Genomic DNA, 144179 nt, shown 5'->3' with positions numbered 1-144179 from the left:
ACAATGTGAGTGCAAGTGCCAATGAGAGGTAGAAGTAATCCCAATAATTATAAATTAATATTCAACTTATGATCAGTCAACCTCCAGTCATTTGTTAATGGTAACCTTAAAAACATTGTGTTCTGTCAGCCTGCATCAGTCAGTTTAGGTCTCTTCAAAGCTTTCACTCTGCAATCATATTGGTTATGGATGATGTTGGTTATATACATCATTCTCTCCTCTGACTGGCTTAAAGAAGTGTTGCCTTGGGTTTGGGCAAATAAGATCCGACAAGGCTTTCCAGGTTAATTATCCATTTTATCTTAAAATGGATGTTTTTTTCATTTGTGTTTGGATAATTCAGAATTATTTATATACTGTAGAATTCACTGGGAGAATGGAGAGTAAACATTTTGGTAATTGAATAAACAACAAAATAATGTTTGAATATCACACAGACATTCTCTTTAATGAACTTGACAATTTGAAACAGCTTAATTTGCTGTGGTGTGTAGAAAAAGAAGTATTGAAGCTGTTTCTCTCTGCTCTGGACTGTTGATGTGATTTATTAATACGACTGTCATGGCCCTCCAGCCCTTTGTAGCTGCCTATCATTCTGCTCTGAAGTTTATTATAGGTCATCTTTTACACAATGCATGACAATATTTGGAGGTCTGCAATGTCTGTGAGATGATACACGCTTGTGTTTATCTACGAGGACCTTACTGGGAAGTTGCTAACATATTTAACAGTCAGGATTGATCCTCTGATCACACCCATTACAAACTGTCAATGAACGTCATTTAAGTTAGTACCAGGCACAGTGCCAGATTTCAGCTGTGGGAAGACCAAGGTAATTTGTGTGGGCATTTTAATCACATAGTAATCTATGATTGCCTTGCTTTTCCAGAATCCAATTCTTTAGAAATAAATGTCACTCTGTTGAAGGTAACAACTATGTTGCACCAATTTATTCAGAATGCTGACATTATATTTCTGTCTTAGGAAATGATGACCTGTTTGGACAATCTGACACCATGATAATCATATCTTTAAAATAATTGCAGCAAAAAACAGAATTAAAATGAATGAATGCTGTTTGAGCTAGACTGACTCTTAAACACAGAGAAAATGGTGACTTACAACATTTTGTCTAAGCAGATAGAACAAAACATAAAAAAAAAAAAAAAAAAAGTTTTTGGATGATAACAAATTCTGGAAATAATCTGACAGGGCATTGACTGCTAAAATGGGTCTATACATGGTGGAGACTGATTAGAGTGGTGAGTGCAGATGAGTAGGAGAAAAGACGATGAAGGGAATTAACTGATTGCATGTAGGGGTAGGGCAGGACAGGATCTGAAATGACAGGAGATGTATGACGATGGACAGAAAAAAACTACAAGAAGTGAACAGAATACTTAATTGTCAGAGTTGTGACAGAGAACCACAAAAACAAAGAGATTCATGTGGACTTCAGGAGATCTGACCCACCCCTGTCTCTACATCAATGGAAAGTAAGTTTCATGGGTCAAGACATTCAGGTTTCTTGTTTACTTCACCTCCTGGGACAGATCAGCTATCACAAAGAAGGCTCCGCAGCATCTACACTTAATGAGAGTTCACAGGAATAACAATCTAGACAGGAAGTCTTGGGAGGGCAGTAGCTCAGACCACTAAGTCTCGGAGGGGACTGGAAGTTGCGTGTTCGAGACCCGATTGGGTTGAAACATTTGGAATGTGAGCTGGCAGTGGGAGGCGCCTGCTTACCTCCCTAGCACTGCTGAGGTGCCCTAGAGCAAGGCATCACCCCGCCTATAAACTGTTCATTGGGGGCACACCTGAGGCCTGTACCATAAAGCTGGATTACAGTTTAGCGAGATAACTTCAGGTTTGACCCTTTTTTTGGTACCATAAAGGTGGCTTACTTTCTATCGGGCTACGTTATTCGTGGTAACCTACGCTGAACACCTAACCTGCTCCGGAGCAGGATAAGTTCAGGATAAGAGCTCAGCAGGTATAAAAGCCCCACCTACTGACCAATCACTTCTCTCGCAAAATGGCCTGTCTGTTTTATGAGAACCCGGTGGATCTTGGTGGACAGTAGGGGTGGGCAATACTGGGAACTTTGGTATTGATCCGATACCAAGTAAATACAGGGCAGTATAGGCCGATACCGATATGATAACAATAGTTTTTGCTTGGAATTGTCATGATCATTGAATAATTGACCCCCCCCCCCCCGAGTTAGTTAATTATAATTGTGATAAACACAGCACAAATATTTTAGGCAATAAAAATGTTTCATTTTTTATTAAATAACTAGAATGCAAACTTTAACAGTATAAAAAAAACCCTTCTACAACTACTGTTTCAGAACAAAAGTCAAGAGTGCCAAACCAAAAAAAAAGCATCAATGTAAGGTAATGTTATTTCAGGAATTAAAGTGTGCTTAGCACTTAAATGTACATGGTTCACAATAAGTTAGAGATTATGAGAGACTCAGGCCCCGATGACGGATTTTTTTAAAAACACAACTTTTTAAACACGCATTGAAAACGATTCGCGTCCACACAACTGCATTTTCAAAAAAATCTCCGTCCACACGTAAACGCACCAGTGCATTTTCATGCCAAACCATGTGGTGGCAGTATTGAGTCAAATTTTTTCCAATAGGAATCCTCCGTGTTTTGTTGTCACAACAAACGGGCCCATATATATGACGTCACAGAGGTTTTCGTCGCAGGCAAGACGCCAGCGTTTTTAAAGAGTTGCAGATACGCCGTCCACACGACAACGTGGACCTAGCGTTTTTAAAAAAACCCCACCTCAGCCAGCGTTTTAAAAAAGTTGCGTTTCCGTTCCGAATATCTGCGTTGTCGTGTGGACGGAAGGCTTAAAATGCAACAAAAAAGTTGCGTTTTCAAAAAATCCGTCATCGTGTGGACGGGGCCTCATTTTTGGGGTAATAAATATTACACTAATGGAAATGGTGTTTCTTCTCATTCACTATATAACTTTTATTTATGTCATTACAATTCAGACCAAATAGGAAAGCAGTCATAAATAACAATATCAATAACATATTGTGAACCTTGTATTTTTATCCGATTACTTTAGTAATGGAATTAATCAATAGATGAATCGATTCCTTGGGTAATGGATAGCTGTAGCCCTTAGTAAAACAAGATATTTTTCAACTGGGTGAACATATAACCATTGAACCAATCTCCTAAAATTGATACCCAATTACATTGTGAAAAACAGATTATGTGGGTATTGTTGATTTTTTGGCTGAAAAGCCTCTGCCTGAGTACATTGTCTCTGTCCGGAGGATGCAGCAGGCCAGTGGCCAGGTGGGGGAAGGGGCTAAAGGTGTGCCTGAGTCACTCAGGCAGAGAGTCAGAGAGTAGCAGGGGGCGCTGGGCGAGAGAGAGAGGGGGTGCGCTATTTGTACAGAGAAGCGGCGCTTTGAGGAAATTGGTGGCGGAGCAAAGTATTGATCACAGGACAACGGTATCGATCCCATCCAAGTACTTGCTTAGTATCGATAATATCGATATTTGGATCGATCCGCCCACCCCTAGCGATTGGTTGCATGCAGCAAACTCCACCCTTTTTATGTGAGCGCGCACAGATCTAGAGTGGACAAGCCTGAATTGAATTAGTGAGTTGATAGCCGGCTTTATGGTACCAAAAATCTGGAGGGCAAATGTTTCGTTAAGTGAAGCCAGATAAGTAGGAGGAAGCCTGGCTAGGTTAATCAAGCTTTATGGTACAGGCCTCTGGTCAGAGCTACCCATCACTCAATTAAACTCAAAACGTGGTTTCAGACGGACAGAATAATATCATAAACAGAAGGCGGCACAGTGGGTAGGGCTGTCGCCGCATAGCATGGCGATTCTCTGTTCGTTTCCCGCTCTGTACATGTTCTCCCTGTGTCTGCATGGGTTCTCTCCGGGTTCTCCGGCTTTTTCCCACCTCCAAAAGCACGTACTTCAGGCAAATTGGCCGGTCTCAAATTGCCCTTATGTGTGGGTGTGTGTTTGTCTGTTTTCATCTGGCTACTCGGTGCAATGGCGTCGCTCCTGGAGTGTCCCCTGCCTCACGCCCCCTGCAGGTTCCAGCAACGCTGTGACCCACGACAACAGGAGAAGCGGGTATTGAAAATGAATGAATGAATGAATGAATAATAAACAGAATAATTTCCTGCTCAGTCAAACAGTTCAAAGTCCAAAAAAGTGCAGGAGAGTTTCACTGACATAAGAAAAAAGATGGGCCAAGCAACACATATAAGTCAATTTTTCTCATAAACAATATCAACTTCAGGGACATATTGCAACCACTTCAGGTAACTCATCTTATTCTACCTGTCACAAAAGGAGCCCCTTTCCTCTTATTCTTTATTGTTATGTTTTTATTGGTCTTGTTTGTTGTCTTTTTTTTAATATCGTGCAGAATAATAATACTGTGTTGGAAAGCATGTTTACAGCACAAATGTATTGTTTTAGCAGTACTTGTTCACAATTTTTAAAGCCCTCACAAATAAGTACTTTTTAATGAAGCAATACATTTAATTAAAGAGACACTAATGATAGATGATGTCAGCGAATCATGGTTTCAGAACATGACTGATTCTCTTGCTATGGAAGAGGAAAAGTACATTGGCTTTTGATTGATTTTGAATAACAGCTAGCACTAAATGTTTTTTACAGCACTGGAAAAAATCTGTCACACCTTTGCATTTTCTCTGACCACAGCTAGCCTCTGAAATTCACCAGTGGCAGCGCAGTCCTGATGGTGAGTCTGGGTGCTGATGGGTAATCAATCACAGTCACTGCTGAGATGATAGCCAGTTTCACTGCAGTGATCCTGAGGCAGTGATACAGAGGAAGGGGAGAGGATGAGCCATCAGGGTGGCAGGAGAAAAGCAGGTTAGTGAGATAAAGTGCAACAGAGTGGAAAAGACAGAGGTGAAGTTTGATCATGTTTCCACCAACCATGGAATCAAACCTGACCCACAGACAGGGAGCAGGAAGGGGGCAAGGAGTTCAGCGGTGCAGAAAATGTTGTTTCGACTTAAACCTTAAAGTTTAACCTTTACATCCCAACAATGTCTCAGCTGCTATGAAAAAAACTTGTGTCCAAGATAGCTCAAAAGCTGTAGATCCCACATAGGTTGCAGAGAAGCAAACTCCAGACACTTGTGAAGGTCTGCGTTCCATTGTCTCTTTTTAATGACCAAATCAGTTTTCCATATCCTCTGAATATGCTATGGAATTTGTGCTTTGCGAACAGTCTGACTGCACCCTCTGTTAGCTGCAGTCATTTAGGAAGCAATTTGTTTCAAGCTATTTATCACCTGTCACTCCTAGGGAGCTTGATGAGCTTGTGTTCAGGCATTATGTTTAGTGACAATACATATAAATGTGTAAATTTAACTAATGTTTGTAGTGTAAGTGGTCCATAATCATATGTTTTATTAGGTGTTTGGAATAAGGTTGTACATGTGCAATAAATCTGGATATTGGGCCTGTAAATTCTGCACCATAAAACTGACCTTCCAGCACGTCTATAAAGATAATTTATAAATACGACACCTGTAGACTGATATTTAGATTAGATTGCTTGCTTTTATAAATGCTGAATAAAAAATCTTGCATAAAGAAGCTTCCACAAGATGGTGAGAGCAGCAGGCAAGACTGTCAGTAGAAGTAACCACAGCAAGCCTAATTTATCTCCTAAATGGTTTGCTACTGTTAACGCTGAATCCTGGCCCCCCAAATATGGAGAGAAAAAAAATATTTTTCCTGAATAATTTATTGCACAGCTGCAGTCATCCCAGAACGTTTGCAATTTTAAATAGCTGTAAAATAAATAAATTCAACATTTAGACAGCTGAATATGAAACTTTTACACTTTCCCCAATCCTGCATGTACTGTGTACATCAGCAAACATGTTTTTGTTTATTGTCTCAGCCTAGTGCTTATTAAACTGAAATATAGAACATATTGAGAACCAAGTTGCAGCAGGAAAACCTGTCGCAGCGGCATGGTTCAGCGATTATCTCGAGTGAGGCGTGTGCTGGGTCGATTTGAGGAGGAGAGGAGGATTGGTCTACCCAAAGCTGAAATCCTGGTAGTCTGCCTGGTACTAACTCGAATAACGTTCATTGACAGTGGTCTTGATATATACTGACAGGACTGATTTTCTACAGACACTTACAGACAGGATAGATCCCAACGACTTCTGTAAATATTGTGGATGTTCACTTTTTTTATGTTGAAAACAGTTACAAAAAACACAAATTATATTTCTATGCTTTTATTAAAATGTAGTAAGTTAATACGCTGAATTAAGGCTGTGAAAATATTTTAAATACCATTTCTACTTAAGCTCAACAATCCACATTGTCATGCAGCTCAACAAACAGCTTTGCAGTTTTCATAGCATAGATGTAGACCTTTGTCTTGCTTACAGGAAAGTGTCACACTATAATGTTCTTCTTGTCAATATTGTACACCAGTAATTTACAAAATCCCTAGGGTTTAAGAATAAACAGCTGTAAGCTCAAAAGCTGAATTGGACAAGGATGAGGGTTTTAGTTTACTGTCAAAATTGCTGGCAAACCAATGTCATTATCACGTCACTTTTCTGTCATCGCTTATGTGAAAATTGTAGCTGTTATGTCTGAGTGTCAAGGTGAGATTACAGGTTACATTTAAGGTTGAAAAAGAAATATTCATTTTGATGCCATTATTCAGATGCTTAATTGAAAAATGTAATGGTGAAATTCTTTATCTCTTTGCCAAAGTGTGTCACCCAAATAGGTTTCTTATTTATCTGAACTGTTCGCTGGCTTGTGGACATTTTTAATGATTATTGAGGAGGTTAGATATTGGATGTTGTGCGGTCCCATCTTTTTGAATTACAGCAGTCAAACCATTCCTTCAACCAGAGCAGATAAAACATAGAAAATTATTTTCATAGGATTGAATATGAAAACTCTGCTTGGTCAGCCCTGACACTAGAGACAGGAGGAAATGAAAGGACAACGCCAGCATGTTTTTGTGTATGCAGTGATGGCATGGACAATTGGGTTCTTGCGTTTGCAGAAGGCATGACAGCAAAAGAGAGAGAGTGAAACACATCAAGGGTCACTGACTGACACAACTGATCAAGAGATAAATGTACTTGTGAGGGTCTCACAAAATAGTGCGGTTAGAGAATGGTTTTCTCCATTAGTTGTTCCATGCTCTACGGAGGTACTGTACTGTGGATAGTAAACACTACAAGGTTAGTGGCATCACAAATTATTCAACTAATCCAAAAACACCCCAAAACACCTGTGTTACTAAAAAAATAAACACAATGATACACATTAACGTGTATCATTGTGTTTATATGTGTATAAATGTGTATATACATTATGTGTGCTAGCTATAATGTTTGCTGATAAAAGAAACATGTATGTCAATGTTTTAAAGATACTATTCATGGTGGGTATGACATGGAATCCTTGTATGCAGTGCAATTTATGCAAGCAGCCGCAGCCAAATGATTACTGACTGCATCTCCAGGTTGGACACACTCACAAGATGAGAGAGCTTAAGGAAGGAAAAAACACATGAAAGTTTCAACATATCAGCAGTCAGGTAATCTGACTGGCGGTGGAATAAGAAGATTAGAATTACAGACTGATGAGTGTGAACTCATAAGGAATATTGCTGAGGTGTCTAGGCTGAATTTAGCTCAGGACATAATATTGCAGAGTGGAGAGGTGGCAGCACGAATGTTATGTACAAAACTTCTCAAGTCCCTTAACAAGTCACAGAGATGAACATTAATCCTGCCTCTTTCTAGTGACAGATATAAATGTATGGTACCTATTGGCAGTTGTCTTATGTACAGTATGTTTGCCACCCTTCTTTGATGCATTGAATGTGTAATTATATCCATACACCAATAGAATCTGGAAACCACTTGGCTTCAATTAGGGATAATGAACCTGGAATGATACTTGAATGGACCCTTAATTACAGGATAAATGTAGATCCAGTATTCATTACTTGAAAGCAATGCCGTTGACTGCAAAAAGAATTTTAACTGATTTCTTGGCTCGCTAAATTATACAATATACAGTGCGCCCTCGTTACTCATGGTTAATGTGTTCCAGGAACCACATGCGAATAACGAATTCCGCGATATAGCAATGAACTATTTGTTTTATTTACGGTAATTTAAAGGTTTACGAACCCTCCCCATACTGATATTAAACTATCTTCTATCTGCATCATCTTTTCCCACACTCTTTTCAACTGTTTTAAACACTTTTGTGTCTCATGGAAGTCTGAGACTCACGGAATGTAGCACACTTTCAGATGTCATCAGCCAATAGAATGCGCATACGGTATTACGTGACTGTCTACCAAAAATCTGTGATGATAAAGTTGAGAGCGTTGATGCGTGAATGTGCGAGGGGGCACTGTAATCTTACATGTTTGAAGTTGCCTATTAGGATGTGAGATGAAAGATGGGGTATGCTGGCACAAGCAACATGTTTTTCATCTCAATCTGCAGAGAGGTTCTATCATTTACCAAATGAAATTTAGTATAAGGCATTAAGGATTCATATACAGGAAACCACCTGTAAATCACTGTAATGATTCATGCAAATTTAATGGCGCCTCATAAGCAGTAAAATCCTGAGCCAGAGTGTAGCACCAATATGTCTTCTTTATTTGAACATAGGTGCTGCTAGCAGCCAACACCCCAGCAACTGACCTAAAGACATCATGACATTCATCACAAAGCCCTTCAGATGGATGGAAATGACTGGATAAACACAACGACCCCTTCACAAGTGTATCCTTATGGATTCTTTTTCAGCTAAAAAAGCCATCTCTGTCAGAAAATGGGCTGAGACAAGGAAATTAAGAACGCCATTCAGAGCAGTTTGGGGTCTTGTATTTTGCTATACAACGGTTTTAAATGTCAAGTGCAGCAGCAAATAGCAATGGTCTTTTTCTGAATATTATTGTAAGGAATACCTCTACTGCAGTGCAACAACAGTTCCACTCCGTTGTACCAACGGAGTGGAACTGAATCTCATTACCGCTGAAACAGTCATAACCAAGGCAACGTGTAGGCATGCTGTCCTCTACAATCAGTGCACAATGAATCTGTAACAACAACACAATATTCAGAATTGCTTTGTATGGATACTACATGTGAGTAAAAGTATTTATTTTCCACAGAACTGCTGAAAGTTGTACATCCACTTTTGTTTATATCACTGGTCCCTGAAGCAAAGTTTTTCAGGAAGTATAGCTAGTTACATGCAAAAGATTTCATACCAATTGACGTTGTTGCGTGGGAGTCAATAAGTAGTTTTCTTTTTTTTTTACATACTGTACAATTGTAGCTGTTCTCTAGCTTTGTGCAACAGCAGTCAAGTTGTTTTAACCTTGGATAAACAGAGAGGGACCAAGCCCAATGGATGGAAATAGTGATTTTCTGGCTCTCCAACCTTTCCAGGGAAATGTAGATCATCTCAGAGTTATGTTTAGTCAGGTTATGCCCTTTAACTCCCACACAAAACAAACTTGTAGGACTGCCTTCTTTTGGACATACAATATCCCAAAATCAGTCTAAAAATATGCAGAAAAATCAAAATATTTCATTACTTCTAGGCTGGATTTGCTGTAATTCCCTACTATCAAACTTTAGACTCTCCAGCTGTTCCAGAATGCTGCAGCTTGTGTACTGACCAGAGCTGGGTATACTCTGTATTTTACTCTGTAAAATACCTCAAATTTAGAATTTAGAATAATTTCCTTCTCTGACAAATTCATCTTGTAAATTAAAATTTTAGCAATTCTATATCATATGCTATCATCATTAAGTTGAAAAGTCGGGTTTAAAGATGCCTGGGAAAAGGGAACAAAGCTCTCAGGCATTTCCTGACCATTTTACAGCCATAATGATACAATATGTATAATTTGTTACTTGAGCCTCACTAGGTAAAGGGTTAAAAAGCTAGCAGTAATATAAATGAACATTTTGGTCACAGGATGCAGGGATATAGCAAGGTTACTTTCTGGTCTCCTAAAATAAAATGGGCACCAGAGCCTTGACTTGTAAGACTCCTCTCCTTGGGAACCATATTCCAGTGTCAGAGATTGACACCCTCCATACATTTAAGAGTAAAACTTTCCTACTCTTTTAGCTGTTATTGTTGTTGCTGTACATATCTTGTTGACATGACCTGCTTGAGTTTACTATCTTAAAAGAGACATTTTCCATGTCTGTTCCCAAGTGTTTGGTCATGGGGCAATTGTTTGTTCTCTGTGGACTAAAACAAAGCAGAGTATGATGTGCTGTTTGGAAAGTGCCTTGAGATAAGTTCTGTTGTCACAAATAAACATGACTTGACAGCTTAAGACTTTACTCCACTTTTCTATTGGTGTCATGTTTATTCTACTGGCCCGTATTGACAAAAATCAGTGCAGGCCTAAAATGGTGTGGAAGTATCCTAGGGCAATTGCTCCCAGCGGTTGATCCACTGGTGAGGAAACAGCAATCCCTCCTAATGAGCAGGTGATGCCGTGCATTTTATAACTGTTACCACCAATTGTTTGAATTATAAATCTTTTTGAATGGTCAGTCACAATAGACTGGCTCTATAGAAATTCTATCTATAGCTTTCCACGTGCTTACATAAGGGTTGGCCTGCATTGTTCGAGAAGCTTTGCTCTCATCATCCAAGTGGATGTCCTGAAGAACTGTAATTCAGAAGTACAGTACCTTTGAGTCCAAAAAACAACAACTTTTTTTTTCTTTCATTAACTGAAACACATCACGAAAACAAATGCTTCCATCTGTTCACTCAAACAGAAAGTAGATGATACAGCTGGTTCTGAAATGCTTCAGATGAATTCACATTCTTTACTTCTTTACATACTGCAAAATACATGGATTTCACCAAATAGCAAGACAAACAGCCATATTAATTTAACTGTGAACCAATTTCTGAGTAACTTTTCTTGGAGTGTGTCTGTTTTCCAAAGTCATTCTCATATTATGATGAATAACTGCCACAAAAGTCTGCTAGGAATCTTATTTGAGCAAGTCTCTGTTATATGACATGTATCATACTACAAATGTATCAACTTTTTTTTGTCTTTATTTAACCTTAAAGTTGGTGTTCCTTCATTCTGCAATAGTGTTGTTATTGTCATTTTCACAAAATGTCTGACAGAGACAAGGACAAAAACAGTATTAACATACTTAAAGTGTTGCTGGACTGCCTTTGTGTTCATGTTCCCCCTGAAGCCAGGTTACTGCCAGTCTTGATTGTGAAGCAGTCCAGCTGTAGCCCCTCTCCTCAGCTGGGTGCTTCATGGGTTGGCAGAATGGCATTGCCAATGCCCATTAGTGCTGAACATCAGTCACTGCATGCCCCAGATTCTCACATCATCTCTACTTCAGAAGACTGGCCGACTGCTTGGATTTCTGTATGTGAGTGCCTGTGTGCATAAAATTAACAAATCTGGGCAAGAGAAGATTTTATGAGTATCATCTTTGCATGAAAAAGCCCAACACAAATAAACATGATACAATGCTGTCACCTCAATAATGCAGAATAGAACAATTTAATCTGGGAATGCCTGCTCATGTTCCGAGTCTATAAACATCCACTTCAAGTTAATTGCAGCTGGTACACACAATATGCAAATTCGTTTTTCAGTAACAGATAGAAATAAGGAAAAATATTTGATATAAGATGTTAGACTAACTGTTCAAAAACAACTGTTATCTAATGCTGAAAATCAGACAGTCAGTATCTGATTGATTAAAAACGATATGTGAATATGAACGTGATGAATACCCATTCAGCCTTCAAGGATGCAAAAGCACACATTGCCTTTTGAGTGTATGTTTGATGAATAAGTAGCAATCATGAGGTGGGAGGTCTCACTTGAGGACTGTGTAAGCATTTCCATAACAAACCTTCAATGCTGGTTCATTAAAGCTGCACGAGATGCAAAAGTGAATGTTTCAGAGATTTGAAAACTTATATATATACAGGTATATATTTCATTCCAAAATGGCCCCGTGATGGCCTGGCAACACATCTGGGGCGTACCCCACTTCTCACCATAGCCAGCTGGGATAGGCTCTAGTGGCTCTATCTCTCATGACCCACAATGTAGAAAAGCAGCTGAAGACAAGATTTTTTTTCCACTACTTTCAGTACTTTTCACTACTTTCACTACTTTTTTGCGGTAAAATGAACTCTGAGAGCCCCTCTATTTTATTCTGCCCTTCATTTTTCAATGGTACTGCTCTAGACTGAAGACTGACTCGTCTTGTTTCAAACCCTCATATTATGTTGTAAGGTGGTAGAATGTTGCTTCATTGTCTTGCTGGAATAAACAGGGATATCTATCAAAGAGATGATGTCATGTGTTGAAATACCACAAAGGATTAGGAAACAATTAAGTACTGTTTTATCAAAGTTTTATTGCACGTCCCAACTCTGGGGTTGTATGAAGCTGCATACATTAGTCAAAGGTGAAGTATAGGAGATTTGTTGTCACTAGTTATCACACTGTAGTACCATCATCCTATCGCCGGGTGGTCTCACAACTAATTCAGGAAAAGAACGTGGCATCTGAATGCACACTACTCCCTGATATCATATCACGCTATTGAATTAAGCAAGACAAGAATCAATTTCAATTAAAGTGTGTTCTGAGATGTGTTCATGTGTTGTTTAAGCATACAGTATGAGATTCAAGATTAATTAAACAGAAACAGAAAAACAAGTTTTTACCTACCAGTCCGAGTTGTGTAGAGATCAGTTTGGTGGAAGAGCCTGTTATTTTCCATTCAATTTCTGTGGGTAAACACGGCGAATAGCCATGCGGAACATCACTGAGCTCTGGTGTGGAACTACGTACTCAGAGACAGGAGATTCATCAAACCATCATTCATGCTTCCTTCAGTTGCAGCAGCATTTTCATGAGCTGAGGGAGAGGCTCTTGAAAACTGGAGACTGGAGGGATATTCATGTTCACTCACAGATCACTGATGACTGAGTTCTTCACATTTTTGCTCATGCCATTCTGAGCAGACATGTTTGAATGAAAACAAATATTTAAAGGATTAATCCATTGTTGCAGCAAGACTACAGCAAGTAGTTTCAAACCCAGTCTGACACTAGAAAAAAAAAAAGAAAAATAATATTTTTTTATATACAAACTCATCTCCCACAGGAGGCACAGCTGGGGATTGGAGTTTGAAGGTACAATTGGTGTCCAACTCACATCGCTGAAAAGAAATAACTTCCTGTATTTACTTATTGCAGTTGAATTTTACTGCTATAATCTGCTCTCCACAATCAGGATACGCAACACCAGCACAAGTTGTCATCACTGCTGCCAGCCCACTCTGCAACTTCTAGTGCATTCAAAGATGTTCTCTCGCTGTAAATTTGTTCTGCAACCAGGCCTGTGAAAGTATTTTCAAATATTTTTGAAAAAACAAACAAATACCTTTAGAAGACACGACCCACAAAGTTCTTTCCAAGTTTACTTTCAGAAACTCTTCAGAGAAAAAGGAAACTCAACAACTCAACTTAAATGAAGCAAATGGGCTAAAAGGTAATTAATCTGATGAGGATATTTATCCTTTCCAGTAGTTTAGTTTCTTTCCTCGGCTGATTTTGAAGGAGCATAGTTTCATATAGATAGATAGATAGATAGATACTTTATTAATCCCTGAGGAAATTGTATATATCCACTGCTCAGGCATTACATAACGAATAATACTGGATAAACACCAGGCGAAAAATCTGTAGTTCACCTTTAAAATAACTAATTAAATATATATTAGTATTTCCTCATTGTGATATTTTCCTTTACCTGTGAGTGTGACGTTTCCTGAGAGACATGGCGAGGGCTTCCAGTTGCCTCGGGCCAGTGGAGCTGCTAAGATAAGGCCTTTTTCTCTGTAGGGATGATATTTTTGAGACAGTTTTTGTGCCTCAGGCAAGATGAGGCTTTGTAGCATGGAGAAGAATTTGGTTTATTTAGAATACAACACAAATCAAAGGAAACTTCTTTTTATACTCTTTCAAGCTTTGTGAGAAGGGGTCACTGAATCCAAATTGATTCCCTATTGTGGGAGATTTCTTTTAACCTCTCAGCTCAACTGTTTTTCAGACTGAGTAAATATGTGACTGCTGTCTGCATCAGCTTCCTTGAAGAATCAGCGTTCACCAGAAACTTGAATGTTACAAAAGAGAGTGGTCTCAAAACTATGTTCTCTAGAAGTTCATGCATCAACATTCAACCTTGTACTCCGAAGTTTTTAAAAAAAATATGTCAAAATTCATATTTGAAGAATTCTGTTTTTAACTTTGTATTTGAAGATTGTTGCAAAATGTTTTTAAAGTAAAGCATGATTTAATCAATTCTGATAAATTATTTAATTAGATTGCAATCATTTCCTAAAAGTTAAAGTTCATGGCTTTAAAACACACGTTAAAGAGTAATTACTGAACTGGATTATAGTTGGAGTCACGTCAGCTGTTTCAGAGATGTTTCTTTTACAGAATAGATTTATTGGCTAAAGCTTTATGCCAATTTGTAAAACTTTTTACTGGTTTTGGCAGTGGGTAAATATTGGAAGCTTAGCAGCACCATTAATATACAGTAGTTCTAAGTATAGCTAAGTATTTAGCATTTTTAACACATCAATTAATCAACCAATCAATCTTCGCATATTAGATTTTTTATGGAGTAAATGCTACAATGTGTTAATTAGTAACATTATATCAGCATCACACAGAGCCAAGGACAGACGGGAGGACTGATTGTTAGTTTACTGAGTCCCAGATCCGAGGATTGAGGAAGTGAGTGTGCCCTGCACCCAATCGCAGATAGTGGACATTAGTGGGCGGAGTCTTCACATTTCTTCTTCAATTTCTTCTTCAATTGCATGCATTCTATATTTTTTCAATCAGTTCGGTTTTAGTCCAGTCATGTGTTGCTTTGTGTGCGATATACACACTACTGGTGTTTGTGGTGAATACTTTTGCCCCTTACATCACAGTCCCCACTTTCACTAGTGTATGGAGCCAGGCTGAATGTCTGCAGTGGAGCCACACCTGGGCTATTGACTGCACTTTGTAGAACCAGAACCCTGACCCTCCAACAGCTGGTGGACAACGCCAGCCGGCGTTGGCAGATTCCCAGCTGAACATCCAGTTCATCATTCATGGATTATAATTGAGGAACAACAAAGATCCTTTCCCAGAGGTCCACATCAGTCCCCTGTTTGGAGAACTGGAAGGTCTGCTCCTCAGAGATGATCAAGAAGTCAGCCTGCACACAGCCAGCAAAGAAATACTGTATAAAGAATGTGTGAAAGTCATTAACAAGAAAGGACTGTGTGACAGAGCGCCGTCTGGACCAACAGAATGATGGGAAATGGACCTGACCCACAGTTGAGACTTTTATATAAACCTCCCCCCAAGAAAAAAACAGCCGGCCTCCAGTGGAGAATTTTACATGGTGCCATCGGTTGCAATGCTTTTATCTCTGTTTTTAACCCTGCGGTGTCCAGCCAGTGTCCCTTCTGTCCCCTTCGTGAGACAGTCTTTCATGTTTTTAGTGAGTGTAAGAGACTTGCAGTGCTCTTCACTCTTTGAACAAATGTTTTTAATCTGTTCAGTGAAAATTTTTAATAAAATAGGAATTTTATTTATGGTGCTGGGTCCAAGAAAATTAATCAAAAAAGTGGCAGCTTTTAAATGTTATCTCTGGAGAAGCTAAAACTCGCAACTTATGTGACCAGAAAGAGGAAGATCGAAACCAATGCTGTTTTGTGTTGCAACATAAAATGTCATTTAAAAGTCATGTTTGGTTTTTATAAAATAACAAAATACCTGGATAGTTTTAAAAACATCTGGTGTGACAAAAATATCCTATGCACTTTAGTTGATGATCAACTTACATTTGCAAATTTCCTGATGTAAATCACTGATTTTTAAATTGCATTTATTTGTATTTATGGTTTTTTTGTACTTGGAAGCACTTTAGCACTTTTCATATAATGTAAAATTGTAAAATGATTGAGCGTAATTAAAGTGTTTTTGTAAAAATAAAAATAAAAATGTTATTGTTCCTGTTCTACGGCCTCTATTCTTATACTAGAAAAATACCGTAAGAATTCTTCACAATGCCCATTATAGAGCACATACAAATCAAGTTTTCATTACATCCAAATTACTTAAGTTACATGACATAATACGTTAAGGGACTGCTAAACGCATGTACAAGGTGGCCAACAAATGTTTACCAGAAAATTTACTACACTTCCAGAATAGTGACTCCATCTATGAACTGAGAGGAAACACAGCATTTTTACAAAAGACAGAAAGAACTTTATTAAAAATGTTTTCTATTTATTTTTTACTGGTGTCAAACTATGAAACAACTTAGACAAAGATTTTAGGAGTCTAAGAATCATATCTATTTAAAAAAGCATAATAAAGAATTGACATAGCAATTTTACCAAACAGAGGGAAATGTTTATCACTCTTAATATGATTATTGGTTAATATGATCATAATATTGTTGTACACAAACTGTAAGAACACTGGCAAGGTCAACTTCTTGTTTTGACCATCTGTAACATTTACAAAGCTTGCTGTCCCTTTGAAAAATGTCAATGTGACCATGCTCTGGGTCACATCGGAGCTACTAAAGGTCACTAAACAACTGATATAGATTTGTGCAAACACATATGTCTTTGGACTGAATGGACAGTGTGAAACACCAATGTGCCACAATGACTGTCAAAATGTATTGTATGAATTGGTTGAAAACATACTGTGACGAGAGAGGTGTTTTATTGATTCTAGGAACTTTAACTACACAAGCCAAATGTCTTCTACCCGTCAGCCCCTTTTTTTTTTTGGATGCTGCTGATGTTGCAAATGAGATGAAGGTGGTGAAGTCTGTTGTAATGACATGTCCGAACCCCCCCCCCCCCCAAAAAAAAAAACGAAATAAAAAGCCTTTACACCACCAAGGATAGAATTCATTCAGCAGAAGTAGAAATGTAAAAGTTACATGACAGTTCTACACAATTTTATTTCATTTATGTGTTGTTTTTATGTCCTGTAATCAACGTTCCGTCTAATTTTTTATGTGTCTGGCCATACACACAAGCTTCCTGAGTGTACTGAAGACCACTGTGAGCAACTTCAGATGTACAAACTGTGGCCTCACAAGAGTATCACACTTGTTCAAAACCTTGGATTAGAGCATGTTACATGTCTTTTTAAAAGAATCAAACTACAGTAGTAATTTTCATTAGATTACTTTTAATATACGTGATTTGGCCCACTTGAAATGGAAAGGACAAAAATCTTGTTCTTCATGAGATGTGTAGTATGTCATATGTGAGGATCCTGCTTTGGCCATGGGAAGAGAGCTGCTTTGGCCAATGAGGTCCAGTTGTGGCCTGGCTTAAGGACCAGCTCTGGAAGAAATGACACGTTTCAGACATAATTTTGTTCACATTAAAACATTCACATTTTGCACAATGATGTGCATTGTTGCTTGTGATACAGTGTAAATTCCTGTAGCTCTTTGTCTGTAAAATATCTATTGACAGTGCGCCCTTGGTCTTTGCAGTCAATGCGTTCCAGGAACCACTAGGAATCTACGATCGAGATTGCGATCTATTTATCTTATTATTTACGGTAATTTAAATGTTTATGACCCCTCCCCTTACTGATATTAAACCATATCCATAAATAAAAAAATCTTAATAAATGTCAGTAGAATATGCACAAATCTGACTTAAATTTTACCTTATTTTTTATGTGGTTGTACACTAGGGTTTGTTTCAGACATGTATCTGGTACAGACAACGTATTTTTGAAGAGTACGAGCACGATACAAGTAAATCTTGTCAATACCCGTGCTCGTGCTGAAGGAAAATTCTCATAACTGACTGTCTTCATGCTCTGTGATTGGCCGGTCACACACAGCTCCCGCCCCTCCCTACAGACACACATCACTGCAGCCAGAGCTGTTGCTGCCTCACTCTCGCACACATACAGACATCGACTGATCTCTCTGTGTGTTGCTCCACTGTAGCTCACGTTGTTCTTCTTAGGTTTTCTTCAGCTTGCCTCTATTTCGGTCTATTTAAGGTTACTTGGTGAACTTGTTTCTTGTTTTGTTTTGTTGCACGTACGCGATGCATTTGACCAGACAGAGCTGAAAACTGCTCGTGATGCTGCCTCCATTCCAGTTGTTGTTTTTTTACCTGCTTGCTTAGTTTGACACTCCCACTTCAGTTCGAATTAATAATTTATAGACTGTATAGATATTTTAACTGTTACAAAGCGCGTACACACATTAAACAACATTGTTTAACTACATGTAAAAAAATTGCATGAACAATAAGTGGTACAAGTAAATAAATAATTGAAAAGAAACAGTTTGATCATAAAAAAAAATTAATAACAAAAAGAAAAAAAAATTATAAAGTTGTGTTGAGTATGACAATTCTTTTTCATGCATACTTTATAGTTCATAATTTCCTGTTGCATGCGTTGTATTAATTAATGCAATTCACGTTCTGAGTTTATAAAAACTTGTTCCGTTCTGTAAATAATTCCTTTACTATTGTGATCAAAAGCACTGAATCTCTGTTCTGAGGCTGTTCTGCAAATATTCATTCGTACACTCTGAATTTCAAAAACATTGATTTGACTCTCAATTTATTTGAAGCTGTTCTGTAAATAGTTTTAAAATAAACAATAAATATAGCAACTTCTGATCAATCCATATCAATTTCAGACTTAAATTAATGTACAAAATTAAGCCCCACCCATTTCCTGCCTTAACAAGCAACAATCCAGAACTCCTCTCAACTCCCGCTCAGCACTCACTTTTTATATTTACACGACCCTGCCCCTTCCTCCAAGTCTCGTGAACTCACAAACACGCAGAACAACTCAGGGCAGCAACACACAAGAATAACAACACAAGGGATATCACAATACGTTCACTGTATATTGGATTTTATGTGCAGCATAGTATTTCTTGTACGCCAAGACTGTGCGAGCAGTGCACAATTGCGCAGGCGCGCAGCTTAGAGGGAACACTGCTGGTATTCGCTTCTGATCAGTCTTAGGGAATAGTACTGTTCCATTTAGAATAGTAATGGTAGTTAAGTAAGTTCAATGGGCAATTATAGATATCTTCTTCTTTTCCTTTCGGTGTTTCCCTTCAGGGGTCACCATAGCAAATCCGTTGTCTCCATCTCACCCTGTCTTCTGCGTCCTCTTCTATTGATATAAATGTAATAAATAATGACTTGCCAAAAATTCAGCTTACAAACAAAATCTCAGAACCAAGTATGATTGGATTTTGAGGACCACCTGTATGTTTAGAGATGGCTTACAGGTCAGGTTTCTACAAACTGCATTACATGGTCTGATTAATCTGGTATGGATTTGAATCAAGTTGGATGTTTGTCAAGTCATATGTGTTCCTTTGTCTGTCTTTCATCTCTATCTTGCTGTGTCACAAAGTGTGAAACATGGTAGTGGTCAAAGTCACATGGCTGGCACAAGGCAAAGATTTGCTTTTGGTGAGCGAAACTGTGGAGTAATATGAACCTTAAATAGTCAAGAAAGAATTGCAATCAATTGAAAAGATAGTTAATGTTGTAGTCAAAAGATGTGATCTCACACTCATATCTTGAGAGATGTACCAGCGTACATGTACAAAATAAAGGAATAACGCGGATGATGAGTATGTGTAATTATTTCTCCTTAAAAATGTAATTTATCCATGATTACAACTCTATAAAATGATGCGCATTGCCCACAAGGCAATCTAAAAACACTATCCTTTAATGGAATTAAAAAAAAAAAAAGAAGACAGTGAGTAGGGGCTGCTGTTGGCTGGGGAAAACGGGACTAAATAGTGAGAGTAAAGGATGAAGATGAGAATGTGGGTGAAAAAAGGAGCAAATCTGCACTAACATGATACAGATTTTCAATGATGCTGTCTTTTCCTGATTATGCAATGGCAGATGATGAGAGACAAGCCTTGAAGACATTAAAAAAACCTAACATAGCTAAAAGGAAGCCACATATGATTAGCCTCCTCAGATAACATCTTTACTGAAAGCCACCAGTGAGAACATTGCGGACTGCACCCATGGTGTGACAGCAGAATACTGCAGAGAGTCCAAGTGGCAGGCTATTGATTGGAAAGATTCTAAAGTCATGTAGGTCATTTGGCATCCATATAACACAGAGTGATAAGAGTATGACATTTAACACTAAACTGAGGAGTTTTGAAAACACCAGAGAAGCTTAACACTATTCGACTCCAGACAACCTGGAGAGGGAAGAGATAAAGAGGGCACAGAGATAATGTCAACCCGTTACAACTGCAGCCAGAAAGAGTATGAGGTCTGGGAATTTACTGTCAAGTGAAAGGAGGAGAGACCAGGGTGCTGTTTCTGCAAGAACTCCAAGGACACACTGCAGATGAAAGGAGACAGACAGACACTGAAAACTCCACATTTACATAACAACAAGGAAACTCAAGGTTGAAGGACTAGAGCAAAAAGTGATAATGGTTGATGCAACCACATCCTTCAGTTGGCTGATGAAAACAAGTGAGAAACGGGTCACATTAGACATTAAAATAGTTAGAATGGGTTCTATATCATATTCTTTTTCAAAATGGTAACTTTTTTTGACCACTATGAAACATCGAATTTGGAAAATAAAAGATGATGTGACAATCAAGGGAAAAAAAGTACAGTATAAAAATATTCCAAATACTTAAATCAACTCAAGAGAGAGGCTGATGTGGGTTCCCCTGTACACTGATAACCTGGCCCTATAGAGCTAGGGAAAAATGAGGGCTATAAATACACAACAGAAGCTGTGCATATTTTCCGAAAGCAAAAACCAATACTGTCAAAGTCACTGAAAAGTGGAAGACCTCAGCTGTTTTTGAGACAACAGAGTGTATCAGGTCAGATAATGGTATGGAGGTCACAGCAACAGACTATTTTCAGAAAGTATAGTATAATGCCAAACTTACATCAAACTCATACATGGGAAGAATTGGATTCCCCCACGCCAAAAGCCAAGGGAGTTGATCAAAAAGCAAAGAGACTGAAAAATCTGAAACTGAAACTTCAGAGAGAGACAAAGACAGGACAGTGAGAAAGCAGTCATAGCACATGCTATCCCTCTGGAGAAAGGAAAAGCGCCTAGCACTTAAAAGACTACAAGTGTAGAGTGGAGTGTAAAGAACAGAAACTAAGTTAAGTCAATTATTGCTACAGATTGATAGACCCTATCAAATCTTCAAGGGAGCTATGAATTTGTCAAGATTTCCTACATGAAATGAATATATTGACTTTGGCCACACTGCCACAGGGTAACAACACAGAGAGGAAAAGGCTGGCTTATAAGGTCAAATAGAAATCGATGACATTTAAAGATGTGGGACCAGATGGTTCAAAGGAATTTACATACTGGAAACACAGACGGACGGTGTCACAGCTGATAGTACTAGTGTACAACATTCAGCATGAACAGCTACAACGTCATAGAGAGCTGGAAAAACCCTGTCTGAGTTCCTGTGTTCCAAACTTTTTTCAAGATTCTAGCAGCATAGTTTTGGATTCATTCAAGCTTCTGGAGGTTCTTTCTGGGAATCCCAACAAGCAGGGAGTCAAGCTTAGTGGAATCAAGGAAACAACAACAAAAAACGTGAATGAATAACCAGGTAAACAGATTTTTGATGTGTATTTCCAATGTCAGGTGAGGGTTCAGTCTCACACCAAGGTCAGTCACTGTATTAATATCAAGACTGGAAAGGCAGATGGTTGTTATGGAAGATGATGGACCTGTGGGGGCTGCTGATTAGTATGGTTTTTGTTGTTCAACTGCAATTTAAAGTTATGACTCATCCACATCTTTATGGTCACCCGTCAGGTAGTAGGGATGATGATGATGATCATGATGATGATGATGATGATGATGAGAGTGAAGATAACATTTTGAAGTACAGCTGGTTGTCATTCATGTAACAATATAAAAGAGACAGTTTCTGCTGATGACACTGCCTGTGACAACTTGTACGGTTTTAAGAGCAGTGGACCCGGGACCAACCCTTGAGGGATGGCACTGGTGGGTTGAGGTTGATCAGGACTTGTCATTTTCCAGACTGACACAATCAGTCCTGAGATAAGAGGCAAACTAGCACACAGTGGTGTGACAGAGTCCCATGTCAGTATGGAGGTAGTTGAGGAGTATATGGTGATCAATCATGTCAAACATTGCAGTCAGGTCGAGGAGGAGGACTGGGCACCAGTATTAACTCTATAACGAGGTGGTTCATGACACTCAGTGCTGCTTCTGTGTTGTTGTACAGAGCAGAAACCAGACTGGAATTTCTCATTGCGGTTGGTCTTGTAGCTGTGTGGCTTTAGGAAAGTTCAATAATGTAACTTATCTTAACTGATCATAAGTCAGTGCTGGATACTGTAAACTGAAGTAAATTGAAATGAATGGAATTGGGGCAGCATGGCGGTGCAGCTGCGTCTTGGGTTTGATTCCACCAGGGGCCTTTCTATGCTGAGTTTGTTCTCCCTGTGTTTGCATAGGTATATTGGACACTTTAAATTGTCTCTAGGTGTAAATGTGAGCGTGAATGTTTGTTTGTCTCTGTGTGGCCCTGCACTGAGCTGGTGACTTGTCCAAGGTGTACTCTAGCTGGGGTAAAATGCAGCATAACCTGCAGCCTGTATTTTGGATAAAGTGGCTGAAGACCAGATAAGATAATTATGATTATTTCATCTTAAAGAAGATCAATGAATGAACTATTGAACTGAAAGAGTGAAAATGACAACCTTGCTCTGTTTGACACACCACCTTAGACATGACATGAATGTTAACACTCAATCTGCATATTCCATTTCATCCATTAGAAATAAACATGAAGCAACCCAGACGTCAAGAGCAAACTGAACATTTCACTTTTCATATGGTGTCCAGACCTTAAAGATAGCAGCACCAGCAATACAAGTGGAAAAAATCAATTTCCTTCACTTTTACTAAATTTGATATTGGAAAAGTAATTCTTTTTCCAATATCGCCATCCGTCATGTAGCAAATATAGATTACTGTAGATGTAGTCTCATCTAGTCTATTGAAATAATCAGATATATCTAACAAGAAATTTTGCAAGCTTGGTGGCTTGAATTTTAATTCACAGACAACATCGAGATAATCCCTGCAGACATTTAAAACCGGATTACATACATTGATTTATCTGGACTTCCACATTCCAATTAAGCATTAATAGTCAGGTCAACCATCTTGCTTGACATTCCTTCTTAAAAGACATGCCACTTCATTTTGTGAAAATCTTTTAAGACGGTCGCCAAAATGAGGATTCGTGCCACGTATGAGCTGTCACGTGTTCAGAACATCAAGCGTTGAGGGATTAGTGATACGCCTCTTCTCCATAGGTCTGGAAACACCAAGTCCAAATATATTATGGAGAAATTATATCCATAAAGATGACTTAATAAAAAATAGCCTGAAATAACTTACCTGATAACTATGTGTGAACAGCGTGTGATAACAGCATATGAAAGAACCATTTGCGTGTCAGATCTAATGCATATAAATTTAATGCTGTGAGCTGAATTGGTATCGTATGGTAAGATAGGTCATTTTGAAATCCAGCTCTAAAACAAATCATTAATGTTAGGTTTTCAAAATTTAATTTTAAGGAAAGGGGACAGAGAAATTAACAAAGCAAAATGGACAAAGTACATGCAAATCCTTTGTTTGACAAATGTTTTAATCAATTATCTTTCCTACAAAAGAAAAAAAATCAGCATACTTTCTTTTACGTTATTTTCCCAAAAGACCACTATTCCACTTACGAAGTCTTCCACTTCATGAAGTTCTGTCAACTGGGTCAGTGGCTGTAAGAATAACACTGGTGGCTGCTGTTCTGGTACAGAGCAAATCACTTGGGTAATCCTTTCACTCTCCTCCAGAAAAGTTCCCAGTGGCCTCAGCTATAGTGGAGATGTGTTTCATGTTAGCGATGTCTGTTCTATGCTGTCGTCATGGTGCTACGACAGAAACTATGCACATCAGGGTTAACTTTTTTAACGACTGACACCTCTTCTAGAATGGACACATTTTTGGACTGATCTATGTGGCTCTGCGGTGCACTGGCGTCGTGCCCGGAGTGTCCCCAGCCCCACGCCCTGAGACTGCCGGGATAGGCGCCGGCTCCCCCGCGACCTGCGTTTGAGGTTAAGCGGGTTAGAGGATGTATGAATGAATGAGACTTTTTTTTAATTCAAAGAATTCAGCTCTAAGCACATCCTTCTTGTGGTATGCGACACAATGACAAGTAGGCATAATATAGATGTTATTATAGATGAGCTGCATCTCGAGGAAGCTTTTTTGCTCCCACTATAAATTAATTGGTACAAGACATGCACTTATGTACTGCCTTTATCCTGCTGTTACTTTTAGTTTGCTCATTTCTTGGAACATTGCTTCCTTACTCAGAAGCAATGTTCCCTCTAATTTTTCATGTGTCTGGGCAAACACAAAAGCTTCCTGAGTGCACTGCAAACCACTGTGGGCAACATCAGATGTGCACGCTGTGGCCACACAAAAGTATCACACTTGTTCAAAACCTTGGATCATAGCAAGTTACATGGCTTATTAAAAGAATCAAATTACAGCAGCGATTTTCATTTTGTTTTTTTATTGTTAGTGTTTTGGCCCACTTAAATAAAAAAAAGACATACTATACATCATGAGATGGGTAGTATGTTATATGTGAGGGTCCTGTTTTGGCCATGGAAGAGGGCTGCTTTGGCCTCGGTGAGGTCCAGTTGTGGCCTGGCTTAGGGTCCTGTTCTGGAAGAAATGGCATACACACCTTTCATACGTAACATTTTGTTCATATTAAAACATTCACATTTTGCACAATGGTGTGTACTGTTGCTTGTGATACAGTGTAAATCCCTTTGACTCTTTGTCTGTAAATGTTGAATTACTATTTTTTTATTAGCATTTCTACTACCAATAAATTATGTAGTAGTAACAGCATTTACTGATCAATATCCATAAATAAAAAATCTTAATAAATGTCATTAGAATATACACAAATCTGACTTAATTTTTTACCTTATTTTTCACATGGTTGTCGACTTTGTCCAGGTTCACGACTTCATCTGCTTTTTGCTTTAAACTTTCTCAAAAAGAAAAAAAACTCACCCAGTTTCGCCGCTTGTTCTTCTATTTGCATAAAACTCCGACAGCCCTTCCATCTGAAAAGAACCACAGTGCTTTTTTACTTTGGTTTGGTGACTGGATGTGTCGCTACCAGTTTGTTTCCAGTTGTTAAACAGCAAACCTGCACGGTGCGTATAGCAGGCCACATATGCAGCACTGTTTACGCTCTGATTGGCTGCGTTGCAGAAGTGAACGTTATGACATCATTGGCTCGACACCTGTCACTCACTGAGTTACAAAGCAAAATGGTACAGAAAACAATAGTATTGGTCTAACTAATTAGATTATGTCTGATATTAAATAATACTTTATACGTTTGTATTGGATTTTATTTTGTGCGCAGCATAAAGTTTCTTATGCGCTGAGAATGTGCGAGTAGTGCACAATTGTGCACGTTTGCAGCTTAGAGGGAACACTGGCCAGAAGAGAATATCCAGTTGAATTTATAGTTCATAACTGCTTGGATAAAACTGATCGTGACATCCAATGAATAACATGTTTGTTTGTGAGGCACAGCCTCACCTGTCATCATGAGAGAAAAAAAATAAAAAATGGAGGAAATATATTAAATTGTTATATTTATCCAGTAACACGTATTATAACGTTATTTTCTATTTAACATCACCAATTTTGGGTTATTTTTACTCAAAATCACTGAATTTTCACATTTACCTCTGAAATACTGTGCAGAAACCTGTGCCTCCTGAGCATGGATTGCGCAATGACTCAGCTAGCTGTGCTGTTATGCTATACAGTGATACCTCTACTTACGAATGTCTCTACTTACGAAATTTTCTACTTACAAAATTTCTCAGCAGGAAAATATTACCTCTACTTACGAAAGAAATTTCGACTTACGTAATGTAAAAACACAATATCGGCTGATACTCAAATCTCCCTTAGGTTCCTGAACGCAACATTGTCATAGCTGCTCTGCCATTGGCTATTACCTATTCCGTATCTTCCTGGCATCCCATTGGCTAAGAGGGATGCCACTCCACCTCTGTGTGTCGCTAGATCAGTGCTTATTGAGTGTCTTCGGCATTTGGCACTCGACCCGTGAGGTGTTCTGATAGTTTTGCGTAAATATAATAACTTTTTGAGTACGTATTCGCTATGGACCCCAAGAAAGTGACGGAGAAAAGAGGAAAAGAAAAGACGAAGAACAGAGTTTTTTTGTCAATACAAACAAAGCAAGAGAAAATAGAAGAGCATGAGAAAGGGATGCGTTTGGTTGATCTCACCAAAGAATATGGCCGTAATGCATCTACAATCGGCATCGTGAGATAGGAGCGCATGAACCAAAGAGGACAAAAAACAATGGGGACAGCAGTTAAAAGGTAAATGACCATCATTTTATTCTTTACTTTATTGTTTGTTTTTTACATTATATACAACTCTCATTTATTGTGTAATAATCTAATCGTAACATGTATTTGTTACATGTTTTGATGCATTTTTTTGCTTTATAAAATATTTATGTCTGAATTATGGGGGGCTTGGAACGGATTAGGGCATTTGCATGGAAAACGCGTCTCTACTTACGTAATTTTCTACTTGCGTAATTTCTTTCGGAACCAATTATTTTCGTAAGTAGAGGTACCACTGCACAGTGAGACTGTAATGCTATCTCTCTAAACGTCCCTATTAAATGTTAAAAAGTTTGCTCTATGAAGTAAATTTCCATAATTTAACTAGTGTATATAATGTACAGTGTTTTTTTGTCAACAACTGCATGTGTGTAACATCTTTCTTGAGTTGAGTGTTCCTGAAACCGCTGGGAAGAGGCACTACATGAGGCACGAAGATCTCCTGCCTCATGGTAGGGGGCGCTGGTGATCCCAGGGATTCGACTGAGGGTTCCACTTCCATATATTTTCCGCTCGCATTGCTTTACTATAAAAATGGAGGATTAAGTATCTCAATTCAATTTTTTTTGGATACTTTTGTTCAGAAGGAGTGGCGCATGGACTTCATTTATAAGTAAACGTAACATATAAACAAACATGTAGGTAACAATATAATGTTTTTTTTAATCAAATGTGCTAATTGCATTACAGTTTGTATGTGTAAATAATTCACCTATGAGACTTTAAAAATAACCCACTCACTTTTGATAATTAAATGGTGAATAAGCTACACTGTAGATTCATGTTTGTTAATCTAATTATGATGAAATCAGTGCCTTACCAGCCATGAACCTCACCGCATGTCACTGACGTGGTTATATGAAGGAGCTAAATCAAGACACATAGTATTTCTTTGGTTTTTTTAGATTTAATTTCCTTATTAAGTATGTATCTGTTTTATCCAATTTGAAAATGCACTGCCTTTAACTAAAACAAGTCGCTCAAGTAATGGAAACAAGAAATAAATGATTAATTAACTGATTAACTTCTATGGTATATCTGCGCATACAGGTGCAGACACTTTGTCCTGGTAGGTTATTTATGCTTTCTCTGAGAAGCTGGAGATCATGGTTGAGCAGCGGTTTGTATTGTTGCCTCAGCAACAATGTTCTGGGTTGGAACTCTGTCCCCTGATCTTCCTGTGTGGGTTTAGGTGTTCTTCATATGCTTATAAGATTACTTAGCCTGTGTCAGCTTTTCCTCACAGTCTATACACGTAGGTGAAATTGTGAATCTACATTGGGTCAAGATTATAGATTTATAGATTTGATCTATAACTAACTTTTCTCTGCTGGTTATAGTTAGATGTGCTGTCAGTTACCTGCTGCTCCAGTAGAGTATTTCACTGTTTTTTGATGCCAAGTTAACTGCATAGGAAAAAGTAGATCAGAAAAGTCAAACTCTTTTCTCATAATTATTTCTCAGGTGAAAAGCCTCCTTTTCTCCATTCAGGTGATTTGTCTTTGTTAACTTTTTCTTTTGCCACATGTTGAAAAGGTTTTAATTCATTTCTTGCTTTGAACGAGACAAACAAATGTGCAATCAGTACTTAACTTTTTAAAAACAAGATTTCAAGCCTCCTGTGAACTTTGCAACAGCTCCCCAGGGCCTTTCTTGTGGGTTTGTAAAGAATTTTGCACTTTGACAGAATTTGTGGTTTATGCATTAATGAGGCAGACATGACAGAAATCACTGTGTTCTGTGATATAGCACAGGACCCTGAGGAATCTACAAGAGCATGAAAGGTACATCCACAGCTGTCTCCTCATTGCCATTGATCTATTATGAATGTCAGTTTCCTTGTGATTGTGGTTGTGATTGTTGGAGCTGAAGGTGAATTGTGTGTGCTTCCTTACTTATGATTTGGAATTTACTGACACAATATAAAAATTACACTGGAGGAGGGTTTTCAACCTAGATGATACTGGGAGCAGAGCGGTTTATGATCGCTGTCAGGAGATCCGCAGTCCTGAACAAACCTGAGATTTCCAGCTACACAATGATGTTCAGCATCATATATTTCATTATTATGTAAGGGAATCTTTCATTCAGAAAGTTAGCAGTGTGCCAAAAGTAATCTCAAAATGTGAATGACACTTAATTAAGTTAATTAACACTATTGAATGACATTTAACTCAGGCAGCTCAGCAGGAAGACTATTCTGTCGGTAAGAGCTCCAGAGAGCAGACAGCTGATCCATTAATTATGAGCTAGTCCGACTCTTTTGTTTGCCACATGCTTCGGATCCAGATCTATTCATAATTCATAGATGTTGCACTTCATTAAAAAAAATTAATAAGGGATGAAAAATCTTAACTCGACAAAAGAGAGAATGCAAAACTCCACCGAGGCAGCTCAGTTACCCCATTATGTCACGACACCCTAAAGCAACTGATAACAGTTTGACCTTCAGTACATGACCATGCACATTGAAACCCATGATGATGAAATGGTATTGCACCCAACAAAAGGGTTAGAGTCATGGAGTCAGGAAGGCTCTGAGCACCACAGTGAAATCTTTCAACGCCAGGACAGAGTGAACAAACACACCAAATCTTATTCTTTCCATTTTTTTGCAGGATTTCTCAAAGAGGGAAAAGTTATCAGTGCCTTAACTTCATGTTTCACTAATCAACTATGTGCTACTACCCGTTTAATAGAAACTCTGCATCTGTCAACAAATTGAGATTTCAGACATGAATTTTCAGTGATTTACATTATTTCTCCTGTAAATCCTTAAATCTATGTAAGTGCCGCTCAATACAAGAAAAGCATTTTTAAAAAACATCATAGCCTGATTTGTCTGTTAAGAATACTATTGTGACATGGGAGAGGCAGTTTGCTTGAATGTCTTCACCATACCTATTTCCTCACAGTGTCATTGAATTGTTTCATGTTATCTCCTCAGTCAGAACACATTTTTCTAGCCTGCGGCTCCCAGGTAATAAAGACATTGAGTTCTGCATGATTAACCAAACACTAGGCTCTCTCATCATCTCTGGACGTGATCTGATTCTTCCCTAACAAGGATTCATTTAAAAACAGATACCTGATGAATTTCAATTTCAGTGCTGATAAGATAAGGCCTGATAAATGAAAGGGGTGCTTTGTAATGTTTTTCTCCAGAATCAACTTCAGTCTAATATTCTCTGTTCGGCTAACTTGGGTTCTACAATATTTAATTACCATGAAAACAGTTTCATTATTGTGCAAAATAACACAACCTCAGGTTGAGATAATTTCAGTTTAAATGCCACTGAAAATTCATAGTGTGATGGTGTATCATCTTGAAGGATACGGCAATGTTAAATGATATTTGATGCCAGGTGACTATTGATGGATTGTATTCAGGATTATTTGACTCCCGTAATGACACCTCTGATCCAGACACAGGAAGCTGCCCTTGACAGAAAAACAGTATCCAAGTTTTGAAGGACAATACACTCGCCAGAGATTGATTCTGACAATTAAAGGAAGCTTGTTCATCTATTAGAAAGCCAAATGATTGTGTGATAGCAGCGTATTTGCTTTTATATCAAGTGTTAATGTCCTACACTGCAGATTGAGAGTTATAATTTGTGCACAGTTTACCCCAGTAGTACACAAAATCTCACAGCATGAAGTTTGTGATAACATTGCTCAAGGGCAACAATTGCTGCTTGTGTAATTGCTACTATCTGGGAGTTTTCTATTGTGTTACTGCTCAGTGTGCACTACTACTACCGTTCCTACAATATTCAGCGGTATTCCTTGTGACTTAAAAAGCAACAGACAGTTTTAAGCATACACACATTTATTGGAAACTCCCTAAACAAGAAAAGCAACACAACCAATGCAAAAAAGCACAACACACACCGAATCAGTTACATTCACACAAATACAATCAACTGCCTCAACAGCACTGTGCATTCTGAGAGCAGGTCAGTTGAAGCTTAAATTCATTGAACTGAACTGGGGATTTGGCTCAATCAAATGTGAGCTGCTGCATAATGTAATTTTTGTTTTGTTTTATATGAAGAACAATGCAGCAGCTCCTGTTTTGTTTTTATGTTTGACATAAACCCCCTCATACCTTGATTATTTTTCATGAATGTGTTAAATCCAAGTAAAACAGCCAGTTCCGATCACTACAACAAACCTAGGCTCCAACAACATACGTTACTTTATTTTCTTCATGGAATAATTTCACACTGCTACAGTCCCTTATTGTACATAAAGTATAGAAACAGCTAAATACAGTTCAAATAATTCTCAAGGCTTATTCATTCATGCTTATTGATACAAAATAATCTTTTCTCACAAATAGAACTGGCATGCCATGAACAAAGGCTCTTCACTCTTTTCTCTGCAGACATCTATTCATTGTAATCAATAATAATTTCATTATTGTTAAATATTTTTCAATTTTTTATTCCATCAGCCAATAGGAACGTGAAATAGTTCAAAAGAATCACAGAGTACCCACCATTGGTTGCTCTTGTGCATCTGAGTAAGATGCATTGTTGCTTTTTTTCTCCATAGAAAATTGCTGATCTTACTTTCAAAATGACACACGACACTATTAAAAAAGAGAGACATATCAAAAAAATATCCATAGCACCAACTCAAAACTAATTATGGAAGGATCTGAGGGAAAACTTAAATTCTTTGTTGGTAAAGCAAAAATACAGAGTTCCAAACTTCTTTTTTTAACTATACACCGTACCAAACTGAATGACAAAAGTACAAACATCAGGCTGCCAAGTCAGGCAAATGCACGCCTATAGAATATAATGACACTGTGTTGCAATCACTTCAGCTCAAAATCTGCCACAAGATGTCACAGATCTCCAGGCCTGTGCTGAAAGGCTCCAGTGAAGAGGCAGGAAGTCACCCCTGGTGAAAAGTTTTATATTTGAAAAGTTTCATCCTGTATTGCATCAGTGTGGGATATGCTTGGTCCAAAACTGCATGCAGACACATACACACATGCATGCATACACACACGCACACACACACACACACACACACACACACACACACACACACACACACACACACACACACACACACACACACACACATACACACACACACACACACACACACACACACACACACACACACACACACACGCACTTACGCTTACTCACACTTTTAAGAAGCTGCCAATGGGTTGCATTTGTGTTCGTGGCTTCATTGTGGTGGATCTGTGGATCTGAGGAAACTGTTCTAAAGACTTTTGATGCTTTCCTCATCTTTTTCTGCGTGAGAAGCCAAAATGTGTTCATAACGAAGCCAACGGGGGCTTTAGTTGTTAATCGCTTTTCTTCTACATCAATAGAGATGGATGAATGTACAAATAGGTGTCATTAATGACAATTATGAAATAAATAAAACAATATTTCTCATTCAGCAAACTGCTTATAAACATTCCCATTAATGTCACAGCAATGGCAACAGAATAAAACAGCGTAATAAAAATTAAAAAAAAAAAACTTGTGAGAGGCTACAAATAGTTTTGTTGATGATAGGGATCTTGTGTCATCTCTGTTGGTAAAGCATAGCAGGGTGCCTTGAACAAAAGCAGAAGAAAGCTATAGTTCTTTGGTATGTACTTAGTTTCAGTGTCCCTAAATAAAGGCTGAATACATGAATAAATTGTGTCATATTAATGGATGTCTGAAACATCAGAGCTGCTGTCTCGGGTTCATGTCAGTCATTCCCAGATTGCTTGACTGTGTACAGTGCGCCCTTTTTCTTTGAGTTTAATATGTTCTAGGAACCACGCACGATTAACGAATTCCGCGATGGAGTGACAAACTATTTATCTAATTATTTACGGTAATTTAAACGTCCTTGGGCAACCTCTGGGGAGATGTGATAAACACATGGCTCATGAAAAATAAAGTTAAGAAGTCACAAGGACAGGAAGAAGAATAAGAAAGGATCCATTTCTTTGCAGGACTGCACTGTACAATCCAATAAGCCCAAAGGAACAAGAAGACACACAGTTGAAGTCAAGGACTGAGACATGGACCTTTGCATTTGTCACAGATGGCATATTGCCATCTTTGAGAAGGTTCTATAAGTGTGTGTATATACTGTGTGTGTGTGTGTGTGTGTGTGTGTGTGTGTGTGTGTGTGTGTGTGTGTGTGTGTGTGTGTGTGTGTGTGTGTGTGTGTGTATATATCATAAAGTTGCTATGGAAATACAATATCTCAGTAAAGAAGTATGGATCTAAGGTCTTTAAGCTCTCATATTTTTAAACCAACAAGTTGATGTCTGAGACTGCAGGGTCTGTCTAAATTCCAATCATCACAAACAATTGTGAAATCCCTTAAGTTTTGAAGAGTGGCCTGCAATAGTAATATTTAATCATGGTTTAATTGCTGTGACATTTCATGAGAATTCTCAAGATCACTCCTCTTCTAACAGCCAACATTAAATATACCCCAGCATTAAACAACCTACCAAACATATTTCACATTAACAACCCCCCCCCCAAAAAAAAAAATCAGAAAAAAACGTAATGTTTTCTCTTTCCTTCACACCCGTTATTGAAATTTGTTTCCTCATGTTTTCAGTATGTTTTGACTCTTCCTTCTTAGCAATGGTGTTCTAAAGTCCTAGATTTCTTTAATAAATAAAATTAAAAGTTAGAGTTCAATGGCTGCTGAACACAAACCAAATATAATAAAAGATACTGAAAAGAATGTATGTGTCACCAAGAGTGGATATAGCAGTATGGAAATGGATGAAAGCTATTGCCATCCACTGGAATGTACAAGTGCCAGTCAGTCACTTTGAAAGGGAGGTGGGCTCACTGGCTTGGGTAGAGTGTCGGGGGGAGTCTCGATGGAGGCCACTAGTCATACTGGCCCTTCGGTCAAGCCCTCCAGGGGGAGGGTGGTGGCATTGTCAGTGGGCTGTGGGTCATCCTGGGGGTGTGAGGGTGTTCTGGAAGCAGCAGCCAGACTGGCATAAGGCAGGTGGCAGTCCATGTGCAGAAAGGGAGGGTAGTGCTGGCGATAGCAAACGTAGGCAAAGAGCAGCCCGAGCACTCCTCCAACGAAGGCATCTGCAAAATCAAAAGAACGGATGCATTTTAGGGAATGCATCATCCCATGAAGTGGAAGTGAAATAACAATTGCTTTAAGAATCAGTATTATCCATAATTAGACACAGCAATGTTTTTGTGGGCTTTCTTCACACCTGATAGTTTACAGGGTGATGGAAGGAAACTGACAGGCGAAGCCATGAATCTGCTTGAATAAGCACTGGGTTTCCTCTTGGTTGGTCTCTGCCACTTTGTCATCGATGCAAATCAGTTTCCTTTCACAGCAACCCTTTCTGTTTTAAGCTACAACACATCATCTCCTGTCACACTGCCATGGGGAATATTAAGCCTGTGTTGTTGGGTATTGATCAAAATAATGTGGTCACCCGGTGGTGTGGATCAGTTACAATAGTGGCTTCCATAAGATCAGCAGAATTATAGTTCTCTATAAGATTCACTGAAATTAATTTATTTTCTTAATCAGGCTGAAATAAAAAAAATAATCCAACATCGATTTCCACCTTTCAGAAACTTTACAGCGCGTGGACCCTCTGACAGAAGGTTTCATTGACTATACTGTCAACTGAATTTAATAGGCTGGGACTTGAGGTAATGTATTAGTTAGGTAGGCTCATTAGGACAGTGATTGGAGGCCCAGCATTTCCCACTTGAGGACTGAGTGTGCTTCCAAAGTACAAAGAGATGGTGAAAGCATCCATCAAGCATGGCTCAGCAGCTCTTAGTGGCTCCCAGCTTCTGTTTAGAATGTGGAATGGGGGCCCTAAAGTTTAATGGGCTGCACCATCGCTGCTTACTTACACTTTGCTGAGGAAGGAAGCTAAGAAACTGAATTCAGAAAGTAATCTGTTTGCCTTTTACTGTGTAGCTACTATGTCTAACCACTGTTGCATTTTGATGTGCATAAATCCTGGTATTTAAAAGACTTGTCTGCTGTGTAGTTGTCTTGCTCCCCAGGAACATATGGCTCTGTAAAACTAATTAACACCATATGACAGAGCTGTCATCGTATCACCACATATTCCCTCCCACACCACACCCACATACGCGTTTTACCTCCAAGCCTTTCTCCAGTTCTTTGAGACCAGAGGCTGCTGAAAATGAGCTGCAAAAATAGTTACCGTTGTCTCATGACTCATTATGATAAATCTGAAAGGAAAAAGTCTTATAGGAAAAAATTCTGTGTGTTGTACACCAGCTGGACTTTTCTTTAAACGTTCCTTCATTTGTAATCCATGCTAATTAGGATAAAAAATTGATGATGACAGTACGGCTGCTAGAAAATGAGTGTTACTCCCCGTTTGCCTTATGATTTATCTGTAAAATAATTATAAAAGTGTTTTGAGCCATGTGTGACTACAAAAGGCTGCTTCATAGCCTCCCTAACACCAGCAGATTTAACACTTTGTAATCAGAAGACACAGAATTTCATTAACAGCTTTTATTTTTTTAAAATTTTGCATGAAATGCATATTCAAGTGTTCTGTGTCTGAGCTGCTAGCAGACCTTCCCAGTGGTGTTTGTAGTCACAGGTACGGGACAAAGCGATCATCATAGCACTGTAGAGAGGCAGGACCATAGCGCAGAGACGCCAGCTACGTCCTCGACCTTGATCCGTGAAACACTGCAGCTTGCCAGCCAGGTAGAACGATGTGAATCCGAGGCCAGAGAATGCAACTGGAAGAAAAGTTGGCAGGCAAGGAGAAGGAAAAGAAGACAGTTGATATTGGATGTCATACAGATCAGACCTCATCCGTTCAGTTTGTCTGTCTGGAATAGCTGGTTTTTTTTATGTTAAGTACACGGCATGATGGACAAATACGCTTCCGTGCCAAACAATCACGTCATTGAACTAGACAACTTGAGTGTGTTCTGAAGCTTTTCTAAACAGACAGAACATTTTCAAGAATGTAGACAAGAAATTCAGAGCTTATTCACCTCCAGTGACTTACAGGTGAACTCAGTGAAGGACTCACCAGACTGTTAATCTCTCCCTACTGCTGGACAGAACCAAGGTGTATGACAGGTGTCAGAGATCAGGCAGAGTCACACAGCTGGATGGAACACATTTCATGCACCAAAGGACATATTAATCATTGTGCAATCTCATGAACCTGAAATCAGTTTGTTTCTCCAAGTCGCCAGAGTAGAAAGTATTCCACCTTTATGCTTAGATATCTGTGCAAACACTGCCAAGTGAGAGAAGTGAGAGGTAATGCTCATCACAGACACCACACACACACACACACACACCATACTAACCCAAGAGCTTGAAGTAAAAATGAAAATTAAAGCCCTGTCTGAGGAACACATGTCGGCCAGGCTGTACCAAAGGCATCTGTGTCTTAGCTAATACAGGAAACAGAAGGAGATGACGCCCAAAAAGGAACAGGGTAATTAGGCTCTCTCTGCAGTGGGCTCGACAGCCCCCATCAGCACCCATCAGCACCTATCAGCTGCACATTTGTCACTAAAACCCACAAACTGGCTGCTAATACAAAGGTTTGCTGCACACATGTAGCCGCTGCAGAGAGAGGAGAGGGATGATGGGAAAAGAGTAAGAGCAGACAGAAAGTCCAGCTGCTGAACTAATGCTTGGACCGAGGTTCAGGTTTTTGCTATAGAATATATGTCCTCTGGTGTGTGTCCGTTGAAAGGACAGTTCATGACACACCTACGTTGTGTCATCATCATCTACGTGGGTGTCCTTATATAGTCAATGATTGATTTGTTTGTAGAAGATCTTGCTATCTACTATACATCCTGTAATTCTCCCATAACATAAAGCAAATTTGTTTATACGTGTTTTTCCCTGACTTGATTTCTTTGGGATATTGTCAAAAATAGTCCAGATATTTGATCTAGATCCAGTTTCACACCAGATCCAGACTGAATTGTCAAATCTGCATCAGAAAGTCACCAGAAAAAACCAACAGTTCAATGCTAATAGTCCCTGTGAACAACCATTCACCCAGAACACTGAGCTGCACACAGAGTGGAGAGTTAGTACTCCCAGTAGGCTCATATTACCAACTGCAGAATCTTAACACAATGATAGAATATGTGACTATTTGATGTTTTTTGGATACTTTTTTGTAGAAAAACATTAAAAAGACAAATTCACATCAGATAAGGAACACTATCACATGTGAGCTGTGGTGAAATTTGCGTTAAAAAGCGATTAAGTAACCACAGATGTATACAACCTTAACTACTAGCGGCCATATGGTTTAGGTCGTGAGATTAAACCTGGCCATGAGGTACTGTTTAATAGCTCAAACTTTGCAGTAAATCAGCAGTTGGAAGCATTTTGGAAAATGGATTCACCCAGGGGTACACCAATCTAGATAATACATTCAGCCATTAAATCCTCCCATACGGAGAGCAGAAATCACGAGCTATACTAAAGAATGAATTGTGGTTTGTAAAATCCCGCCCATGCGATCACTATCTGACTGCCAGAAATTATCTGAGACACATATCTGTCCACACGTCCAATGACGCAGACGCTATAACTCTAAATTTCACTGGCTGTAAATACAGACATCATCAAACTGGACAGAATAGTGACCCAGAAACCCGTGACTCAACAGTTTTACACAACAGAATAGCTGATCTGATGATGAGTGATGATTACATGTGATACACTGCATAATGTTTGTGTGTTTCCTCTTATGTACTGTCAATGAAGTGGGCTCCATGAGATTGAGCAGTTTATCATCATTCAGAGGGACGTGACCGGAGCAGATCCAAACATGCTTTGAAAGTAAGACAGGGATGCACCACAGACAGGTCAAAGCCTCACATGAACACATTAATATATACATTATCAACAACCAGTGTTTCACTGAAGGCAATATAAATCTACATTAGAGGCTTTTAAATTTCTATTTCTGAAATGAAACCACAACTTTATTCCTGAAAATGAGGTGTACGGGTATTCCTAGTATAGCATCTAATATTTAAATAAACATTATTACATTTAATCATCATTTTTTAGAGTCTAGCATTGTTTGCTTGTTTTTAAATAGTGTAGTAATCAAGATAAAAAATAAGAATCAACTGCACAGTACTCAGTAGTCCATTCTGTTTGCTTGTTTTAGAATGTTAACACTGCGATGTAAATATTTGCAAATTTAGGTCATCAGAATTGCATCTGAATTAATCAAGGATGGGAAAATATCAAAAAAGGTTTATTGCAACAGCAAATGTGGACACTTTATTTTCATATTGCATTCAAAGAATATGTGTTAAAAAAGGTTTATTGCAACAGCAAATGTGGATACTTTATTTTCATATTGCATTCAAACAATATGTTTGCAGACACAGTGAGTCATCATCTTGAGGATTACGCTCATAATAATGTTTTGGTGATATGCATAATGCATGAGTGAGGACAGTTAGTACAAGTCCTTCATATTTTCTACACCTAAAATTTGCATAATTAAGTTAGCAAATAAGTTTCCAGCTGCAGGGTGGGGCAGTGAATATGAGGAGTAGCCCACCGCAGCAATGGTCCCGAAGGGAAGATGGTGTCCCTGGAAGGCCACAGGAAGAGAGGAGTCTAACAAAAGAAAACATCTCCGTACAGAACCTCCATGCTATCACAGATTCTTCATAAGTGAATCCCCTGAGGAAAAACAGATATCTAATGAAAGCAATGAGGGCTTTGAGATTGTTTTCCATCTTTAAATAAACACGAGGCTCGTTCAGAAAAGCAAATTAGGGTGACGTCTGTAAGTGTGGAAAAACTGAGCAAAAAAAGTCAGGTTAAATTCCAGTTTTCCTTCAGAAGAACATATGAATGAATATATACATTCAGTTGTGTTCATAAGTTTACATACCCTGATAGAATATAAGTTTTATTGATTATTTTTCAGAGAATATGAATGGTAGGAAATCATAGGACTTTTCTTTCACTCATGGTTAGCTCTAGGGTGAAGCTATTTATTATCAAACTGTGTTTACTCTTTTTAAATCATAATGACAATGAAAACTGCAAAAAAAAAAAATCGACCTTGTTCAAAAGTTTAGATGCCCTTGAGATTTTGGCCTGATAACAGGAACACAGGCTGACACAAATGGGTTTGAATGGCTAATACAGGTAACCATCCACACTGTCTGCTTGTAGTCAGTGTGTGCATAAAGTTCAGTGAGTTTCTCGGCTCCTGACAGACCGCTCGTGTCTTTCATTCAGTGCTGCACTGACATCTGTGGATTCTGAGTCATGGGGAAAGGAAAAACAATCGTCAGAAGATCTGCGGAAAAGGTAATTAAACTATATAAAACAGGAAAGATACAGAGGTTATCTAAGGAACTGAGAATGCCAATCAGCAGTGTTCAAACTCTGAGAGATTCGGTTGAAACCCAACCACGATTAAGTCGCCCAACGGCCAGGAAAATTCCTTGAGATGCAAAGAAAAACTTACAGATGACTTCAGCTCAAACACAAGACTCTGTGAAAACATGAGAAGTGGGTGTTTCAAAATGCAAAATAAGGAGGCTCTTGAAGAAAAATGGGCTACATGGTCGAGTCCCAAGAAGAAAGCCGTTACTACGCTAATACCACAAAAAAATCATGCTTACAATATGCCAAACAGCACAGAGACAAGCCTCACAACTTCTGGAACAAAATCATTTGGACTGATGAGATCAAAATTGAAATCTTTGGCTACAACCACTACATTTGGAGAGGAGTAAACATGGCCTATGATGAAAGGTACAACATTCTTACTGTGAAACATGGAGGTGGATGCAACATATTATCTAAAATTACTAGAGAAAAATTTGCACTCAGCTCAGAAGCTGGGCATGGGACAAAACATGTTAATGATCAAAAACACAAAGCCAAGTCGACCTGCCATTGGCTACAGCAAAATATGGTGAAGGTTCTGGAGTGGCCATCTGTACTGATAAAACACAACATGTCTCACCAGTCACTGACAGTCTCTCTTCTGCCTCTTTTCAGTCTTGACCTTTGAACTGTACAGGGACCAGCGTGACATCTGTCTGCCTCTCATCAGAAGTAATTTGTTTGAGGTCTGTCTTTAAGACACAAAAGCCCAGCAGAAACACATCAACAGCCTGCCAAAGTTATTGTTTCACTCCTCAACATTTTTAGACAGTGCAGATGTGGTGACATGGACAAATGCATGAATTGTGATTCTTGCTAATTGAAGTTGTATGATGGACATTTCATGCTCTGATTTAATTAAATTAATGGAGACAGCTGAGTGTAAATGAAAGAAGCTGAGATTCAAAGATGTGATTAAGACTGTCTCACAAATTTCATTATTTTTCGAAGCACATATTAATTGATCATATCTAATGACGTCAAAGGCTCATGGCAATATGGTGAGATGAATATGAATAATGAGATTCTTTAATGCTCCCTGTTTTTAACACGCTGTATATCAGTGAGGTGCATTCAGGGGAGTCAGTTTTTGTCTGAGTTTCTATTTCTGGGACCTGTCTCCTCCAGTTTCTATTATCCTGTTACTTTGAGGTGAAGAAGATAAATCAGATCACAGAGGACCAGAGGAGCTTAAAAAACACTCAAATGCAATAATTGCTTGAGTGTTTTGAAAAATAGCAACGTGTATATTTATACTTTTCCCCTGATGGATGCTAGTGAACTGCTTTTGGTTTTATATTTACCCTCCAGATTAATGAAGCACACATTGCTAAAAAGACTAAATCTCCAAATACATATCATTTTGTCTATATCTCAGACTTCAGATTGGTCAGGGTGATCCTGAAGTTAAGTCTTTAGCCTTTTTCACTCGGTACTACTTTCTCCTGTTGCCTCAATCATCTGGGCAAAAGCTCTGTGACTTAAGCCTTGTCCAACAAGCTTTGTCCCGGTGAAAAACGGACACAGACAGGAAATTGGATTTCTTCTGGATGTGCTGGCATATGGGTGCTCCCCATGTCCCTGCACGCTTCTCTCAATCACTCGCAGCGCAACAATATAAGGCTATTAGAGCTGTCGAGCAGATGAATGTAATCCATACATGGTGCTGCAGTGAGTAACAGAGCAATGTCTCTCTCTGCCCTTTCAAATGGGACAGAGGTAGCTCTTCAAAGCATCTCTTCCTTAAAGGAGGTGTCTGGAAGCTATAAGACATCAGTTTGACATCAGACTGCAGCATGAATTTAAATAAATCTTTAACAGAATCTGCCCATCTTACCCGTTACTGGGTCCTGCTCTGGTATTGGAGCAGACAAAGGTCCACATTCACAGCAATTTCACATGCATTACACACAAATACATCCTCCCACTCGGAAGAAGACTCACATGTGATTAAAATTTATGTGACCGTGAAACCAAGAATCTTTAAAGGCTTTAATGACAATGAAAGTCACAAAAAATAAATATCTTGCAAAACCATTCAAAAGTTAAGAAATACATACATATATGGATTCAAGATGTACCAAGAATTTCTTTCATTCCTAACTCACAGTATTGTTGTTGGACATTCCGGCGCATTCCCACAACTATATTGTGAGAATGTGCATATGCAGAAAAACATAGAAAATAGAAAAAATAAAACAAAAGTAAGCATTGTAAATATCAAGCATGCCACATTACAACTAATCAGAATATTATATAGCAAAATGTTTAGCGTAACTCCAGCAATTTACAAAAAGGTGAACTTTTCTGAGACACACAATTGCAGAACCAAGACGAGGACGAATACTACCTCATAACAGCAAACAGAAAAATGTGTGAATTATTTACCATGTTGCTGTTATGAAAACAACTTGGAATGCAATATGGTAGAGCAGAATATTCATGGTCCCACACAGCTGAACATTATGAAGCTGAAAGTGTCAGTGTGCATTCACAAACACAACTAATGTTTCTGTTATCTGGCTTCACTAGACAACTGTATTCTCGCTAAGCAGTAACATGTTGGTGGTTAACAAATCAATATGTCAACACAGGTTTTTCCAAAGAAGCCATGGGCGTTTTAGCAGTGAAATGGATGTTTTTGCAGTGTGTGACTTGTCATGAACTCTGGCAGCAAAGATACACATTTAGCTAAAGAAGGACAAACTATAATTTTTGACAAATATGAAGAAGCATGCCAGACATATTCTCATGGCCCTGCAGCACAATGCATTCTTTCAGATGCATCTCCAGCAGAATCATAGTGTATGTAATAATAATAATAACTAACCATGAAATGGTAATAACAAAATATTATACGTACACAATCAAGAGGTTTTGGTATTCCATAATGGATTGGCTTTAACAATCATTTTAAAAGAAAAGGTGTGTGTCCCACACAGCCATGCACCTCCTATAGGCAACATTATTTAATTTCACCTGAGGCCTTTCTTATTGGAGTTTGTATGTTCTCCTCATGTCTGTGGGTTCTCTTTAGGTTATCTGGCTTCCTCCCACCAACAGAAAACATGTAACTTAGATAAACTGGTCAATCTAATTTGAGATGTGATTGTGAGTGTGAATGGGTGTTTGTCTTCCTATGTGGCCCTGCGATAAACTAAAGAGTTTATCCAGGGACTACCTGGCCTCCACCTGCAGTCAGCTGGGGGAGGCTCCGTCTTAAACCTGCAACCCACATCTGGATGAGTGACAAAAGACGAGACAATTACTGGTTGCCTCAACTATTTAAACGATAACCTTGTGCACAAGTTAGGTGTGGAGTTTGTATAGCATTAAACACTCAACTTCAATATAAATAGAAATGTTTTTGCTTCCATTTTAATCACTTTTTTTTGCTCTCCTCTTGTCACAACTAGTTTGATTTAGAATTACTTTCCGTCATTGACTATTTGCCCTTGATGGAGATTCTACTACCTGACAGTGTAGCATGATACATGATACTGATTGAACAGTAGTATTACTGCACAGGACAGTGCTGGAATGATCACAATAAAACCATAAAAGCATACTTCAAAATGCATCCTTCATTGTGTTGTCATCAGACAACACAATGCTACAGATGTCGTAAATTATAATGGAGGTCATGTCCAAATCTCTTCACCACAAAGCGATGCCTTTACCCAACTGACCGGTGTGGCTCATTGTGGTGCTGGTTAAACAGCAGGTTTGCTTCAGGCTGCTCATAATAAAAGAAAAGAAAGAGAGACATAGATTGGGTGTTGTAATATTGATCTCACATAGACACGGGACCAATCTTCCTCAGCTGTCTGGGCGGAGAAGCTGGATGTGCCGGTCCTGGGTGGGTGGGGATACGGGTGTCCTGAGGGTGTGAGGCTGGGTGTAGGTAGTGAATATTCAGGGAAGACAGTTCACGATAGACGGCTTTTCATTGTCACCATCTCTACACTGACCCACACAACAATGATGTTCAGTCAGTGTCATGATACACGACACCTGTGAAGGGGATAGATTCCCTGGATCATGACAAATACTACCAGATTTAAAGCAATTTGCAAAGAGAATTAAAGGGGAAAGATAATTTTTTTTTTGTTTTGTATTTCAACTTATGAAAAGCAAGAGCAAAACCAAAAATCTTGTACTATTTTTTTCTACAGTTAGCATCATATCTGTAAGAACACAGACTAATGCCTGAAGGTTCACTGTCAACAATGCTGCTGCTCAGTACCAGCCTCAGGTGAGGAAAATCGAATCAGTATATCGACATCCTCTGCTGTGTAAATGAATAATAACTCACTGCTAAGATTTTCTGTGAAGATTGACAGCAGCTAAATCAACACTTTAAAATGTAAAGTGAGCATGTTACACACCCAGTTAGCAGGCAGATATTTTCTATCTAGTAAAATGCTGCTGAGAGCATCTGCATCACACTGTGAAAACGATAGATGTATGCAGTGTCATATGAGCCACTGTGTGAGGTCGGATATCTCTTCACATTGTGTTGTGAGAGCTGACAGTGATGACTGTTAACTGGCACTCACAGGAAGAGTGGCTGCTGGGAAAACTCTTGCGTCCCTCGGAGACGAGCTCTGGCTCCCCAGTACACTGCATCTTTGCATTCACTTGTCCATCTGGAAAACAACGCTGGAAATAATCTGGCCGGGGTCTGGAAATCAAACACAACCTAGAATGTGGTTTCTATGTCTGGAATAAAAAAACTAACAGACAAATTAATTGGAATAATTGAAATCTAGTTAGCAAAATCTAGAATTTATAGAACTGCATTTTAACATTACTTATAGAACTTGTAAAATCCTTCATTTTGTTTGAGATACCTGCCAACAATCAGCTTGATGGTGTTAGTGAAGACTCCATTCATGGCCAGAGCCAAGGACACGGCTGAGTGGAAGACAGAGACACACATGAGCATCAAAAATATTTTGTTGCTAAAAACGGCATAGAGATCAGGTTGGAACGGCGCTCTCAATAGAATCTGCTGTGGTGAAGTAAAATAATTAATGAAACAACGCAGGTTCTGGCACGAGGCCCACTCCTCTGACATGACATACCCATAAAACATCTGACTGGGTTCATGGGATTTCCTCTTCAGCAGGACAGATGGCAGTCAGGATTTATGTGTGTACATGCTCATAATTTCTTAACTGCAACATCATAAAACATTTTTAAAACACAATTTAAACACAAGTATGAAAGCATGACAAGACTTTTGTGTAGCCGGATGGAGTGAAGTGATTTTGTATTTGTGTTCTTGCAGTGCACGTGCCCTCCTCCCAGTAGTAAATCCAGTTTAATGTGAATGATGATTCATCAAGACGAAGCTTGTGGGTTTTCAGCTAATAAACTCACAATGAGACATGCCAATAATGCTGATGCTGAGAGGATCCATTTACCATGTCCACCAACGGAGCTCAGTGTTAATTCATCAGAGCAACTTAAACTTAAAGTGTTAATTCACACTAAGCATGAAAGGATGAGGATCATGGAGAGGGTGAAGATGTTCTGCCTTTATTTTGACCATTAACCTGAATATTGAACAATTAATTTTGCCTGCCCTGGCTTAGTGCACAAATCTGTTGGGTTTCTGATAGACAAACAGACCGATATGCTATCGCCATCCAGAGACACATGCTCGCAAAAGACCCCAACATCTTTTAATATAAGATATTTTTAATGCTTCCACTTATCAGACATTTAAATGTGAGAATAAAGTATCTCTGCAGTAGTGATGGCAAACGACTGCACCTATTTTATTTGGTACCTGTCCGACTGTGAAGTAATTACCACTTCAGCTTCGTTTTGGTAATGGGCAACAGGAGGACTGCTCCCAGCTGACACAAAGGCAGCTCACTGAATCTGTGCTTTCATTTTATTAGCTATGAAGCAAACCAGTGGGGCTCATCATTATCCAGAGTTCCTGCCCACACAGGTAGTCCTACATGTCTGCAGGTCAATTGAATTCACCCCATGTTGTCAGAGCTCAAATGCATTATCTAGCAGAGCTGCTGAGAAGAGCATATTATTATCTAACAGCTTGTTAATTTGGGTAAAATCTGAGCGGATCAAATTAAAACCTTAAAACCATTTGACTTAGAGTTGAGAATCGGGGGACAAGTTGAGCGTGATGCCGGTGCACCGCAGAGCCACAAGACAAACAACCACTCGTGCTTACATTCAAAACTGCGGGCAATTTGGAACAATCAATTCACGGCATGTTTTTGGAGGCACGGATGGAACTTACAAACTCCGCAATGAAAGGATTCGAACCCGGAACCTTCTAGTTGTGAGGTCACATCACTACCTACTGCGCTACCGTGCTGGCCCTGTTTTTGACATTTCTGGAGAAACAGTATTGATATGGTTTGAATGCATGAGTGCAACAGCGTATTTAACATGCTTCATTTACTGCACAGTTATGAATTATGACTGGTAGGCTGGCTTTGGCTAGTAAAGAGTAAAATTGTAAAAGTTTTCTTAAACTTGGCCAAGAGTGCCTATGCAACCCTACTGAGCAACAGGCCTGTCAATACTGGAGTGCTAAACATCCCTGAATTAAGTTTAAATAATTACAGTCCGCCCCCGTGCATTCCCGAATCAACACTCGCAACTTCACCTCATCACAGATTTTTGGTAGGTAGTCACGTGATACCGTACGCGCATTCAATTGGCTGACGGCATCCGGAAGTAAGCTACGTTCAGTGAGTCTCAGAACGTAACGCCCTTCCATGAGACACAAAAGTGCTTAAAAAAGTCGATAAGAGTGTGAGAAAAGGTAATATAGATAGAAGGTGGTTTGATATTAGTACGTGGAGGGTTCATAAACGTTTAAATTACCAGAAATAATAAGATAAATAGTTTGTCGCTATATCGTGGAATTTGTTATTCGTGTGTGGTTCCTGGAACGCATTAACCGTGAGAAACGAGTGCACTGTTCACCTAATTACAAGAACAGGGACCAAACAGACTATTATGAACTCCACCCCCACCCTATTATGGACTCCACCCCCACCCTATTATGGACTCCACCCCCACCCTGATATCCTTCATGATTTCCAACCAAAATAAAAATCATCTCACCAGAATTGTCTTTGTTAATTCCTAGAGTGCAGCCTCTTAGAAAATATAATTAAACTTCAGAAGCTGATTTTGATTAATAGGCACACAATTAGATTACTGCAGTTAAGAAATGCTAAATAATTATTAGAATTCTAAAAGAGAACAATGTGTTCTCCAATTGCCTCCCAGCAGTGTCATAAAGGTGAAAATCTACCTCCGTGCTTTAATGAATGCTAGTTCAATTACGTCTGATTTACCGATGCAGCATTACAGCATCCTGAGAGAGAACTTTCACCTCTTTAAATTAGGAATATAAGAACAGATGTCTCCATGTGATTTAGCTTAAGGGGGAAAATGAACAGGCCTATGAACATTTAAAAGAAGCTTCTTTTAGACTGTTACATTTAAAAATGTTTCTTTTTCTGGGAGGCAGCATTGTGTTAGAATTATTTGCTGCCTTCTCTTTTTTGTCCCTTTGCATGATGTTGTTTTTGTATACGACTACAGTCATTGTAGAGGTAGTGCACTGCAGGTGGTAATGGGCCAGTTAAGTTATACACAGCAGTATAATCTCTACACTGACGCACTGAGCCACCCGTCCTCCCCCTGATTCATCGCTGTCTTTCTTTGATTGGTTTTCTCTTAAATGTTCTTAATGGGCTCTGATGTGTGAAAGCCTCTGCAGACTACTTGACCTGAAGGGCTGCAGGGAAACAATCAGTGTCAGGGAAATGCCTACATGTTTGAGAATTACACAAGTAGCTTGATAACTATTGTGATGAAATGGTGTGGTACCATGCTGACAGTAAAACTGGTCACAGATTTGGATGCACAGAATTAAGCTCTAGAACTGCTTCAACAACAAAGGCACCCCATGCAACAACTGCATTATGTACTGTATATGCTGTCATTTTCCAAGGCTCACATTGTTTTACACAAACAGTAACAGTTTTGCGACATTTCAAGTAATTGGCTGCACACACCTAAACATGCCTCTTTGATCTCTGTCTTGTCAGTCCTCTGAATGATCTTCACCACGAATATCACTGCCAACGGGGTAAGGAAGGAGATTGCCTGTGGGGAAATAAAGAGAAAATATGTTCAGTAATTGTTTGCTGAAAGGCTGTAAAATTCAACAGGATCTTTTTTGCAGGTTAAACATAAATTGCCTCAGGAGGTGACTTGAACCTGTTAATTTTAACAAGGCAGTCAGTGCAGTATCTTTATTGATTTGTGAGGGTTTTTTTTCATTTGGTGATGCTCCCTCAGTATTTATTTATGTTGTGGCCAAATTCAAATTTGTTTGTAACCGAGGAAGTAAGGTAACATTATCAGCAGTATTCAATTGAACAATTCTTACAATGGTCATATTGAATGCTGCTAATTATCTCTCTAGTTCATACGTTTTTGAAGCTCAGCATTTTACAAACTAATTTTACGTCACTAGCCTCTTTGAAGGAGCCAGATTCATACTTGTAATTACTAACTGACTCGCATTAATGGGTGCAGTAAATTCTTAATTTAGAAAATAAATCACACACAGTTCAAAACTAAGATCATGACAATAGATTGTAAATGCCACTTTACAGACATCCACAGCAATTCTGTAGCTATGAACAACGAACTGGGTCTCTTATTCACAGAGAGGATCTTATTATGGGCTGTTAGTGTTGGCAAATCTATAGAAAGCACACTTCTCCTTCATTTAATGAGACATTTATTGCATTCTCCTCACTGTGGATTGAACAGCTTGTACAACGAAATTGGCTAAAGTACTTTGGTGGGCTGTGTTCAAACTAAACTAAACTAAACTAAACTAAACTAAACTAAACTAAACTAAACTAAACTAAACTAAACTAAACTAAACCAAACCAAGCTAAACTGCTTGCAAAAAATGTACTGTGTTAAAATAAAACACATTTCTCCTATAGAGTGAGACTTCACATCTCAGCACCAAAGCAGGGAGAGCTTTGGTGGCTGATATGTCAGCCTTTGGCATTTTCTCTTACAATTCCTGACAGTACCTTACCTCCAGCAGCTCTTTGTGACCTACAATTCTACATTAACCATCCTGTGAGTCTGAGATGTGATGAGTCACATTTAGCTGAAGAAAGCAGTGCTTATAAGGATTGGTGTTGCCATAGAAACACATAAAAGTGTCCAAATATCATCAAAAGGTCTCACAATCTGAAAACCATTTTCTCATTACATTTTGCAAATGTAACTTTTATGAGAGAGCATAGGTGGCAATGCTTTAACAAGCTACGTTTAGGCTTGCCATAATCTCTTCCACATTTCTGAATGATCTTGCAGGTTCATGGCTGTAAATTTTAGATGCCCCTGTTGGAGATTCAGAATTTATTTAAAGGTCCCAAGTCGGTCGGTATGTACTGCATGTATCACTGTGATGTCCTTTTCATGCAGTTGAAGAGCCTAATCAGACATTTTCTCTGGAAGAAATCTAATTGAACTAGTGAGCTGTAGAATCTCGGGGAGACTCCTTTCAGGAATGGATGAATAATTCTTAATCAGCTTAATCAATCAATTAATATCTAATGCTTTGTTACATTTTGCCAGTCTCATTATCATTGTTTTACTTTCTAAATGAATGAAAATGGGAGGCATCCTTTACCAGGTCTGTTTTTAGACATTGAAGCACTGTTGGTATTTACAGCCTTAATAATAATACAGTAACAATACTAATAATAATAATAATAGTAATCATCATCATCATCATCATCATCATAATCATAGGATTCCCATTTTCACATATCGAATAATGATAGAATCTAAGGGGAACACAGCCACACACAGCATAATCCAGTGTAAAAGTTAATTAACATCACAATGAGTCATAGTGTGGCTTCATGAAAATCCCTCTGTGGACTATCTATAATAGGACAAAATCCTCCACACCTTCAAGGTGACTGCCAGCACAATGACACTGGAGGAGCCTAACTAGTGTTCATCAGCATTAGCAGTGTTTTCTTTATGGAGGTGAAAGCTCTTTCATTTCACTTACCTTTTGGCCTATAGAGCAATAATCCATTGATTTTGAGGTCAATATGATGCAGTCAATATTTTCACAAGAACATTGACTAATTCAACCAAAAATCAGCTCTCAGGTCTATGTTTTGATTTTGGACGGGTGTTCAATATCAAAGGAAGAATGGTGGAAGAAGTCCTCTTTGTGAGTTCACTTCCTGGTTTTTAGAAGCATTTTTAAAGTGATTAACGTATTGCTAAAATTAAGGAAATTAAGTGGTAGTTAAAAACATACTGTTCAGATTTGGATGTATACAAATGTGCTAGCCAACTACATGTTAACTAGAAATGTCCTCGAAACGGTAATTAACTGTTTTTACAAATGACTGTATGGCATGATAATAACGATAATGATTCAACCCATTTATTTTATTGGGTTTATAGGGTAAGAATGTACTATTTATCAGCTGTTTGCAATAACCACAATGACACAGTAACAATTTAAATAGGTCATTTGAGGGTGATGATAATGATGATGATGATAATAATATTTCAATGAGAACTTCAATCTTTATCTTCCTCACAGACGAGGAGATGTTTCCTTTTACATTTTTGCTGATCCATGATGGGATCTATCTGACTGCCCACAGATTGCAGTTTTCCAGTGTCTGAGGAAACAGGACACACATTAATCCCTTTTTTTATTGGTCTGCAGGACAGCATCACTAAAATTAAAACAACACCTGCTTGGATTGCCAGTAGATTCCCAGTCTGTACCCAGTAGAACTGACATTTTATGTGAAAAAATAAAATGTAAATTTGTTGCATTTTTCTTCATAAACTGTTTTTGGATGATCTAGTAACAATCAGCTGAAAAATTGTGAATTTTGCCAGTAAACCATAAATCCAACTAAACTTTATTTACATTATTTATTTTTAGATTCCGTCTAAACCTTTTTAATGTGCTTTTATATTGTATGTACTCCATTTTCCAGAACAACAAAATTTAATAAGGTAAAATCAGCCCTCTCGAGTTATTTCAGCACATAATGAGATGACTGATGTGTGTGGATGAATATTGGACAGAGTGGAGCGGCAGTCAGTAAAATGCTGTCATTTCACAGACAGGTGAGCTAAACAAGCAGTGGGCAGCAAAGTCTCTGCCTATTAGGTTTGGCTTGAAGTTGTAATTTAACAGTGATTTCCTGCTTAGTTTACATGCTGACAAAGGTACCCAGCTTTTCAAATAAAACTTTCAGAAAAATTACCAAATGAAATGGAGACCATTTTTGGGACTCAAAACTAAATCAAAGGTTCAACAATTAATGTTGTCTACAGGTGAGAATTGACCCATCTTTAAATTTATTTTTTCAATAATAAAAATTAATTTAACAGCCATAAAAACAAATTGGTTGGTTGGTTCCACAATGAATTCTTTGGGAATAAAACGAGCAAATCATTCTTTGGTTGAATTATGTTACGTCATATCACTGCATCTGTGCTCTTCATATGCCATCATCTACCCTGCAAGGGAGCACAGTATCATGCTTTCCAGCACACACACACACACACACACACACACACACACACACACACACACACACACACACACATACCCGCAAAAACGAAATTCCGTGATATAGCGACGAACTATTTACTGTATTTTATTATTAATGGTAATTTAAACGTTTATGAACCCTCCCCATACTGGTATTAAAACACCTTCTATCTACATTACCTTTTCCCACACTCTTTTTTTTTTTTACTTTTTCACCCTTTTCCCACACTCTCATCTGTTCAAGGACTGTTTGTAGACTGTTTATGTCTCAAGGAAGTGTGCTGTGTTCTGAGACTCACGGAACGCATCGCACATCCGGATGTTGTCAGCCAATAGAATGCGCTCACAATATCAAGTGACTACCTACGAAAAATCAGCGATGTAGTGAAGCTGTTGAGGCGCGAATGCGCAAGGGATTACTGTATGGATAAATATATATAGACACATAAATATACATATGTATTTATGTATATATACCAATAGCCACACCAGGGGGCAGGTAAATTAACTCAATTAACTCTTTGTCAACTTCTTGTTTTTGTAGTAACAGTTGGACACGTAGTGATTATGTGATTCGTTCTGAAAAGACTTGTTTTTTTCCTTGTAGATAGTTTGTTTGCTCTGTTGTGTGGCTGGACAGTCAAGAGATGGCACACCATCTACCTCCACACCCATTTCCTATCAGTTATCAACTCCTCTTATTCCCGTCCAACCTCTGTGTTGATGCAAGTTGATTGACTTATGCAGCTCACGTGTCTCCTCGCTACCTTCGACCGCTCCAGTGCCCCCTTTGCCTTTTTGTCCCATTCTAGCACTTCTGATCCGGACCCTGGTGTTTTGTTCTACATGTGTTTTTTGGACTAAACCTTTCACGAGATGTCAGTTTTATTTTTTACACCTTTTTTTGGCCTTAGCGCCGCATTTGGGTCCACTTCTTGTGCTTGGTGATTACTATGTCACAGGAAATGAATTATGGTAAACAGATGAAAAAATGTGAGATTTGGACTTCCTGGCAGGTGAAAGTTTATACTTTTAACAGGGAGGCTAACTGTTCCCTTTGCTTAGATAAAGGTCTATGAATAAATTAATCTCGAGAAAGCAAAAAAAAAAAAAAGCCCAGAAAGATCGAGTGGATCAGTCACAGTCTGACTGTAATGCATTTTATGTGTGCAGACAAATTTATTAAAGCTGTACTGTGAACAAAATCAGCTCAGAACCATAAATGTGTTGACATATATTTTCATAGAGGCTGAAACACTCATTTCTGTGCAAGAGAAGAAGAATTAAATTGGAAGCACTAATCACCAGAGTTTGGAATGGAGCTCTGCTCACAAAATGTGCTCTCATCTATCAACACAATTAAAGCTACATTTCAACAATGGCAAAAAAAGGCCTTACATTATCACCCATCTTAAATTATCACAAAGTGAGAATTCAACAACAATCTCTACTGCAATAACTATCATGAACTTGGCAGTCAGAGAAATATTAATTACAAGGCAGGTACTTACAAACATGACCCTCTTGGGAATGTGATCTGACTCAACGAGAGGATTCTTGTAGAGCCAGAGCTCTTCTGGTTGAACCACTCTCTGGAACGGCTCCAGAAACTCTGTGAATCTGCAGCAAAGAGCAAATGTTCACTGATCAGTAAATCTTCTCCTGGCATTTAACAGATGTTTCTGAAAAGAGCAGCACACCGTGCACGACATGATTATTGTTGCATCACATGACTTTTTAGTGTATGCAGTCTGATTATTTTGTACTTAAGCATTTCCAGGCCAAGAGAAAAGATCGCCTATTGTTTTTGTTTCTCTGTGGATAACAGAGAAATTAAGTCACCCACAAACCTCTACGCGCTGAGGAACCATACTGTTTTACTCTCTTACTGACAGGGAACAATTAGCACAATTGGGGTTCCACCAGCCCCCCTCCCCATTTACCCCCCCCCCCAGTTGCACAGTTTGGTTGGGAGATACTGTATCTCCCAGGGACAAAGACAACTAGAATTATTTAAAACACTAAACACAGCAGAAGTAGATGTTGTGAGCAACATTCCTGGGACATTAACTTCTAGGAAAACACACAAAAAAATCCAAAACATTGTCACAATGCTGTTGTTTTGAATTGATTTGTTCAGGGGGCTGCATTAAATTCTCAGATGATTAAAGTTCTTGCATTAGGAAAAAGGTCCCACTATAGCCTCTTGGACTACTATACACTGCCCCCATGAAATCTGTCCTAAACATGTATTTAATCATGTATTCATAGTACTACAGTATAGTATATCTACAGAAAGAATACTCTAGCATCATAGAATGACTATTGCATACTTAAACAAAGAATCTGAAATCAGCTATCAGTTTATAGATGCCTTACATCAACAGAATCACACAAGTTTCCTGCTAGGAAGAAAATGTGTGTTGGCTAGACTGTAGAATCAGAGCCTCTAATATCCTTCTGACACTGACAGAATCAAAAAGACAATTTACACAAGACAGAAGGTAGAGGTGAACAGCCAATGAAATGACACAGAAGTGTACCGTTTAGTCTCTTTACGTCTTATGTGTATGTAAATGAATATCATTAACAAAGCTGTCGATCTCTGTCTCTGTGAAATTACCTACTGCAAATATACTGAAGCCGGACCACCTCATCTTGTTAACACAAGATTAAAATACTATCAGCATTCTAAATAGTTTCACATCTACCACAAAAATAATTACAATTACAGGACACTGTAGTCGCCTTGACATACGTATCTGTTTACAGGGAATCTAATAAACCATTGCGATACATAACAATATATCTCATCATTGGCAGTGTTTTCGAATGACCTTTGCAAATTTTCATAGTGAACCTGAGATGAAAAATTACAACCTGTGCACAAGTGAAAATTAATTTGTGTTTAAGAGCCACTCTAATGCAATGGGTTGTTTTCTGGCCCAAACATGTAAAACAATTCATTAAATGTAGTTTTCTGTAATTCTCCTGACATAAAAACAACAGCAAATCAGCAAAACTACTCTATGTATGCCAGAAGACAAGCCCAGCCAGCACCCCTCACGGAGAATGCATAGTTACTCGGGTATTAAGTGCACTGAACATTCTGCAACAACATCTCTATATGATTACAGTGCAAGCATGCCTTAACTGATAGTCATTGAAATCCTGCAGAAAAGAAAATGTGAGTGGATAGCCTAAAGTCAATGTATGTTCTTGGGTCCACTGGAGGCTGATTCTCCAGATTATTTGTTTCACTCTGACAGTCACCGTATAACACAAACATCAACATGCCCTTCAGCAGGGCATTTTCCACACATCTGCTCCACTGGAGCGGCTCACTGGACAGAAGTGTGATGTCATGGGTCCTATATGTCAAAATGTTGGCCAAAAGGCATCTTCTACAAACCTTCTCGAGGTAAAAAAAGAAAGAAAAAAGAACTCATCTCTAAAACAAATGTGCCTGTTTCTCCTTGCCTCAAACTACAAGAAAATCAAATGCATATTTTTAATCCCTCTAATAGACATGCAATTTATAATACGTGTTGTAAAAGTAGACTTTTTGCAGCAGCCAAATCAACACAAGCTCATTTTACACATTGTTAAGGTTGAGTCCATGATTAAATGTATTATACTTACGCATTGTGTTGTGCAATAAATTACACTTGTGCTAATGCCACACAATATGCCTCTTGAATTACTTCTTGTTCAGATAGTCCCCTCTTCAGCCCTCTTACTTAAGATAAATGCCAGGGAATTTTTTAGACCCCGAGGATTTAAAGAAGAGAGAGAGCAGAGACAGCCACACACGAGCAGACACACACTTCCTTTGTGTGAGCTCTCAGGTCTTTAGAGGCAGTGCTCTACCTGCCACTCAGTAAAGCTTATGTTGCACTGAGTTGCTGATGGATTAATGAGTCAGAGGCAAACGTTCATACACAGTCACACAAACAGCTCATTCCACAGTGACCTTGCTCAGGGATCAGAGGAGGGCTGGTCCAAGGCCACAGAACAGAGTTGGAGAGGCGCTCTAGAGCAAGGCGTCTAACCCCTGATGGTTCCTAAGGTCCCTCCACCATCCTCTCCTTTGTAGATAAAAGGATTTTTTATCTTTACAAATTTTGTATTTGTTGCATGAATTGAAGAGTAGTTCATACTTTTTACTAAACAAAGTCTTTTTTATTTATATTTATGACAATTTATATTTTTCTGAGCATCTAAAATGTGAATATTTTAGAAATGCAGTATTTCTTATTAGTAGAGGCAGAGAGCACAGACTACTCAGATTCCACTATAACAATGATCTATCTTGGGAAATAATTTGTTCTGTAAAAATGAACCTGAAAACAGCACAGGTAATATTTTGGGGCTGACATGAAAGCCTTGAGATATGTGGAGACAAATGCTTGAAGTGATTTAAGGTACTGTATTTTCAACATTGTCTTGTTTGCTCTGGATGTTCACTTTCATAAGATCTAAATTGAAATATCTTTTGAACACATAATTAAAATATCCTTCTTTTGGAGGATTTGTATCCAATCTTCACCAACAAATCAATACCTCCCCCAGAGGGTTTCCTTTTGATTCAGATTTAGATTGAGTATTGCTTCATCTCCTGTTTTCCAATCATAAACTTAGTTGAAAGAAAGATTCCAATATTGTTTGGGTGAACTTACAAGGCTTGGGGCTCCAAACTTCGCACATACCTGTAATTTTTGATGATTTCTGAGATAGAGGAGCATGCGGGAAATTATCTACGTTTTAGTGGTTCATTTACAGGCTTCTATGAAAGCAAAGATAAGTGTGTTATTTACAGGTTAGTGACAACAATGTCTGTGGAAGGAAGGAAGGAATCACCAGCAGGGTGTATTACACAGCTAATGCCAGAGACTGAGAGGTAATGACATACGCAGCATGCATCTTAATTCATTCTGCCAGTTAATAATAGTAATCACACTGATCCCAACGGTGATGATTATTATGAAGTCATCATGGAATCTACATGTTCACACAGCCTCTCTCGTGTGTGTGTATATACAGGTATATATATATATATATATATATATATATATATATATATATATATATATATATATATATATATATATATATATATATTGAGAGTTAACTAATCATGCTTTGCTGTCATTGTGCTTTTTACATTCACATTAAATAAAGAATAAAAGATTCACAGGTCATGTAAAGGTCACAAGTGCATCGGAAGGCACAGTTAGGTCACCAGATGGTATGACGGTTGTGCAACTTTCTGTGGTTGGAACATGTCTCATACACAGGAATCGGCGCGAGCGTTGGTTTCGGAGAAAACTGCCGCTATGTGACAAAAAGGAACCGCAGCCATCAGCGGATGTTTCCTTTCCCCTGCAAACAGAAGAGGGCCAATCAAATCATTCAAGCCTTAAGCTCATGCATATTGATCTCGATGTGTATAACACTGGGCAACTTCAGGCAGGGATTCGGTCTTCTTGTCATCGTCGTTGACTGCTAGCTTCGTGTTAGAGTTGTGACCTGAAGCCCCAGATATCTGTTAACTTTGGCTGTAAACAACTAAAAGAACTTGTGGATTAAACCTCGTCGTCTGATGTCTCCTTCCTCGACCTCTGTATGCGCTCCTCTGTTAGGGTGTTCTGTTGTCTTAGTGTCTTGGAGTCAGATAGTTTGAGTTGGGTGACTTAGAAGGATAAGAGAGTATATTTTATACCCTAACAAAAAAAAAAAAAAAATAAAAAAAATAAAAATATATATATATATATATTTTTTTTTTTTTTTGCGCATCATTCATTGCTACTCCACCTCATCCTGGATTTTTAGTAGGCAGTCATGTGTAACAGAACATGCATTCTATTGGCTGATGGCATCAGGAAGTGCGCTCTGTTCCGTCAGTCTCGGACTTACATGAGACACAAAAGTGCTTTAAACAATCAATCAGAGGTGTGGAAAAGGTAGTACAGATAGAAGATGGTTTAAAATCAGTATGGGGAGGGTTTCATAAACATTTAAATTACCGTAAATAATAAGATAAATAAATTGCGATTCACTGCCACACATGTGGATACTGGAATGTCTGGAACTGTACAAGATCAACAGGACACTGAGAACTGGCTGTAAGCATGTGAGACACGTCTGCAGGTGCTCCGAAGGAATGTGACTATTTTAACGTGTTTTTCGCACCATTTACTACCTTATTTTTTGAACCACAAATTATTCACAACAGTCGAACGGCGTCCGTATCTGACTTAGTGTGGTGATATCTCGAAATCATGGCAAATCGAGGAAAACCGACACAACCAGAGCCTGTCGGAGCAGGGCTCGCCTCTCACCTGAACCCGGGCTGGATCCCGAGCCTGATGCTAATGAGCTACTGCTAACCCAAATGGAGACGATGATGGAGGGTAGGCGCTCAGATATTGTGAGTAGATTTGAGCAGATAATATCGGTGACAGTTGAGAGGGAGTTGCTTTTGGCCCGCTTGAAGCTAAAGTAACATCACACAAGACTATAGTGGACCTGGAACGCTTTGCTAGTGATTGTGGTGACAAGCTAATTAACCTGGAAGCAGTGGTGGCTAAGCTAACTACTCTGGCTGACTCGCTGTCCAAGAAGTGTGAAGACCTAGAGGGACGGTCTAGGACGAATAATGTGCATCTGGTTGGGATCCCGGAGGGAATCGAGGGGAACCCGAACGACTGACTCTGTGGCAAACTTACTGCAGGACTTGCTTTTCCTAGACAACAAACCCGTGCTGGACCGCGTTCAGGTCCCAAGCTCCAGACCCGGAGAAGGGACACCCCCTGAGCGCTCATCATTCGGGTCAATACGGTCCAACAACGCAACAAAATCTTGCGTAAAGCTGGAGAAGCTGCCCCTCTCTGCTACAGAGGCAAACGAATGTCAGTTTTCCCTAATTATACCCCTTAAGTGGTAAAAAAACAAACTGCCTTTATTGACGTAAAGAACGACTACATTCCTGTACAGGTGTCAAATTCGGGCATTTCTATCCAGCTACACTGTGGATCACTCTTCCTGGAGGGCAGGTCCATAGGTTTGAAGATCCTTCAGCTGCTATGAACTTTGTTGGAAAAAACATTAAAAAGGCTGTGGCGCTGAACTCTGCTTGAAGAAGATACCAGCCCAAGACAAACACTAAGACGGAACTGATGTGATACAGCACTTGCATTGAGAAAGATAGGTATGCACATGTGCTTCATTTTTTTTCTCTAACTTTATTTTTTCCTTTTTGATAGTTATTAATTATTATTATTTCATAATTTTTGATTTCGGTAATATTATGGTGCTATTAGATTTGTACTTGTCACATTCCCTATGGAGGAGTCAGGTCTCTTTTCCTTGTTTGACTTTACATCAGCAAGAGACCCTTTTAGGTTAGGCTATCTGCTTTATGGGATGGGGTGGGTGTCGTGCATCCTGTTTGTGGGGTTGCTGCTGCGACATGTTTGGGGTATTTTTTTTGTCTTTTTTGTATTCCTGTGTGTTTGTTTACCTCCATCCACTCTTTTCCTGTGTTTACTAAAGAATATCACTCTTCCTGTTTCTTTTTGCTACCAATGTGCCCAGACGCTCATCATAAACTGAAGTAGGGCTGGGTAGGCCAAATATACCACTCATCTTTCTTTGGTAAGGCCAAGAGGGACAGCTATTCTTTTGCATAAATCAGTTCTGTTTGTTTGTAATTGGATTATTTCTGACCCTAATGGGAGATATATTATTGTTACTGGCGTAATTAAAAATGTTTGTGTTATACTGGCAAACATTTGTGCACCCAACCGTGACAATGAAGCTTTTTTTAGACATTTTTTCACTCTCCTCCCAGACGTGTCATCGCATTATTTGATATTAGGTGGTGATTTCAATTGCTGGCTGGACTCTCAACTGGATTGTTCTTTAAAGAAACCAGCGCCACTTTCACGGTCAGCCAAAATTATTCATTCCTTCATGCAGGAGTTTTCAATGTCTGATGCATGACGATTTCTCATTCCTTTAAAAGAAGAGTACTCTTTCTTTTCAGCTGTGCACCATACATTTACACGTATTGATTTTTTTCTAATCGATAATAGATTATTTTCATCTCTAATCTTGTGTAGGTATGAGGCCATTGTTTTTTCTGACCATGCTCCACTTCTAATAAATATCAAATTATTTGTTGAACCATCTGAATGTCCTCTTTGAGGATTAAACACACTTCTCCTCTCTAGCAATTGCTTCACCAGTTTTGTATCAAAACAGATCGATTTCTTTTTATCTATCAATAAGACACCAGGGATATCGGTTTCTCTCCTCTGGGAGTCTTTGAAGGCTTTTATCCGGGGAGAAATTACTTCTTACATTAATTATAAAAATAAATTGAGGCAGGAGAAAGTGACTAATCTCAGACAACAAATTTCACAACTAGATAGCATGTACGCAACCACTGCCTCCCCAAACTATATAAAGAACGTCTTTCATTGCAAGCTGAATTTGAGCTACTTATGACCCATCGCACAGCTGAACTCATGTTGCAGTCTAGAGCGCAATTTTTTGAACAACGCGATAAGGCAACCAAGCTTCTTGCTCACCAAATTCATCAATCAGTTGCTTCACATCAAATTTCTCAGATCCAGACACAGGCGTAACGACAGATCCGTCTCAAATAAATCTTGCCTTTGAGAGTTTTTATAGGTCATTTTACACATCTGAATCTGTGTCAAAGGATGCTGACTTTGATTACTTTTTTGCTAAACTCAGTGTGCCTATTGTTGGTTCAGAAACCGCTGACACCCTTGGGAAACCTATCATGCTATCAGAGCTCAGTGCAGCTGTGAGGTCTCTTCAGGGTGGAAAGTGCCCAGGACCGGATGGTTATCCCTCTGAATTTTACAAAAACATTCTGGGTATAACTTGCACCATTATTATTGGACATGTATAATGAAGCTTTTGCTCTTGGAATGCTTCCTCAAACTCTAAATAAGGCTACAATTTCTCTTCTGCTGAAGAAGGATAGAAATCCTCTTCATTGCTCCTCGTATAGACCCATAAATCTTCTGAATGTGGATTTTAAATTATTGTCTAAAGTTCTGGCTTTGCGTCTTGAGACTGCAATGCCCATGGTGGTGAACCCGAATCAGACTGGGTTTATTCAAAATAGACACTCCTTTTCCAACATCAGGCAACATTTTAATATTGTATATCATAGCCCATCAAGTTGCTTTATTCCAATCCACAAGCTTCAGTTAGGACCAACAATACGTGGTCAAATTACTTCCCTCTATTTCGCTCAACAAGGCAAGGATGCCCGCTACGCCCCCTTTTTTTTGCTTTGTCTATTGAGCCTCTTGCGATTGCTATTTGATTTTATATGTCTATTGTAGGAATATGGCACCATGGTCTGGTTACAAAAGTTTCACTCTATGCTGATGACCTGCTTTTATAGATTTCAAATCTCCATACTTCTATTCCTGCTGCTTTGCGTTTACTTTCAGACTTTGGACAACTCTCAGGTTACACACAAACAAGACCATTTATTTAAAGCTAATTTTTCTCCACTTTTATCAAAATTTAAATTCCATTTCAGTTCTCTATAATCAATTAAACCTGATGAGTACAATATATTTAAGTTCAATAAGGACCCTTTGGGATGGAGATATAGGGGAGCCTGTATCTGATGAGCTTTGGTCACAAATATTAGTACGGGTACATGAATCTTCTATTTGTGCAAAACACTCTCTTATACAATGTAAACTTGTTCATCGTGTTTATTATACCAAGGTCCGTCTATCTAAAATGTACAGCTCTGTCTCACCTACTTGTGACAGGTGTCATCAGTCACCTGCTGACCTTATGCATATGTTCTGGTCATGTCTTCGGCTGCATAATTACTGGAATGAGGTGTTTGCTACTGCTTCACACATGATTGGCAAAAAAAATTGACCCAAACCCCATGTGTGTTTGGGGTTGTCTCAGGACCATCAGTTTTGTCCTCCTCTCAAAAAGACTCTTAAGCCTTTATGACTGTTCTGGCCAGGAGACTTATTTTACTTAAGTGGAAGTCATTCCAGCCACCTTTCCATATTCACTGGCTCAGGGACACTCTTTACTGTCTCAAACTTGAGAAAATTAAAATGTCACTACGGGGTTCCATGGATAAATTTCTACAAATATGAAGCCCTTGTTTCAGTTAATAGAAAAAAGCAATTTTTCTTTTGTCCCAGGCTAGTTTTATTTGTTCATTTATATATATATATATATATATATATATATACACACATATATACATATATACACACACACACACACACACACACACATATATATATATATATATATATATATATATATATATATATATATATATATATATATATATACCTATTTACCTCTGGCTTGTATTGGGCATTGCATAGACTGTACATTATTTTGTTCTATTGTACCTATCTTAATATATTTTTTGTATTTATTTGTATATGTTGTAACATAAGTGGATGGAGATTGGCTGTTTTTTGGAGGTGAGTTGAGGGTTTTTGTTGTTGTTTTTTATTCTGTTTTTTCTTTGTTTTTGTTTTGTTTCGTTTTTGTTTTGTTTTTTTGTCTTTTTTTCTGTTTCTTTTCTATTTTTCTTTTTACAGGATTGCACAATATAGTTTATGTTTTACACTGAATGATTTGTATAATTGTGCAATTACTGAAGAAAACCTGATAAATAAAGTTAAAAAAAAAAGATCACTAAAAGCCTTCGACAAGAACTCAATGGGTATGTGGAAGACAACCCTAGAGGCCAACTACAAGCCAATTGCCCAAGTTAACATCAAGCGCGGCATATACCAAAGGGACGCACTATCACCACTGCTGTTCTGCATAGGTCAGTCACATTATCTCAAAGAGTGGGTACGGACACCGATTCCGAAGTGAGGCAACAATCAGCCACCTTCCCTACATGGATGACATCAAGCTGTATGCCAGGAATGAGTGAGAAATTGACTCACTGATCCACACCACCAGGATCTACAATGACAACATAGGGTTGTCATTGTAGGTTAGACACATGTGGCTGGATCGTATCAAGAAGAGGCAAGATGATCAGAACGGAGGATAGGAGACATCCAGGACAGCTACAAATATCTTGGAAATCCACAGGCAAATGGCAATCATGACAAGGCCCCAAGGAAGTCAATCAAAGCCAAATACCTCCAGAGAGTAAGGCAAGTCCTGAGAAGTCAAATAAATGGTAAGAAAAAGGCCCGAGCCATCAACATGTATGCTCTGCCATGGGATTATAAGATGGCCAAAGGAGAAGATAGAAGCCACATATATCAAGACTAGAAACCCACAATCAAGGCTAACAAAGAAGCAGCTGTTAGCCCAGTGTTCCAACATCCTTATTTGAAAACTGCTATCAACTACAGATCGATGAAATAATATAACAATGCTACAGCAAGGGGTAGCCAGGACGCCAGGTCAGTGGGGGGATTTCACCATCAACCCCACAATCCGAGACTGGGTACCAAGTCCCAAAAGACAAGAAACAAAGATAAAGACTATAGTTAAAGTTTGAAAGACCCCTCATGTAGAAAGGTAATGTTAAAGAAAGCGTTTTCTGCTAAAACAGACTCTCATCAATGCCCCAACGAGACCTGACAGCATCTCCAGCCCAAACAGATGAGGTCCTATAAATACAAAAACACAGATGTCCCTGAACTCAGCACAGCCTGCTGGCTGTCTGAGGAGTAACTCATCACTTCTGTTCATCGTGTAAAGACATTATTTAGCAAAGGTCTAATGGCTTCTGTAGGGGACAGATGACTATTACAGATTAACGGACAACCTATAAAGTTGTTCCTGAAGTTCTTAAGATAACCAGTGCTGGGTTCAGTCTTTTAGAAACTAGAACTTTGCATTAAGAAGATTATTTTCTGCAAACAATGGCAGGTAAAATTAACATTAATGCTTACTAGACACAAAATAAGTCACATAAACACATTTATTTACATAAAAATCACACCATAAATACACTTTAATCTTGATATTAATCTTTGTATTCTACCTTTTCTAAGTCAGGGACTTTTTAGCTTTTGACCTCATCAGTATTCCTCATAACTTATAAATGTGCAAGTGGACCAATTTATCATTACCAATTCCCATCCATTTCTGCAAGATACATATTTCAACCTGACATGCCACGGTCACAGCCAAGGGAATAAATCTGCATTACTTCTCGAGATCTCCTGTCTCTTCCTTCTCCTGGCATTCTGCAGTTTATACCTAAACTGAGAATAATCCAACACACAAGTGTGTGTTGAGCTGATCGTCTCCTCACCAGTGCACATTATTGAATGGCAAACAGCTGGTTCTCTGTAATTAGGGAAAGCATTAAAAAAGGGGAAAGGTTACGGAGCTGAACAGATGCTGCGTTCTCATCAAGCTGAATGTTTTTATCTATATGGATCTGTATATCTGTTTGCAGGGATTGGCTGAGAGGAAGCCAAATAAAGCTAGTAGTAGTAGGAGGAGGAGGTTCCGTCAGGGAAATTGACATCTCCGTAGTACTACACACAGCACAGTGACCACACAAAAGCACACAGAAAAAGCACTTAGAACGAAGAACCAACACCTGGAAAGAATAAAAATAACGCTGGCTGGTCACGCTTCTCTGGTTGTTTGCAGAGGGTGGCTGGTTTTGTCCATGATGTCCAGCAGTTTGGCCAGAGTTCTCTTCTCTGCCACCATTGCCAGTGGGTCCAGCTTCATCCCGACCGCTGAGCCTCCTCAGGAAGTACATCTTGCTCTGAGCTTTCTTGTATAGCTGCCTCATGTTGCTAGTCCAGCCCAGCTTGTTGTTCAGCCACAGCCCAATATTTATAGATCTGTACAACCTCCACCTCCTCTGTTGCTATCAGAACTGGTCTGGGTCTGTCCCTCCTGAAATCAATGACCAGCTCTTTAGTTTTGGAGGTGTTGAGCTGCAGGCTGTTGCTGTGACACCAGTTGACAAAGTCCCTCACCAAGCATCTATAGTCCTCCTCATTGTCTGTGATACATCCCTTGATTGCTGTGTCATCAGCAAATTTCTAGATGTGACACAGTTCTAAATAGCAGAAGTCCGCCGTGTACAGAGTGATGAGGATCAGGGACAAGACAGTGGAGCACCGATGCAGCTGACCACAGTGTCGGACGTGATTTTTTACAGCCTGATGAACTGTGGTCTTTCGGTGAGGTAGTTTTGGATCCAAGCAACCAGGCCGGAGTTCCCTCAAATTTGTAGGAGTTTGTGCTGTAAGGCTGGATGGTGTTGAAAGCACTTGAAAAATCCAGAAAAAGGATCCTCACAGTGCTATTAATAAACAGCTGGGTAGCTGTTTGTCTTGATTTTGTCTCCTTCCCCTCCCTATTCTGTTTTACTCTCCCTTAAGTGTGGGTGGCAGGTGTGGCTAGTTTTCCTCTCTCTCACTCACTGAGGTTGGGCAATCGAGGCACACCTGGCTACAATCCCCACTAATCAACCCTCTTGTAATGGAAATTTGTATTGTGTGTGTCCTGATTTGACTCTTATCATGTCATTACTGAGAACTTGCTTCAAAACCTCTCCATGCAACTGCTGGGCTAAGTCACATCTTAGTTTGTTTGGACAAAGAGGTCACAGCAGGTCACAACCCATCCAACCAGATGGAGAACCAAAGGAGAACCGATGGAGAGGAGATGGAGACCTGTTTTCAGTCAAGGTGTAAGATGTTTTATGGGTGCATGAAAGCCTTTAAATTACATTCCAATGTGTAATAAAGATCTCTTAGTTTTCTTAGTTTTGGTGTGATAGGTTTGGTGCATTCCAAAGGTGTAAGGTCTCCTGATACAGATGGTTTACGAGTGTGTGAAAGCCTCCTACACTGCATTCTCGAGGGTGGTGATGTTTATTCCTCAGCGGGGGGTACCACCAAAAGGAGGGCTGCCTGAGAGCTGGAACTGGCCACTCCTGCTCGCATGCAGGCCTTTCTTCTTAAAAGGTATAAAAGGTGAGGAGTTTCATACTCCAAAAAGAAGAGCGAAAGGGAGTAAGACTCAAGAAGAAGTGAGAAAGAAGGTAATAGAGAGAAAGATAGGAAGATAGAGAGAGTCAGCTGCGGGTTACATACGGACGCCCAGCCTGGTTGAAGCTACTCTGCCTGGGTTGTAGGCTCTCCTTCCCGGTGTCAAGGTAAGAGGCCAAGCATATTTGGAATGCCACCATATATTGCCTTAGCTCAACCAACTATTTGTTTGTTTCTGTGCTCTGTGGGGAATTAAACTACAAGTTTATTCTAGCATCATAGAATTGTTTGTTTGCATTGCTGTGCGCTGCGGGGACTAAACGACACATTTGGTCTAGCATCATAGAGGTCTTTGACTTATTGTTTGTTTGTTTGTTTGTTTGTACGTATTGTTTCTTAATATCTCTATTCTCTGCGTGTAATAAATCACACATTTATTATAGCCCTATAGGAGTGGTTTGATTCATTGTGTGAGTGAGTTTTCTGTGTACCCACCTCCTACGAACCTCTTTATTCAAGTTTTTCACAAAACAATTGGCGTCACGAACAGGATCCTTATAATCAATTTTAATCGTAAAATTGGACTTTTTGAAGGTTGGAGTTTTGGAAGCGCTCCAAGGAGGCTCCAGAGGCAGGGAGACAGAGAGAGATTCTTGTTCCCGGCTGGGAAGATGCGCATTGGAAAGAATTGGCGTTGTGTTTGCGAGATGGTGGTGGTCGGCCCGAGCCATGGGCTGACTTGGTGAAGGATGGTTCGGTGGCGTCTGTAGTTAGCGTACTACAGGGCGTCCCGGTTTCATCCACAACTCCCCTGGGGGGAGTTCAGCGGCGCATGTGGATCTGCGCCGAGGCTTGGCGGCAGCAGAGTGATGAGAACGCTCAGTTGCGCCAGCAATTGACTGCTTTGCAGCAGCAGAGTGATGAGAACGCTCAGTTGCGCCAGCAATTAACTGTTTTGCAGCAGCAGAGTGATGTTAATGCCCAGTTGCGCCAACAATTGACTGCTTTGCAGCAGCAGAGTGATGTGAGTGCTCAGTTGCACCAGCAATTAACTGCTTTGCAGCAGCAGAGTGATATGAACGCTCAGTTGCACCAGCAATTAACTGTTTTGCAGCAGCAGAATGATGTGAGTGCTCAGTTGCGCCAGCAATTGACTGCTTTGCAATGCAAATACGACAAATTGGCAAAGCTGACGGACCGTGCGGTCACGCATGTGTCCAAAGTAAATCGCCAACGACGGCGTAAGGCGCCACGGCGTACTGAGACCACCCAGATACGGTCGTTCGTGTCTCGGGTGATCTGGAAACAGAGGTTGCAGCTCTTGCAACCCCAGAGAGTTCCTCGGCTAAGGCAACGGCCTCAACTGAGGACATCGTGTGTTGAGTTGTTGAGGACGTCGGCTGTTTTGGTGTGAGTCCCCAACGGTGAAATAGAGAAGCATCGAACGGGCAGTGGGCAGACTGGAAATGCCCCCGTCATTTCAGAAGGCAGAGCGGGAGGCCCTATTGGCGCCCGACTCCAACGTGGGAAACATCGCTGGCATCATCCATTCCTCTGCTGGAAAGGGGGGCCAGCTTTAGTCAGTGAACATATAGGATACATATAGGATCATCACACTGAGGTGACCCAGTGGGGCCACGTCTTCAATTGGTAGTTACACACATAGGTAACACAACACTTATTGTTTCTTATCTACACTTAAGTAGTTATAGCTCACCACATTAAGATGACAGGCCAAGGGGTGGAGTTTATTACAGATGTCCTGATTGTACTATGAATGAAGAGTCAAAATCAGGCCAAGGGGTGGAGTGTAATGGAAATTTGTATTGTGTGTGTCCTGATTTGACTCTTATCATGTCATTACTGAGAACTTGCTTCAAAACCTCTCCATGCAACTGCTGGGCTAAGTCACATCTTAGTTTGTTTGGACAAAGAGGTCACAGCAGGTCACAACCCATCCAACCAGATGGAGAACCAAAGGAGAACCGATGGAGAGGAGATGGAGACCTGTTTTCAGTCAAGGTGTAAGATGTTTTATGGGTGCATGAAAGCCTTTAAATTACATTCCAATGTGTAATAAAGATCTCTTAGTTTTCTTAGTTTTGGTGTGATAGGTTTGGTGCATTCCAAAGGTGTAAGGTCTCCTGATACAGATGGTTTACGAGTGTGTGAAAGCCTCCTACACTGCATTCTCGAGGGTGGTGATGTTTATTCCTCAGCGGGGGGTACCACCAAAAGGAGGGCTGCCTGAGAGCTGGAACTGGCCACTCCTGCTCGCATGCAGGCCTTTCTTCTTAAAAGGTATAAAAGGTGAGGAGTTTCATACTCCAAAAAGAAGAGCGAAAGGGAGTAAGACTCAAGAAGAAGTGAGAAAGAAGGTAATAGAGAGAAAGATAGGAAGATAGAGAGAGTCAGCTGCGGGTTACATACGGACGCCCAGCCTGGTTGAAGCTACTCTGCCTGGGTTGTAGGCTCTCCTTCCCGGTGTCAAGGTAAGAGGCCAAGCATATTTGGAATGCCACCATATATTGCCTTAGCTCAACCAACTATTTGTTTGTTTCTGTGCTCTGTGGGGAATTAAACTACAAGTTTATTCTAGCATCATAGAATTGTTTCTGTGCTCTGTGGGGAATTAAACTACAAGTTTATTCTAGCATCATAGAATTGTTTGTTTGCATTGCTGTGCGCTGCGGGGACTAAACGACACATTTGGTCTAGCATCATAGAGGTCTTTGACTTATTGTTTGTTTGTTTGTTTGTTTGTACGTATTGTTTCTTAATATCTCTATTCTCTGCGTGTAATAAATCACACATTTATTATAGCCCTATAGGAGTGGTTTGATTCATTGTGTGAGTGAGTTTTCTGTGTACCCACCTCCTACGAACCTCTTTATTCAAGTTTTTCACAAAACACCTCTACATATCCAGACGCCTGTACCATAAAGCTGGAATTAACTTGGCCTTTCTCTCACTTTAGAAACGGTGGGGAGAATAATAGTAACAATATAAAAATGACAATAATAATATTTTAAGTCAAAATGGTCGCCGAGCGAGCCAACTACAGATGAGTGATGAACAGCAGTTATTACTATGCAGGGCTCGAAATTAACTTTTTTTCTTGGTAGCACTGGTGTTCCCAAATGTAGAAGTTAGTAGCACCAGCGAAGACTTCAGGAGCACCTACCCAAAAGCAAGGCAGTGATGGAGCGACAGAGACGCTCCGTCCATCTCCGTTCCTCCTCTCTCCCTCTCCCAGGAGAGCAGCCTCAGCTGCGCTCTCATTGTTTCCTGGCAGGACCGCAGGAGCGCGGTCTCACAAAAAAAGGCGCACCAGATTTTTTTCCCCCTAGTCGCACCAGTGCTCCCAAATATATTTAATAGTCGCACTGATAAAAATTTGGGCGCATATGCGACCAAAATGGGCACAATTTCGAGCCCTGCTATGTAACAAATAGGCCTATTTAACAAACTGTAACATTTATTAAATGGTAACAAATATGCTACCCGCCACAAAGAATCAAAATAACCTAGGCCCAAGTTCAACATCATATTTTCTCTTTCGAGTACGAGTCTCATTGTGTTCTTTACCCCCTTTTCCCGATGAAGTGTCTGGGTGAGTTTTCTGTGTTCTGCGCTCCTCGTTTTCAGTTTCCCCTGTCTCGTCATCATCACTCTCTTTTTCCTGCTGGATTTCTTCAGCCTGGTAGACTACACAACTCTCAGTTGTGGCCAAAGTATCCTGTCCTCTTTCATTTCTCCCAGATTTAATACCGGACAGACTGCCCGTTTTCAACCAGTTATGCATTTTGGCATATTATTGTTGTTGCTATCACAACAAGCTAGCACGTAGCTAGGAGAAAGCCAAGTGGATTTTGGGTTGTTTTTTTTTTTATTTAAAATTTTCCCAAAACGTTTTTTAATTGAAAATTACAAATGATTTCCGTGAATGAATTTAAATATTTAAACTGTTAATCCTCCATTAAAAAGTGTTCAAATTATTTATTTAATTATTTATGTATTTCAAGGTGCTCAGCTGCCATTTCACTCACGCACCCCCTAGTGGCAGCTCGCGCACCACAGGGGTGCGCGCACCACACTTTGGGAATCCCTGCTCTAAAACATCAACCCTGTGTTTGTTTCTGGCTCAGTTGGTTAAAAACTCAAACCTCTCTGTTACGAAAGCCTAAGAATTTATCTAAGGCAGGAGGAGGCAGAGGAGGAGTAACACTGTATATTTCAGTAGAAAGAGTGTTTGATCTTCACCTCAGTAGAGAGATATCATATCATGAACGTAAATCTGTTCAGACGTCTGACTGTTCAATCAGAAGATGCTTATAGGTTTGACTAAATCTCTGATGCAGCCCAGAGATACGTTTAAAAGAAAGTAGAGTATTGTGTCACATGTCATTCCATTTATACTCTCACAAGGTGCATATCTGGCATAGCAAGTGAGCTAAAGCAAATCTGTGTGTCATGGAGCTGTCAGAATGGAGTGACCATCTGCCGCATCTGGAACAGAATATTAATGACTTCTGACCAAATCAGAGGTGGGCTGCCATAATTGCCTGTGTGTTATGGCACCTGCATGACACCTGTAAGTTGTTACTGCTAGCATTTAATCCCATAGCAAGGAGCCACTGGAAGGTGACTTCACAAGTCATTAGGTGTATAGTCTGCAGGGATATTCCTCGCATTCTGTTAAGTGAGCCTTTGAAATCATTTGCTACTATCAAATTTTCATATAAAGCAAGCAAATTTGTGACTGTTGAGAGCTTAAGTGTATGTCACACTGTTTTAACCTGAGAGGTTTATAACTGGGAAAAGTCATTGTGAAATTAATCTATACAGTGGATACTGGTGGAGAAAGTACAGTTCTCTTTAAGTCTGTACTTTCTAATTTTTAGTGGAAAGAATTTGTATTTGATATCCAAGCAAAAGATAACCTCACTACTTTGGTACATCCTGATTAAAATAAAGACAACTGGGTATCTATGATTTAATAAAGCAATGCTGCTGCTATTCCATTAGTGGTGGGTCACAGTGGAGGAAGAGGAGAGCAGCCTGACGGACTGTGGCAAGATCCTTGATTAAATTATGTACCTTTATTTCATTCATTATTGGATCCACAGACCAAAGTGCAGCTCTGCTGCCTTGATAACTAATATGAGCTTATCTGTGGTGCTGAAATCACAGAGCCAGCTGGGATAAATGCACTTTTCAAAAATGGGAGCATCAAACAGGCAGTAGAAATAGTTTACCTGTGAGACTTCGATTGGGTTAGTAATGCAATGGCATCTAAAGATTCTTTGTGTGGAGAGGGACTATACAGCAGGGCAATGTGTGGCTACAGGCATTGAGCATGGAGATGAGAGTGTGACTGGTCATCAGTTTCAAGATGGATTTGATAGCAGCGTGACTTACCACAAGATGAGTTGATGCAGTACTGTGCCTCAAATTGAAGATACTAAATAATGATTTTACATTATATGGAAATCTTCATAGGTAAAGTTTAACATGATTTCAATTACAGATATTATGTATTTTCCTTGAAGCTTCTCAAATATACTTTCCTAAGCAAGTCAGAATTATGTCAGTACAACATGTTTGAAATCTCATCTGTTACTCTGTTCACGCCAATGGTTATAGTCAGATTTTGGACAAAGTGTTTCAGCAATGCACAGATTCAATCTTGTAAAAGTGAAGGGATAGAGAATTGGAGGCGAGTGGAGTGGATGTTGAGTGACATTCAGCCAGCTCTGGCTTCTCTAGAGACATGGCCACCATCCTAAGGTTGTCAAGCCAACCCTTAGAGTGAGATAGACAAAATGCCAGTGCTGTCATTCTTTCAATCTTAGACATCATATGACACAAGGAAATTGCAGAAGACATATTAAAGACACAACATGACAAAGTGAGGACTGGCTTCGTAAAAGTTTTGGTGATTAAGGCCATTTTAGTGATAAAGGCCTAAGGAACACTTTGAAAAAAGGTCACTTGCTTGTGTTTGGAACAGGAACTGGTAGGATGTGGCCAAAGAGATTCAGCAGTATTGGAGAATTAAGCATGCATGGTGGTGGTGGGGCAGCACAGTGGCGCAGTGGGTAGCGCTGTCGCCTCACAACACAGCGGTTCTGGGTTTGGGTCCAGCCCTATGCGGAATTTGCATGCTCACCCCGTGTCTGTATGGGTTCTCTCCGGACTCTACGGCTTCCTCCCACCTCCAAAAGCATGTGCTTCATGTTGATTGGCTGGTCCCAAATTGCCAGTAGGAGTGAGTGTGTTTGTGTGCGTGTTTGTCTTTGTGTGTGGTTCCGTGGTGCACTGGAGTGTCCCCGCCTCACGCCCTATGCCAGCTGGGATAGGCTCCAGCTCCCTGTGACCCGCTGCGGTGGATGAAGTGGCAGAAAATGGAAAGATGGTGGTGGCATGGTGAGATAAGTGTCACACTTAGTGTCACAAGAAAATTGCCTGTTTGGATAGATGCAAAATCTCAATGCATCCAAACCTCATTTCCATTGAGGTTGGCAAGTCAAAGCATCAGCTAACCAGAATCTATTACATTTGTTGAGCTTTTCACCCTCTTTTGCATTACGGAAATAAAAGTGCCAGCCTCAGATGCTACCATTATCGCAATGTAGCACATAATAGATAGTCTGTTAAGAAGTGCTAAAATTCACTTTTCTGGTGTACCTGACATTTCATCTCATCTACATCTACTCCACTCCATTTGAGGACAGTCAAAAAGCATCTAAAATGCAAATTTTAATACAGAGATTAGAGGCAATAACCTGATTTTGCCAGGTCCCATAATACTGTATATGATTTTTAATGCCATACAGCTGCCAGATGTAGTTCCCTGTGGTCCTCAATATCTTAGATAGAAAAATTTGACATGAGCTCCCTGTTGAAATGTGCTGTTTGTCTGGGCTACCCATTATATGTTAATGAGCTCTCTCCCTAGATGTGGTTCTTGTGTATGTGACACGTATATGCCACCGTACACTCACACTTAGGGCCCGTTAAACAAACCCTTAAGTAAACCTGTGATTCTGGGTTGACTTACCCTTCTTCTTTTCCTTTCGGCTTTTCCCTTCAGTGGACGCCACAGCGAATCAATTGCCTCCATCTAACCCTGTCTTCTGCATCCTCTTCTCTCACACCAGCTACCTTCATGTACTCTTTCCCTACATCCATAAACCTCCTCTTTGGTCTTCCCCTAGGCCTCCTGCCTTCTTCTTCTTTTACTTTTGGCTTTTCCTTTCAGGATTCGCCACAGCGAATCAGTTGCCTCCATCCAACCCTGTCTTCTGCATCCTCTTCTCTCACACTAACTATCTCCATGTCCTCTTTCACTACATCCATACACCTCCTCTTTGGTCTTCCTCTAGGAGTACTTCTTGGCAGTTCAAAACTCAGCATCCTTCTACCAATATATTCACTATCTCTCCTCTGGACATGTCCAAACCATCTCAGTCTGGCCTCTCTGACTTTATCTCCAAAACCTCTAACATGCTGTCCCTCTGATGTACTTATTCCTGATCCTATCCTTCCTGGTCACTCCCAAAGAGAACCTCAGTATCATCATCTCTGCTACCTCCAGCTCTGCCTCCTGTCTTTTCCTCAGTGACACTGTCTCTAGACCAAACAACATCGCTGGTCTCACCACAGTTTTGTACACCTTTCCTTTCATTTTAGCTGAAACTCTTCTATCACACATCACACCTGACACTTTCCTCTACCTGTTCCATCCTGCCTGTACATGCTTCTTCACCTCTTTTCCACACTTTTCATTGCTCTGGACTGTTGACCCTAAGTACTTAAAATCCTCCACCTTCTTGATCTCTTCTCCCTGTAACCTCACTCTTCCACTTGGGTCCCTCTCATTCACACACATGTACTCTGTCTTACTGCAGCTAACCTTCATTCCTCTCCTTTCCAGGACAAACCTCCACCTCTCTAGCCTCTCCTCCACCTGTTCCCTGCTCTCACTACAGATCTCAATGTCATCTGCAAACATCATAGTCCATGGAGATTCCTGTCTAACCTCGTCTGTCAGCCTGTCCATCACCATAGCGAACAAGAAGGGGCTCAGAGCTGATCCCTGATGCAGTCCCACCTCCACCTTGAACTCCTCTGTCACACCTACAGCACACCTCATACTGTTTTATAGTCCTCATACATGTCCTGCACTGCTCTAACATACTTCTCTGCCACTCCAGATTTCCTCATAGAATAGCATTGTTCCTCTCTGGGCACCCTGTCATAAGCTTTCTCCAGATCTACAAAAACACAATGCAGCTCCATTTGGCCTTCTCTGTTCTTCTCTATCAACATCCTCAAAGCAAATACTGCATCTGTAACACTCTTTTTTGGCATGAAACCATACTGCTGCTCACAAATGCTCACTGCTGCCCTTAGTCTAGCTTCCACTACTCTTTCCCATAACTTCATTGTATGGCTCATCATCTTTATTCTTCTGTAGTCGCCACAACTCTGCACGTCTCCCTTGTTCTTAAAAATGGGCACCAGCACACTTCTCCTCCATTCCTCAGGCATCTTCTCACTACCTAAAATCCTGTTGAACAACCCAGTCAGAAACTCTACTGCCACTTCTCCTAGACATTTCCATACTTCTACAGGTATATCATCAGGACCGACGGCCTTTCCACCTTCATCCTCTTCAAAGCCCTCCTCACTTCATCCTGAATAAAACAGCTTTGTTCTCTCTCATTTTCCATGTTCATCAACTCTTCAAAGTACTCTTTCCATCTTCCCATTACACTACTGGCACCTGCCAATAGACTTCCATCCCTATCCTTAATCACCCTAACCTGCTGCACGTCCTTCCCATCTCTGTCTCTCTGTCTTAACAACCTGTATAGATCAGTCTCTCCCTCCTTACTGTCCAACATAGCATACAAGTCATCATAAGCCCCTTGTTTGGCCTTTGCTACCTCTAACTTCACCTTATGCTGCATCACCCTGTACTCCTGTCTGCTCTCCTCAGTCCTCTCCGTATCCCACTTCTTCTTAGCTAACCTCTTTCTCTGTTTACACTCCTGTACCTCCTCATTCCACCACCAAGTCTCCTTATCTACTTTCCTTCCAGATGGCACACCGAGTACTCTCCTCCCTGTCTCCCTGATCACATTAGCTGTAGTTGTCCAGTCATCTGGAAGCACCTCCTGACCACCCAGAGCCTGTCTTAACTCCTTCTTAAAAGTCATGCCACACTCTTCCTTTTTCAGCTTCCATTTCATCTTCTGCTCTACCTTTGTCCTCTTCATCTTCCTCACCACCAGAGTCATCCTACACACCACCATCCTATGCTGTTTGGCTACACTCTTGCCTGCCACTACTTTGCAGTCACCGACCTCCTTCACATTACACTGTCTACACAAGATGTAGTCTACCTGTGGGCTCCTACCTCCACTCTTATAGGTCACTCTATGTTCCTGCCTCTTCTGGAAGAAAGTATTCACTACAGCCATTTCCATCCTTTTTGCAAAGTCAACTACCATCTGTCCTTCTGCGTTCCTCTTCTGGATACCAAACCTGACCATCACCTCCTCATCACCTCTGTTTCCTGCACCAACATGTCCATTGAAGTCTGCTCCAATGACAACTCTCACTTCTCGGTATGCTCTGCATTACTTCATCAAAGTCCAACCAGAATTTCTCCTTCTCCAGCTCACATCCTACCTGTGGAGCATACCCACTAACAAAATTGAACATCACACCTTCGATTTCTAGTTTCAGACTCATCGCTCTATCTGACACTCTTTTTACCTTCAGGACATTCCTATCAATCTCCTCCTTCAAGATAACTCCTACTCAATTTCTCTTCCTATTTACACAATCGTAGAACAACTTGAACCCTGTTCCTGAACTTCTAACCTTGGTAACTTTCCACCTGGTCTCTTGGACACACACTATTTCTACCTTCCTCCTTTTGCATCATGTCAACCAACTCGCTACCTTTTCTTGTCCCAGTTCCAACATTCAACATCCCTACTTTCAGTTCTATACTCTTGGCGTTCCTCTTCTCTGTCTTTCCTCCTCCTTCCTCGACCAACAGTAGTCCAATTTCCACTGGCACCCTGTAGGTGAAAAGTACCGATGGCGGTTGTTGTTTAGCCAGGCCCTCACCGATCCAGTATGGAAGTCATAGATGTGATTCGCATGTTTTATTTGACAAAAGTTTAGGTTGAATGCCCTACGTAACACAACCCTCTGTATTTATCCGGGCTAGGGACCTGCACAATAAAACACTGGCTTGTGGTGATGATGGTGACTCTGAAATGATTCTGGCAGATGGTGTTTGTCACTGCTCTGCCGTCCTGGATAGCAAGGATCATCCTGAGGTGACATAGGCACAAGAAACGGGTTTTCAGCACACCTATGGGCATCTCCACCCAGACTCTTGTCCTGCCGTGAACCCCGTCGAAGTTCTTTTGAGTGTTTGGGTCAGAATGATGCAGTCTTTAACATGTTTAAACAGTAGTCAATCTACATGTACCTTGATGGGTCTGATTGGAATGTGTCTATCATCTATGAAGCCAATTACATTGGGTAATACTAAAAGAAATTAAAGTCAATAATCTAATTCTGAAGTTGCAGCACAGCACAGTCTTTAAGAGAATATCATTTCATATCAATTAATATATCAGATTTCCACATCATTCACCTGCAATCCTGTGGCACTCCTCCTAGATGATCTGGCGGGTTTATTACCAGGGAAATAGAAAAACTGTGGCAAAAAATTTCAAGGCGAGGTGCAATGAGCATCTCGCACATTGTGTAGTAAAACTACCATTTCCAAATAAATTTTAAAAAAAAACTGACCGGAGTGCTACATGTAGCCCTGCTGCAGATGTGAGGATGGATCAGGTTGTGGATGTGTGTGATAGATCGGGACATGAACCAGTAACGATGGTAAAGACAACTGTTTGGATATGACGGGACATCTGAGCGTGATACAAAAATATTTAATTCTCTTTGAATTAATGCTGAACCTTCACAAAAGGGATCCTTGTCAAACCAACATGCCACATTTGCATCTGAAATACCTCTAAAATACGGAGTTATTTATAAAACCTTACGTCGGTAAAACTATCGGTCCGACAGAACCAGGAAATGAAACAACGTGAGCGGCTGGGAAAGGGGACAGAATCAGAGGAAACCCTGGGTTGGTCGAATAAAACCTGCTCCCAACCAGGTTAGCTTCAGAGAGTCTCTTACTGCAGTAACAAACCCAGAGGTTCAGTTTACCTCGCTTCATGAAACAGGTCAGGTTTACTCCTCCAACTGTGTTAAGTTACATCCCTTTGTGAAACCGAAAACCTTGGTTTTCCCTGATTTCAGGGTTAACTTACCCAGGTTTTCCACTAAACCTGCTTTGTGAAACGGGCCCATTGTGTACAGGCCACAAAATGTGCATGTCTGTGTGCGTGTATAGGTGGGCATGCACTATGATGCTGAGGATACAGGTACACGGACACACCCAGTCAAACTACACATACACAGACCAAAGCAGAGCTAAATAGTTAGCCAAATGCTAGCTGACTTCAACAGCTTGTGAGGAACTTTCAGTGTGTAGCTCTGAGCCAGGTTGTTACCACACACTGCTTAGCCTGAACACAAACTCCACCTTGAAAATGACCACACCCTTATCAGGGGAGAGGGGGGAGTTCTCACAGACGGGCTCGGAATATTTCAATCACTCCTCTTGCTACATCACAGGCACTGGTTTGATATGAAAAATAGGTGCTGGTTTGATATGAATCATTTTTATGGAGTTTTGCACAATTTGCTGGTTTTCTGTTGATACAGGAAGCATTTGTTTTGCAGATTCTAGGAATTGGTAGGGTTAGGAAGGACCACTGTGTATATGTAGAGACCTGAAAAAATGTGTTTTTCATAAAAGGACCCTTTTAAACTCAATGGACAAGTACAGTGTATGATGGTTTAGTAGAATTGCAAACTACAGCGTGTCTTCCCAAAAGTACACAACTCTTCAATACATGTCTCCTTTATATTGAAGAATGTGTAAACAACATAAAAAAGACAAACAGTAATTGCCCCACTAGGATCTCTAATTAGGCTTTAAAGGTTTTGTAAGGGATATTTTATTTTGGAACCATCCAGTTTCCTCATGATTACAGTCTTGATAAGATAATCACCCCTAGTGTTGTTCAAAATTTTTCTTAAATGAGTTAAATGTGTGTTTCATTTTTTAATAAGAACATCAAAAAGCAAAATTTACAAGTGGCATCACATTTTCTAGTTTGAGTAATGCTCAATTTTTTCATCAACACAGAATACAGAAATCAACTTGTCACAGTCTTACCCACAGTGTGTAATGACTTTCCTCTAATTTCATCTTTGTCTTCAAGCATTTTTCAAAGCAGACATTACTGTGGGTGTTACAATTAACATTGCATCCTGAAGTAATGATAGGGTGATAGCCAACATGCACAAAACCAGGAGTCTGACTCTGAAGAAGCTCAAAAGATGCCATATGGACAAGACAAAATGCCTACTGTGAAAAATCTACATCATTTATGGTGGCTTGTTAAAGGACGCTTGTTTATATAGAAAGTATTATAGAGTACACACCTTCATCACAGCCTTTGTAACTGAAATTCGATCTGGAAAAATAGTTTTTCATCAGCAGGTGGGTGGACAGAAAAAAATGGGGACAGGTGGGATTGGTTGTAATACTCCTAATCAATGTTATCTCGTTGTGAAGAGATGATTAGTTGATCAAACACATAACCAACACTATGATGATGTCACCATGACAATGACACTTGATCAGATGTGCCTCACATTAAATTAAGTAATACCTTCTCATTCCTTGACATTGGGAAACCTGCTCCTTATATTCTGGGTTAGCAACAACAGGAAAAAATATTTTTTTAGAAATACCAACATGATCAATTTCATCTTTTTAAATATAAATTTGTAGATGCATCTTCGCAATTACAGTCATGTGAAATCAATTTGAAAGACTTTCAAATCTGCATTGTCTGTCACTATTTGTGATTCTCCCTCCAAATACATTTGTTAATTTCCAATATTTATGATGAATATCTTAAGAGACTGGAGCAAAAGTAAAAGTCAGAACCAGAACTACAAAAACACATGGTCTACATTTCAGAACAAGACTCATCCATCCATCCTTCCATTTTCTTCCACTGTATCCACTACAGCGGGTCACGGGGAGCTGTAGCCTATCCCAGCCGGCATAGGGCGTGAGGCGGGGGACACTACAGGCACGACGCCAGTGTGCCGCGGAGCCGCACACACACATACTCACTCCGACGGGCAATTTGGGACTGGCCAATTGACCTGAAGTGCATGCTTTTGGAGGTGAGAGGAAACCGAAGAACCCGGAGAGAACCCACGCAGACACGGGGAGAACATGCAAACTCCACACAGAGCGGGACTCGAACCCAGAACCATCATATTGTGCAGCGACAGTGCTACCCACTGTGCCAGCGTGCCGCCCAAACAAGAATCAATGCACAAAAATTCAGTGCAAAAACACAAATAACAGTATCCTAATAGGTAAGCCAAAAACAGGTACCGAACCAGGTCTAAAACCAAGAGAACATGAAGGAATTCTAGTAACATGCATTCACTGACAAACTGGCAGACAAAGGAGGGTAATGAGGGACAGGTGGCAGCCAATTACGGTGGCAAAGGTTGGAGGGAAACATACAGGCACAGGAAATAAAAGTGTCTGAAATGAGAAGCAAAGGGTGAGTGGCAAAATAAAACAGGAGACACTGACAAGCACTGAAAACACATGGACATTATGATGACTCAGAATGTAATACATCTGATTGTAATAAATAAAGGTTCTGGGTCACATCATGAATTGTCAATGACTATTGTTATTTTGATTGGCCTTTTATCATTTCTGATGATAGTTGCAAAATGGTATAAAAGAAGAGAGGAGGAGAGGTTTAAAAAGATATCCAGTCTCAAGATTTAATCAACTCTTTCTTGGATCAAGATGAACCTGTACGATAAAGACCAAAAAACTATGCCAGTTTGATCCTTTTTTTTAATCTCTTCCTTGGCACAGGTGGGAACTGCGCAGAAATATCTGTACATGTAGAGCATGAGAAGGTCTGCTGAGTAGAGATACCACAGCTAGAAAGACTCATAGAATTAAGTTGTATTTACACTGTGATTATCATTTCTGCCATTCTGTTCACTTTATCCTTTTAAATGTAATAGGATACAAGAGGATTACAGCAGCTTCAGAACCAACTAGCACCAGTGGTGGATCATCCAGGTATTAAACCTGTTTGAATGTGTTCTATCAACAGAGTAGAGCATTTGTAGAGCAGACCAGCTATCTGTATGGGTGCTTTCACATTACATATAAAAATATCCACTACCCTTTCTCACTTAGCAACCTGTGACCTTCTGCGCATAGTAAGGCTAACTATGTCCTGACACGAACACATATTGTACAGTAAATTTTTATTTCCTTTGGAGCTTTAACTGGTGATGGTTTCCAGGTCCATTACGTGTATGTCACAGTTTACAGAATATGTGGGTGGTTATAACAGTGAATTGCAGTTTATCTTAAAACCATTGTATTCTGAGTCACCCCTCACCTCAGATTCTCTCAGAATCAGTGGTCAATTTTATAAAATCAAAGTGATGATGCAAACCAAATAGTGTGTGCATGTCAGTGCAGCTGGTGTGTCTGACAAGATTAACCACGTCACCTGTCATCTACTTTATCAGCTCTCTGAAGGAAAGCAAATAAGCAGCTGATTCCTCTGTCTCATTGCAGCTGGGACTAGGCCACATGAGCTGATTGCAGCCATTCTATGCGGTTACTGCTTGTGGCTCCACCAGTCATGCATCATAAGTGTCTCTCTCTCGTCCTATGAGAATACATATCCAGTCTATTTTTGAAGAAAGTCACTTCCAGTTGCACAGAACTGATCAAGTAATGAAGTCTGACACAGAAACATTATTGATCATCCCGTCAACAATATACATAATTAAAGCAGACCATTTACCATGGCAGAAGCACAAAAAGGAAGGAAAAGTAACTAAATGACCAAAATCCTGACAAGTCCACATTGTACTTCTTCAACCCTCTCTATGGGCAATGAAACTGCACTGAAATAGAAATGTGAGCCAGTGTTATGGAATCAACTGACTTCCTCTCCATACTACTATTTATTAGGAATAGGGATTAGGGATTAAGAATACACATAGACTGAAGAAAGTCTAATTGCGATTAATGGTTTAGCTGCAGTGTGTTGACTTAATTGCAGAGATGATTCACATCTACTTGTACCCACTGCTCATTTAGGATCAAAGATTACTGCAGTTTCTCTCACCCCACGGATATGCAATCACTATTTAACATTGAATTCAAATGAGAGCATGTTTAATCAGTGGAGCATACATCAGTCAACCCTGATATATTTTAATCTATATTAGAAATGTCGAAGCTGGCATTTACTGTATTACCATTCTTTGAAAAACATTGTCTCAAAAAATAAAGACAAGCCTGCTTCGGCAAAATGTTAAACTATTAATTCCTGACTCTATGTTACATTAAGGAATCTGTTTTCATTTTAAAGGAAGCACACAGTGATTCTATTCAATCCACGAAGGTTTGTATGGGCAAAGTTTGTGTGTTTTGTTTGATATCTTGTGCACATGGTTATGGATTATTAATGAACACATGCTTTAAGATAAAATACAGGTTATGGGGTGAAAAAAAACAACCCCCCTCCCCCATTAGAGGTAAGATCTCAAGCCCGAGCTTGAGTCCAAGCCTGACCCGACCCGAAATTCGGGCCGGGCCACGCTCAAAAAGTCAGCAATTACTTTCGGGTCGGGTCGGGCTTTAATACCCTCGGGCTCGAGTCAGTCGGGCTGGATTTTTTTTTGGACTCGGGCTCGGGCTTAAGATCTTAAGTGCCAAGCCCGACCCGCCCGAACTTTTTTAATAAATATGTATTTATATATTATGTATCTGAAATGATCTTAATCCCGAATTCAGGCCTGGCCCGTCCCGAATTTCGGGCCGGGTCGGGTCAAAATATCAATAATTACATTTGGGTCGGGTCGGGTTTTAATACCATCGGGCTCGGGCCGGGTTTGGCTTTAATACTCTCGGGCTCAGATCGGATCGGGCTTTAATACCCTAGGGCTCGGGTTGGGTTGCGCTGGACTTTTTAAGCCCGATCTTACCTCTGCCCCCAATCACACACACTGGTTGTAAAGCTGGACACAGGTGTGGGTCTGGAGCCTAATGCTACCATTAACCACTCTTGTAGCTCTTGCAACTCAGCCTGAATAATGTCAAAGTCTGCAAGAACAGGACAACCATTCAAAGTTTTGTCCTTTTATCTTTAAAGCGTCAGCGTGGATACTTTTCCGTAATGACCCAAATAGTGATTAATAAGCGGCCAACATACGAAAAAGATATATAACAGCATTTTGCGCATTGAGATTTCAATGCGAGGGCTGTGATGGAATTGACTTTTTGCATCTAACAACCAGGTTTTCACAAACCTTTCAAAGAGGAAGGTTCAAGCCTGAACATTTTCCTACCAAGCAAACACATTCAAGTACAAATCAAAGACATAGTCCTACAGATATGTGAGCACTTCAAAGGCTGTATTTGTTCCCTTATCAGCTAAGGTCCACTGTATGGGCATAGTCACATGTTACACGCAGACAAATAAACTGTAACACAACTGTATTCTGTGCTTTTGTCTTTCATGTTTGTGTATTGTATGTTGATATAATCACAATTATCTGTAGGTTTTAAACCTGGGAATTCATATGAGAGACAGTGTAAACCCCGCATCCCCGTGTTCAATGGACTCTTCCACCACCTGTGAGTAAAGCTGGCGTGACCAAAGCCTGACAAGCCTCTCCATTAGTACATGAATGTAGGATGTAATACATTCAATGACAAAGACTAAACAATAATAAAGGATTTAGTATTTCATATAACGCATCACATGTGCGCCCGATTATGAACATCTGTAGAAAGGTGACCCTTGGAATTGTAAAGAAGAGATAGCGTAGATTAGATGGATGGATGGATGGATGGATGGATAGATGGATAGATGTATGGATGGGTGGATGGATAGATACTTTATTAATCCTGGAAACTTTGTAATTAGATTAAAATCAGGGTGCTTTGCCACAGACTTCATCTGTGCTGTGATATGCTTTGAATTTTTTTTCACAATTATGGAAAGAAGTTATCAATCATCCCCTGCAGAATTATATGACCTAAAACCACTACTAGTACAGCCGAAAAATATCAAATGACCAGAAATGTTTTATCTCAATCCATCCACCTTGATCTCTGTCATCTCGCTATTTCATCTACAGAATCAGAGGTCCAGCTTCACCTTCACACATCACTTGCTCAATGGGGTGGACTTTTTAAATTACAGTACTCAATATTTAGATACTGGCATATCCCTTGTGCCTTCTCTTGCACCACTCTGAAAGCCCATACCACTCCAGCCAACTGCCTCCAGGCTCAGTTTTCTTAGGATCTCAGCACTCCTCACCACCTGCCAGCTCACTGTTTTGTCAGCTTCATGAACTCTGACAACTGATAATAAACATTTGGCAAAACCCCATCCCTCCTGTCAGGGTCCGATTTTTGGTCCTGCTGAAAGCTTAACGTACTGAATGTTCTCTCACTGTGGCATTCACTATCCCTGTTCCAGGCCATTTACATTCCATAGTTTTTGATATCCATTGGATTTTTTTAAACATCCCCTTTTGTTAGTATGATTTTAGTCTGAAATGACTCATTGAGAAGTAATTCTAAATTTGTGAGTCCATCTTCCCAGGAGGAGCATGGGACAGCAGCAGAAAATGAATACCGGGAGATGGTGATTGTAGTTAGGCAACTATTGTCTCACACTGACACAAAAAAAGGAAAAAAAGAAATTGTGCTCATGTCGTTGGAGTCGAGAAAAATCCATACGCTGTTTCTGTATACATCACCATGCTTTACTTCACTTCAAAAGTAGCTTATATATACTGTATATTTAATGTATGGGCAGCAGTAGCCCAGTCCACAAGGACTTGGCTTAGGGACAGGAGGTTGGCTGGTTCAAGACCAAATTCTGGAGTGTGAGATTGTAGCTGGAGACGTGCCAGCTCGCCTCCACAGCACTGCCAAGGTGACAAACCTCACAAGCTGCTTCTAGGCTACCTTCACTCCACCATCTCTCTCCCTTCACTACATGTTGTACAGGCCCTTTGTGTGTGTGTGTGTGTGTGTGTGTGTGTGTGTGTGTGTGTGTGTGTGTGTGTGTGTGTGTGTGTGTGTGTGTGTGTGTGTGTGTGTGTGTGTGTGTGTGTGTGTGTGTGTGTGTGTGTGTGTGTTCCAGTATGTATGTGTGTGAAAAAATACTGACTGGAAAAAAAAAAGAATTTCCCACTAAGGGATTCTTCCTCTGTATGTGAATGTATGTTTGTACAGTCTTGTGTAAGACATTTGGAGTCACCAGGACTTCCTAGAGCTGCTGTTACAATCCAGCTTGTTCAGGGAGAATTGTAACATAAAAACCCAGATGCTAAATTATTTAATGAAACAAGGATTATGTCAAAGCACTATACAGAGGGAAGTTTCACAAAAATAACACAAGGGGCCAATAGATGCTGCTCAAACAAACAAAATAATCCTGTATAACCAAACGGTAACTTCCAAAAAATAGTTCTCACAAATCTGTGTAATGTAAAAAAAAATTAAGACAAAACCTACCATAGCCTCGAGAATCAAGTGTACGAACTTACATGATAAGCCGAACCCCCCCTTCTGGTAACTAATACAACTAAATGTTGCTTGCAACCACTTGAGAGTAAGCAGGCCCGTTTTCCATGACATGGTCACAAGAACACAGTATCACACAGTAACAAGCATGAAGGGCTGACCGTCCACATGAAAGCAGCCAACACGTCTGAACAGCTGCCGAACATTTAAGGGCTGCCACTCTGATTGATGACCATGTGTTGGACTGAGGGAAAGCAAAGATGGAAACTGAGGAAGAAGGAGGAGCCAGGACCAGAGGATAGCCAAGTGAGAGAGGAGGTAATCAAAAAGGGACACGCCCAAACACACATGCAGAGCCATATATCAATCAATCAATCAATCAATCAACTTTTATTTATATAGCCCTTAATCACATCTGAAGACATTTCAAAGCGCTTTACAGATAGAAAGCCAACAATGCCTTCCAGAGCAAGCATAAGCGACGATGGCGGGGAAAAACTCCCTCATTTAGGAAGAAACTCCGGGCAGGACCCAGGCTCTGGAGGGCGGTCATCCACCTTGACCTGTTGGTTGGGAAAGAGAAATACAAAAATACATTGGGGAAAGAGATAGGTCAAGTAAAAGAGACAGAGGGAGAGTGAGAGAGTGGCAGATAGGCCAGTTTGAGTTTATATATATATATATATATATATATATATATATATATATATATATATATATATATATATATATATATATAAAGCCATAGATGAGCAAAGCCATAGATGAGTGTTAGCAGGCTAACTGGAGAAAGAAAACTAACTAATCGTGAGATTGGGAGATGCAACATCTAGTAGTGTGTTAAGGAATTTGTGGCTGGTCAAAGATAACAACAGCGAGGGGCCTTAAAATCCACCAAAGCATAAAAACATTCCTCAGTGAGCTCAAAAAGGGGTCTCGCATTGATCAGTACTTTCTAAGAAGTTCATCAAATCAGTTGAGTGAAGCCCAGACGCAGGAGAATCCCCACAGTCCTCAGGGTATGAGCACCTCGAATGAAGCTCAGAGTAGCACAGACCCTCCAACAGTCTCCAGCCAGGAGCCTAGCCAGCCACCAGTAGTCTCCATTCCGGAGCCTAGCCAGGCAGCAGCAGTCTCCATCCCAGAGCCCATGCAGTTAGAAGCAGTCTCCAGCCTGGAGTCAATCCAGCCAGCAGCAGTCTCCAGTCTAGAGTCCATCCAGCCATCAGCAGTCTCCAGCCTGGAGTCCATCTAGCCAGCAGCAGACTCCACCCAGGAACCCACCCATCCAGCAGAAGTCTCCATCACTGAGCCCAGCCAGCCACTGCGAGCAACAGAGAGAAAGACGGAAGCTCTGATCCTGTGGCCCAAATCCAACCAGGAGAAAGAGAGGGAGACCATTGTCTCAGACCTTGTCGTCCTTCTAAAACAGCAGAAGGGTCCTGCTCAAAGAAAACTGGACAACATGGGAGACATCATTTACAGCTATGACACTGAAATATTTGGGGCAAAGCACAAGGCACAGAGGCAGCAGAAAGGCCCTCCAAACCAGCCAAAGTCCAGGAGGCAGTGGGAAATTGCAGGGTTGGTGAAGGAAAGAAGACAACTGAGAAAAATGTGGAGAAAGGCTACAGAGTTTGAAAGAGAAGGGATTGAAGTGCTGCAGGCTGAACTCAAGCAGCACCTAACAAAATTGCAAAGAGCAGAATGCCTCAGACCACAACGGAATAAGAAAGAACGTACAAGAACCTTTTTCTTTAGCAACCCTTCCATAAACGCCCACATGGAGCAAGGTGGAGAAGACTGTGAGGCATGCAAGGTCAGCGTCGGTACACGGGCCCAATGGCATTCCGTACATGCTGTACAAGAGCCCTCAAATACCTGTGGAAACTGATGAGGGTAGCATGGAAGAGTTCAAGTGTGCCAAGATGAGGCTGGAGATGTCCCTCACTGATTCCTGGGACCTTGTCATGAGAGGTGCCCCTCCCACCTTGGCAACAGTAAGAAAGTCCACACTCACGTGTCCACATCCAACAAACTGTCGCGGTACTGTGTTCGAGGGTGCACACTCAGCGCCAACGCGTTTTCCCCACATCCACACAAAACTGTATGACAGATGCTCACCTGAGGATCCTGCGTTGGTCCAGCTCCGGGCCAGGGGCCAAACCGAGGCACTACCTGGGCGTGGCTTAAATAGTGCATTATGGCGTGCTGTCAGGCCAGCCCGGTACCTGGACTGAACCATTTTGGTTATTATTGGATTGTTTTGTATTTTAAAACATCACTAAAAGATGTTTTATGTTGCCCCAAATTCCACCATGCCTTTAGTGAATATTCGTTTCATTTTTCTCAGTCATTTTGCCCTCAGCTCGGACTTCAGGGGATAATTCTTTGCTTTGTTTCATAGTGGCGGTTCATGTTACTACTTTTAATTAATGCTACGTGTTCAGACCATATGAGGTAAAATGGTTTTGAACTGCCTGACGGAGGAATAAACATAAATTTCGTCCACTCATTGTTAACCAGCGGTTTTCCTCGTTAACCTCCCTTTGTTTGGAGCTATACTGTCTCCCTTCTTCTGTGCTCCCCTGTAGCGGTAAACTCACAGCGGTAGCGAGCTGTCTCACTTCCTGGTACGCTGACAGAGCAGGTAAAGAAACAATCTGATTGGCTGAACTGAGTGGAGCTATTACTGTATTAACTGGAGGAGCAGCGCCTGCCGTCTGTAGCTGCGAACTGCAAGTAAAAACTCGCCAAGAAAATCTAGTATCATGGAGAATTTATCATGGAGTGGTCACGGGTCCAGACAGAACCATCATGCGGTCCGGATCTGGACCGCGGTCCGCCATTTGGTGACCCCTGCTCTATGGAGAGAGAGAAAGAGTGAGAGAGAAGAGGCAAAAAAAGGCGCACCAAATTTTTTTTCCTAGTCGCACCGGTGCTCCCAAATATATTATATAGTCGCACTGATAAAAATTTGGGCGCATATGCGACCAAAATGGTTGCAATTTCGAGCCCTGATTTAGTGGGCCATGTCCAGCAAGGCAGAGCAGATTTTAGCTTTGGAACGGTAACTCCTGTTTGGTGAAAGGCATCTACAACTGAGCAGCGAACTACAGTTGTAGAGGAGGTGCGTCAACAGGACGAAGCAACCAGACGTTCCAAAGCCATACAACAAGCAAAGCAGGGCTGCTGGATGATGTAGGAGGGTGTCGAGAAGAAGAAGCTCACGTGAAGCGAACTTTGGGGCAGGGAATCCAACAGGCTGAGTTTCATCATTCGAGCAACATACGATGTACTGCCATCCTCCATGAATATGCAACTGTGGTTCAGAAAGGACCAAGCGTGCCCCTTGTGCTTGACTTAAACACATCATGGTGGGCTGTAAAATGAGCTTCACTCAAGGGAGATATACATGGAGACACAACCAGGTCCTCAGATGCGTAGCTGATAAACTTGAGCACGACAGGGTTTCCATCAATGCCCTACCCTCCAACAACCAGGATGTCTGCCAACACCCACCATCGTTTGTTCGGGAAGGCGAAAAGCAGGGGGCAAGGCCCCTACACCCTGATCTGGGCCCACTGAATGCAGCCAGGGACTGGCAGATGCAAGTTGACTTGGATCAGAAGATCCTTTTTCCCCCGGAAATCGCAGTGACCACCCTGCGTCCGGACCTCATTCTATGGTCCAACACCTGCAAGCTCGTTTACATTGTGGAGCTAACAGTTCCTTGGGAGGATGCCATAGAAGAAGCATACAAACGCAAGAAACTGTGGTATTCCAACCTAGCGGCTGAGGCAGAGGACAGGCAAGGGTGCGCCCGGTGGAAGCTGAGTGTAGGGGCTTTGTGACCTCCTCAACAGCGAAGTTCCTACGGTAGGTTGGAGTTAGGGGACAAGTGCACAGACAGGCCATCAAAGAGTTGGCCAATACTGCATAGCAGATGAGCCATTGGTTATGGCTGAAGAGGAGCGACACCATCTGGGCTGCCAAGGCAAATGCTTAGCCCTGGGACACACACCCAGGTCTGATCAACTTGTGGTGGGCCTGCCTGCCTGCCTCAGCTGAGGGCATATTGTGATAACTGGCCGAAACCAGTGACATGCGGTCAGGGGAGGCAGGTGAGGCAAATAAATTCATTTTTTTCCTCAAAGTTTTACAAACAACACACCATATTGATAATTTCTTTCTGAAATTTTTGCACATTTATTTAGTACGCTGTTAAAGGGGTTAGTTTTAAATTTGATTGAATTTCAGGATAATAGCATAAGTAATGATGGATCTGTTTCATGGTGCTGTAAATTACTGAGGTCACTAGTCTCCATTAGCAGAGAGAACTAGGGATGAGTGAGTACACCATTATCTGTATCTGTTCAACCATCTAAATTATCTGTATCCGTATCTGTCCTTGGAATGGGCGGAGCTTAACCTGAAAGTGGGTGTGGTTTGGCCGGAAATGGGTGGGGCTTAAATCGCTACATTATTTAAGCCTGAAATTGATATGCATTGATCAGAAGTTGCAATATTTATTGTTTATTTTAAAACTTTTTACAGAACAGCCTCAAAATTGAGATTCAAATCAATGTTTTGATCACAAGAGCAGGAGAACTATTTACAGAACAAATTCTTTATGAACTCAGAACATGAAGTGTATGAACTACAAAGTATGCATGAACAAGAATTGTCATACTCAACACAACTTTATATTTTTTTCTTTTTATAACATTTTTAGGATCAAACTTTTTTTTTTTTAAATTACCACCTAATGACCTTGCCATTTTTTTTCCCACACGAAGTTAAACAACGTTGATTAACACTAAAACTCCCAAAGCAGTAATTTTGACTGCTTTCAAAATTTGCAATGTTATATCTTGGTTTAAAAAAACTTATCTACCAAGAGGAGCCTGACTTTTCCTAAATGTGTGTATATTTTATTCTGACATTGTGTGATCATAAAATTTCTAAACACAAAAAAGTAGCGACTGCTCGGATATCATTTGTCTATAATTTGGATTATCAGTAAAATATCCAAGAATAAATTGGTGGAATAGGTAAAAACACATCAAGACACTAAATTAAAACTATAATGATTGAGTGTTTTCTTTATTTAATTGACACAACATAGCTTCTCTGTAATTACACATCCAAATTCGAACTGTGAAATAAAAACAAATGTAACTCTGAAATAAAACAATTGTATCCTGCTTCAAAATACAGTGGTACCTCTACTTATGAAATTAATTGGTTCTGGAAGAAATTTTGTAAGTACAAAATTTCGTAAGTAGAGATGCGTTTTCCATGCAAATGCCCTAATCCCCAAGCCCCCCCAAAATTTAGACATAAATGTTTTATAAAGCATAAAAATGCATCAAAACATGTCACAAATACATGTTACAATTAGATTATTACACAATAAATGAGATTTGTGCATAATGTAAAAAACAAAGAATAAAGAATAAAAATGATGGTCATTTACCTTTTAACTGCTGTCCTCATTGTTTTTTGCCCTCTTTGGTTCATGAGCTCTTGCCTCACCATGCCGAACAACAGAGTGAATTCCACTCCTCTTTTTGAACTTCTCCAACCACCCACGCAACGCCTTAAACTCCTTAAACTTCCTTTTGTTTTAATAACGTGGTGATTTTGGATGCATTACAATCATACAGGTCCTTCTCAAAAAATTAGCATATTGTGATAAAGTTCATTATTTTCTGTAATGTACTGATAATCATTAGACTTTCATATATTTTAGATTCATTATATGCAACTGAAGTAGTTCAAGCATTTTCTTGTTTTAATGTTGATGACTTCAGCAAAAAAGTAAAGAAAAATCCAAAATTCCTATCTCAAAAAATTAGCATATGTCATCCGACCAATAAAAAAATAATGTTTAAAAAAAAAATCAACCTTCAAATAATTATGTTCAGTTATGCACTCAACACTTGGTTAGAAATGACTGCTTCAATGCGGCGTGGCATGGAGGCACTCGGCTGTGGCACTGCTAAAGTGTTATGGAGGCCCAGGATGCTTAAACAGCGGCCTTAAGCTCATCCAGTGTTGGGTCTGGTGTCTCTCAACTTCCTCTTCACAATATCCCACAGATTCTCTATGGGGTTCAGGTCAGGAGAGTTGGCAAGCCAGGTGAGCACAGTAATACCATGGTCAGTAAACCACTTACCAATGGTTTTGGCACTGTGTGTTCTCCCCAGTCTTCCTCCAGACTCTGGCACCTTGATTTCCAAATGACATGCAAAATTTGCTTTCATCCGAAAAAAGTACTTTGGACCACTTAGCAGTGCTGCTTCTCTGTAGCCCAGGTCAGGCGCTTCTGCCGCTGTTTCTGGTTCAAAAGTAGCTTGACCTGGAGAATGCGGCACCTGTAGCCCATTTCCTGCACACGCCTGTGCACGGTGGCTGTGGATGTTCCTACTCCAGACTCAGTCCACTGCTTCCACAGGTCCACCAAGGTCTGGAATCAGCCCTTCTCAGGGTCCGGTCTCCTCTTCTGGTTGTGCAGCGTTTTCTGTCACACTTTTTCCTTCCCACAGACTTCCCACTGAGGTGACTTGATACAGCACTCTGGGAACAGATTATTTGCTCAGAAATTTCTTTCTGTGTCTTACCCTTTTGCTTGAGGGTGTCAATGATGGCCTTCTGGACAGCAGTCAGGTTGGCAGTCTTACCCATGATTGCGGTTTTGAGCAATGAACCAGGCTGGGAGTTTTTAAAAGCCTCAGGAATCTTTTGCAGGTGTTTAGAGTTAATTCGTTGATTCAGATGATTAGGTTAATAGCTTGTTTAGAGTACCTTTTCATGATATGCAAATTTTTTGAGATAGAAATTTTTGGTTTTTCTTTACTTTTTTGCCGAAATCATCAATGTTCAAACAATAAAAGGCTTGAACTACTTCAGTTGTGTGTAATGAATCTGAAATATATGACAGTCTAATGTTTATCAGTATATTACAGAAAATAATGAACTTTATCACAATATGCAAGTTTTTTGAGAAGGACCTGTATTCTTTGGCGAGATCAACCAAATGCATCCCTTTTTCATGCTTTTCTATTATCTCTTGCTTTGTTTGTATGGACAAAAAAAACACTTTTCTGCATCTTTTCTTTTCTTCTTTCCTCCGTCACTTTCTTAGGGTCCATAGGGAATACTCAAAAAGTTAATATATTTACGTAAAACTATCAGAACACGTCATGGGTTGAGGGCTGAATGACGCTGCATAGATACCTATGCAGCGTCCTTAGCCAATAAGGGACCCCAGGATGCTAAGTAATAGCCAATGGCAGAGCAGCTATAAGAATGTTGCGTTCAGGAACCTTCGGGAGCTGCGAGTAGCAGCCCATACTATATTTTTGCCTTTCGTAACTCGAAATTTTTTTCGTAACTAGAGGCAATATTTTCCCGTTGAGGCGTTTCGTAAGTACAAAATTTCATATGTAGAGACATTCGTAAGTAGAGGTACCACTGTACGTTGGTGTCATCATAAGACCTTAGCAATGAAAATTATTAGTAGCACTTGCCAAGGTGAAGCCATGCACATCTGAACGGGTCTCTCAATAACAACAGCCACACTGATTTGCAGGTAGGTCATTTCATGTTTGTTCATACACTGTATTGGTTTTGTTCTTTGAAAAATGTGACATTAATGCACAATTCATTAAATACACCAGTAAAACATGTACTCTTATCTTAAATTAAAAATAAATAAATACATTAATTAAAAAAAATAAAATTAAATAAAATTAAAAAAAAAAAAAAAATATATATATATATATACCTCTATATATATTTTTTTTACTAAAGAAGGGTTCGGTGAGTGAGCATATGAAACCGGCAGGGTTTGGTACCTCCAACAAGGTTAAGAACCACTGATCTATACAGTATATAAATCATTAATTTGAACTGCAGTGACAAAGTGTCAAACTTAGAGAAAGCAGTTAAAAAAAAACTAGTGGAGGCAGTGACTGATGCAACAAGAGCAGTTTTCAGCTCTGTCTGGTCAAACGCACTGCGTAGTGCAACAAAATAAAACACGAAACAAGTTCACCAAGTACCCTTAAATAGACCGAAATAGAGGCAAGCTGAAGAAAACCTAAGAAGAACAACGTGAGCTACAGCAAAGCCACGAACAGAGAGATCAGTCAATCAGTCTCTGTAGGGAGGGGCGGGCGTTGTGTGTGACTGTCACTGAGGGTGACGACAATCTGTCCTGATTTTGAAGAGTTTTACTCGTATCATACTAGTCAAAAATGTGTTATCCGTACCAGATACTCATCTCAAACGAGTACTAAACTCAACTATAGACAGAACTAAGATGGTTCTTCTTACATGAAGGAAACTTCATGTATGCAAACTTTAACTTTAACAATGCCTTCAAACTGTGGTTTATTCCTTTTGCAACTTTACCAAGAGTGAAGAGCAATTTTTGTAACATTTTTATTTTTAATTTAGTCACTCAGTGAGGTGTCCACTGTTCCTGCAGTCAAGACATTAAAATGTTCATGAGGATGTATGAATAATATTATGGAGGATCGTTTTTTAATAATACCAATGCATGTTCACTTGCTAAGGACATAGATCTACATTTAATGTTGACCAAAAAAGTTTGTATTTTTTCAGTGAAATGAATGGTTAAATTAAAAAAAAAATTAAAGAACTATATAATGGTATGAAAATAAAAATATATCAAATGTATCTGTTGTGTTGCTCTATCTATAACAAATAAGTATGTGGATCACCCTGTTATGGAGTTATCAACGAAACAGTCTGGCATGACAGCCCAAGATGAATGCACTCAGGAAAACACACGAAAACACACAGACACACAAACACACACAGACACAGACACACACACACACACACACACACACACACACACACACACACACACACACACACACACACACACACACACACACACACACACACACACACACACACACACACACACAAAAAGAGATGAGATTGCTTGTTTCATATTTTCAGGTTTGGGCCGGGGGCCTGGCTGACGTGTGTGTGTGTGTGTGTGTGCGTGTGTGTGTGTGTGTGTGTGTGTGTGTGTGTGTGGGCGCGTGTGCGTTGGTAACCCTTTCATCTCCTCAGCCCCTCATCTGTCTTTTCACAGATAAGAAAACGAAGCTGGAAATGACAGTAATGGAGCAGAAGAAAACACCAGAGATCGGGACAAAGAAGTGAAAAATGACAGAGAAACAAACAGATACAGAACATATGAGAATAGACATACTGTGATAGATGGAAGAGAGAAGTGATGTCAGGACCTTTACCTCTGAACACACCTCTTAGGTCCACTCCATTGCTCCTATTCCTTTTTTTGTAATGACATTTTTATGGGAGGTACCAGAAGAGAGAAGATTTAAATCAAATGACTCAATAAAGTGTATGAAATTATGCAGACATGTCCACTTTGATTAATTCATGCTGCCCTCGATATGTCACCTGAAAAAAAAAAATTTTTTTTGTGCCTCTGTGTACTCACTTGGCAGTTTTTAAGTAGACCTAGGTGAAAGCTAATGCATTCCACTGTAAGAGCAGTTCCATCAGGAGGGTTATGAAGTTATGTTCTTAGGCTTTCAAAACACTTATAGAGACGCGTTGATTTAATTTGTGTTCTTGTTCGAGGTTTAAGTTTGTTGTGGTGTTTCATTTTGTTCCTGTGAAAGCTGTGTCTAATACTTCCTTACATTGTTTTGATACAGACGTTTGGCGACAAGTAAAAAAAACCCCTACAGAACAAATTGAGTGAACGACAGCTAAACTAATGAGACAGCCGAGATGGAGCTAATTAAACAAGCAAGAAAAGATGGAGCTGACCAGACAAGATCAAGCAAACGCAATGAGTGCAACAGGATGGAACCCTAACCACATTGGGAGTTCTTTATCAGGAAAATCTGAAAATTACAAAAGCTATGTTAACAACAGATGACAGAAAGACCAAAATGAATAAATGAATCTTTGGTTTCCTGGACGAAAACAGATGACCCACTGTCTCGTGAAAATTGAGATTGTAATAACATGCATTACAGTATTAATTCTGGGTGACCCCCTGCTCATGGAATTGAGGGAGCTTTATTGAGCTTATTATTTAGATAAGGTGTCACACAATCTGCTATTGATAAACCATCGCTGTGGTGGGTAAGGCTGCATGAGTAATCCACAAAGTCACAGTGGTCTCACACTTCTACAGAACACTGTGAATGGAAAGGAACTGCAACATCTTGATAACACTCTCCTCATGTATACGCACCTTAATCATCCTGTAAGAAAAAAAAATGTTTTATTGGTTGCTCAGTCGTTCTCCTTTATTCACAATTAAAAATATTGATGAGTAGGCAGTTTTTCATGTACAAACATTCATGATTTGAATTTAATTAAACATTTAGGGTTGAATGAAGAAATTAATAAGGGCTTACAGCTTATTCACGTGATGAAAATTACATGTTTATTTTTGGATTTATTCAACAAAATTACACCCTACCAAAGCATACAAGGTTATTCGGAATGTTTTTGATCACACATTACTTTACTTATTTGAATGAATAAATCAAACTCTTGCCTGTCATTCCCTACCTCCACACATGAATGTGAAAGAGAATTTAATACCATAAAACTGGTGAAAACCAACTGTTAAAACTACACAATACAGTGAGATCACCTTTCTGCCCAGCAGTTTCCACTGCTGATCACAGAATATGGCCCCACAAATGTAAGACTCCAAAAGAAGGAGGCCAGAATTCATGGACCATGAAAGGAATAGAGTGATTGAGAGTGGTGGTGGTTAAAGTGATGAGTTTGATGACGAGGTTTAAGCTGATAGCATGATTAGCCATTCGGCTATAATTGGAAGAACTGTTGAAGACTTCTTATGTTATATGCAGTATAGACGTGCTGCATGTACTGTAGCTGTTGATCAATTCCTTTAAAATTTCACTCTGACCTTTGAATACTATCATATCTCTCAAATGGTGGCATCAAATTTCTCTGTATAAATCAACACTTTTTTTCATTTGTAAATGAAAGAGGATTTGTTATTTTTTTGTTAGGCTTTGTTATTTTTTCCCGTTTGCTCATGAAAGTTTTATTTTCCATGTAGAAAACTAACTAGCAGTGTCCAAATTAAATGTTAGGTTTTTTAGATTGGCTTGAATCCATTTTCTTGTATGTGTCTGTGTCAGACTTTATAATGGCATCAATATTTTCACTTTCAACAATCGCAACTGATTCCAAGCACACCAGCCTTGAAAAGTTGCTTCCAGTGAGATCAAATATATACTTATATTATATACACTGCCCTGCCAAAAAAAAAAGTCACACTCTCTAATATTTCGTGGGACTGCCTGTAGCTTTGATTGCGGTGTATATTTGCTGCGGCATTGTTTCGACAACCTCGTATAACGTCTCAGCATTTGTTTCTGTCCAGAATTGCATTAATTTTTGGCTGTGTTCTTGTATTGACGACCGCTGCACGGTCTTCTCCAGCACATCCCATAGACTTTGAATGGGGTTAAGCTCAGGACTGTGGGGGCCAATTGATGTGTCAAAATGATTCCTCACACTCCCTGGACCACTCTTTCACAATTAGAGTCTGATAAATTTTGGCATTGTTGTCTTGGAATATGATCGTGACATCTGGGAGAAAAAATCCATTTATGGGATTGCCTGGTCATTCAGTACATTCAGATACTCAGCTGACTTAATATTTTTGCTGAATAATATTGCTGAGCCTAGACTTGACCAACCAAAGCAACCCTAATTATAACACTACAATTTGTTTATTGAAGCCCAAATGGAGACTTTTTTTTGGGCTGGGCAGTGTACATTTGATAGTTTTCATAGTATATCTCTGAGCCTTTGTTTACTGACTGCAGCATATGTACCACAGCTGATAACAGCAATCAGTGATTGTAGATTAAACGATAAAGAGGAAAGTTAAAAAAAATATTTTTCCTGCTGTGTGTTTATGGTCTTCATAGACGCCACTCGTGGACAGTCACAAAGTCTCCATTGGATTAAAACTCCAATATTTCAACATTTACCATCAAGCTTCATCAAGGCCTTAAGAAGAAGAAGAAGTACACTTTATTAATCACACAAGGCGAAATTACATTGTCACTCAAGTATAGTATATACATTCTGTGTTAGTTTTTAACAGGTCCCCTGAACACAGCACACAAGGGGCCCTATAAGCATGCAGTTAATACACACAAAAAAATACACACATTGGGAGGCAGAGTGACGGGCAGCTGCTTCCGGAACGTGCCCCAAATTGAGCAGCTTGTAGGGTGGATGGCTTCTTGCTCAAGGGTGCCTTGGCAGTGGCTGGGAGGTGAGCTGACACCTCCCACTTTCAGCTCACACGCTGGTGATATCATGGCGGGGGTGGGATTTGATCCACTAATGGCTGGGGCGATCTGTCTGCAAGACAGCTCTACTGCTGAGCCACTGCCCCAGCCATCTGTGGATCGATGGCTGATGCTTCACTGACATACTTTGAGGTTATAACGGTGAATGGTCTGACAGTCGTACATCAAATCTAGAATATATCATTGAAGTGTAGGAGGGATTACACTACAGTGGATTAGGTACAGCAGATTTCTCACAATGTCCTGCTTTGCAACAAAACATCAGCCTTTGCAGCACAACCACCACTACATACTTGGACATGGGCTTGTGCTTCAAGAGGCAATAGTGAAAAACTGTCATGCTATCTTCTGAAAATGCACCCGTTTTGGAAACGTTGGATATGTATACGTACTATATCTCACCGTATCCATACAGAGAAAGCCCAGTCCTATGGTGATATTAGAGCTGTCAGGGATGAACACAGTGCAATCAGATGGAAAGCAAGCCACTGTATACAGTCACTTTATACTGTGACCACTCTCTGAATTGCATCACCAACCCCGTCTACCGACTACATTAGAATTTTACCTGGTTTAATATATGGTTGCTGTAATCACCCATGATATGTGTTGTCTGTGCTGTACCATTCTCAGTATGGTCCACAATGAAAACTTGACTGAAAGCACTGCAGACATTATTGTCACGTCTCTGCTGTTCGGTTTCCTTTTGAAGGTGTAGAGTACATTCCTGCTGTTTTGTCTCCATCTTCAAAAAAATTAACATAAATTCCAGCCTATTGAGCACACCTGAATAGCTGCAACACCAACTAAATATTAAAAGAAAATAAAAAGTCGGACGTATGTAGGCCACACATGTCTATAATCTGCAGTTGCTGACGTGTTATAAGATGAAATATTTACACAGAAAGATTTTCAAATTTTATATTATCACTTTCTTCCTAACCGTGCCTCTAATGCAGTAGTAAAACAATGCTGCTGTCTCCCATGTCTTTTTGTCATCGATTCACTGATGCCAAGTTTACGTGCAGCCTCGATTTCCTACTTCAACAGTCAGATGGATTGTCTTTAACATTAAAAAAAAAGCTCAAATAAGAGTAATGTGTTAGTGATGGAAACAAACACACAACCATGATCATTTTTTTCAGAAACAGAAGATGATTTTTCAAACTAATTACATGTTTTTGTCTCTAATTAGTATATACCGATACCTAAATGGTGAAGAATATGGTCTTTCAAAATGCATTAAAAATTAATTAAATCTGTATTCAAATGTTTGGTGTCATTTAATAGCAGGAATATAGAAAAATAAATTACTGAAGATGATGAGAGGTGGATGGGAGTTTTTATATGAGAAACTGTCATTAATTGTGCTCAAAATGCAGAGAAGAAACACATTCAGAGCAGAACATTGTTCCTATGATTGAACAGAGAGGTGTTTCATTATCATCACCCTAACATTCCCTGGTAATGCTGTGAAGATTCAAGATGAACAGCTTTTGAACCTTTTATGTTTCACAGCAATGATGAAATTATCCTCTCATGGTCAGAGAATCATGTCTCAACTTAAATAACTGTCAAAATACCTTGACAGTATATCAAATGACATTATTGTATATTAACATTGTTTTAGGTTCCAAGTCAGAGTTTCCCTTAGTAATGTTTTCAGACTTTGTGACATTAGTTTTTAGTTGTTTCCATGTGTAACATTGAAAACAAGGTGATCAAAATGAGACAATGACTGCAGACTGCATCAACTGCTGAGTACCACACTTCAAGGGGAGATGTTACAGCATTAATTGAAAAAAAGATACATAAATTCCACATGAAATGAATTCAACTGCTCATTTTTTGTAGGGTCTTGAGGGTAAACAACCATTCACGTTTCTGGTCGATTAAGAGCTACTAATATTACTATATTAAATGTTTTTGATGGATGGTTGAATACACGCATTTACAAAACTTTAAATATATTTTCAACTATTTTAAATGAGTATTTGTCAAAAATTATTAGCAACTTATCAAAGTACTTTAATTCTAGTGGACATAGAGGATGACAATTTGTTGCATCTGTTTATTCCCAAAAAGAAGAATACTTTAGTTAATGATGATCAGAAAGTGTTGAAAGGAATAAAAATCTCAGAGCATGCATTCAAAAACAGGCCTTCTATCAATTTCTTAAAATGACTGAGATTTTCTGATGAAACAATTTAAAAATTATCACTTCTCCAGACCTCTACAATCGCTTCCATTATATTTTTATCTTCTGTCTTCTGATGAATCAGCCAATCTAAAACTGCAGAGACAGAGATTGCACGAGCGGGATGAGAATCCAGTGCTCTTATTGGCCCCTTAAGCAGCTACATCATGATTTATAACAGATATTCACACAGCATCTAATCTGATGCTCACGGATTTAGAGGAAATTAAAAACATATTTAAATCTTCCTACAAACACCATGCACCTCCAACTTCTTAAGGTAATCTTTCATTAATATGTTACTTTCCAAATAGACTACAAACTCTAATCATAAAAGAAAATCACAAGAAGAGTAATAATCAGCCTCAACCACTTGAACACTGCCCTGGTCCTGATCTGTTGATCTTTGAGGTCTTCAGAGCTTTTTCTAAGTGAATCTTCTCTGTTTTACTCAATATCATTGAAACTTCTGGTAAAAGACATCATTATATCTCTTATAAGGCATCCATGTAAGTTTGACTGAAGGATGGTAAAGACCCAAGCAAGTCAGGGTCCAACAGATCAATTAGTCTTTGACATGAGACGACATCTGCAATTCTTTGCCTGTTATTCTCTGAAACCAACATACATTCTGGTTTCTCCAGACAGATCTCCAGGAGGGAATTGGGCAATATTGAATGGGACTTTTTTGCAACAGTTCCTGGAAGGTCTGGCCCAAGGGGATTTTATACTTTTTTAAACAGGTCAAGTAGTTGTTTCGATCAGCCCTCACCTCTGTAACGACCAACCTCTGCAGTAGGGAACATGTTAGGGCCAGAGATGCCCCAGTTTTCATGTTTGTATTTGCTTGTGTACTCTCAAGGGTTATGAGGGAATTTATAGAATGGCTAGCAAACAGTATGTGTATGCAGATGACATACTTTATAATGTCAACTTGGAACCAATGTGTGGAGATATATGATCAAAAGTTTAGACTCAAAGTGAACTGTTTCCAGTCAGCAAAATAACCCAAATTCTTTCCAGACTCTGGCCTGCCTCCCAAACCTCCCTCATTTTGGTACTATCCCAATCTTTCCAGTCTGTATTTATTTATTTATGTATTTACTTACTTATTTGTTTTCAAAAAGGGTCATGTACATATAACATATTTGGCGAATAAATAACAGTAATAATAACTCTAGAAGTTAAAAGAGAAATCCAACAAGTGGGAGTCAGCAAACAAGGCAGGCATCAGCTATATTTGTTCCATGGCAACTATGATGATTATGAGGATTTACAATCTTTCTATAGCCTTGGGGCGGCATTGGCTCAGCGGTAGAGTGGACGTCTTACAACTAGACATCGCCCCAGACATTGGCGGCTCAATTCCCACCACCAGCGGTTCAATTCCCACTCCCGTCAAAACATCCTCAGAGTGTGAGCTGACTGTGGGAGGTGTCAGCTCACCTCCCAGTCACTGCCAAGGTGCCCTTGAGCAAGGCACCATCCCCCCTGCAAGCTTCTCATTTGGGGCTCACCCCGAAGTCACGACCCGTCACTCTTCCTTCCCTGTACTACCTGGACTAACTGAATGCCTACAGGCCCCTAGTGTGCTGTGTTTCATGGGCCTGTGCACAATATTGTGTGATATGACTAACACATATACAGTATATGCATGTACTGTGAGTGAGAAGAGAATTTCCCCTCTGGGGATCAATAAAGTGAATTTAATTTAATTTCATATTATCTTTTTATGTAACTATACAGTATCTAATGCAAACGTTGACTCTGAAAACACTGGCATATTTGAAAAGGACATTGAGGTGTCACAAGAAGGTTCTGATGGAAGGATAAAGAGAGGAGGTCTGATAGATGACAACAGGGACAGCAGGTATAATAAGCTGATGAAATGAATGTGAGATGCCTAACTGGTTTAGAGTGGTGGGACTGAGCTGTCAGGGCATCAGCTTCCTCTGCTTTCACTATTTCTGATAAAACACCTGCAGATCATTAAACAAAAATGTTCTTCCTCCTCTGTCTTTTGTCCCCTATTCTTCTATCACAAGTATTCCTGTACCATCAGTTCACCGTCCATCCTTTCTTAACATAACTTCATTTGTGTCATTGATTACATGCATTTTGTTCCTTGTTTCTTTGAGAGTGCTTCCTGATCAATACACGAGCAGCCCTAAAGGTCACAATAGTTTCTGTCAATTTGTGCCAGCGGGATCAGGTTTACGTCATAAAGCTTGCAATCTTGGTATTAAGGTTGTTTCTCTAAAATGATGCGGTTACTGAGTATGATTTAGTGCCTCAGACTTTGGCTTCCAAAATTAAGAAATGCACCAAGAGAATGCACTGTGATAATCATGTAGGCAATGAAAATTTGTAATAACAGCAAACTGCTCTAGAGAAATTGAGGAGGGGGGCTGCTGCTCCAAAAATAGAGAAGTGTGGCAGGGAATTCTGGGACTGATATAAAAATACATGGGCAAATAATCGTCTCAACATATGTCTGATGTGGAGCAACAGAAATCCCCTATCAGACCCCTCTCTCTCATCGAAGGAATACATTTCCAAAGCTAATGTGTCTGCAGGCCATTAACATTGTGTACCGAGGGCTTCATTGAGTTATCCAGGTCACCTCAGAATAGCCATCTCTGGGACAATTTTCTCGAAAATATTTTGCTTGGCAAACAATTTACCAAAAACAAAAACCTGTTTATATTTACACTGCAGCAGACTATAAATGTTGTAAATGTTCTTTAGTGATTGTCTTCTATTCAAGTCAGCAATTTATTATGGCCACTCTGGACGAGAAAAGTTAGAAATGCTATAAAGACAATAAGTGCAGTAATCTCTTATGCATTTGTTTGAACTCTCCTCAATAGAAACGAAAATGCCAGTAATTTAAATTTGTTTTTTTTATTTTTGAACTACATCACAAATATTTACACTAACCAGCGTCTGACAAAAATCCCTCCCTTGATACTTGATGTACTATTTTATTCATCAGCAGCTTTTTAGCACTCTGCCAATTGACACTGCACAGTTATAAGTCTGCTTGAGGAAGTGTGCTGTCTTACAGATTATACTCACGGGAGCCCATTTTGACTGAGTCATGTAGAACAGGGAAATAAAATAAAGAGCTAAAAGCTTTACAGTTGTGGAGTGGATTGCCTGAACCCTCTTAGTGTTCAGGATTCATTTTAAACACCATTTAATGTAGCCTTAAATTGGTCCTCACACCTGTAGCCTTTGTGTGTGTGTGTGTGTGTGTGTGTGTGTGTGTGTGTGTGTGTGTGTGTGTGTGTGTGTGTGTGTGTGTGTGTGTGTGTGTGTGTGTGTGTGTGTGAGTGCGTGCGTGCGTGCGTGCGTGCGTGCGTGCGTGCGTGTGTGTGTGGGTACACACCTAACATTTGTAATTGCTGATGTCTGTGAAAGTTCTCATTCATCCAGGTCATGGAAGAGGGACACATTTCAGGACACCAACGTACAGATTTTAGACAGGGAAGACAGATGGTTTGAGAGATGAGTAAAAGAAGCTTTGACAAAACAGAGACACCCTCTCTGGAGAAGGGGATGGTCTACGACATCATCATTTGATTTACAATCAAGTCCTTTCAAAACTTCCCAAAAGAACCATTGAGCAGATTAACTCATAAAGTAGTCCATTTCCTGGACACATCTGTGTGTGGAGGATCTTGACGGTCTGACTCCAGCCTCACTCCACTCCCGGTGAAGCTCCCTGGGGTTCTGAACCAGCTTTGCCTGACATCCTCAGAGATGCGGTCATCACTGCTGCTTGTGCACCCTTTCCTGCCCTTCCAACAACTCCTGATACAGTTTCCTGTGAAAAGCAGTGATTCCTTTCAGCAATGGTCTTTTGTGGCCTCCTCTCCTTGTATGTGTGTGTGTGTGTGTGTGTGTGTGTGTGTGTGTGTGTGTGTGTGTGTGTGTGTGTGTGTGTGTGTGTGTGTGTGTGTGTGTGTGTGTGTGTGTGTGCATCCTGAACACTAAAAGGATTTTGGGGGGTGGTCTTTTATTGTCTTCCAGACAAGTGTACAGCCAGCGGTTGTAATTGTGATTGTGTCAACTCAAATTGACTGAGGAATTCATGGTATTTATGTTGCATAAATAACTATTTACTCAAAATTGACATGAAGTATTCTAATATTTCAAGATATATTTTTACAGTTTTAGTCTGTAATTATCAAAATAAAAATATAAAGGAATAAATGCAATAAAAATGTAGTTTGCATGTAATGAGTGTAGAATACAACAAGTTTTCACTTTCTGATCTAATGCAGCAATGCAGTACAAAAGTATCATTTCATCTGACTAACTTCATTATAATCCTTAAACGTTTTATGCAATGACAATATCACATGATATCTAACTCGTTTAATACTGGGCTTTCTAAGCGATTCAATATTCTTCTCATGATAATCCAAAACACTCCGCCTTTCTCTCTTTCTTTTTTGAATTGACCTCTTTGGCTGAGATATTTTTTCACTGGAGTTTATTTCATCAGTTTATTTCTTGTTTTTTTGTCTATGATTTGGCAAGAATCGGTAAAGATGACCCCATGGATTTTCGTGAAACTTGTTGCAAGGTTTAGACATGTAGCTTGGGGGGGATTGATCTGAGTAAATGGATGGATAGTGCATGAAATGTTCCTTTCAGCATCTGATTAATCAGCTGCTCGTGAAATAATTTCAAGAATGTCATGAAACTTGATAGAAGAGTGGCACATGTAATAAAATGGAACTGTTGAGGCATGAGATCAATTTGTCCATGTTTTTTTAACCTACTTTAATCCTGGGGGAAACTATTTCAACAGTGTGTATGCCTTGTTGGAATTTAGATTAAGCTTTAATTTAATTAAAAGAAACTGCTGGATCTCTACTGAGAGCCCTTCTAGTTTTCCTTCTTGCTGTGTTCCTATTAAAATAATTACTGGACAATTTTAAGATGAGGAACAAACAGATAAAAGCTTTAACTCTCAGCCTGTGTTGACTGATTGAGCTCTACATTGCAACCACTCCAGGAAGAAATGACTCACTGGTATTTACTTGTTTGCTCCAAATTATATGAAATGTGAAGAAAAGCAAAAGGACTAATCTCATTATTCTCTCTCTATGCTCAGTGGCCAACTCCAGAAGAATTAAAAAAAACAACAACTTAACATTACACTCACAAGACGTGCGCCTCTTTAGGTGTACACCAAAAGCAGGTTGACGGCATGGGGTCTGGCTCACGTCGCACAGTCAGTGCATCTCCTGAGACCTGGACCAGACAGGCTGCTTGGTAAGAGAAATAAAAAGCAAATCCCCTGAGAGGCAGGTCATCTCTGACAATGTTTGGAAGTAAAATATGCAAGGAATTCACGATTCTTTGGTTTAAATCTGCCAAAAACAGAAACATCTGAGAACAAATACATGTTGTTTACTGTCGGGTAGAGAGGACAAACAGTGTGCATGACCATGCCCACAGAAAAATTGTGATTTAGATTTGTATAGGTCAATCCCTATGTAAGAAGGAAATGGCAGAATTTACACATAAAGGAATTCCAGACATTTCAAATTCGCTCATACGAAAGATTAAATCATGAATTTTCCAGTATCCATTGGTACATGTTCACGATTACGAAGAAGTAGCAAAAGCAGCAAAATTAGATAATCAACTCATCTTTCATACAGTGAAATTCAATACTGAGCAGCGGCATGAAAGCAGTAAAATGAGAATCTAGCAGGAGATAATTCTAACTTCTGAATCTTATTGGTAAATACACATATGGGGACCCATTTTCTGTCTATGATAAAACAGACTGCAGGCACAGAAGGCAACTGCTAAATGTTATCCTTTATACAACACCAGTGAAGAAGTAACAGATTCCAGTTCAGCCCTTTTATCCTGCTTCATCTCTGGCGTCTAGGTGAGATAAGAACGGGGACCTGCTGGCCCCCAAGCCCAGAGGACAGCTCTCTCTCTGATTGAACGCGGCAATGCACAATACAGCAATTTTACCTCTGGAACCAACAATGTGTTTTCAACAAAATATTTAACCAGATTTCTGAATAAAGTATACGTTTCAATTTTGTTTAAAAAATAATCATCTTAAAAAAATCATCTTAAGCACAGTCGTCCTGTCTGCTGCCAGTCAAAATGTAATTGAAAACAGAAATAAATATTAACTTTTAAATTATAGAGTTCTTTTTGTTTTTTTGATTTGCTATTCAGGACCAGATATGCACTGTGCCATTTTAGACGAATGTGTTGTCGGCAGTTTGGGGGCTTTGCTGTCACTGGGCTAAGATAAGCAAATTAAGCTTGCAGACAGGACCACATTACAAATGCAATTTATATTTGTTGTTTGTTTGGTGTGTGGTAAAGAGAGAATATGAGATTAAAACTCATTTCATTACAGCACTCAGTGACTTTGTGACTGACATTCCTAGTGATGCAGTTATTAGCTGGTGGTGATATTGTGTGAAAAGGCTATGTGGCCTTCAGCACTGGCATGATAACATTTCAACCACAGATATGTGACAGCAGACTCAAATACTGAAGGTGTTACATCAGGAGCCCCCAGAGTAATCATGACACTGACAAGTTAAATTCTTTGGATTGCCCCAATCCCCCAGTTTAGGTTTTTCATGACAGCATCAGGCTCGTCTTGTTTGGATTCACACTGAGTTGGGCCACTTTTCCCAAGGACAGATATTAATGGTAATGCAAGCTATGTAACTACACAAAGCAAAGGGGCTGATTTTTTTTTTTTTTTTACTTTTCTTTCGAGGGAAATGGGATGGATAACAAACTCATTTCAAATAACAGGACCTGTAGAGTTGCTTTTACATCATGCAGAAAATCAAGAGATAACACAATCATGAAGCAAACAAGGCATATTATGTACAGGCTAGACACATGATTAATTATTCATCCGTCTGTTATGGAGGGCTGCACCTGTTGGATGCTGCCCCCTGGAAAAGTGTCATATATAACTACACCTCTGTTCAGCTCGTCTTTCAATACCAGCTATTTTTCGTTCAGTCATGACTTTATTCCAGCAAACAGACACAGGAGCAGCGTCTTTGTGCTCTTTGTAGACCTGCTTCTCTTAAGACCACACAGAAAGTCTTCACCTTCCTTAATGCTGATGCATTAAGGAAGGTGTCACTGGATTTTCAACTTGTTTCTGCACCGTCATACAACCTGTTCAAGCGGCTTCTGTCTCCAGTCGTTAACTGGCTGTGAAAAGCGGATCGACACACGGACCCGTCCGTCCAGCACCACACCGCGGTAAACGAACCTTATTACAACAGCTCACATGTCAGCCAGAAAAACTGCCGGATTACGTTAGTCATTGAGCCTATTGTCATCGCCAGCGCACGTCGTACCAGAACGCACCGTGGTGGCGCAGAGGAATCCGTTAATTGACGCATTACTTACACAAAAACTCCGAAAAGCAGAACTCGGATGCCAATCTCCAAAGCCAGTTCTCGTGTGTTTTTCATGCGGTCTTGGGTCGACCCGTTCATGATTTTGAGATAATCCGTCAATTCAAATTAAAAGGAGACAGCCCCGGTCAGTTCTGAAGGTTGCTGACTTTGTAATCCACCGCAGTAAAGCGAGCGCTTCCAGACGCGTTGCTCCCTAATTACGCATGCCGTGCGCCTTCATCGTGAGCCGGTCACCTGAAGAAGACTCCCCGTTCCTTTCTCCTCGCCTTCGAGTGTCTCCGCAGGTCTCCGACAGTTTCTGTCCTCTCTGCTGATTTTCTTTTTCAGAACTCTGTTAATGACAGCTTCGAAACTCTCCCTCATTCACTTCCTCAATTTCTTCAAGTTTCTTGAGGGGTGTTAGTAGGATAGCCACAGATGAGGGGAAACACTGAGGGTGTTGAGTGGAACGAAACTGATGGAGACGCCAAACTACTCAGCGGCGCCGATGATGTGGAGTAAGAAATTCCTCTCTCTCTCTCTCTCTCTCTCTCTCTCTCTCTCTCTCTCTCTCTCTCTCTCTCTCTCTCTCTCTCTCTCTCTCTCTCTCTCTCTCTCTCTCTCTCTCTCTCTCTCTAAGAAAAAAGTAAAAGACATGATTGCAGAAGAGATAATTGAGATAATTGAAAGATAATTTTGTGTTTTATAGTTTGATAAATGTTAGAAGGTTAGATGTTTCTTTTTTCAGAAAACGCACAGTACTATTGAAAATCTTCTTTACTTGAATCTCCTCTGGATTTTGTGTCAACGTGATTATTTTGTAATTTGACTTATATGAATAAACGTGATGTTAAAAATCAAAAATCTCTTCCTCTCTCATCAAGAGTTTTATAGATTGAAAAAACTCAGGAAAAAGTAAAAGACATGATTGTAGAAGAGATGATTATGGAGAACAGATGATTGTTTTTTTAGTTTGGTAAATGTTAAAAGGTTAGATGGTTCAGAAAATGCACAGTACTATTGAAAATCCTTTTTACGTGAATATCTTTCATTTTGTGTCAACGTGATTATTTTGTAATTTGTCTTTCATGAATGAACATGACGTTAAAAATCTAAATCAAAAGATCTCTGTCTCTCTGAGTCTCTTTTGGATCTTGTGTCAACGTGATTATTTTGTAATTTGACTTACTGTATGTGAATAAACGTGATGTTAAAATCTCGCGGTTACGTTTGGCAGTTTGGGGGGTGTTTGCGGGGAATAGGAAGCAACATGGTAGCCCCGCGATTTGCAATCAAAGAGGAAGAAGCCGCACTCAAAAAGCTCACTCGTAAGCACGGAATACGGGTCAACCCACCTGTCAGCTGCTCGGCGAGGGAGGCGTGTGTAGCAGTGGGAGAGAAGGTGGGACACGACAGCGTTAAGATAGGGTCCCGAATGGATGGAGGAGTGGTGATGTATCTAGATGAGACGGAAAAAGTGAATCAGGTCATTGTGAGTGGAGTGGTGATTAAGGGCATCTTCGCCCCCGTCCTCCCCCTTCGTTACCCCTGCTGAACGCACCGCCGGACCTCAGCGACACGGTCCTACAGAGAGAGCTGCCGCGCCACGGCAAGCTCCTGGGTCGTATGAAGTCGTTCGCGGTTGGTGGTACCAGTGACCCAGAACAAAATGTTGCCTTACGGAAACAGGTTATGATGATTCCTAATCGGTACAATGAAGGGCTGAACATCACGATTAATTTCAAAGTTGATTACTGTGATCATGTGGTTTATGTCACCACGGAGTCCATGAAATGTTTTCAGTGTGTAGGGGAAGGACATGTCATCCGCCACTGATCGGAGTAGGAGAAGGAAGATGAGCGCCGGTCGTCGGCTGCCGTGAGGAGAGCGGCTAAGACCGCAGAACCGGTAGTTGCGGCTTCTTATGCAGCTGTGGCTGCCGCAGGTGCAAGGGTCCGAGCAGCCCGCCCGAGAAACACCCCACCATCTGCCACCCAATACCCCTCATCCACCTTACCGACCACAACTGCTGCATCCCAGCTGCAATTCATTCAGAGATTCCTGACTTGCCCTGAGGACCTGGTGTGGCGGCCCACAACACAGGCAATACTGCCCCAGTGCTGGGCTCTGGGAAGCGATCGCTCGCTGTTCTTAATGGACCTGAAAAATGAAAGACTGGGAGATCTTCCATGTTTTTATCGCAGTGTTTTTGGAATCTGGGGACTTTTGTCTATGAAGAGGCCACAGGCTTTTAAATCACTCTATTGGTTTTTAAAGGAACCTTTTTTCAAAGGAGGACTTTTCAATTAAATAACTTTTGCAGGAACATCAGTTGAGTCCAAATTTATTGCGGCTAAAATCTCCACGTTTAGACGTGTGGTGGAGATTTGTGGTCCCACCCTGGATGGCGCTGCTGCTCTATCCTCTGCTGTGGGTGTGACCTCAGTGAGACTCATCGGAAGACTGTCGAGGAGCTGGAAGAGCCAACTCACCCCACAGAAAATGACTTTGATAAATTCCTATTGTAGAGGCCTATCAAACCTGATTCATGCTGACCCTTTCCCTGTAGAGTTTGTTTCTTTGCTCTAACGATTATGTGTCAGTCCCGATCAGCCTCAGTGATAGTAACAGAAAAAACATGAATAAATTGATGGTAAAGGTTATAAACAATGATAAACTTCACACACCATGGAGGGTCCACCTCGGGCTGATGGTGAATGTGAACCCTTCTTGGGAGTGTTTCTACAAGCACCCCTTAACAAAGAGGGTTGGAGATCTCCATTGGAGGATTTTACATGGCGCTGTAGCCGTCAACAGTTTTATTGCGGTTTTGAATTCAAATATGTCCGAACTATTTTTTACTGCTTCATAGACTGTCATGGACTCGACAATCTATTCCTGCTTTTAGAGGGAATCTTTCTCTCATTCGATCTTGTTTTTGACAAACAGATATATATTATAGGTTTGAAAGGCAGGATAGAAAAAAAAAAAGGATTGGCAGATTCTAAATTTCCTTCTGGGTCAAGCAAAGATGGCGATTTATCTAAGCAGGAAGGAAAAGGTTGAAGGTTCGTCTGACTGCAATGCAGAAGCCATTTTAAAAAGAATGTGTCAAACAAGAATCAATCGATTTTAAGTATTGCAGAGCTATGAATGGTTTAGACACTTTTACGAACCTATGGTGTGTCAAAGGTGTCTTATGTTCTGTGTTACATGAGAAACTCATGTTCAGTCACTGTTTGGTTTAATTCAAGTATATTTTGCCCACATTTCAAATGACAGTTTTTTTTAAGTGTGTGTTCATGTTTGAGTGAATCTCTCTTAGATGTTGTTATGTTACATGTTGTTAACGTAACTATCTTGTAATACCGACTTTATGAATAAATGTGATTTTAAAAGTAAAATAAAAAATCTCTCTCGCTCTTTCTCTTTCCTTGTTAAGCTTGGATTTGTATTTTTGTTCATTAAACCACTGATCTCTCTCTCTCTCAAATGACAACAGTCTGAAAGAGGCCATAACAGAAAAACATGATTCGCAAAAGATAAAAACATTCCTGCAAGACACAAAAGGTTCGAGGGCAAAAGTATAAAAGTTTTTTTCCTGACCTCAACATGTTTCTGGATAGCATCAGATTTTATATGAAAAGTAAAACAAGAACTGGTGAACCACTTTTTATAGACCAAGATTTTTATTAAGACAGGTGATTGTGGAGAACGGATAATTGTTTTTTTCTTAATTTTGTCTTTTTTTTTACTTAATAAATGTTAAAAGGTTAATTTTTTCTTTGTTCAGAAAACGCACAGTACTATTGAAAATCCTCTTTACGTGAATCTCTTTTGTATTTTGTGTTAACGTTATTATTTTGTAATTTGACTTTTATGAAAGAACGTGATTTTAAAAATCAAAAATCAATCTCTCCTTTCCCCGGAGAGACAGCCGCCAGGATGGTTAAACAGTCGCCGGCCGCTAAACCGGAGCCACAGAATAGCAGGCAGTACACGGATAAAAGCACAAAGGATGGACAGAGTGATATGGTGAAGGCTGAAGTGGGCCAGAGAGACAGTCACCAGGGTGATACAGTCTCTGCTGGAGAAGGACCAGGAGGAGGATGATTTTGTGATAGACGAGGAATTATTAAAGATAGCTCTTAAAAGGAAAAAAAGTAATACAACAATGAATAAAGCAAAGAAAATTGCTAAAGAAACACCTGAGAGGCCTCCTGATACAAATAGCTCTGAGAACGAAAATGACAACAGTCTGAAAGACGCCATAACAGAAAAATATGTTTCGCAAAAGATTTTAAAAATTCCTGCAAGACATAAAAGGTTCGAGGGCAACAGCAGAACATTTTTTTCCTGACCTCAACGTATTTCTGGCTTTTATATGAAAAGTAAACAAAAGAACTGGTGAACCAGTTTTTACAGACCAAGAGTTTTATAGATTGAAAAAACTAAGGAAAAAAGTAAAAGACATGAAGAGATGATTGTGGAGAATGGATAATTGTTTTTTTTTCTTAATTTTGTCAGTTTTCTTTATTTTGATAAATGTTAAAAGGTCAGATGTTTCTTTGTTTCAGAAAATACACATTATTATTGAAAATCCACTTTACGTGAATATCTTTTGGATTTTGTGTCAATGTGAGTCAGTCAGTCATTTTCTTAACCCGCTTAATTCGCTTACGCAGGTTGTGGGGGAGCCGGTGCCTATCCCGGCAGTCTCAGGGCTGAGGCGGGGGACACCCTGGGCACGACGCCAGTGTACCGCGGTTGTGTCAACGTGATTATTTTGTAATTCCACTTCTATGAATAAACGTGATGTTAAAAATCAAAATCTCTCTCTCTCTCTTTCTCTCTCTCTCCATCCCTCCACCTCTCCCTCCCCGCGCTTCTTTTGGGAGATGACCAAAAGTTTTTTTGAACACCACTTCATGGCAGTACATACTCTTGTTCCCATTCCTATTAATTTTATACTCTAATGAATAGAATCCATGCTTGTGTCGTAGAAGTCAAGTGACGTCATTTCTGAGCGTCCGCTCATAAATATATGCGCTTTCAGTAAATATGACCTAGGGAGGGATTCTCTCATTGTCTGGGCGTCCATTATGGTAATAATTCAACAGCTGGTGGAAGCCACGAGGTAATTTATTACTATGACATTAAGGGAACTTTCCTTCGGATCTCCCCCATGTATTTTCCAATCACACCACTTTAAAGAATCACTTCAGGGCTCATGCAGACAGTGATGAAGAAGCTCAGGCAGCAGCTCACCTGGGGAGGAAGGAAATCTGTCCATGCATGAATATTTGATGCTCTCTAAAACTGACCCTCCTGCATTACCTGTCAATCCAAGATGTGCCTCAGTGTGTGTGTGTGTGTGTGTGTGTGTGTGTGTGTGTGTGTGTGTGTGTGTGAATGGGGAGAGACATTTTGGAAAAGGCCTCTGACCCAAAAAAGTTTTCTCCTACCTTTATAGGTCACGTCTGCCGAATGTGAGCTAGAAATGATAATTTTTTGCCAGTTTTGAGGCATCCTCTCACCTATTTATGACTATGATAAACAAACATACACATAGATAGATAGATAGATAGATAAATACTTTATTAATCCCGGAGGAAATTGCATATATCCACTGCTCAGGCATTAAATAACAAATAATACTGGATAAACACCAGGAGAAAAGGAAACATTGACATCACAGGACATACCACAAGACATACATTACACTAACAGACAGACACATGCAGCACTAACAGGACTTATATACTAAACTATAACTAAAATATAAACAGTATAAAATTTAAAAATATTACAGTATTAAAATATAAATATAAACAGTATAAAATAAAATCTAAACAGTATAAAATTGAATTAAAAAATAAAACAGTATAAAAAATAAATAAATATTATATATATATATATACAACAGTATAAAATTAAATTTAAAATTAAATTAAATTAAATCCATATTCAACCCCGTGCTGACCTCGCCACCTCCCCCCCGCTCCTCCTGAGAGAGTCATTGTACCCCCTGATGGCACGGGGCACGAAGGAGGACCTCAGCCTCTCTGTGGAGGCGCTGTGTGACAGCAGTCTGCCGCTGAAGGTGCTTCTCTGCTGGGAGAAGGTGGTGTGTAGGGGGTGCCTGGTGTTGTTCATGATGGCCTTAATTTTAGACATGGTCCTGCTCTCCAGAAGCGTCTCCACAGAGTCCAGGTTCAGCCCGACCACTGAGCCTGCTCTGCGGATGAGTCTGTTCAGACGGTCCATATCTCTTTTCCTGGCCCCCCCACCCCAACACACAATGGCGTATGACAGCACACTGGAGACTACAGACTGATAGAACATGAAAAGGAGCTTAGGACAGATGTTGAAGGAGGCCAGCCTCCTTAGGAAGTACATCCTGCTCTGCCCCTTCTTGTACACACAGTTGGAGTTGAGTGACCAGTCCAGTCTGCTGTCTAGCTGCAGTCCCAGGTACTTATAGTTTTCTACCACCTCCACCTCACTGCCTTTGATGATCACCGGCTGTGGAGAGGGAGGTGCCCGCCGGAAATCCAGAACCATCTCCTTTGTCTTGGAGACGTTGAGCTGGAGCTGGTTCTGTTGGCACCACTCCACGAAGTCAGCCAACAATGCCCTGTACCCCCCCTCATCACCCTCCCGGATACATGCCACTATCGCGGTGTCATCGGAGTACTTCTGTATGTGGCATGTATCCGAGTTGTGCTTGAAGTCTGATGTGTAGAGGGTGAAGAGAATGGGGGATAGAACGGTCCCCTGTGGCGCCCCCGTGCTGCTGGTCACCATAGAAGACAAACAGTCTCCCATACGGACATACTGGGGTCTGTCAGTTAGGTAGTCCGTAATCCAGCTCACGAGGTAGGGGTCCACAGCCATGGAGGTCAGTTTATCCTGCAGGAGCTGGGGCTGGATGGTGTTGAAGGCACTCGAAATGTACACATGTACACACTCAAATACACACTAGAGTCCATCTTGGCGGTTTTGATCTTTTTATTTCATGACATGGAGTGGTGTCTGCAGTCTTTGCTAGCCCACTAAATAGAACCAAACAAAATATAAATCAGACATAAAATTGTGGCAGAATTTTCATCTCTTTAAAAGTATCATATTTCATTCATTCATTCATCTTATTGAAAATGAACTTATAGTAATTGTTTCTTCAAATTAAATTTCAAAAAAACTTTATTAATCCCCGAAGGGGAAATTGAAAGCAGGATTGGTGTAAAAGTGCAAACGTACAGTACACATAAACAGTGTTAACATAAATAATAATTAAATAATAACTTGAATATAAATATGAATGCAATGTTCATGTTAAATAATAATTCAAAACATAGTTCAAAACCTAGATACGGTGCATCCCTGTTACTCGCGATTAATAGGTTCCAGGAACCACACGTGAATAACAAATTCCGAGATATAGTAAGAAACTATTTATATTAGTATTTACGGAAATTTAAACGTTTATGAACCCTCCCCTTACTGATATTAAACTACCTTCTATCTGTATTACCTTTTCCCACACTCTTATCGACTGTTTAAAGCACGTTTGTGTCTCATGGAAGTGCGCTGCCTTCCAAGACTCACGGAACGTAGTGCACTTCCGGATGCCGTCAGCCAATAGAATGCGTGTATGGTGTCAAATGACTACTTACTAAAAATCCACAATGAGGTGAAGTCGTACGTATTGATGAGCGAATGCATGAGGGTTTACTGTAGTTTAGAATCTAATTTGTTTTAAATTAGTTTGAATTAGTCTTCACCCTCTTATCCAAAATATGGGTTGTGAATTACACTGGAGCCTATCCCAGCTGACTACGGCCTAAAGACGGGCCCACAGTATCGTCAGTATTGATGATACTGATAAAGTTTGGCCTCATTGATATTATTCAGGTAGTACATTCTGGTTAGTATGAGTTGACTTAAATTTTAAGATTAAAGTTGACTTGAACTTAAATTTTAAGTTTAAACTTTAAATTTAAACTTTAAGTAAAGAGAAGAAAGCAATTCTGATAGTTTTCTATACTCTTACATTATGAAAAACTGTCAAGATTGCTTTCTTCTCTTGGGTTATTTTCATGCTGACCTGTAGTGGAAAAAAAAATACAAGTGCTACTTGAAGAGGCTTTCCTTTTCATCTCTAGGATTTTATTTTATGTAATTTCAATATTTAACAAGCTATTTCTGTTTCCCTGACCTGTCATTAAATCTGTTTTTCTTTTCCTGCAGTGTATACTGAGTCACTGCCAAGTTGGACACATGGTAAAACTCCAAAATAGTTTCTATTTCAATAAATAAAAGTTAACTGTGTTGTTTGAGAGAGCTCCGAATCACCTCCATGTGCATGGGTGAATGATGTTCATGGTGTAGCGTGGTCTCTAAGAGAGCATGACTCATCATTACATTGCTCCATTGCTCTCAAGAGCTCCAGGCTATATTGATCATCAGTGCTCATTACACTTTGGGCTAGGATTTATTTGAAAAAATCCCTCATTTGTGGTTTATATACAGTTATGTCGGTATGTGGGCAGTCTTGTTGCATGCTGATCCACCTCAGGGGGTGTAAAGTTTTATACTCTTATATAATGCTATGTGATGACACAATCGTTTGCTGGGTGCTCCACAGTTCAATGTGAAGCTCAAAAAAGTCATATATATTTAAACGTGGAGCACACATTTTTTTCTATTTGTCATAAAGAGGAGCTTTTATGTTTTGGGCTAAAATATTGATTCGCTTCTTAAGAAGGCAGTCCATTCAATTTGTGCCAACTAGTCTCTGACCTCTGACCAGAAACACATTTCTGCTCACAATGGTCAACCGTGACTAATTATGTCTTTATGTCTTGTAAGGTTGTTTGTGTAGGTTCTCTTTCATCCAGGTCGTGGTTATCCAAAGTTGTTTAAATCAATCCACTGGACTTTAAAAACTTTGAACTGAAGACACCTTTTGGATGAGAGGTGAAACATCTTCAAAGAACTTTCTTAGTCTAGTGGATTGATTTAAACAGCTTTGGATGCTCTTGTTAGGTTGTGTGATCGAGACAGAGAGGAATGACAGGAAACATTTTTGGTAAGTATGCTTTTTGCTTGGTATATTTTCTCTTTATCCTGTATTTCATTTTAATTTTAATCAATTATCACATGTTGTACATAAAAATGAGGCTGTAGTAAAGGTTTAGTAAAAAGACTAAACCCAGAGATTATTTTACACACTAGTTTATTTATACTCGCATATGTTCAATCCTACTTTCAATCTATCACCTCTGGGGTTGTCAGCTGAGCTTTACCAGTGGGATTTCATCATGTTTGCATGATTTGGGTAGGTCGTCATCATCAACATTAGGCTTGTTTACAGGCTAAAAAAACATCAAAGCTACTGCTTTGATCTAGGGGTCTTACACTGGCCTTCTACCTGGTCTTTCTATACTATTCGGTTCCTGAGAGTCCAAAGTCGAAACTTGACCATAACCTACTTTTCTCAAGGTCAAGGTCATCATCACACTCCCATCCTCTTTGCCACCCAAGTAATGTGCTTTTTGTTTCATCTTTCTATCTGCAATGGTTGCGAAGATATTTGGTGGACAAACGAACAAAACGAATGAACACACGAACACACCAACACTGACAATCGCAATACATCACTGCGTAATTAAAAGAAACACAATAGTGATAATAGTACAATGACGGATATCATTGAAGAGTTACACACAGCAGCAAACAGCTGCGTCTTTAGCTTTCACATACATCAGTTGAACAGTACTGCCTAATGTCAATAGGTAACTTATTCCACATGGTTGGTGCAAGACAACTAAAGGCACACAGTCTTTCTGCAGACCTCGGGGAGACTCAGAAAATTAACCCCCTCGGGAGCTCAGCTCACATGAAGGCCTGTATGTTTTAACCAGGACCGACTGGTACAGCGGTGCAATGTCATTCATTATTTTATAGGTAAGCAGCAGCACCTTAAAGTCTGCCCTAACCTCTTCAGGTACCCAATGGAATGAGGCCAACACACAACGAATTATATTTGCTGCTCAGCCGCTGAATTTTCAACCATTTCAAGACCTCAAATAATCTTCTTCGGCAAAACTGACAAAAGGACATCGCAGTAGTCTATCTGCTATGTAATGAAAGCATGAATTATATTCTTATCATCCATCATTGATAGGTCAAATCCTTGTAATATTCAACAGATGAATAAAGGCCACTCTTGTCACCTACATTAAAAGTAAATCAACTAAAAGGGTTTGAGCAAAAAGCCCAAGATTCTGTCACTAGGTCTGTCATTATAGTGAATTACACATTGATCTAGTGTAAAATGTTTATTCAGATGCCGTAGTTTCGCAGGACCAATATTCATCTTTACTCGCTTATCAAATCAACAGAACTTACTACAGACTACAGCTGTCCCTCATTTATTGAGGGAGATATTTTCTAAAAATAACCCACAACAGGCGAAATCCACAAAGTAGTGAGCTTTATTTTTTACAATTATTATAGCTGTTTTAAGGCTGTAAAACCCCTCACTACACACTTTATACACGTTTCTCAGACAGGCTTTAACATTTTCACACTTTTCTCTCTTGTTTAAACACTGTCAATGTTAAAACCTTATTAAAAATGAGTCCACTATTATTATGTGCTGATAATGTTGCTATCCAGTGTATTGTTCTTTTTCCTGCAGTCACGGATCCACAAAGCTAAAGCGGACTCCATTCTCATGATGGCCTTCTTGTGGATGGTTACAACCCTTTTACAACCTTATCTTCTTTTCTTCCTTTATGATCCAAAGATTTATTTATTCCACAATGGTGCCCTGCAGCTGCGTTACTTCTACATTCCTTTTGCATTTCCAGAAGTCCAACTTCTTGTGTGATGGTTAGCAGCTTCCTCTTCCTTTTGTGTGCTTTGACGGTGCAGAACGTTTTGTGGACATTGTGGGGGTTTGTTGGGGAGAAAACTCTCAAACATACTGTAATACAGCACTTTGTTGCATTGTTATGAACAAAGTGTTCAGAGCTTGTGTTCAGAACGTCTTCTTCCTCTTCTTCTTCTTCTAATGCTTTTATCTCTGTTTTTAACCCTGCGGTGTCCAGCCAGTGTCCCTTCTGTCCCCTTCGTGAGACAGCCTTTCATGCTTTCAGTGAGTGTGGGAGACTTGCAGTGCTCTTCACTCTTCTAACGAATGTTTTTAATCTGTTCAGTGAAAATTTTAGTATCAGGAAATTCATCTACGGTGCTGGGTACAATAGATCGAATCAGAAAAAGTGGCAGCTTTTAAATTTTATTTCTGGGGAGGCAAAACTTGCAATTTATGTGACCAGGAAGAGGAGAATTGCAAACAATAATAACAATAAGAAGCAGCGACTGTTTTCTGCTGTAACATCAGATGTCGCTTAAAACTAGAATTTGGTTTCTATAAATTGACAAACGACCTGAATAACTTTAGGAACATCTGGTGTTACAAAAATGTCCTATGCACTTTAGTTGATGACCACCTCACTTTTGCAAACTTCCTGTTATAATGTACTAATTTTTATATTGTATTTCCCTTTGTTTCTTGATGTTTAATGTTTGAGTGTTTAGTGTTTTTGAAATTTCATCTAATGAAAAACTGTAAAATGTTCTAAATGTTCTAAATGTTAAATGTGATCGAAGTTTTTTTTGCAAAAAATCTTCTTCTGAGGCACTTTAGTGCTTCATCTAATGTAAAATTGCAAAATGTTTGAATGTGATTCAAGTGTTTTTGCAAAAATAAAAATCTTCCTTCTTCTAACAGCCACGTTAAGATTACAATTCATCCAGCGGTTTCTGACCGGACCAGCAGATCTGACGTGGAGAGAGGTGGCCAGCTGCATATTCAGACATGTGAGTAACTTGGACCTGGATGCTGCACTGTTTTTAATGGACTCGAAGTTTCTAAAGTTAAATGGTTTGCCTCCGTTTTATCATGGGGTTTTAAAGTCATGGGCCCTATTTAAAAGCAGCCCAGGGAAAAGCTCTGACTCTCTGTTCTGGTTAATGAAGGAACCACTAGTGCATGGAGCCAGGTTGGATGTCTGCAGTGGAGCCACACCTGGGCTGTCTGCAGCGCTGTGCAGAACCGGGACCATGACCCTCCAGCAGCTGGTGGACGCCAGGCCAGCGTTGGTGGATGCCCAGGCTGTGAGCTCCCTGCTGAACATCCAGTCCACCAGGGTGGCTCAGAGGGTGCTACAACTGTTGAGGCAAAGATTCTCCGGGAAGGAGAGAAGCCTCCTCCTGGACTATAGTACAGGGACTGTGCCGGACAGCAAAGATCCTTTCCCTGAGGTACACATCAGTTTTGAGAACTGGCGGGTCCTCTCCTCGGAGATGAACGAGAAATCAGCCTGCACACCGTCAACAAAAAAATACTGTACAAACAATGTGTGTCAAGTGTTTTGCTTTCTTTGCTAACCCCACACTTGAAGGGGTGTACCAACGCCGAACATCAAAAGGCTGGAATTCACTCAAAGACCAGGTCGTTGCTTCTTTTTCTTTTATTTTTCTTTACAACCTTTTTCTCCAATAGTCTTCAAAGTAGTAGTAGTAGTAGTAGGTGAAAAACCTTAAACATCACATGATTATCATAATGAAAAACAGGTTCTAATAAATTAAAAAATTATCAGACCCATAATCAATAATTATAATAAATACAAATTAATATTGATCAATTATCAAACCCTTTCACATTAACCATTACCCAAGTGCATGAAAAGACTTTTTTTCCCTTTAAGTTAAAACAGATGCAAGTAATTTCAATGTAAATTCATCAAAATAAAAGAAAAACAAAAATGTATTTTATCTAACTCATGAAACCAATGAATTAAGGATTTTACTAAACCAACATATAAATTAATAACTAATCAACACACAATTCCCCACCAGGTTTAGACACACATTTAAATCCCATATCAACTATAAAATTACTTCTTCTTTTTTCAGTAAGTCACATTTATAGCAGCCTTAAACACGCCGTCTGCATATAGAGAAAAAATAAGATCCGTTTATCCCATGCCCTCACTCGCAGTCAACATTTACACACATCACCGGGCGCTACAAATAACTTCACCCCCACTTCAGATACCTCGCATCCACACATGAAACTAAAGTATTCTTACCGGCGGTCCGTTCGGCTCTTTGTTAGTACGTTTTTCGCGCTCTGTGGGGAAACTTAACTTTTCTGCTCAGTAGTGACGTCTCTTCTCTCTGCTTGACTTGACACAGGTGAGCAATCAACATGCTCACACCCCAGCTGATGAGCCGGGAGCGCCCATCGCTGCAATCACACACCCCCACACGCAAACTACTACAAATGTGCAAAACAAATGGCCGAACTCTCCCGAATTACACCCCAACCTCATCCGGGACCACCCAGATGAACACGGGTGCAGACTTGCTCTGCCGGATACGCTATAATGAAAACACAGTTTCCACAGCTAAGATCTGGTTGATCGTGCGCGCTTCAACACCGCCATGGTTACGCACACGCGCATCAGCTGACGAAAGAGCTGTTCGCCGCTACAGTAATCAACAAGAGAAGCCTGTGTGACAGAGCACCCACTACCTGGGCCAACAGGATGACGGGAAATGGGCCTGACCCACAGTGGAGACTTCTGTACAAACCTCCCCTCAAGAAAAAAACAGCCGACCTCCAGTGGAGGATTTTACATGGTTCCATAGGTTCCAATGCTTTTATCTCTGTTTTCACCCCTGCGGTGTCCAGCCAGTGTCCCTTCTGTCCCCTTCGTGAAACAGTCTTTCATGCTTTCAGTGAGTGTGGGAGACTTGCAGTGCTCTTCACTCTTCTAACGAATGTTTTTAATTTATTCAGTGAGAAAATTTTAGTATCAGGAAATTCATCTACGGTGCTGGGTACAATAGATCGAATCAGAGAAAGAGGCAGCTTTTAAATTTTATCTCTGGAGAAGCAAAACTCGCAATTTATGTGACCAGGAAGAGGAGAATTGAAAACAATAATAACAATAAGAAGCAGCGACTGTTTTCTGCTGTAACATCAGATGTCGCTTAAAACTAGAATTTGGTTTCTATAACATGACAAAAGACCTGAATAACTTTACGAACATCTGGTGTTACAAAAATGTCCTATGCACTTTAGTTGATGACCACCTCACTTTTGTAAACTTCTTATTATATTGTTTTTCCTTTTATTTATTGGTGTTTAGTGTTTTTGAGTGTTTAGTGTTTTTGAAGTGTCATCTAATGAAAAACTAAAATGTTCTAAATGTTCTGAATGTGATTGAAGTTTTTTTTTGCGAAAAATCTTATTCTTCTTCTGGAGCACTTTAGTGCTTTCATCTAATGTAAAATTGTAAAATGTTTGAATGTGATTAAATGTTTTTAAAAAAAAAAAAAAAATCTTCGACTGTAGTACAGCACTTTGTTGCAATGTTATGAACAACGTGTTCACAGCTGCCTCCCTGCTACCTCTTCCATCAAGTAGAACTAAACTGGAGAAATTCTGGGGCTTTTGTTTTTGTTTGTTGTTTAATCTTGTGGTTCTACATTATATTTGGTCTTTTTTGTGTTAGTTAAGTAGTGCTGCAGACTACAGTTGATCCACATCCAGATTAGATGGTTTCTCACGGGTACTATAATGGTGTGAAAACCATTTTACGGCTGATTACAGTAAGTAATGGTAATAGTAAGTAATATAATATTTGTTAGGGAAAAGATACGTAAAATTTTTGTTGTCATGTGAATGGAATGTGCAGCAAAGTAATTGGACATGATTTAGGAGACATTTCGTGGTTGAAACACAGAAAGCATTTACAAACACCATGCTACATGTTAATAATAATAATCCATACTTTATTGATTCCTCATGGGGAAATTTTCTTTACACTCTCACTCTCACACAAGTACATATATGTGTTAATTACAGCACGTGGTTACAGGTTACAGGCCCCTGAAACAGGCACAGCACACTATGGGGCTGTAGACATGCAATTAGTACAGTAGAGGTACATATAGAGTATATGTACATATAGAGGTACAGGAGAGGCGGAGTGACGGGTCGCGTGAAGAAATCGCGCCTCAATGAGCATCTTCTAGGGCGACGGCTTCTTCCTCAAGGGTGCCTCGGCAGTGGCTGGGAGGTGACACCTCCCACCGTCAGCTCACACTCCGATGGATGTCCTGGCGGGAGCGGGAGTCAAACCACTGATGGCTGGGCGATTCGTCTTCAAGACAATTGCTCTACCGCTGAGCCACTGCTGCCCCAAGATGTTGGGGAAATGATCTTGGCAAGAGGTTTTGCACCGGTGCACTAGGACATCATGACTGCAGAGAAGTCTGCACTACATCTTATAAGCTCTGGTCTATTTCTCTCAATTTCTTTCTTTTTTCCCCACCTTTCTTCACAGTGAAATCTGACTGTAGTAACATTCATTTGGTTCTGGGGAAAAGGCTTAATACCATAATGCCCAAAAACAAAACTTGTGACAGCATCAAAAGTTCATGTGATACCTCTGAAACAACCAGTAAGTCACTTCTAACAAGAGTCACATGTCTAATTGGTAAAAAGTTCCAGAATTTGGTACAACAATAATTTTGTTAATTTCATGAAATAACATTTATATCTGACTACACAAAGAGCAAAGCAGTTTTATTCCAGCTTTGATCAATTGCTCCCACAAAAATGGTTTCTTACCAAGTAATACTTTTCTTGTAAGACTAAGATAGAGACCAGTTTTTATACAGTGGTCTTATAAAAAAAATGACTCTCCCAAGCTAAATGAGCAACTCCTTGGGGAAGTTAGAACTACTCACTCTTCTTCAACTTTGAAAGTAAATTTGTTACTTTGAAAGTGAGGTTGTTACTTTGAAAGTGTGGTTGGGAAAATTCCAATGTGAACAGTTCCCACCTCAGAACTGAGACGCATATGCAACAAAACAGTATCAAAAGTGTCTAATGCAGGTGGAATTGTAATGCATTGCCTCCCCAAATGCTTATCAAATTTTAAACTTTGATTTGTCCCCATTGACCACCTTATTTGATTTACTTCATTTTCATTGAGTGAAAACTTAATGCAGCTCCTGCTAGCTTTGTGACGAATATCGATGGAGGAGTCAAAGCTGTATGTATTCCAATCAATGGGGTCACTTTGCTAAAAATCCATGATCTGATTTAGGTTCAGCCGAGGTATAGATAAATGCAAGTGGGTGTAATCCAGATATATAGTATATGAGGATACAAAGTAGGGATGGAGAGTTAGACAGACATAAATAGGAATTCTTACTTTAACTTAACAAGGCTTTCAATATGTAGAATTTAGCTCCAAGCGCTACAAGCGTTTCTATGTTTCTGCGTGTATTTTTTTAACGTAAATTTAGATAATGTATAGTAATATGCTGGTGTACTCCAGGGAGGAGTTGATGTCTATGAGGGTCAAAGGAGACCCAGCAACACGCGATCTCATCCCCGCCGAGCTCCGACGGAGATATCGCGGATGCCGAGCGGGTCGCGTTGAAAGGGCTAGACTAATGGCTAAAGCCGCTAACCGGAGGAGAGTCAAGCCCTCCGTCCCTCCGTCATCATGGGGAACGTGAACTCGCTACCGAACAAGTTGGACAAACTGACAGGGCTGTGCAGGACTGAACAGCGTTACCGGGAAACCAGCTTGTTTGTGTTCTCTGAGACGTGGCTAACTGGCGACGTGCCAGACACTAACGTCGGACTAACCGGCTTCTCCTCCGTCCGAGCGGACCGGGACACGAACACCGCCGGTAAGAAGAAAGGAGGTGGATTAATCATCTATACCAACGATAGATGGTGCCATCCGGGACATGTGACGGTGAAATCAACACTGTGTAACCGCGATCTAGAGCTAACAGCTGTTAGCATCAGACCCTACTACCTGGCGCATGAATTTACAAACGTCATTGTCCTCGCCGTCTACATCCCTCCACGGGCGGACCCTGAGACTGCACGACAGACCATCTGTGGGACCACCTCTGCTCTTCGGACCCGGCACCCAGAGGCGCTCGTAATTATCACCGGTGACTTTAATCACGTCACCTTGGACTCATCTCTCCCCACAATGGTCCAGTGTGTAGACTGTCCCACACGGAAGAACAGAATCATCGATCTGTTCTATGCTAATGCTAAGGAGGCATACACCCCCACCCCCCTTCCTCCACTAGGTAAATCAGATCATAACCTAGTGCACCTACAGCCCACCTACATTCCACTGGTGAAACGGCTGCCAGCAGCAACAGGGCAGCTCAGGAGGTGGTCCCCGGAAGCAGAGGAGATGCTGAGGGACTGCTTCCAGACCACCGACTGGGACGTTATTGTGGGCTCACACGGGAGGACATTGAGGGGGCAGCTCACTGTTTTACAGACTACATGAACTTCTGTGTGGACACCGTGGCCCCTGTCAGGACAATCAGGTGTTACCCCAACAACAAACCATGGGTAACCAAGGAAGTCAAAGCTGTCCTGAACAGGAAGAAGCGGGCGTTCAGGAGCAAGAACGAGGAGGAGATGAGGAAGGCCCAGCAGGAAGTGAGACTCTGCCTGAGGGAAGCCAAGGAGGCGTACAGGAGGAAGCAAGCTGGAGAAGCAGCTGGGGCGCAACCAGGTGCGGGAGGTCTGGTATGGGATGAGAACCATCACCGGACAGGGGAAAGGGCGCAGCACTGTGGAGGGGAATATTGAATGAACGAATGAGCTAAACAGCTTTTCAATCGGTTCAGCTACCCCATCACTCCCGGCTCGTCGTCCCAGGCCTCTTCCGGTCCTGCAAACCGCTCCACTTATCCTCCCTCCTCCTGTGCTTCCTCTCCTTCTACCCCTGCCACTCCTCCCAAGTCCACTCCAAGAGCTGCGAAGCTCAACGGCCCCACCTCAACCACTGGACTTCCAACCTCACCACAACCTCCTGCTCCCACCACGACGGAGACCGTCATCACTGCAAACCTGGTGACGACAACGCTGAGGAGGCTCCAACCCTATAAGGCGGCTGGACCAGATAAGGTCTCCCCAAGACTCCTCCGAGCCTGTGCTTCGGAACTAGGGGGCCCCCTGCAACAATTGTTTAACCTCAGTCTGCAGCTGGGGAGGGTCCCGTCACTGTGGAAGACCTCCTGCATTGTCCCTGTACCCAAGCAAGGACACCCTACTGAGCTCAACGACCACCGACCGGTCGCTCTTACCTCCCACGTAATGAAGACCCTAGAGCGACTGGTCCTGGAGCTCATGCGTCCACAGGTGCAGGGTGCTATGGACCCTCTCCAGTTCACCTATCAGGCCAAGGTTGGGGTTGGCAACGCTGTCTTGTACCTCCTCCACTGCATACTCTCCTACCTGGATGCCAGGGGCTGTGCCGTCAGAGTGCTCTTCTTTGACTTTTTGAGCACCTTCAACACCATCCAGCCCCGGCTCCTGCAGAATAAACTGAACTCCATGACTGTGGACCCCTACCTCGTGAGCTGGATTACGGACTACCTAACGGACAGACCCCAGTACATCCGTTTGGGGGACTGTTTGTCTTCTATGGTGACCAGCAGCACGGGGGCGCTACAGGGGACCGTTCTCTCCCCCATTCTCTTCACCCTCTATACATCATGCCACATACAGAAGTACTCCGATGACACCGCGATAGTGGCATGTATCCGGGAGGGTGATGGGGGGGGGGGTACAGGGCTCTTGGTGGCTGACTTCGTAGAGTGGTGCCAACAGAACGAGCTCCAGCTCAATGTCTCCAAGACAAAGGAGATGGTGCTGGATTTCCGGTGGGCACCTCCTTCTCCACAGCCAGTGATAATCAAGGGCACTGAGGTTGAGGTGGTAGAAAACTATAAGTATCTGGGACTGCAGCTAGACAGCAGACTGGACTGGTCACTCAACTCGAACTGTGTGTACAAGAAGGGGCAGAGCAGGATATACTTCCTGAGGAGGCTGGCCTCCTTCAACATCTGTCCTAAGCTCCTTCTCTATTCTGTCAGTCCGTAGTCTCCAGTGTTCTGTCATACGCCATTGTGTGTTGGGGTGGAGCACCAGGAAAAGAGATATGGACCGTCTGAACAGACTCATCCGCAGAGCGGGCTCAGTGGTTGGGCTGAGCCTGGATTCTGTGAATACGCTTCTGGAGAGCAGGACCATGTCTAAAATTAAGGCTATCATGAACAACACCAGCCTACACCTACACACCACCTTTTCCCAGCAGAGAAGCACCTTCAGCGGCAGACTGCTGTCACACAGCGCCTCCACAGAGAGGCTGAGGTCCTCCTTCGTGCCCCGTGCCATCAAGGGGTACAATGACTCTCTCAGGAGGAGCGGGGGGGAGGTGGGGAGGTCAGCACGGGGTTGAATGGATTTAATTTAATTTAATTTTATACTGTTTATATTTTTTAAATTTTATACTGTTATATTTTTTTAATTTTATACTGTTTATTTTTTAATTTTACAGTGTTTATATTTTAGCTATAGTTTAGTATATAAGTCCTGTTAGTGCTGCATGTGTCTGTTAGTGTAGTGTATGTCTTGCGGTATGTCCTGTGATGTCAGTGTTTCTTTTTCTCCTGGTGTTTATTCAGTGTTATTCGTTATGTAATGCCTGAGCAGTGGATATATACAATTTCCGCCGTGATTAATAAAGTATCTATCTATCTATCTATCTATCTATCTATCTAACAAACTGGTGGTGCAGAAACCACCATCAAAAACATGCAAAAATATGTTGTTAAAATGGACAAAACAGCACGGTGCGCTGCCAGTCGTGTCAGTAACTCTTGGATTGATCAAATCAGTGTTCGATTTGCTGATGGTTTGCTTTCTTATTGCTTTTGCAATTGATCCGACCAGAAAGAGATCCCGAGTCTGGGAACATATTTAACTGGTGCTGCCGAACAAAGTACATTTTTTTAATTTTTAAGAAACTTTTGCCAACACAGTAGAAAAGACCACAAAAATGTCATTTTTAATTTGCAGGTGAAGTGTTTGCTTTGTTCCCAGCACCTAACATTCAGTAACAACACATTGTCAATGATGAGGCATTACCGAGCCAGACGTGAGAATGAAACTGGTTGTGCTTGTCTGATGACGTCTTGTAATCGCAACTTTTATCTCACAACATAGATCCTGTTTTTTCCAGTGGCACTAATCCTCCTGTGTACGTCGCAAACACACATGTCTATGTAATATATATTTATATTACATAGACACACATGAACATGTAATCTATATCTCCTATTGCTTTATTGAAAGGTGCAAGGATCGATTATCATAAACCAACTTCCTATAATATATGGTTATGATATAACAAGCAAGGATTAACACATTAGCTAAAATTATATTCATTTTTATTCAGAAAATATATGCAATACATTAAACGTCACAGCGCTGTTTCCTGGGCTCATCAATGGTTGTGTGGCTGCAGTACAGTTATCCTGCCAGCAGAGGACATCTGCATTCACAATGAATGGGGCGATGAGTAATAGATAGATATATACTTTATTAATCCCAGACGAAATTGCACATATCCACTGCTCTGGCATAATATAATGAATACTGGATAAACACCAGGAGAAAAAGAAACACTGACACCACAGGAGATACCACAGGACAAACACTGCACTAACAGACACATGCAGCACTAACAGGACATATACTAAACTAAAACTAAAATATAAACAGTATAAAATTAAATAAAATAAAATAACATGAATAAAATCAAAAAGTGAAAGTGAAAATAGCTGGAGGACCATATCACAACACCTTGGCCCCACTAGACTGCAGTACGGGCTGACATCCCATCTCTTCCAATCGCGTGCTGACCTCACCACCTACCCCCTGCTCCTCCTGAGAGAGTCATTGTACCCCCTGATGGCACGTGGCACGAAGGAGGACCTCAGCCTCTCTGTGGAGGCGCCGTGTGAAAGGAATCTGCCACTGAAGGTGCTTTTCTGCTGGGAGAAGGTGGTGGCTGGTATTGTTCATGATAGCCCTGACTTTGGACATGGTCCTGCTCTACAGAGGTGTCTCCACAGAGTCCAGGCTCAGCCCGACCACTGAGCCCGCTCTGCGGATAAGTCTGTTAAGATGGTCCATATCTCTTTTCCTGGCCCCGCCACCCCAACACACAATGGCGTATGCAGCACACTGGAAATTACGGACTGATAGAACATGAGAAGGAGCTCAGGACAGATGCTGAAGGAGGCCACTCTCCTCAGGAAGTACATCCTGCTCTGCCCTTTCTTGTACACACAGTCCGCGTTGAGTGACCAGTTCAGTTTGCTGTCTAGCTGCAATCCCAGGTAATTATAGCTTCCCAGCTGCAATCCCAGGTAATTATAGCTTCCCAGCACCTCCACCTCACTTCCCTCGATGACCACTGGCTGTGGAGAGGGAGGTGCCCGCCAAAAATCCAGCACCATCTCCTTCGTCTTGGAAACGTTGAGCTGGAGCTGGTTCTGTTGGCACCACTCCACGAAGTCAGCCACCAATGCCCTGTACTCCCCCCTCAGCACCCTCCCGGATGCATGCCACAATCGCAATGTCATCGGGGTACTTCTGCATGTGGCATGTATCCGAGTTGGGTTTGAAGTCCGATGTGTAGTGGGCGTAGAGAATGGGGGAGAGCACGGTCCCCTGTGGCGCCCCGGTGCTGCTGGTCACCATAGAAGACAAACAGTCCCCCATACGAACGTACTGGGGCCTGTCTGTTAGCTAGTCCATGATCCAGCTCACGAGGTAGGGGTCCACAGCCATGGAGGTCAGTTTATCCTGCAGGAGCCGGGGCTGGATTGGTTGAAGGTGCTCAAAAAGTCAAAGAAGAGTACCCTGACGGTACAGCCCTCGGCGTCCAGGTAGGAGAGCACACGGTGGAGGAGGTACAAGACAGCGTCATCAGCCCCAACCTTGGCCTGATACGCAAACTGGAGAGGGTCCATCTCACCCTGCACCTGTGGACGCATGAGCTCCAGGACCAATCGCTTTGGGGTGTTCATTACATGGGAGGTAAGAGCAACCGGTCGGTGGTCGTTGAGCTCAGTAGGGGGTCCTTGCTTGGGTACAGGGATGATGCAGGAGGTCTTCCACAGTGACGGGACCCTCCCCAGCTGTAGACTGCGATTGGACAGTCGCTGCACGGGGTCCCCTAGTTCCGAAGCACAGGCTCGGAGGAGTCTTGGGGAGACCTTAACCAGTCCAGTCGCCTTATAGGGACGGAGCCTCCGCAGCATTGTCATCACCAGGTCTGCAGTGATGATGGTCTCAGTCTTGGTGGGAGTAGGAGGTCACAGTGAGGTGTGCAGTCCAGTGGTTGAGGTGGGGCCGTTGAGCTTCGCAGCTCTTGGAGTGGACTTGGGAGGAGTGGCAGGGGTGGAAGGAGAAGAAGCACAGGAGGTGATGGTTCGCATCCCATTCCAGACCTCCCACACCTGGTTGCGCCCCAGCTGCTTCTCCAGCTTCCTCCTGTACGCCTCTTTGGCCTCCCTCAGGCAGAGTCTCACTTCCTGCTGGGCCGTCCTCATCTACTCCTCGTTCCTGCTCCTGAACGCTTGCTTCTTCCTGTTCAGGACAGCATTGGTTAGCTATGGTTTGTTGTTGGGGTAACACCTGATTGTCCTGACAGGGGCCACGGTGTCCACACAGAAGTTCATGTAATCTGTAAAACACTGAGCTGCTCCATCAATGTCCTCCCCATGTGAGCCCACAATAACATCCCAGTCAGTGGTCTGGAAGCAGTCCCTCAGTGTTTCCTCCGCTTCCAGGGACCACCTCCTGACCTGCTGTGTTGTTGCTGGCAGCCGTTTCACCAGCGGAATGTAGGTGGGCTGTAGGTGCACTAGGTTATGGTCCGATTTACCTAATGGGGGGGGGGGGGTGGCGGTTTATGCCTCCTTAGGATTAGTGTAGAATATCAATAGTACTGTTCTTCCATGTGGGGCAGTCTACACACTGGACCATTGTGGGGAGAGATGAGTCCAAGGTGACATGATTGAAATCACTGGTGATAATGCACCCTCCGGGTGCCGGGTCCGAAGAGCAGAGGTGGTCGCACAGGTAGTCTCTCACGCAGTCTCTGGGTCTACGCATGGAGGGACATAGACGATGAGGACAATAGTGTGTGAAAATTCACGCGCTAGGTAGTAGGGCCTGATGCTAACAGCTGTTAGCTCCAGATTGCAGTTACACAGCATCGATTTCACCGTCACATGTCCCGGGTGGCACCATTTATCGTTGGTATAGATAATAACCGTATTGGCCCAAATATAAGACGACCCTGATTATAAGATGACCCCCTCTTTTTCAAGACTCAAGTTTGAAAAAAGACTTTTTGAACACCAAATTAAATTTTTATACAGAAAATAATTACAGTACATCTGAAACAAATGATTATAACAATATATTCGAGAGAAAAAGCATGTTATTTAGCCTCAGTCAAATCATGCAAAAACTGTCTATCATGTCTTAATATTTAAACATTTAAATATTTAAACTAAAGTGCAATCACATTTGTAAATGAATGGTGAGTCGCAACAACCTTGCTACCATCCGAGAACCGACCCACTTTTCTGAACCTGCTCGGCAGCCGCGATATATCCGTCGGAGCTCGGCAGAGATAAGATCACGTGTTTCTGGGTCTCCTTTGACCCTCATAGACATCAACTCCTCCCTGGAGTACACTAGCCTAGTGCTATTCATTATCTAAAGTTAAGTTAAAATAATACACACATAAACATAGAAACTCCCCCCCCGCATAATTAAGCACAAAAAAACTTGATCAGAGCAGAGGAAACTGCAGCCTGCTCGCGCATGCGCACTAGCTATGACTTTAATGAAATAGTTTTCAGCACAATTGTCAGAAATGGTTCAAAGCCCCATGGGGTGCCATTCCAACATCACTACCTCTGCCTAAGTCTTGTTTTGTGGTGAGTTTTCAGCCTGTGTGTCCCGCCGTTAGTTTGTTCCTTTATTGAGTCTACCAGTTCTCTGGACCTTGCCTGATTTCTGAATCTGCCCATTCGTCTGTAGATCATCTGATTTGTTGGACATTTTGATGTTTCTTGTGTTTCCTGAATATTTGTCTATTCCTGAGTAAACCGTGGATGAAAACTCCTCTACCGGCAGTCCTGCATTTGGGTCCTAATCCCGCTCCACGTGACACATTTCTTTTATACAGTTGAGTAATGTACTATGTATGTGCCGCGGTGCACTGGTGTCATGCCCGGAGTGTCCCCCGCCTCATGCCCTATGCCGCCGAGATAGGCTCCGGCTCCCTGTGACCCGCTTAGGCGGATATAGCGGTGGTAATCTGAAGATGACTGACTGACCATGTATGTGTGAATGTAGTACAGACAAAACAGTAGAGCAATCCTACCTCAAACAGGTGGTGGAGGACAACGTTTCTATATTAATTTAGTATTTATTTACATTTACACAAAAGCCAGTGTATTCAATTAGAAAATGTTTTCACTTACCTGTTTTTCAGCAGTCCTGGTGAGTCAAACCATCCATCCATCCATCCATCCATCTATCTTCCGCCGCTTATAAGTTGACGGGTTGCGGGAGCAGCAGCATCAACGGGGAGCACCAAACTTCCCTTTCCCTGGCCTCATCCACCAGCTCTGACTGGGGGATCCAAAGGCATTCCCATGCCAGTGTTGAGATATAATGCACAAATTTCCCCACTGTGGGACAATAAAGGTCTTTATTATTATTATTAATCCCTCCACCTGTTCCTGGGTCTGCCCCAAGGTCTCCGCCCAACTGGACGTGCCATGAACACCTCCTTAGGGAGGTTGCTCTGGAGGCATCTGCACCAGATGCCCAAATCACCTCAGCTGACTCCTTTCGATGTGAAGAAGCAACAAATCTATTCTGAGCCCATCGCAAATTGCAATGTTTCTCACAATATCTCTAAAGGAGACACCAGCTATCCGCCTGAGAAAGCCCATTTCCGCCGCTTGTATCCCCAATCTCGTTCCTTCGGTCATGACCATAGGTGAGGGTAGGAACAAAGATTGAACGGTAGATGGAGAGCTTTGCCTATTTGCTTAGCTCCCTCTTTGAGGCAACAGTGTGGTAAAGTGACTGCAATATCTCTCTTGCTGCCCCAATTCTCCATCCAATCTAATGTTTCATTGTTCCCTCACTCGTGAACAGGACCCCAAGATACTTAAACTCCTTCACCTGTGGAAGGACCTCATTCCCCACTTGAAGAAGCCAGTCCACTGGCTTCCTGCTAAGGACCATTGCCTCAGATTTGGAGGTGCTGATCCTCATCCCCGCCGCTTCACCCTTGGCTGCAAACCGGACCAGTGAGTGCTGCAGGTCACAGGCCAATGACCCAAACAGGACCACATCATCTGCAAAAAGCCCTCCAAACTCCGAACCCTCGGCAGGACTGGGCGGGGTGAACTCCATCTACTCAAGGCCTGCGCCGCTGAACTCGGGGAGCCGCTACAACGGGTGTTCAACCTGAGCCTGCGTCTCAGGAAGGTGCCTACCCTCTGGAAGACGTCGTGCATCGTTCTAGTTCCCAAAAGGAACCAGCCCAGCGAGCTGAACGACTTCCGAACGGTGGCTATCACATCGCATCTGGACAAACCGCTGGACATAATGGACAATGTCAGCCACCCTCTGCACACTGTTACCAAAAACCAGAGAAGCCTGAGAACCCTGAGCAGCCAGAGGCTGCGCCTCTCAACATGCAGGACAAACAGACTTCAGAACTCCTTCCTCCCCTGAGCCATCAAAGCTGCTCAACTCCTCTCTGGGGAAAATGAAGAAGAAGAAAGTCCTCATGAGAGCTGAGGGATGACACAAACAATACAGCAAAAACAAATGCAAACACTATAGACATTTCACTATACCCATACTTAATAAGGCCTGTTTATTTTATTTTTTATTTATTTCTGTACCTATTTATGATTTTCTATTTGTATATTCTTGATGGGTTATTTATTAATCTTTCTATTTGGTGTTGTACTACTTTCTATGTGCTGGTGCTTTCTGTGTGCTTTTTCTGTGTTTTGTGTACTTACTGTGCTGTGTGAGACACAGAAATTAATTTCCCTGATGGAACCTCCTTAAGGGATAAATAAAGGGATTAATTTATCCTTAAAGGATAAATTGTCAGGGCTTGAACAGGACGTGTGGTCAGAACCCAAAAGCATGACAGTGAAGCAGGCGGATTAAGTCTCTAACCAGGTTTAATAAAGCAGGCAGAAATCTGGTACCGGAGAATCAGTCCAAACAACAGACGAATCAGACTGACGGCAAGCAAACAGGCAGAGTCCAGTAATCAGGCGGGTCATACACTGAAGGCAATCGAATAAACCAGATAGACAAATCCGAGGAGGGTTCAACAGCAGGCAGGGTCCCGGGAAACCAGCAGAGTCAAACACAATCCGAATATGCAAAGGGTAATGCTGGAAGGTCAGGACGAGCATTAACAATCTGGCAAAGAGCAGAAGGCGGAGCAGGCATATGAAGGGTTGAGGCAGATTGGGGAGTGGCTGCAGGTGTGTGGAGAGAAGACAGGTGACGGGAATGAACTGATTGCAAATAAAGAACCGGATCTGATGTGACAAAAATTAAGGGATAAATAAGGAATAAATAAATGATAAAGTTATACTCTACTCCACTCTAATATATATATATATATATATATATATATATATATATATATATATATATATATATATAGCTGTGACAATAGGAACATTAATACTGAAATTGTCTCAGACCAATTGTGGTTTGATTTATTATTTTCAGTTCCCAATAATAATCCAAGTTCATAGATAGCTATTGCAGCAAAGGCTGATGGTATATTGACAGACTGCACTGATACACAGTATTAATACTGCAAACATGCAGAGCGTGACTGTGAACTTCTCTACCGACTCTTTGCTTATGAAATGTTCTGATACTGTGGCTTCACAGTGAAACTGAGGATTTCCTATTGCGAATCTTGTCACGTGATTAATGTCACTAATACCAAAGTAAAGAAAAGACTGGGATTCCAATTTTAAAGAAGAGCCAGGAGGAATATATTGATTCACCTGTGGGATTTTTCCTTTGCATGAGATTTTCATGCAGCTTCTATTCTCTATAGGCCCATAAACTGTATGTCTCATATACAGTATAATAACTACATGCACACAGTACCATAGTATCAATATATGGCAGGGAAACACTGTCTGTTAAGTGACAAAATTTTCAGAGATGACTATGAAATCTACCAATTTACGAACCACCCAAAACAAATCAAAGGATATATTGTATAAAAAAAAAAACAATAAAGGAACCTTCAACCTTCCTTTAGAAAATTGTTCATTAATTCATCTTCTAAAACTGCTTCATTCGCCATCCCATTCTCTGCCTAGCTGGGGACATGAGGCAGAGGACACTTCGGGGCCAATGTCAGTGCATATATACATGTACAGTATATACAGACAAACATGTATGGACACACTCACATCTACGGGCAATCTGGGACTGGCTAATTGACCTGAAGCGCATGTTTTTGGAGGTGGGAGGAAGCCGGAGGACCCGCAGGGAACCCAAGCAGACATGGGGACAACATGCAGATCTGCAGTGGGACTTGAACCTGGAACTGCCTTGCTGTGTGGTGACAGCGCAACCCACTGCGCCACCGTGCCGCCCTTAGATTATTGTTATGAAGTAGATTTATGATGTGGCTTATTTACTGAATTGTTGATACATAGTTGTTGTCACGTGTGTTTGTTGATGCCAATGTAACAAGACCCCACGTTCATGGTCACACAGGTAAAATTAGAGAAACAAGGAGTTCAGATGTGCAGAGAATGTTCAGTCCACAAATTCCCGATTATGGACATGGTAACAATTATGGACTCTGCTATGGGTTTTTCTCAGTGAAAGCAGAGAGGAAACAGTCTTTACTTTAGAATCAAGTCAACAACTCGAACACACCTAAATATTTGCTTTGTTATCATTGACATGTTTCTGTAACAGCATGAATCTCGTGTTCTTCTGGCCAAACAACTTCTGGTTTAGAACATTACTACAATTTATGAGCGGGGGCAATCAGTACAACACCAACACCTGCATATATATCTCTCCTCTGAGTAAATTCAGGCACAAAATGCTCTGCATATTCATGAGCTTCTTTGGATTAAATTTTTTGTTTGGTTATAACACAGAACAATCTTCAGCCAGTGGGATTTCTTTTTAAAGTTTAGTGAATTTATTTATGCAATGTTTATGTTTTACTTTTTTGGCATGAAACCATACTGCTGCTCACAAAAGCTAGACTAAGGGCAGAAATGAGAATATGTGAGCAGCAGTATGGTTTCATGCCAAAATAGTACTACAGATGCAGTATTTCCTTTGAGGATGTTGATAGAGAAGTACATAGAAGGCCAGTGGGAGCTGCATTGTGTTTTTGTAGATCTGGAGAAAGCTTATGAGAGGGTGCCCAGAGAGGAACTGTGGTATTGTATGACGAAGTCTGGTGTGTCAGAGAAGTGTGTTAGAGCAGTGCAGGACATGTATGAGGACTGTAAGACAGTGGTGAGGTGTGTTGTAGATGTGACAGAGGAGTTCAAGGTGGAGGTGGGACTGCATCAGCTCTGAGCCCCTTCTTGTTCGCTATGGTGATGGACAGGCTAACAGACGAGGTTAGACCAGAATCTCCATGGACTATGATGTTTGCAGATGACATTGTGATCTGCAGTGAGAGCAGGGAACAGGTGGAGGAGAAGCTAGACAGGTGGAGGTTTGTCCTGGAAAGGAGAGGAATGAAGGTTAGCTGCAGTAAGACAGAGTACATATGTGTGAATGAGAGGGACCCAAGTGGAAGAGTGACGTTACAGGGAGATCAAGAAGGTGGAGGATTTTAAGTACTTAGAGTCAACAGTCAAGAGCAATGGAGAGTGTGGAAAAGAGCTGAAGAAGCGTTGAACGAGTGGAGAAAAGTGTCAGGTCTGATGTATGATAGAAGAGTTTCAGCTAAAATGAAAGGAAAGGTGTACAAAACAGTGGTAAGACCAGCAATGTTTTTTGGTCTAGATCAGTGGTTCTTAACCTTGTTGGAGGTACCGAACCCTGCCGGTTTCATATGCTCACTCACCGAAACCTTCTTTAGTAAAAAAATAAATATTTTGTTTTCAAATTTAAGACATAAGTATGTGTTTTACTGGCGTGTTTAATGAATTATGCATTAATGTTACCTTTTTCAAAGAAGAAAACCAAGACAGTCCACAGTCACATGAAATGACTTACCTGAAAGTCAGTGTAACTTCTGCTCTTGTTATTGAGAGACCAGTTCAGATATGAGTGGCTTCACCTTGGCAGTAGCTACTCTTATGTCATTTTCACAGCAAAGTCTGTTTCTTTTGTTTTCCATGAGATTAAGGAAGTGTTCCTTTATTTTTGCCAGTACGAGACTAGAGTTGCTCAACTTGACATTGCAAATCAGGCGGAACTCCCATTACGTTCTGTTATACAGTACATGTAAATTTGCGTTGCAAATATTCGTCCGACCACTTTCTTTTTTTGCTCAACATAGTTACTATGAATTAAAATATTAAGAGAGCAATCAGATTACGTACCATCATGACAGTCATAAATCGACTGCTGAGTGTGCAAAATCCCCTGTAGCACAGGTAGGCTAATCGATGTAGCGTGATCACCTGCAGCTAGTGATGGCTAAGGGGTAGATGTCATCACAAATTGACACGATGTGTCAAACGTACACAGTGATTCATGTATGTTCGGCAAAAACACCCGACACATCATTTCGGGTGTTTTGTCTTGACCTCCGTCTCCGCTGAATCCCTGAGACCACTCACTAAACCCCTAGGGTTCGATCGAACCCATGTTAAGAACCACTGGTCTAGAGACCGTGTTACAGAGGAAAAGACAGAGCTGGGGGTAGCAGAGATAAAGATGCTGAGGTTCTCTTTGGGAGTGACCAGGAAGGATAGGATCAGGAATGAGTACATCAGTGGGACAGCACATGTTAGAGGTTTTGGAGTAAAAGTCAGAGAGGCCAGACTGAGATGGTTCTCCAGAGGAGAAATAGTGAATATATTGGTAGAAGGATGACACATTTTGAACTGCCAAGCAGGAGGCCTAGAGGAAGACCAAAGAGGAGGTTTATAGATGTAGTGAAAGAGGACATGAAGGTAGTTGGTGCGAGAGATGAGGATGCAGAAGACAGGGTTAGATGGAGGCAACTGATTCTCTGTGGCGACGCCTGAGGGGAAAAGCCAAAAGGAAAAGAAGAAGATATTAGTGTTTGTCCAGTTTCACCAAAATGACAGTGTTCTCGTTTGCATGCATCCTTGCTCCGTTTTCAAACCCCAGCCTGTCCCTGAGTCTGAGCCCCAGCCTGTTCCTGAGTCTGAGCCCCAGCCTGTTCCTGAGTCCGAAAGGAAAGGTGTACAAAACTGTGGTGAGACCAGCGATGTTGTTTGGTCTAGAGACAGTGTCACTGAGGAAAAGACAGGAGACAGAGCTGGAGGTAGCAGAGATGAAGATGCTGAGGTTCTCTCTGGGAGTGACCAGGAAGGATAGGATCAGGAATGAGTACATCAGAGGAACAGCACATGTTAGAGATTTTGGAGATATAGTCAGAGAGGCCAGACTGAGATGGTTTGGACATGTCCAGAGGAGAGATAGTGAATATATTGGTAGAAGGATGCTGAGTTTTGAACTGCCAGGCAGGAGGCCTAGAGGGAGACCAAAGAGGAGGTTTATGGATGTAATGAGGGAGGACATGAGATAGATAGAGGCAACTGAATCGCTGTGGGAACAACTGAAGGGAAAAGCCGAAAGGAAAAGAAGAAGAGTGTTTATGTTTTATACTTCCTGTGCAGGAAATTAATGCTTTAGTTACAGTACCTTTCCAAAGAAGTGTTGATTTCATCACCTTCATCTGCCTGTTTTTTCACTGTTTTTTATGGAATATTTCAATTAGCACTCTCTTGCTACACAAAAAGCTGATTTGATTCATATACAGAGCTGCTAAATGTTTTTCTTTTTTAAAATATTTAACTCAAACATTTTCCAAGCAGAGTGATAAAAAAAAATAGTGCTGAGCTTTGCTCTTACTGGAATGGTGTTAGTTCTATCACAGAACTCACTCTATCGGTCTTTCCTGAAATGTTCTAGTAGTTACTGTTTTTACATTAACTATACTCAAATCAATACTTCCTTTCAGCTTGTCCTGTTAAGAGTGTCATCCCATGTCCATTTTTAGATGAATGCTCAGATTTGTTTGGCAAAGTATTTTTATGCCAGATGCCCTTCCTGTCGCAATCCTCTGCATTCGTCCGGGCTTGGGACTGGCCTACAGTTGACACTGGCTTATACCCTTGTAGGGCTGCAGATACCGGGGATTGAACCCAGGGCAGCATACATGCAAAGCATGTGCTCTACGACTGAGCTAAATCCCCGGGATAAAATACAATATTCCCTCGCTTATTCACGCTTCAAGATGTAAAGCTTCACTATATCACAGATTTTAAAAATATAGATAAATATATATATATATATATATATATATATATATATATATATATTATATATTGTCCTCGATTAGAGGTAACTTTCATCTCATCGAGGACAAAGGAGAGAGCGAGATGCGAGGAGCAATTGTCTCCAATGAGCTGTAGTCATTTGATACCATACGCGCTGACATCATCCGTGTGTGCATTGCGTTCCAAAACACACGATTCCTTCTGCAAGTTTACTTTTGCCCTGTGTAGTGCAATGTTTTTCTTTGTAAAAGCATTACAATGACTCCCAAATGTGCTGCAACTTCTAATGTGGTTTAAAATCATCATGGGAAGGGTTCATAAAAGTTTAAATTACATGTACATAATAAAAGATTTTTTGGTCGCTATATCGCAGACTTTTGTTTTTTTGGGGTTGTCCTTGAACACATTACCCGCGAGTAATGAGGGATCCCCGTAGACTCAAATAAAACCATTAAACTGATAAATGACAAAATGTTCAGCGCAGTGCCACAGTGGGTAGGACTGTTGCCTCACAGGAAGATGGTTCCTGATTTGATTCCTTTCTGTGTAGAGTTTGTGTGGTCTTCCCGTGTCTGAATGGGTTCTGTCTGGGTTCTCTGGCTTCCTTTCACATCTGAAAACATGCAGTTTAGGTGAATTGGTCACAATTGGTGAATTGAGGTGTAAGTGTGAGAATGCATGGTCGCTTGCCTCCCTTGTGTGTGGTTGTGTTTGTGTTCAGTGGCCTGTACAGACAATATACTGTATATATGCATGTACACTAGTAATAAGTGGAAAAGATCATTTGTCCGTCGTGAGATAAATAAAGTATCTTCTTCTTCTTCTTCGTCTGCTTGTTAGTCTTGACTTCTGCAATGAGCTTGTGCCTCTTCCCAGGTGGATCCCACCTCCTACCCATAGCCAGCAGATTAAAAGTGTCTTCAGGAAGATGGATGAATGGATGTTCGATAGGGACAAAGACAAAATGAAGGTTTTCTGTTTGGTTAGTTGTTACTGACTTGTGGTCTTTGTTGACAGAAAAAAACCGGTGAGGGTCAAGTAGATGAGCAAATGTAATCAAAAAGAAAAAGAGAAGAGGGATGATCATTGAATACATTCAGCTATCCTACCCATTTCCTTTCTCTCCTCAGACTGAATTGCACTGTTTCCTTTCATGCCAAACTGTTCTGACTGATTTCATTTATGAATATGAATTTCAAAAGAAACAAGCAAGCCTGTGCTGTGCTCAATGTTCATATTGCCATCTACAGGGATAGTGCTATGAATCAAGAATGAAACGGAATTAAATGTCAGAAATAAAGATGCCAATTTATGAGTTTAAGCTTTAGTGAAACCATGATTAATTTTGCCAATGATTATTTGGAGACTGTTTAAGGTTTTCTCTTGCAAAATGTGCTGCACTATTTCTTTATATGTTTTATATAAATATATTTATATTCCTTTTGAACATATTTAAACATAGAAATTTCAACATACACCTTGAAATTATTGTCTTAGTTTGATGTTTTGTTCATCATTAATACAGCTTAGGTCACATGTGGTTCTGTCATAGCAAATATGGCTTTTGCATTTTCCACGATAAATTTTGCTTTTGTTTTGTTTGCTTCTCATTAAATCCACCATACAATATAAATATTGTGCACATATTGCATAATAACTAGAGATGCAAATTGTAGAATAATAACAGAGCACAAGTGACCATAGCCTGACTCAGTATTGTCACCAGTACTTATCATAGTCACAGAATATGGAACTATGTTTTTATTAGGTAGCGATGATGACATGATCATAGAGTATAACATTAACATAATTGAGTTAAATCCCTGTCATCCATTTCAGTCATGCTACAAGACACTTTAGGTGTTTTGTGAAGGGTTTTGTCATGGTTCATTTACTAAGCTGCCTTTAAGACAGAAGCTCTTCACAGCTGTGTGGCCTTGTGTGTCTGGTCACTGACTGGGAAAGCCAAAAGCAGATTTTCGCCTCTTGTCATTGTTAGTGTATGAGAGACTTCCCTCTCTTAAAACTTTATCTCTATATCCTCACAGAAATATTTCTATTCACAGACAATCCTGATGAATGAAATTATTTATAAACACTTTGATGTTTGATAATAGAGAGAAAGTATTTCGAAAATCTTAGTAGGACATTTTATCCATTGCAATAATATTGCAATTGTTTTGTGGTGAATATAAAACAAAACACATGAACCTATATTTGGAAAAGGAAACAATATTTCTGCTGTGCTATTTTTTTTTTCTGGACAAGAAGGAGAATCCACTCGGAATCTGTGGTGAGATCTCATTGTTCTTACTTTCTATACGGTCAGATAGCATTTGCTTTATTGTCTCTTGTAAAATGTTTTTCTATGGCTTAGTGCTGTAGAATTTGGCCAGTGTTGAACCACTGGTCAATGACTACAGTATATACAGTACAAACTTTGTGAGCATATCTCTAAGAAAAAAATCCAATCCCAATCCAAGAGTGTGGTCTCAGGGTTGAGCTGTCTTTCTTGTTAAGGGTAAGTGGAGGAAGACATTAGTTTTAAAACATAGAGTTGATTTTTTGGTACTCTATCTCAGCTCCTGGGTGTAAAAGATTGTACTCAGAGTGGGGGACATGGGCCAGTACTCTCTGTGCTCCTCCAAGCACTGACTACTCATTAGTAGAGTGAAGAGTGTGTTTTTCTGGCCAATGACTTCCATGAAAGCCTGAAAAAGTCAGCATTGTGAATTAATTTAAGTGCACAAGAGACAACCTTGAATGGGTTGGGGTCATAAATGGTATTGTTGACCTTTAAAAGATGATGATGGTCTGTTAAAAAAGATAGGAACCATTTAATTAAAATGCTTCAACTTTTGAGGGAGGGAAAGCTGCTGGTTGTTAAAAGCTGATTAAATAGGACTATTTAACATCAAATTTCTTAGAAAAAAGACAAGCATTTCTAATACCAGTTTTCAGCCATAACACACATACTTGTACTGTTATGACAAGTAGGGCATAGGGCATGAGGCGGGGGACACGACGCCAGTGCACCGCGGAAGTAAAAATAACTTTGATGAAAAAAGAACAGATGGTAAAATAAACATGTTAACTACACCAGTAATCAGATCTTCTGTCTTTAGTTTCTTCTTCTATTTTTCCTTTCGGCTTTTCCCTTCAGGGGTCGCCACAGCGAATCAATAGCCTCCGTCTAACCCCGTCCTTTGCGTCCTCTTCTCTCACACCAACTACCTTCATGTCCTCCCTCATTACATCCATAAACCTCCTCTTTGGTCTTCCTCTAGGCCTCCTGCCTGGCAGTTCAAAACTCAGCATCCTTCTACCAATATATTCACTATCTCTCCTCTGGACATGTCCAAACCATCTCAGTCTGGCCTCTCTGACTTTATCTCCAAAATCTCTAACATGTGCTGTCCCTCTGATGTACTCATTCCTGATCCTATCCTTCCTGGTCACTCCCAGAGAGAACCTCAGCATCTTCATGATAGCATACTCCCCTCCTGTGACTGTGAGAGGGGAGAACTGTGAGAACTCCCTTGACTTAGGGTTCCTCACAGGATAACTTGTCAGGAGAAACCAGTGCTGAAATCCTTTGTGTCAATCAGTGTGTGCCTGTTAATTTTCTTGTTTTCTGTGCATGTATTTGTATGTTGTTATGTGTGTGCGTCTGGCTTGGAATGTATGTGTTTGTCATTATGTTTTACTGTATGTTTATCTATGATTGTCTGTCTGTCTGTGTACATCTGTCTCCATGCCAGTTTGTCTCTCTTTTAGTTGATTGCATGCATGTCTGTCTGCCTTCAGTTTGTGTATGTGTCTGTCATTCTTTGTGTCTGTCTCTCTACTTGGCTTTTTGTCTATATTTTTGTCTGTCAATCTGTCTGTCTCTCCGTCTGTCTGTCAATTTTCCTGTCTGTCTGTCCGTCCGTCCATCCGTCCGTCTTCCTATCTGTGTATATCAGTCTGTTTGGTCCATCTTTTTGTATGTCTTTCTGTCAATCTGTCTAAGTTTTTTCCTTGTGTCATGTTCATGTCTGTCTGTCAGTTTGTGTATAGGTGTCGTTTGTGTCTGTCTACCTGTCTGTGGTTATCTGATACATTTCTGTACGTTTTTCTAGATGTTTGTGTGTCTGTGTATCAGTCTGTGTATCAGTCTGTCTTTTTATCTGTGTCTTTTTGTTTGTCTGTATTTCTGTGTCTGTCGCTCAGTCTGGGTATCTGTGTGCCTGTTTCCATGTCTTTTGTCTGTCTGTATTTATGTCTGTCATGACTCATGAAAAGTCTTCAGCCTATTGCTGCAGCCACCTGTAGCCCATCCGGCAATCAGTCTCCATCCTATATCCGCTCAGTTCCCTGCCAGATTTGTTAGTCTTCAATCGTACTTTCCAGCATTCGTCTTCTCTGTGTGATCACCATGTACTGATTCTGCCTGTTTGTAGGTTCCCTATCGGATGTGTTTACCTGTTTGGGTTAATTACCTGGTTTTTAGACTCTGTTTTGGAATAAACTTCAGATTTGGACTTCCCCCAACTGTTGAGCTTTTTGGTTCTCCCTGTCTGTCCCGTGATACTGTTAATGTGTTTGTCTTTTTAAGTGTTTCTCTTTTGATACGAAGCCCAGGGTCATATCAGGGAAAGTGAAAAGTCAACAATCGAGGAGAAAAGTAATGATGAATTTTGTTGCTAAGTAAATTTTAAAATGAGACATTTGTACAACATTGGTGATGATGCTGACTACAGATACTCTGCTGTCAACTTCATAATGTATGCAAAGTAAACAAGTCTACATGAGTCACTTTTGTGTTATTGGAAAGTACAAGGACAGGTATCATATTGCATCTATTGGGTACTACTGTATGACCCATTACTTGCATGTACATTCTATTTTTTTGCTACATTGTGATTCACCTTTGTGATTATACTCATATTGGAAATAAACAAGCAGCTCCATGTCTTGTGCGGTTGAGGCAAAGTGCAGTTAAGGAAAATACCCATCGGAGGGCAGCAAAATATCACTTCAAATAATAATTAGAAGCTTGATGTCATCAGATGGTTTTTTTTTTTACCTCAAGAAAATAGTGTATCTCTGGGATGCTGGTCAAGAAAAATTTGTGCATCCCAACATGACGTTCATACATCCCAAAAGTAATAACAGAATAAATGGTAGAAGCGTACGCATGGATTGAGTTTTGCCAAAAGTACAAAATAAAAATTAAACTGTAAATTTTACAGATTTTTTTAATAACGACGTCTTAACTGTTTAAGTTTAAAAAAAAGAGTAAAACTATATGTTAGTTTTATCAAAATGTCATATTAAGACAGAGTACATATGTGTGAATGAGAGGGATCCAAGTGGAAGAGTGAGGTTACAGAGAGAAGATATCAAGAAGGTGGAGGATATTAAATACTTAGGGTCAACGGTCCAGAGAAATGGTGAGTGTGGAAAAGCATGAAGCAGCAGATATAGGCAGGATGGAACGGGTGGAGAAAAGTATCAGGTGTGATGTGTGATAGAAGAGTTTCAGCTAAAATGAAAGGAAAGGTGCACAAAACTGTGGTGAGACCAGTGATGTTTGGTCTAGAGACAGTGTCACTGAGGAAAAGACAGGAGACAGAGCTGGAGGTAGCAGAGATGAACATGTTGAGGTTTTCTTTGGGAGTGACCAGGATGGATAAGATCAGAGGGACAACACATGTTAGAAGTTTTGGAGATAAAGTCAGAGAGGCCAGACTGAGATGGTTTGGACATGTCCAGAGGAGAGATAGTGAATGTATTGGTAGAAGGATCCCAAGTTTTGACTTGCCAGGCAGGAGAACTAGAGGAAGACCAAAGAGGAGGTTTATGGATGTAGTGAAAGAGGACATGAAGGTAGTTGGTGTGAAAGAAGAGGATGCAGAAGACAGGGTTAGATGGAGGCAATCCCCTGAAGGGAAAAGCCGAAAGGGGAAGAAGATCAAAAGGCCAAAGCCTGGTAGTCATTTAAAAAAACATTTTAGAAAGAAAGATGTAATTAAGTTTTTGTTTCACTTTTGCTTTTCACTCAATAGTTTGCCTGTAATTCATACACTGTATTCTCCGGCGGACACTGAACCAATCTGACTGAGCCTTCTCCACTCAAATTTATGCAATATATCAGTAATTGTTACGACCCAGCTAGAGGACTGGGGAAATAACATAACTATGATATAAAAAAGGGGAACATAAAACATTTATTCAAATTCTCGCTATAAGTACAAAGGTTTAACTATTATTGATTCCTTGACAAACTAAGGATCTCGGCCAATGGGCGCAGTTCAAAGATGAAAACTTCCAAAACTTCATTAACAAAAATACTCAAATTTAACATGAAATACTAACAAGCTCTTAATAAAGGTCGGACACTAACTCAATACACACAAGGTTACAAGGTCACAATTTGACGGCATCAAAGGCGTGCTGCCAAAGTCAGACTGGCGCCCTGACTAACTGGCTTGCAGAGCTTTTAAAGTGTCCCTGCCTGGTGACGTGGCAGGGCTTGGGCCAGACAAGAAGACAGCACACCAATCAGGAGATGGCCATGATGACCGGGCGTAGTCAGGAGTCCCAGAGAAACCACACCTGGCAATGACGGAGGGCGGAGCATCTGGGAGCAGAGCAGGGCAGGGCCAGCAGCTCAGAGGCAGGGCCGCAGAGGGACACACAATACAAACATATGAGCTACGTCCGTAACAGTAATATCTGTATCTTTTTCTGTATAGTTTCAATCAATCAATCAATCAATCAATCAATCAATCAATCAATCAATCAATCAGTCAATCAACCTTTATTTGTATAGTGCTTAATCACATCAGCAGACATTTCAACGCGCTTTAACAGACAGAGAAACCCAACAGGACTCTTCAAGCGTAAGCGAAAGCTTATGATTGCTCTGGAGGCTCTAAGGCTGAGCTCAGACTGCAGGCATATCAGATTT

The 144179-nt window shown here is 40.5% G+C and overlaps 1 protein-coding gene across 3 annotated transcripts; it reads right to left on the bottom strand.

Annotated features, from left to right (window-relative positions):
* Positions 1 to 25294: 25294 nt before the first annotated feature.
* On the bottom strand, positions 25295 to 106162 carry plpp4 (phospholipid phosphatase 4). 3 transcript variants are annotated; one of them, XM_068327361.1, is made up of 8 exons: positions 105693 to 106162; positions 52346 to 52454; positions 47275 to 47365; positions 44053 to 44116; positions 43759 to 43883; positions 35353 to 35523; positions 33596 to 33849; positions 25295 to 25414 (listed from the first exon to the last, which is right to left on the bottom strand). In XM_068327361.1, exons 1-7 carry the CDS (start codon positions 105779 to 105781, stop codon positions 33641 to 33643), a joined length of 858 nt encoding a protein of 285 aa, XP_068183462.1. In that variant the 5' UTR covers positions 105782 to 106162; the 3' UTR covers positions 25295 to 25414; positions 33596 to 33640. The 3 variants fall into 3 exon arrangements, with proteins under 3 accessions (XP_068183462.1, XP_068183461.1, XP_068183463.1); XM_068327360.1 differs by lacking the exon at positions 25295 to 25414 and having other exon boundaries at positions 33362 to 33849; XM_068327362.1 differs by lacking the exons at positions 25295 to 25414; positions 105693 to 106162 and adding an exon at positions 54477 to 54649 and having other exon boundaries at positions 33362 to 33849.
* Between the last annotated feature and the right edge of the window lie 38017 nt (positions 106163 to 144179).

This window comes from Antennarius striatus, chromosome 11, assembly GCF_040054535.1.
Source record: "Antennarius striatus isolate MH-2024 chromosome 11, ASM4005453v1, whole genome shotgun sequence".
Lineage (NCBI taxonomy): Eukaryota > Metazoa > Chordata > Actinopteri > Lophiiformes > Antennariidae > Antennarius > Antennarius striatus.
The sequence above is the reverse complement of the archived record's forward strand: the minus strand, read 5'-3'. Positions and strand labels throughout refer to the sequence as shown.

Excerpts from the sequence above, each read along its gene's own strand:
- plpp4 (XM_068327361.1), bottom strand. The coding sequence starts at position 105,781 with ATGAACGGGTCGACCCAAGACCGCATGAAAAACACACGAGAACTGGCT. Across the intron at positions 47,366-52,345 it reads TTCCCAAGAGGGTCATGTTT|GCAATCTCCTTCCTTACCCC; the intron begins GTAAGTACCTGC and ends ATTTCCCCACAG. Across the intron at positions 44,117-47,274 it reads GATCAAAGAGGCATGTTTAG|CCGTGTCCTTGGCTCTGGCC; the intron begins GTGTGTGCAGCC and ends TCTTCCACTCAG.